This window comes from Populus trichocarpa, chromosome 15 (genome assembly GCF_000002775.5).
Source record: "Populus trichocarpa isolate Nisqually-1 chromosome 15, P.trichocarpa_v4.1, whole genome shotgun sequence".
Taxonomy (NCBI): domain Eukaryota; kingdom Viridiplantae; phylum Streptophyta; class Magnoliopsida; order Malpighiales; family Salicaceae; genus Populus; species Populus trichocarpa.
The window spans coordinates 2,490,535-2,634,713 of record NC_037299.2 but is presented as its reverse complement, the minus strand read 5'-3'; the positions used below and the strand labels follow the sequence as shown (position 1 = coordinate 2,634,713).

General features: G+C 31.6%; 9 protein-coding genes, 1 long non-coding RNA gene and 1 pseudogene across 16 annotated transcripts in view; 9 read left to right on the top strand and 2 right to left on the bottom strand.

Moving 5' to 3' along the window:
* Nucleotides 1-2,154, top strand: part of LOC18105578 (uncharacterized) — a 12,651-nt gene extending 10,497 nt beyond the window's left edge. For 2 of the 4 annotated variants that reach the window (XM_024586348.2, XM_006374158.3), the window contains exons 7-8: nucleotides 961-1,104; nucleotides 1,514-2,154. In XM_024586348.2, coding sequence (XP_024442116.2) covers nucleotides 961-1,104; nucleotides 1,514-1,702 — 333 coding nt within the window. In that variant the 3' untranslated portion in view covers nucleotides 1,703-2,154. Of the gene's footprint in view, nucleotides 1-839; nucleotides 1,105-1,513 lie in introns of those variants that run through there. The other 2 variants (XM_024586349.2, XM_052447504.1) reach the window with 2 other exon arrangements.
* Nucleotides 2,155-6,909: 4,755 nt separating this feature from the next.
* On the top strand, nucleotides 6,910-17,393 carry LOC18105579 (uncharacterized). The gene is made up of 10 exons (XM_052447578.1): nucleotides 6,910-7,526; nucleotides 7,921-8,686; nucleotides 9,126-9,745; nucleotides 9,926-10,093; nucleotides 11,509-11,857; nucleotides 12,410-12,520; nucleotides 13,383-13,734; nucleotides 15,504-15,729; nucleotides 16,428-16,649; nucleotides 17,094-17,393. Exons 1-10 carry the CDS (start codon nucleotides 6,937-6,939, stop codon nucleotides 17,245-17,247), a joined length of 3,558 nt encoding a protein of 1,185 aa, XP_052303538.1. The 5' UTR covers nucleotides 6,910-6,936; the 3' UTR covers nucleotides 17,248-17,393.
* A 1,474-nt stretch (nucleotides 17,394-18,867) lies between these two features.
* LOC18105580 (uncharacterized) lies at nucleotides 18,868-25,042 on the top strand. Of its 2 annotated transcripts, none has more exons than XM_006374160.3 (10): nucleotides 18,868-19,210; nucleotides 19,295-19,447; nucleotides 19,539-19,670; nucleotides 20,741-20,891; nucleotides 21,001-21,039; nucleotides 21,133-21,207; nucleotides 22,323-22,382; nucleotides 22,810-22,874; nucleotides 23,844-23,934; nucleotides 24,726-25,042. In XM_006374160.3, exons 1-10 carry the CDS (start codon nucleotides 18,954-18,956, stop codon nucleotides 24,768-24,770), a joined length of 1,068 nt encoding a protein of 355 aa, XP_006374222.1. In that variant the 5' UTR covers nucleotides 18,868-18,953; the 3' UTR covers nucleotides 24,771-25,042. The 2 variants fall into 2 exon arrangements, with proteins under 2 accessions (XP_006374222.1, XP_052303676.1); XM_052447716.1 differs by having other exon boundaries at nucleotides 18,875-19,210; nucleotides 24,749-25,042.
* Nucleotides 25,043-51,226: 26,184 nt separating this feature from the next.
* Nucleotides 51,227-54,030, top strand: LOC18105581 (protein indeterminate-domain 16). The gene is made up of 3 exons (XM_006374161.3): nucleotides 51,227-51,791; nucleotides 51,889-52,288; nucleotides 52,940-54,030. Exons 1-3 carry the CDS (start codon nucleotides 51,680-51,682, stop codon nucleotides 53,793-53,795), a joined length of 1,368 nt encoding a protein of 455 aa, XP_006374223.1. The 5' UTR covers nucleotides 51,227-51,679; the 3' UTR covers nucleotides 53,796-54,030.
* Nucleotides 54,031-72,772: 18,742 nt separating this feature from the next.
* Nucleotides 72,773-74,746, top strand: LOC18105582 (protein BASIC PENTACYSTEINE2; annotated as a pseudogene). Its single transcript, XR_002978120.2, has 2 exons — nucleotides 72,773-73,216; nucleotides 73,576-74,746. The product of XR_002978120.2 is annotated as a protein BASIC PENTACYSTEINE2 (transcript).
* A 17,729-nt stretch (nucleotides 74,747-92,475) lies between these two features.
* Nucleotides 92,476-93,498, top strand: LOC18105583 (protein BASIC PENTACYSTEINE2). Its single transcript, XM_006374163.3, has one exon. It carries the CDS (start codon nucleotides 92,476-92,478, stop codon nucleotides 93,340-93,342), a length of 867 nt encoding a protein of 288 aa, XP_006374225.1. The 3' UTR covers nucleotides 93,343-93,498.
* A 1,903-nt stretch (nucleotides 93,499-95,401) lies between these two features.
* Nucleotides 95,402-97,053, top strand: LOC18105584 (protein BASIC PENTACYSTEINE2). 2 transcript variants are annotated; one of them, XM_024586081.2, is made up of 2 exons: nucleotides 95,402-95,592; nucleotides 95,878-97,053. In XM_024586081.2, exon 2 carries the CDS (start codon nucleotides 95,949-95,951, stop codon nucleotides 96,801-96,803), a length of 855 nt encoding a protein of 284 aa, XP_024441849.1. In that variant the 5' UTR covers nucleotides 95,402-95,592; nucleotides 95,878-95,948; the 3' UTR covers nucleotides 96,804-97,053. The 2 variants fall into 2 exon arrangements, with proteins under 2 accessions (XP_024441849.1, XP_024441848.1); XM_024586080.2 differs by having other exon boundaries at nucleotides 95,420-95,592; nucleotides 95,868-97,053.
* Nucleotides 97,054-112,268: 15,215 nt separating this feature from the next.
* Nucleotides 112,269-113,077, top strand: LOC18105585 (zinc-finger homeodomain protein 10). The gene has a single exon (XM_006374166.3). It carries the CDS (start codon nucleotides 112,359-112,361, stop codon nucleotides 112,929-112,931), a length of 573 nt encoding a protein of 190 aa, XP_006374228.2. The 5' UTR covers nucleotides 112,269-112,358; the 3' UTR covers nucleotides 112,932-113,077.
* A 4,633-nt stretch (nucleotides 113,078-117,710) lies between these two features.
* Nucleotides 117,711-121,066, bottom strand: LOC18105586 (calmodulin). The gene is made up of 4 exons (XM_006374167.3): nucleotides 120,900-121,066; nucleotides 119,874-120,031; nucleotides 118,263-118,343; nucleotides 117,711-118,093 (listed from the first exon to the last, which is right to left on the bottom strand). Exons 1-4 carry the CDS (start codon nucleotides 120,973-120,975, stop codon nucleotides 117,959-117,961), a joined length of 450 nt encoding a protein of 149 aa, XP_006374229.1. The 5' UTR covers nucleotides 120,976-121,066; the 3' UTR covers nucleotides 117,711-117,958.
* Nucleotides 121,067-123,056: 1,990 nt separating this feature from the next.
* Nucleotides 123,057-131,433, bottom strand: LOC18105587 (putative 3,4-dihydroxy-2-butanone kinase). The gene is made up of 20 exons (XM_006374168.3): nucleotides 131,245-131,433; nucleotides 130,663-130,736; nucleotides 130,492-130,555; nucleotides 129,482-129,594; nucleotides 129,314-129,361; nucleotides 129,004-129,075; nucleotides 128,840-128,929; nucleotides 128,365-128,538; nucleotides 127,996-128,079; nucleotides 127,274-127,329; nucleotides 126,876-127,006; nucleotides 126,680-126,772; nucleotides 126,379-126,443; nucleotides 125,593-125,736; nucleotides 125,472-125,515; nucleotides 125,085-125,168; nucleotides 124,901-124,974; nucleotides 124,717-124,829; nucleotides 124,538-124,633; nucleotides 123,057-123,516 (listed from the first exon to the last, which is right to left on the bottom strand). Exons 1-20 carry the CDS (start codon nucleotides 131,282-131,284, stop codon nucleotides 123,388-123,390), a joined length of 1,788 nt encoding a protein of 595 aa, XP_006374230.1. The 5' UTR covers nucleotides 131,285-131,433; the 3' UTR covers nucleotides 123,057-123,387.
* A 4,533-nt stretch (nucleotides 131,434-135,966) lies between these two features.
* On the top strand, nucleotides 135,967-139,706 carry LOC18105588 (uncharacterized). The gene is made up of 4 exons (XR_002978108.2): nucleotides 135,967-136,130; nucleotides 136,233-136,335; nucleotides 136,804-137,701; nucleotides 137,799-139,706. It is a non-coding gene; the product is annotated as an uncharacterized LOC18105588 (long non-coding RNA).
* Nucleotides 139,707-144,179: the final 4,473 nt, after the last annotated feature.

Below are 144,179 nucleotides of genomic sequence, written 5' to 3'. Positions count from 1 at the left end.
GTTTGAGTAAGAAAGAGATTACTTACTGCATGAACAATGACTTGAACATAAAATTACTGATTTATCATATAAACATGTGGGAAAGTTATCCATGAGGAACTATGCCAAAAGCCACCATACATGGAGAGTTAAGAGTTTTATTTTAGTTTCCCAACTGATATGCATAAATTAAGTCTTGTATGAAAGATAACTTGATGAAGAATGATATCACATGCATTTGTGCATAAATTTACCATGAGTTATCATATAAGATTCAATATAATTATTGAGGGACTTTGCCAAAAAACAGAGGTCATTGTGTTTAATGAGTTGAGAAGGTTTTTTGTGAGGATTATTTGACGAGCTTAGTTTATGAGGTGAGAACCTTGTAGGGATTTTAGGGAGTGGAACATTGTATATGTGACTAAGTTGGAGAAGATGGTGTTTAAACCATTAGTTTTTGGAGATTTTGGAAGCTGGAAAGTATGTTGCCAGGGTAAAAGGTTGGGATATGAGAACATGATTCTGGAATGCAGAAGATAGGAAAGAACAATGGACTTGATGCTGATATGTAGGTGCAGCTGAGGTGCTGTAAATACATAGAGGGGAGAGAGAGCTAAATTTCTTTTTGTTTTTTAGGCTGCACCCATATTTTTTTTATTCTGATCAATTGAAATGCTACCTCTCATATTTATGTTGTGATGCATTTATTTATTTATTTATTTATTCTGTCTCTGGGGAGAACATCTTTATATCTGGGGCTAGGGACCTCTGATCTATTGAAGTTCAAAATATATTTCTTTTGGAGATATATTGGATATTACTTCGAGTAATTTCTGCAAGGGCTAATCAATATGCAGTTCTTTCCCTCTGCTTGAACAATTTCCTCACATCATTTAAAGTATGGATGCATTGGACCTTCCACAGTTTGGTTACCCAACTGTGACCCTGGTACCAATTGGCTAAAATGAAACTTCTCAGGTCCTGTTCCAAAACGATTCACCAGCAACGTTATTGGCACGAGTTATTGGAATTATAGGTCCCATTGATCAAAGCATGCTAGCTAAAGGACGAGATACATACAAGTATTTTTCCAAGAATCACATGCTTTATGAGCGGAATCAGGTAAAACATCCTTTTGTTTTGCTACTGTTCTATTGCTCATATGAAACTAACTAGCCAGCATCTCAAATACTATCATCACTAATTGTGCTTATTTTACCCCTTATGAAAACAGTTTGTAGTTTTTAGAGTACAAAATTAGGATGTCAAAGTCTGATTCAAACTTTGGATCAAAATGGACGGTAATGTATACTGCAAGCTTCAAGTATATGATGGAGAGAGGGTATGCATTTATGCAAGAATGCTTGTGTATACCTGTTGTGGTTCTGATTGTTGAATGAACAGTAATTTCTTGTAGAGGATTCGAACCAATTTTCATTCATGACCTTGGATGTGCTGATGTGAAACTTTAATACTGGATATGATATGTTTGGCTTGTGCAATTATGTTGACTCTTCTCTCTATTCCTCAGGATACTAGCAGACTGGAATACCTGATTCCAAAAAAGACATCCTTGAGGCACCGATTGCCAATGGGGGACCAAGGCTTCATTGACTTTGTTTCTCATTTGCTTGAAGTAAACCCAAAGAAACGCCCTTCTGCATCCGAGGCTCTGAAGCACCCTTGGCTATCATACCCTTATGAACCCATATCAGCTTGAACTGACTGAAGATTTTTCATGGTGGTTGGAGGGAAGGAGCAACTGATATTGGTAATATATTTAAATTGATCTGGAAAGTGGGCATGCCACATCGCATAGCTGTATGCATTGAAAGGTGTGTTTGGTTTCCTTTGGTGATATCTCCCCTTCCCCTTGGCAAGTTGTATTTTAATTTTACCATAATTGTAATTCTTCACGCACTGTGTATTCTTAGGGATTTTCTTTGTCCACTTTGTTTGATCTGGTGGAAGGGGAATCTTAAAAATCTTGCTGTACATGATGGTGGCAATTTTTTTTAGGTTATTAGTAATAGCATGTGAAAAAATAGCTGCTTATCCAATTTTGATTGGCTTGCTCCGGACAAGAACTTCACTGCAGCATCCCATTTGAGTTTGATGGAAGCCCAGTGAGAGCATTTCAGAAATTTTTAGTTTGCTAATGTTTGATGCGTAGATTTTATGGTCTAGTAGTGAGAATGTTTCAGTGGTTTCATTCAAGCTCTGCTGGCTGCTGGCTGCTGGCTGCTGGCATGCATCTCTTTGTTAGGTAGGTCTCTGTACATTTTCGGGTTGGCAGCATCGATGAAAATGTCTTCATAGAAGTTTCTTTGGTTCGGAGGTCAACGATTGACTTAATTATAACCATAATTAATATAATTAATTAATTATTGGAGTTTCCATAATTAATATCCAATCCTTATGTTTTGCAATCTGTTCATAAACTTGATCTCTCTGTCAATTTCATTTTCTTATAGAATAAAGAAAATAGTAGCTAGGAATTCTGGCGGTACACAGACTGATTAATTAGTTTTAATAAATAAACTACAGTTAGAATTAAACGTGTAGAGATCCCTAATCTGTCTCGAATTGAAACTTTAATTCTAATAGTTTTAAATAATTAAATACCGACATGATTTAATCATTTAGGGTCAAAGCCCATATAAATATCTTATCCCTCCTAAAATTAAATTAAATAACTCTGACTTGTGGTTTTTTATCAGATAGTTACTTTACTTGCTATGTAATTGTTGCTATGTTGTATGGATATTGTTAAGATTAATTCAAATCTAATTTAATATATATATATTTCTCCTCTTCATCATTAAATCTAATTTCTGTGAAAACATGATCATTTTTTTTTATTATGAATGTTTTAATTATTATATTAATTTTAAAAAATGATATTTTTTTCTTCTTGTAATGCTAAAAAATTCAATCATTAATTTTATTCAATTCATAAAGAAATTACTTACTCTAATTCATTCATTTTTTCATTGTTACCAATTATTACATTTTATAAAAATAATTTATTGTTTATATTGAGCAATTGATTTTTTCATATTAATTTAATATAATAAAAAAATCAAAATTTTAACACAGTTACATTCTAAAAGTATTTTTAAAAATTAAGATGTTGATATAAATGAGTGTGATAAAATATATTTAAAAAACAGTAAAATAAAAAAAAATGAAATTATGAAATATAGTTTTTTCCCTAATTGGACAGTAAATTGTGCGATAAACATGAGTTATTTTTGATACCTGAATCTGACTTGATCAAGTTTCAGACAATTATTAAGTATTCATAATCCAAACTCAAAACCTGAACTCGAATGTTATAATTCACAACTATTTTGTATATAATTAGTTAGATATAGATGTAATTTTTCAAACTTTAAGTTTATTTATTTATTTTGGATTGGGTTTAGATATACAAACATACATACCCAATCCAAACATGACTTCTTGCCTTTGGGTTTTACTTTAATCCCGATTGGGCCTAAAAATCTCATATCCATTCAAGTCAATGTCCATCAGGTTCAAATAAATTTTCCATTACTAGTTGGGTTAAAGCCTAAATCCTAGCTTTTTTTGGTTGGATTAAAACCCAATAATAGATCAAAACAACAAGTTGTTTGGTCAACATAATTGGGTAGAGGCCTTAAACCATATAACAAGTTGTCCAAACAGTGTAATTGAATTGTCTAGTCACAACCCAAACAAGCAAATAATCTGTCAACTCATCATCCTAAAAAAATCACTAACACACAAAACAATGTTTATATGTGCATTGTTATGACCTCTACTTTTCTAAGAAATCAATATGGTGTCGCCTAATTACTCGTTTTACAAGTAATCAAAGCCTATAAATTTTTCACATGTTATCTTATGTAAAAGTCACCTTATTGGTCATCATCGCGGTTAGAATATTCATCTAGCCAATTGTTATCACCTATGTAATCAATTTATTTTATTGGTTGAGCTCTGTGGTCAACTATTCTTTTTGTTGGCCAGGAAAATAGTCTCCAATAGTAAAACAAATTTTCATTATGATTTCTCATATGGAAAGGCAAGTCTATTACCCTACTCCTCACCAGGTGAACCATATGATCTCGGTGACCAAGGGTATATAAATACTCAAAGACTACAAACACAAGAAACACAACTCGATCAATACATACAAAAACTCATCTCCTACTTGTTACTTCTTTTCAATTTACTATTTTATCTCTCGTTCTTACTAACTTAAATATTTGAGGGTCCTTTTCTATCCATAAAAGCGACTTATTTTGTAAAAGAGTGTAGGATAACCAAGCCTATACACTAAACCTATAATACAGTTGTGAAAAACCCAAATTTATTTGAATTTTAACAACTTTGTTACTTAAGAAAGATTTTTTTTTAATTAGGATATTAATATATGTTATGGACGATTGAAAATGCACAAGTATAGAATTTAGGAATGCAAAAGAACTAGATCAAACAAAGAACAACAAAATTACAAAAAATACATCAAATCTTTGTTGCTTTATTTCAAAGACAAAACATTGTATTTAAATTGTTCATAAAATAAGTTCTTTTGCATAATATCAATATGACTTATACATAACAAAATTGTGAAAAAAATGCTCTCTAGTATGATATAATATTGATGAAGTCATGAAAAATTTCAGACTAGATTGAGCGTTTCATGCCTATGATCTTGGGCTAGAGGATTGACTGAGCTTGAGCATTTCTACAAAACAAGTCACTAATGGGAACAAATGACACCCTGATGCTTAAGTTAGTAAATGGAAGAGGAGAAAATAATGTATAGTAAAGGAAAACATAATGAAATTATAGGGAGTGTATATGTTGTGTCTTATGTTTATAAACTTGTTGTATGGTTGTTTATGGTTCTTAGGATTGTTAGGTGGTTGATAATGGTTCTTGGAATTATTGGATGATTGATAGTCATATATGAAATTGTTTGGCCTGACTTACATAGTGACCAAAGTTTTTGTAGATTTTGATCACATCTGCTTACATTGTGTATAAAATTCAAGTACCTTGGTGTGTGAAGAACAAAGTTCCACCATTAGTGGAGATTGTGATGCTTTTTATGCCTGATGGAGAAGTTGATGATTGCCAATGCTAGAAAACAATAATTAGTGTAGAAATATGGTGTTTGCTCTGTATAGAAAAAGGTGGTGTTTGCACATAAAATTTGTGTGCAAAGTCCTAGGAATTAAAAAAAATACATAGAAGTGTTTGCCGGTTTAGGGATAGCTTGGCTTGGTAAGGGAGAAAAAGGAAAAAAAAGAGTGGAGGGAGAGAGATGAGAGAGAGAAACTCCACCCATTTTGGGTAGGCCCAAATGGATAGAAAAGTTTTTTATATTTTTCTATATCATAATTTACTTTTTAAGTCTTTTAAACAATCATGTTTGGAAGAATTTTACAAGCAAAAAAGGAGTGAAAAAAATACTTATTGTATAAATGTTATATTTTTGTGGCTTTTGTCAACACATTTGTAAAAAAAAAACTAGTGTTTTGCCTACAATAAAGATATGAGTTTGATTAGTTTTACTAGATCCTCTTAAAGTACATAACATTATTAAAAAAATAGAGAATGATCATGCAAAAATAATTAAAGAATTGTGTAAGGAGATGTTGTATAGAGACATGAAGATTTTAATGGAGGTCTTGCGTGAAGATTTTCACTGGAGATAATAAAGATACATCTAGAGACATAGATAATTCATTTGAAAACATGAGGATTTTAATGTAGTTATGGAGGTGTTGTTGTGAAGATTTTTCATTGGAGATATGGAGAATTTAATGGAGATGTGAAGATCTCATCATTGAGATTTTTTGTTAGAGACATTGGAGACATGAGGAAGCATTACTGCTTTTATTCAAAAGTTCAAAATAAAATTTTTGAAAATTATTTGATATTGGATAGTGCATCATATAGATTTTCCATATTTATCCAGGTTGTATCTCATTCTTCACAAATTATTAGAAGTATCTCTAAGAGATCAATCTTTCTATCTTCTGTTTCAAGGCACGGCATTCTTCAGTGTTATGACCGTAGTTATGGTGAAAGTAACATAATTTATTAGGTTACCTTGTATTCATGCTACTCTCATAGAATGTTCGTATCAATACAAAATTCATTTTCTGAACTGTAACTAACACCTGAACATGTGTAGTAATAAGAGATGTGGTCATGAGCTTAATAACAATGAAGAGATTCTGCTATTTGAAAATAAGGTGTCTTTATTTGGTTACATTTATTTCTTCCACTCTAATATAATTCTCAATTGTTCGTCTAATATAATTCTCAATTGTTCGTTTCACATTGAAAAGAGTCATGTTAGGGAGAGTATATGAGCGCTCTCATGAAAAATAGCCCATTACTTCATTGATTAGGCCTTTAATGATAATGAATCCAAGCAGGTTTTTCATATTTAATATTTTTCTTGTTAAATCTCTCCAGTAGTTGGTAGGTCTACCCTGTTTATTTTTGCATTTCAAAAGCGCTTTTGAATTTTTTTTTATTTGTTTTAAATTAATATATTTTTTAATTTTTTCAGATCATTTGAAAACTTGTATCAAGTAGTATGAATGGCGGGATGAAGATAATATTTATTATTGGTTGTTTTTTAAAATATTTTTTATTTAAAAAATATTAAAATAATATTTTTTAAAAATTTATTTTTAATATTAATACATTAATATTAATTAAAAATTCACACGGCATTTACAGGAGGCTTGAAGTAGATGAAGAGATTTAAGTTAATCAATTATAAATTCAAACGAAATGATCCAATGTGATGAAAAATAAAGTATAGAGATTGATTGGATAAAATATTACAAATTGAGGGACCAAATTGATTTTTAATCATTGTTAAAATTTGCTTCAAAATTTCAGTAGGCTAATCTGTAGTAGCAGGAGGCAGCAGTGTGCAAAATGGAAAGAGAAGAAAAGGAAGCAGAAAAAACGTCCTCGTCGCCTTCTTTATTCCCTCTCTTTGCAGCAGCAGTAGCAGCTTCATCATCTATAACTCAACAACAAACTAACACACCTATAAATGATACAGTTCCTCCTCCTCCTCCTCCGGCATGGCTTTACAACACCAGCTTTACTACTGATCTCTCCATCGTAAATGACGCCGTTTCCTCTCTCCACCCATCGCAACACTCAGATTCAGACCTCGAAGAACAAGAAGAAGATAAAGACGACCGCGTTTCCAATCAAGGAAAAGACCGGTCTTACCAGTTATTACAAGAACCAGAAGAAGAAAAGACAAGAGAAGCTAAATATTCTCGTTCTGATTCGGATTATTCGGATTCGGGTAGAGAGAGAAAGAAGACGAAGAAAAGACGACATAGCAAGAAGAAGAAGCGAGATAGATCGAGAGATGAGGAGGACGCTAGGGATTTTGGTTCGAGGAAATCAAATGTTAGGGTTTGGGCGGGTTCTGATACGAAAACTACTAAGGATTATTATTTTGATACTCATGGTGATCGCGATAATTTGGTCTATGGCACTCTTTACAGGTATTTCTCTCTCTACGCTTCCGCAAACGCTAGTATTATTAAGAATATGGACGGAATTAAGTGTTTTTATTCATCAATTGAGCAATTCTTTTATTTGATTCTAGAAATGTTATTGAAACTTGATAGAATTTTGAAGGCATTGAGTTATGATTGATTAGAAGATATAGAGTTATTGGCGCATGATTTTTTTTGTGTGGATAAAATTAATGGAATTAAGTAATTTTATGTTGTAGTTTTGGTTTTGGAAATAGTGAAAGTGAAGTAAATACTTTTTTTTGTCCTTTAATTGTTTATGTTTATCTTTTTTTAAAGAAAAGAAATTATTTGGTGAAGCTTGATTTTATGGTTTTTTGTTCTTTTGGAATTTGTAATGTGGATTCAAATTAATGTGCAGAATGGATGTTCCGAGGTACAAACCTTATAATTCAACAAAACATGATTTTCGAGGGCTTTATCGGCTGAATAAGAGGGGTCCTGGATTTGATAGAGATGGTGATATTGATGCCTTGGATACTCAATTAAAGTCTGGTGGTCGTTATTGGTCTTCCAAGTATGCTGCTGTGGAACGGCATAAGAATTTAAAGCGTCTTCGTGTTCTTGCACGAAAGCAGCCTAGGGTTGTAGTTTCAGATGAATTTATTCCTTTGTCAGATACAGAAATGTCTCATGATGGTGTTGATCATCCTGGTTCTGTTTTGAAGGATTGTTTAGTTGTTGAAGAATCCTGGGAAGATGAGGTGTTGCGCAAGACTCGGGAGTTTAATAAGTTAACAAGGGAGCACCCTCATGATGAGAAAGTATGGTTGGATTTTGCAGAGTTCCAAGACAAGGTTGCAAGTATGCAGCCTCAGAAAGGTGCCCGTTTGCAGACGCTTGAGAAGAAAATTAGTGTACTGGAAAAGGCCACAGAGCTCAACCCTGACAATGAGGAACTGTTGCTCTGTCTAATGAAGGCTTATCAGAGTAGAGACAGTTCGGATATGCTAATTGGTAGATGGGAGAAGGTACTCATGCATCATTCAGGGAATCACAAGTTGTGGAAAGAGTATTTGCGTGTTGTTCAAGGGGAGTTCTCCAGATTCAAGGTTTCAGATATGCGAAAAATGTATGCACATGCAATCCAAGCTGTATCTTCTGCATGCAGCAGGCAGTTTAGGCAGGTTCTTATCCAATTTTATCTTTGCATTGGCCATCGATAGATTCTTGATTTGAATTTAATTGGGTTTCGTTCTCTATCATTATTGTCTTGGGAATTAATGGTACAAGTATATTGAATCTTATATTAGTTCATTGTACAAACGTTGTCAATATGCAAGTGGGTGAACTTTTTTTTTTTTTTTACATCTTTTGTGAGACAACTGAAGTTATCTTTGAGATCCAGTCACCAACTTTCCATGTCAGTTGGTAGTACAAAATCTCAAAAGTATTTAAGCCTTCTCTAGCATCTGGTATTAATGTATTTGACTTTTTTTATAAGTTATTGGGAGTGCTATGGTTGCCTCTTTTCCTTTTTTGAGTTTTGTCCAGACAATCTAATTTCAACTGTCAACCCCCCCCTCTCTTCAAATAAAGTTAAGTCTCCTTATTTGTTTGATGCAGGTTTACCAAAATGAGAAGCCTTCTTCTTTGGACCCTGCCATAGTGCAACAGGAGCTTGGTCTGGTTGATATATTTCTTAGTCTTTGCAGGCTCGAGTGGCAGGCTGGGCATCAGGAGTTGGCCACTGCTTTATTTCAGGCTGAAATTGAATTTACAGTGTTTTGTCCTTCGTTACTTTTAACTGAAAATAGCAAACTCAGGCTGTTTGAGCACTTCTGGAATAGTGATTGTCCAAGAGTTGGAGAAGAAGGGGCTGTCGGGTGGTCCACTTGGCTGGAGAAAGAGGAGGAAAATAGGCAAAGGATTTTGAAAGAGGAGGCTTCACATGATGAAGACAGAGGTGGTTGGACTGGCTGGTCAGAACTGCTATCCAAACATGAGGAAACTGCTAAGAACCAAGAAAATGTAGTCCATAATGATGTGACTGCTGATGAGTTTCTAGAGGAATCTGAGAATGAGGATATCAAGCAGGAAGATGATACTGAAGCATTGCTAAAACAGCTTGGCATTGATGTGGATGCTGAGCCTAGTAGTGAGGTTAAAGACAGCTCAACTTGGGCTAGGTGGTCTAAAGAAGAGTCCTTGAGAGATTGTAATCAATGGATGCCTGTTCATGGCAAGTTTGGTGCTCTCTCCCCCCCCCCCCCTCCCAACCTCCCTACCTCCTCCCTCCTAATTTGTGTTTGTTGATTTGTTCAATTTATGTTCAAGTAGCACAACATCAATTTACTAAGATGTATCTGTTCTTACAAATATATGCTTGGGCACTCACTAAATCATAATTGCTATGATATAGGCAGGATCTCTCCCAGTAGTGGGACCCCTGATGGAGAAGCTGATGAACATTTCCTAAGAGCTGTATTATTTGAAGATGTCATTGAATACCTATTCTCTTTAAACTCTCAAGAGGCCCGCTTATCTCTAGTATCTCAATTTATTGAATTCTTTGGTGGGGACCTGTCGCAATGGTAAGTTTATTTAGTTCTTTTCTATCCAGTTTCATGAGTTTGTGGTTTCATTTTAGTTTAATACATCTCTTTTTGGATTTGATTTGTTATATGTAAGAGAGTAAACTTTTTGGAACAAACTGTCAATTGCAAGCCCTTTTTGTGTTTACAAAAGTTTATTGACGTGGAACATTTTTTATTTTTGTCTACTAAGCTTGATATGCAAATAATGCATGTTTAATTACATTTCTACTGGCCCTTTTAGGTCCTTGGAAACACTTGTACATATGAAGGGCCAGGAAATTAAATTTCAACTTTCAAATTAGCTTCATTTGTTTCTGTTGGAGAAGGCCTTTCTTTGTTTGTTTATAGCCATCTAGTGTTTCTATTAGCGTGTTGTTGATTGATGCTGCTGTTTTTATCGTTTCTTTCATATGATGAAGTTTTTATACCTAGTCAGCGACGGTGGCCTCTTCCTCTTTGTTTGTGCATGCATGTTAAGAGAAAACTGACACCCTGAAACTTTGATAGGAAATTTGATCTGTTTGGATGAAGTCCAATGACACTAAGATCATGATTCGAGGACTTTCAAAGTTTACTTCAAATGAGCAGGAGTTGAACCTTTAAGAAACTAGCTGCAAGTAAATTAGGATTCGAATGCAAAATAAGAAACAAAAGGAGAAGGAAAAATAGATAACCTATCACACCATGGTCCTGGGAACGTTCCTAGAAATTCTATTTAAACCTGATAGGTTCACATCAAAAACAAAAACTTCGTGATTAGTTTCTGCAAAGAGGTTCCCTTGAAGAGATGACTTGAGAAGGGGTGCTTGAGGAAGTGGCTACAAGCTTCTGAGCAATTGCATTACTAGGTCTTCTGCTCACCAAAAGGTTATTTGGTTGAGACCTTGAGTACTTATCTCCTCTTGTCATGAAGGTCTAGTCCCATTTATCAGGGGTCTTATTCTAAGCCTAATCTTCTCGTTTACAGGAGGACATCCATGAACCTTAAATCAAAAGGAACTTCTTTTAAGGGCTGATTAACTTTGTAGCTCTACAGAACCAGACAACTCCTTTCCTGCTTCTAGGTATGGAGATTGAAAGACCTTCCTTGACCGGCTATCTTTTAAAAAGTAGAGTTTATTAAGCCACTATATCAGTTCAACACAAGTTACCAACTGCATATTTTATATTTTCTTAAACTGCTGCACTTTATCCAGAATCGTTTGAGTTTGATTGTTTAGCACTACTACAAGAGTAGCCTATTTGAAATTCAAACTTATACTTAGGAAGTTATTGGTTGTTTCATTACAGATCGATCTGTAATCTAATTATATACCTTTTCTTTTAACAAAGAATGATAAATATGCGTAGTTTTCATTTTACAATGTTATTCATGAAATAAAACAGCTGTGGATTCTTGCTTTTCTTTCTAGGATTTGCACAAACAGTTCAAGTTGGAAGGACAAACTCCTGAGCATTGAGGTGTTGCCAGATCCTATATCAAAGAACTTGAGAAGCCTTCATGATATTTTGGACAGATCAGAAGGCAGTTCAAGCTCTAACAGTTTTGATTTACTATCGGGTATCACCAGTAACAGCTCTAAAAGGACTGATGCAATGAAATTTCTTCGAAATGCTGTATTACTTTGCTTAACAGCTTTTCCACGTAATCACATATTAGAAGAAGCTGCTCTTGTCGCTGAAGATTTTTCTGTTACGAAAATGGATTCTACTACCCCATGTCGTGTGCTGGCAAAGTCCCTGTTAAAGAATGATCGACAGGTATTTCTTGTTCATTATACTGGCAAGGCTGCATGGATCATCTTCATAAGTAATCACATTACATAATTCATTCTTTTCTTTCCATCAAAATGCACGATATGCTTCCACTTTCATGAAAAACTGAAGCCATAGAAGTATCAAAATGTAAATTGTGTTTTCCTTGCTTACATGAATTCTAGACAATAATGTTGCAAAAAAAGAAGGTTCTGGAGTCTTTTGCTTGTTTGAGTATAACAGGAAATCGGAAGAAATGTTTTAAAAGGATGGATGTAAGTTTTTTAAGTTGTTTCACATTAATGCCAAATGTTAGTAAGAGTCCAAATGTTCCTCCAGTCCTTTTAAGGACAAGTTATGTCATTTTCTCTTAAGCCAGTTGATTGTATGTGGTTTATTGTTGTATTACTGTGGAAGATGCATGCTGGGAGCACTGGCAACTTTTTTTAAATAGGCTACTTGATTCCTGCATTTTCCATCTGGAGATTTTTTTGCGGCCTTTTATCTACGAAAAAAGTATCTTCAATTTTAATCTGATATGGTGCATTTTTACTGTAGGATGTTTTGCTATGCGGAGTTTATGCACGGAGAGAAGCTGTTTTTGGTAATATTGGTTATGCAAGAAGAGTCTTTGACTTGGCATTGACATCTGTTGAAGGGCTTCCGCCTGTAATAACTCTTTTCTTTTTGAACCTTTGGTTTCTAGTTGATTAACTTTATAGCTGAACTTTGATAACAATCAAGGATGTCTATTTATGGTTGTATAATTGTTTTGTCATTTGGTTGCTAGTCATGGTTACATACCTACTCGTATATTGAACTGCTGCGTATATCTGGAGAATGTCCTGCTAGTTGCATGCAATTGCTTCTGAGTATGCTTTGTAGCAATGTTATATGAATATTTTTGTACATTATAAGAATATTTTCCAACTTTTATATTGTTATTGTTGTACAAATTTTTTTTCTGAATCAATAGCAGTGGCTTGGGAGGTTACCATTAGAGGTTTAAAGAGTTCGAGCTCTGAATACTGGATTAATCCTAATATTGACTAAACTTTTTTGTTCTGTCTTTGGTTTTTGGGTTGGTAATGTTGGACAAGGTAAGGAATGTCAGTGTCTCATTGTTTGGTTTGTTTCCTGATAATAAGTAAAGCCACAGCCACTATAATCTGGTGTTTTTGAATCCCAAGTTGATTACATGGTGTAAAACATAGAAAGAGTGCTAGTGGTTGAGACACATGCATATTTCAGATTTCCTGTTTTTTCCAAGTTTACATTTCTGTATATCTGCAGTTCTTGTTATGTTGTAACTGCATAGTAATGCTCTCTATGTATCATGCCTTTTTCATCAGCATCATTATCTTTTAATTGTTCTGTTTCTCGTAACAATGGAGAAAGACTGGTACTTGAAGATACTGAATTTTACCTCATACGTTACTGGTTCAAAACACTGTCTTTGAGTCTTATTATCTAAGCATGTGGGTGCTTGTACATTAAAATAGTACTAAGTTTCTTCTGTTTTTGTGTGCAGGATTTACGATCTAATGCTCCGCTTTTATATTTCTGGTATGCCGAGACAGAACTTGCCAATAGTTCTGGAAATAATCAAGAATCACCTTCTCGTGCATTGCATATTTTATCCTGCTTAGGAAATGGTGTAACGTACAAACCATTTGAATCTAAACCATCAAGCCTGCAATTATTGAGAGCACACCAGGGGTTTAAAGAAAGGTTGAAAATAGTACGATCAGCATGGGTGCGCGGTGTTGTAGATGATCAATCTCTTGCTCTAACTTGCTCAGCAGCTTTATTTGAAGAATTGACGACTGGATGGGCTGCAGGTATTGCAGTTTTAGATGAGGCGTTCACAATGGTGCTTCCAGGTTAGTAGACCATCCTTGCTTTCTCTTCATTTCATTATTTTTTGTTATAGTAATTGTAGAACCCGGTATGCCAAATCAAATTAATTAAGGGATGATGATTTCTTGTGTGTGGTTGTTAGAATTTTACAATTAGGATTCAATTCGATTCCCCCAGAAAATGATTTATATCGGGTATGTGAATTGGAAACATACAAGAATCAGATGTGAATTGCACAATTTGATTTGAATAGTCCGAAATCATTTGTTTTGTACAATTCCTTGAGTTGCCACAAAAAAAAAAAAACAGATCTGGAAGAAAGGAATTCCAAGAGGAAAAAATAAAGACATGAAGGAATTGTAGCTTTGATAGAAGATGCTGACTGGTTTGCAGAGAAAGAAGAAGTTTGTGTTAGAAGAGGTGAAGAAGAAGAAGACAGATGGATAAAAGTGAAGACTGTAAAGTTTTTCGAATTAAAATTCATAAGCACGCGTGACTTGGGAAAAATAAATAAAAGGAATTTTAAATATTCAGGGCCCAGCTGGATAATTCTTTTTTTTACAAAACACTGCCCACTAGATATAAGCATGTCTGTGCCACTCTTATCAGACACATGAATAAGTTTATCATTATTATTTTCATATAAAAAAATTATATGCCATTTATTTCAACAGCTTCTCTAGGAAGCTTCTAAGATTTAATTATTTTTAAACATTTAAAACAAGAAAACAAAAGATTCCAAACAAATACTTTATGAATGCTTTATTTTATTATATCATGTTTAGTATATTTATAATTATTCTATCTTTTTTCTTTCGTTGCATTTGAGAAATTTATATTATCTACATATGTTCTGAAAGGTACTTGTATAAGTAATACTGATCTTGCTATTCACAATTTGATTTGATTAACGATTCAGAAATGAGCTTTCCAATTCATGATTCGATTCTTGATTTGACAACCATGTTCTTGTGAATTGGAAAGCAGGATGTTCCTTTTTGTCATGAAATGTTTTTGACTTTAAGTTGAACAAGTATGTCTAGTGTTAACTTAGATCCAAACAGATACTCTAACTTTGAATTCCAAAATTTGAACTCACTATGCTCTCAAATATGTTAACAACCTGAATGACAATGTGGGCATTGTTGTCCTCCATGAAATTTCTTTTGTACCTTCAGTTTCAGAATGATCATCGCTTTCGGTTTCTTCTGAAATGTTTCATGTGATTTCTAGCACATGATTTCTGTTTAAGTATAATGCATTACATGGAATGGACAAGCTGATACAGTCAACAAACTAAGGAGGTCAATAACAAAGACGTGATATGACACCTACTAATTTTAAAATCTAATCTACAGGATTTTTTTTTGCTGCTTCAGACTAAAGAGAATGTTGACATCTTTAAAGAGCATATAAATTGTGCTGTGATAAAGTTATCAGGGAATACAAAGAACATTTGAAAAGAATTGAAAAAGTTAGCATACTTGTTGAATGGTTCTGAAAAGTAAAAGCCTGGTTATAAAGCAGATAAAATGATTGCGAACATTGCCAGTCTCTTTAAATGGAGGCCAAGAAGTGTAGATGTGTAATTAGCTCCACTAACACCCCCCCCCCCCCACCAAATCAAACAAAAACCTCATGGTTTATATTAGTCCACTGATCGTGCAAGCAATGAAGAGAATTGGAGGGTTTGGCTTGGGGGCAGGGGCCACTGGACAATAGATAGGGTTTAATATTTGTCATTGAATTGTCTGTGTTCTTTTCTGGTGACTTAATTTTTTCTGACTTGCAGATAGAAGATGCCACAGTTACCAACTTGAGTTTTTGTTCAACTATCATGTAAGGATGCTTTTAAGATATCATAAGCAATCAAGTTTATCAAAAGTCTGGGACTCCATCTTGAAGGGGCTGCAAATATATCCTTCCAGCCCTGAACTATTTAAGACCTTATTGGAGATCAGCCATCTTTATACAACACCCAATAAAGTGCGCTCGATGCTTGATGACTTCTTCCACAAGTAGGATGATTCCCTCAGCTCTTTGCTTTCTCTCTAGTTTTAATCTCAAATTTTCAATGATACATTATCGGTTTATCTTCCATCATTTGTGTGTGTGCATGAGTTTGTGTGTGTGTGTGTGTGAGAGAGAGAGAGAGAGAGAGAGAGGAGGGAGTTAGTTGGGGGGGGGGGGATTTTGCATGATTTTGTTTTCTCCTTTGTTTGCATGATTTTGTCATCACTTAACGACAACCTAAGGCTGCCATCTATGCTTCTTTGTGTAAAGTTGGCCATGAGTGAATCATTATAATGTGCAAACTATGATGCTTGGCATGGTGGAATGGCACAGCAGAAGGTGCCTGCACTCTAGGCTCTAGGATGGGTGCATGTGGTTTGCATTGCTATGATACCACAGCAAATGACCTGTAGAAACTTCCCCTGCCATGGTTAGAACTCAATGTGAACCTTCAGTGTTTGTAAAAGAAGCAAGGAATTCCAAGCTGCTTGAAGAATGATAGATGGGAAGATAATTAATGAATTGTTGCTTCAGGATGCTCTTACATCTTCAAAATTTATTAATTCTGTTGTGTGTTGGTTCTTCTGCTTTTACCATGGCATGACATACATCCAACTATAATCCGCCTTGCAATATCTTTGTTAATGTTACAATGCCTTTTGTTTTCTTTTTTATCATGGCTCTATTCTCATGATTTTCTCAGGAAACCATCTGTAATTCTTTGGCTTTTCGCGCTATCATTTGAGATGAGTCGGGGAAGCTCCCAGCATAGAATCCATGGGTTATTTGAAAGAGCATTAGAAAATGAGAGATTGAGCAACTCAGTCATACTCTGGCGTTTGTACATTGCTTATGAAATTGACATAGCATGCAATCCTTCAGCAGCCAAGCGTGCTTTCTTCCGAGCTATTCACGCCTGTCCATGGTAAGCGCTTGCTTTCTTGATGAGGTCATTATTATGGATACTTTTATCCATAAAATAGAATTTTTTCCAAATATATGCTCAACAACTTAGGTCACCATTGTGTAAAATATGGACTATATGTCAGTGCATATAATTGACTGCTAGAGAACATATTAACACAAAATTGTTGAAAGCAAAATGGTATGCACACTTCTATAAAAAATGGTGTCTTCCTGAGGATTGCAAGAACTTGACTAATAGCTATCAGAAAATCATAGGATTTGAATGACAGCTGTCCTTTTTCACGAGTCTACACCCTCCTTTTGGCGTTTACTGGATATTGCATAAAATCTGGAAGGGGATAGCTTGCCTGTTAATGAATTCTTCATCTCAATGGCATCCCATATTACCTTTTGAACGCTGGGCTGCTGTCTCAATGCGAGGTTTGTTTTCTTGTTTCCTCAGGTCAAAAAAACTATGGCTTGATGGTTTTCTCAAGTTGAACTCCATCCTAACTGTGAAAGAGTTGTCAGATCTCCAAGACGTAATGCGGGATAAGGAGTTGAATCTTAGAACTGATATTTACGAGATTCTTCTGCAAGATGAGTTTGTATCATGATAACTGCTGTCAAATTTAGCAGAAACCCAAATTCAGCTGTGCTTTTTAGTTGCATTTAATGCACTTGTGTACATGTTTGTGTGGATCATTCAGGAGATTTGCCTACTATATTGATTTTCTTTGTCAACAAGACAACCGGTCATCAATTTTCTTTGTTTGACAGTGTTTCTCTTCTTTTCTTTTTCCTTCAGAAATAGATAGTTAGCGAAGGAAAATGTTAACGGTAAAAAATATGACAGAAGCAAACCTAGTTTTTAAAGCTTTCAAGGTTTCCCCTTTTCTTAAAAAAAATAAACCACACTAGGTTTGGTTAATTACAAACTAGTCCCAAACCTATTCTATATCCCACAAGTCAGTCCCTAACCAGATTCTCTCTTTGCAAGATAGGGCTCAACCTGTCTATAATGGGTTTAACATTTAACGCCTTTCCTGTTATTAATATTACTTTCGAGTTCATTTTTTTTTTCATATATGACTTTCTCTTTTGATCCATTTTTTTTTTTCATATATGACATTCTCTTTTGATCCTATGTCCCTACTATTAAATTCCATGAGAAAACCTATAAAATGATTAAAATATTACAATTACAAAAAAAAAAAAAAAACAGCTCATCAGTAAAGTAAAACACTGATCTTAGACACATTACATTATTGACTGAAATGTTTTAATGATGATTTTTACTTTTAAAAGAAAACTATTAAAATTTTCTATTTGGGTAATATTGTTTTTTTCACAAGACATTGGGGAATTAGTTTATACACATATTTTAACGCAATGAAATGATTTTATTATTTAAAAAAAAAAACAATAAAATATACTTCTATTAGTTTCTATTCGTTTTTTTCTTTCCCTTCATCTTTTCTCTTTCTCCAACTTGAATTTCATGTCAACCCTTCAAAAAATTAAACATGCCTCGAGTTTATATTTGTATTAATTTTGACTTTTATTTTTTTTATTGCTATTTATTTTACTTTTAATGCCTTTTGAAGTTGATTGTTTATACAATTTTATCCTTAAATATTTTATTTTTTTTATTTTTTTTATCTAATTTGGTCCTTATAACCGACCCACGAACTTTACATGCTAACTCCAATTAGGTTTTTTAATTTTTTTTTCAGTTTGTCCTTCAATGTTTGATTTACTAATAATTAAACTTTATATTTTTTTAAACTTTTTTTTATGAAATTATCCAATTCTCATTTAATTTTTTTTTGTTGTTAAATAAAATCGTTGAGATCTTGTTAAAATACTAAGAAAGTAAGCAAATATTTTTTTTATTGGTCATTAACTTTTATTTTTTTTTTATTTTTTTACTGTCATTTACTTTTCTTAATTATATATTAAATTAATTAAGATTATTGTATCTATTCAAATTAATGATTTATATCCTAGATTTTTATTGCTGCTTAAAAAATATTATCATCACTTGAATTATTTTTTTACCGAATAAAAAATTTGACTAAGCTCACAATCGTATTATTATCGCCTATCAAGTAGAAACTCAAATGGAAATATTGACAAAATACAGGCACCAAAATTATAATTATCACAATAATAAAACAACAAACAAACACTCTTTCTCTTTGAAAGCTAAGAAAGACAAGGGGAAGGTGGGGTCCGCCTTCAATAAGTGAGTGTTTGTGTCAACAAGAAAGATAAGTGGCTCACTAGAACTGAGTGACTAATCTGAGATTTTAGCAGAGCCATGGCGACTGCCATTGTTACTCCTTCAGCATTATCTCCTCTTCCTTCCTCAATCTCCAGCGCTCCCCAATACTCTTTCTCTGTTCGCAGCTCAATCTGGCCTAAAAACATTTTATATTCTCCACTCCGCTGTAGCAGCCATGCCTCATTCTCACCAAAAAGCCAAGACGGTCCATTTGACCGTGATCTCCGGTCCGTACTCGAACTCGCTACTGACTCAGAGTTGTATGAACTCGAAAATATCCTCTTCGGTCCCAGGTAATTTCAATTTTTCATTATTTTTCTTCAAGTTAATAAATTGAAAATATTCCTTAATTATTTTTTAACTATCCCTTATTCCAGTCACTTTAGCCCGTTACTAAAATCAATAGCGAGTAAAAGAGCGGAAATTGATTATGCAATGATGGACCAAGACATGGAAGAACGAGAAGATATGATATCATGTCTTGAGTCAAGGTTTTTTTTCCTTGCTGCCGATGCCAGGTCCACTTTGAGGTCGGTTTCCTATTCATATTGCTATTCCATTGTTGTGTATTCATAATTTTTATTTTATTTTGGATATGGTGTGGTGTTATTGTGGGAGCAGGGGTTGGAGGCCTACGTATAGAAACGTGTTGCTTACAGTTAGGAAGAAGTTGAGCATTGGTTGCTCCAGTAAATTGTCGACGGAAGACCTAGAAGCCGAGATTTTCCTTCATCTGCTTGAGGAATACGCGAGGTAAATTTTGTTTATTGGATGTAGTGCTTGATTGTTTCCTTAATTTTGTAAGAAAGTGAAGATGAGGTGAGCTCGAGAAATGTTAGTGAGAGAACGGATTGATTGTTGAAATTTTAAGCAAATTTTGTTGCAGTATAAAATGATTCATGTGGTTGTAAAAATGTTTGAATATTATATTGCAGTGTTAAATTGGAATTGTTTAATGGAAAACAAAAAGCTTTATCTTAACGTGGGACATCTTGTTCTACACGTGATCTACTCCTTTCGATTGTCCTCTGTATGTGCTTGAATTGAGGAGATTTTATAATATATGGATTTCTTTTTCCTTGATTTTTGGCAAATGAATTTTCTGCTAACTATTTTCAAGTTGGTGCTTTTTTTTCTTCTTTTTTTTAGTTCTTTTAAAGCAAGATGGAATGAGGATTTTCATTAAAGAGAAGAGTATGATAAAGAATGCTGGAGTTAAGACTGATTTTGTATGTTTTTAAAACGTATTGAATCTAATGGGAGAGTTCTTTGTGTAGCTTGATATCATGTTGTTAGCTGTCTCTAGTGTCTGTTGGATGATGTTCCAACGTAAATATTCAGAAAATTTTTGATATCTGATTGGTAGCTACCTTTACCTACTTCTATTTTATTTCTAATTCTTCAATGCCAGAATGCTATAGTGATTGCTCACTTCCAAAGTTTTAAACAATCGTATTGGTGCTACCTCTGCTAGAAAAATTCTGTATTATAATTGTAAAGGTGAAAGTTATTTAGTTTGCCTCTTCTATCATTACTTCACTCGTGGATGTATGTATATGAGCTGGTTATAGTTGATGGCCATTTGGTTTGATCTCTTAATATTGAGCATTATATTTATTTGGCAAAAAATTATGTCGGTTTGAAAGTTATTTAGTTTGCCTCTTCTATCATTACTTCACTCGTGGATGTATGTATATGAGCTGGTTATAGTTGATGGCCATTCGGTTTGATCTCTTAATATTGAGCATTATATTTATTTGATCTCTTCTTTCTTTCCGAGTAAGCTGTAAAATGACTTAAAACTTGCTTCCACCATCGTATAGTGAACAATCAGGAACTTTTCCAGGCTTATGGGAATTATCTAAGACCTCAGATGATCAAGGTAGTCTAGGAATCGGACTTAGTCAAGAGAAGGTACAAGCCCTCGCTGCACAGAAACTCGGTGCTGCAGATCTCCAGTCAATCATTCTGAAGGTGGTTACTCACATTCTAACACTAGCATAACTTGAATGTATTTTTTTTATTAAAAAACTGACCTTATTTCCTTTTCTTTGCTTCATTTATTTTAACTTTTCTTTTTAAGGGTGGCGGTGTGTTTACATTGACAAGAATTTATCAATGGGTAAGATCATAAGAATTTTTTGTTTTTTCAGTTAGTGTGTTTCATCTTTGATCATTTCACTGTGTTCCTAAGCTGGTATTCTTTTTGATGTAGTTAGCTAAAAAGTTAACAGGGAAGGTTTTTCTAGAAGCTGCAAACTATCAAATAAAAAAGGAAATCATCAAGAAGGTACATGATTGGCAGTATTATTATGTAGTTGTCGAATACATATGAATGCAGTAACATTTTTCTTTAATAGAATGTGGCAGTCAAACATTTACTTTGCAAAGGTCTTGTAAAACAAATTAACGTCCTGATGTCATCTAAGAATCTTTTGTTTATTTCTGCCTTGTTATTATTTATTTCTCTTTTACTAGCATTAAATGGAAATGACTTATTGTTTTTTGTGTATAGTTGGACAATACATGATTGCTTTGGCTCAGGTATAATGCTTGTAGGATCTTACCAAATTGCACATATCAGAGTACCTAAAAACAAATTATATATTTTATTTTCATTTCTCTGTTGTTAACTCAACTTGTGCTTTATTTGAAGACATCGTATGTGAAAGTTGTAATGCCAAAGTACTAGATGCATCTTCAAAGTCTTGCAAAGGATCTCAATGTAAATTTAAGTTAATATTGTCAGTTTGGAAGAAAAAAAATAATCAACTGTTGGAAGCTTGCTTTTACAATAAAATGGTCAATCAAAGTAGAAAGAAAGTGTTTTAGGGCCAACTTTTGTCATAATTATTGGGTTGATAGATAAAGATTCATGTTGTTGACAGCCTGTAGACAGGATTAAGGATTTCTGGAGCTGAATAGAACAGAGTGTTATTGTTATCTAGGCCTACTGTGCCTAAGTGTATGGCCTGTGATTAAGCAGAGCCAAGTTAAATATCCAACCTTTTAAGTATGCATTGCTAAGAAGTAAAACATCCAAGCTTGGCTTGAGCTCTGATTGAGCCTCTAAATGGGTGCACAAGCTTGGCTTCTCAAGTGCTTGGATAGTCACCAAACTTCTAGTGAAGCCCACGTGGTTTGTAAAGAGGTGATTGTTTCACTTTTATTCTAAATGTGCCCTCTTTATTTGTATAAATATGTAGGGGGTTTTCCATTTTCCATCATGAAGCTAGATGGATTCTTTTTTCTTTTTCTGATATAATTTGGTATCACCTAGTTGGCTGAATTTATGGGCCATCTTGCTACAACTTTATATATCCTCTGCTTTGAATCAGATAATCTATATATTAGATAATATGTAAAAAATAACTAATATGTACACATTTCTTTCTTTGTATAAAGGGTGGACAATTGGCTGCCATTAATTTGGAGTCCAGAGCTGCCTTACTTGTGGCAAAGCAGGTAATTATAGCATTATATTCGACAAGTTTCTTGAATGCTTTTCCATGCTTTGAAGATGCCACTGTAGTTGGTGGTTGTATCATGCAAGTGAAGCATCCCGTCTTATGAACTCCTGTATTGGAAATTAAATAAACATACAATAGGTGTTATTAATTATGAAATGCATGTTATAACATACTCGATACTATTTAAAATTGATGAATTTCAATATTTTCTGATCAATTCAAGTAGGATGTGGATATTAGGTAAACCTATTCATTTAACATAGAAATCTAGACAGTTAATTGTATAAATATGTTTTGCAACTTGATCTGTGCTAACACAATAATCATTATTACATATTTTCTCTATATGTTACTGGTTCAAGACAATGAGTGTTATTGCTCTTCTCTTTGCTAGCATTTCTCATTCTTTTAATTGTGGACAGGGTTTTGTTGGAGCTGCGTCAAGATACCTGGGTTTGAGGAGCATGATGTCATTGCTTGGTCCAATGTAATATCTCATCTTCAATGAAGAACTTATTTATGTTCTAGCTGTGTTTATCTCCGTTCGTTTTTTTTTTTGATTGCCACTAACATTAAGATAAAATGATTGAATTCATGGTTGGATAGAGAGGCTTAACTATGATGTAAACCTATGTGTTCACTGTCCTGAAGGGTGATCAGGGTAACCTATGATTTTAAGGACAGTGATAACGCTGTTGTGAACATCATGTGGTCTGAAACTCCATGGTTTCTATATTATGCTTGAGCGGCACACAAATAATAAATTTCATTCCACCTAGTCGTGTTTAACCTTGTTCAGATAAGAAAATCTTCACATAAATCTAAACTTTCTAATTAGATGTTTCAATGTGTAATAATCATAATTGTGTTTATCTATGAATTCTGTTTGCATGTATACATCTGCATGGCTGATGCTACTTTATCATTTTTATCTCAGCAATTGGAGCAACTTTAGTATTCAAGGATATAATTTTGCATGTGTATCCTAATTCTGAACTTTGAAGATGCAGGATTGACTAATAAAATAATTTTTGGTTTGCCACAATTAATCTTTCTTGTTTATCAAGTGACATCTGAGGTGTTCTGAAATGGATGGACAGGCATCTGAAGTTTTTGAATGAAATCTTGGATGTGCTTAGGAGGGCTATATATTTTGTGTTCTCTGTTGTCTTTCAGTCCTTTTCTTTCTCGTTCTTTGCGTGGTTTTTTACCCTAATTATCAAAAAATCCATCTTAAAAAACCCAGCTGTTCTACCAGTCAACTTTTTGTAAGGCAAGTGCAAAATTTGTTAGTGAACTCTGTCTTTTGGTCTGGTTTGAGTTTACATGTGCTGCATAGATGCAGATGCTCTTAAGACATCAAACTGTTGTGATGCTCGAGTCTACTATCTGGCTCAGTAATTGATTAGAACTTTAGTTTGTATGACTGCTTTGTTTCTGTTGGTTTTTTATACAGGTTGTGGGGCACATTTCTGGCAGATGTAGTCATTCAAATGCTTGGAACTGATTATGCTAGAATCTTGCGAGCAATTTATGCATTTGCTCAGGTAATATATTGTAATGGCTACTTTAGTTTTATGCAATTATCCACATGCCAGATCCTGCTCGGCACAGAGATATATATTGATATTCTAATCACAAATGCATGATTGTGGGCACGCACAAGCTCATGATTGTGGGCATGCACACACTCACAGATAGTTTTGGTTGCCTTATGGTTTTGTTTACAGGTTTTATAAAATTTGTTTTCTGTCATTCTATGATGGTGAATCTGGGACGCCAATTCATTATTTTGAACCCTGGTTTTTATCTATGTACAAACCGTTCTCTAAATCAAGACCAACTTGAACTTATAAATCATTGCATGCTTGTATGATCCCAAAACCAAAACCCAGAACAGCAGTATGGACCTGGCAAGATCCGTGACCTGTGCATAATATATGGGTCTGATCTTAGGTTTTGTCATGTATTGTAAGCCCATTCTATGATTTGGCACTGATGGCAAGATTAATGCCATGGTCACTATATTCAATTTGAACATCAAATTGCTTGATAAGCAAGCACAGTACAAATGTAAAAAAAACAGCTTTCTTTTTTCTTTTTTTGATACACCTTTTGATTTTCAACTACACGATGAATAACTAATACAAAATATCTTCCAAATCCTCATCCCAAGGGGATTTCAATTCGAAGTGGAATTTCAGTATTAAACAAACAACTTTCTGTCGGAATAACATTTAACAGGGTTTCTTTTCTGTTCCTTTTCCTTTTTAATTTTTAATTCTAACAAGCATGTTGATTTCTGTAATGGCCAATGAGTTATCTGTTTTTGCCTCAGATTCGCATCACCCGTACATGTAGGTTGCCCTGTGATAATGATTGAAAGGAGATGATTGTGTTAAACCTTTTTTCAATGCGACAAAGAGCTTGCAAGGGTTCTTGTTCTGGACGACTTGAATGTACATGGTATCCCCTGTCCCCTCTTGCCTACTGTATATATTATTCTGGAATTGAGTTGCGATTTGCTTCTATGCTAATTAAGTTTGAACTATAACTGTTTTGGAAGTTGAAATATTAGACACTTCGGTGCAAAGAATTTTGCTTTCTTGGACGGGGATTATTATTTGCAATGGCATCAAGGATATTGCTAATCAAGTCCTTTGAAGTTGTGCATTGTGCAGGGGAAAAAAAAAAAAACCCTGTTATTACATGGGATCTCTTTTGCACTTTGCCCAAATGCAAAACATCCCAGCTTGCATTTCTGCCTATGCAAAATGGGTGTTCAAGCTCATCAAATTATATGGGCATTGAAGTTTTGCCTCCTGGTTTATATTTCTCAATTAATATTTCGTCTGACATTTTCCAGAACAGTATGTATTGGTTTCCTAGACTTTTTTTTCAATTGACAGGACAACCCTGGTAAATAGAGAACCAATAGATTTATGAGCTCTTGCTACATCGTGGGTTAAGATGTATTTTTATTGGTTTAAAAGAATACTCAGTTTTAAAAAGTCAAAAAAAGGTAACTTGGGGAATAGACCCGATTATAATAATAGAAACGATAACGATAGTTAATGGGCTAATTTAAACAAAAATGAATCATCGGAACTTGAAAAAAAGTCAACGAAACAAAAAAAGATGCAATTAGGATTCTAGCCAGTCATATGAAAAAAAAAAGAATAGAAAGTTAGAAAAGAAGGAAAAAAAACTCAATCCGAGCCAATCTAGATGTCAGGTTGTGAGAAGGGGAAAAATAATAATAAAAAGAATTCAAAGTTCGATTCCAAAGGATGATTAAATTAAAAAAATGAAGTATAATAAAAAGATAAAAAAACTACCAAATCGAGTAGTCAAACCAAAATCTATAACTCAAATTATTTGAATGAGGTAATTCAATAGAAGGTAAACCATAAAAAATTATGAAGCTCAATTCCAAAACAATTCAATAACGAAGGGTGAAGTATAAAAAATATTAAATTAAAAAAATAATTCTAAAAAAATCTGAGTCAACTCAGGTTAACATGTAAAATCTATAGTCTAAGTAATGAGACTAAAATAAACAAATATAAATGAAATTAAAGAAAATCACGATACCCAATATAAAAAAGCTTCAACTTTGAAAGATGAAATTGAAAAAAAATCAATTTAAAAAATTTGCTAAAGTAAATTCAATAAAGAACAATAAATAAAAAGAACCGAGATAACCTGAGTTATTTTTAAAATTTATAAAAAATTATATAGAAAGAAAATAAATAAAAATAACATAGCCCAATATCTAATTGAATAAATACTTAAGGATGAAACTGAAAAAACATGAGCTTAAAAAAAAAAAAAAGCAAGTCCAAGAGAACCTTTAAACTGGTTCTCTAAACCTTGTTTAATTTCTAAAACTTGTAACCCGTGAAATCCTAGACTCAGGTTTAATAAAGAAACTCAATTCCCAACATATTTAATGTTAAAGGATGAAATTGAAAAAAATATTAATTTTAAAAACTATCTCAAATAAAACAAATAGTAATAAAAAAGAATAAATACTAAATTTGAAAGATGAAAAATTGAAGGGGAATGAAATAAAAAAAAAGAACTCAAATTTTATAAATTATTCCAGATAAAAAAATAGTAACAAAAATAATATGAACTAAATTTGAAGAAATAACAAATTAAAGAGCTGTTTTGAATTTTTAAAGGGAGCAGAGATAAAAATCAAGGAGAACAAGAAAAGAAGGAAAAAAGGCTACAAGCGCCAAATTGAAGGGGTGTTGGTCACACACACCGCCTTATCATGGATAAGACTCCGAGATGATCTAAATGCCTCCGCTAGAGGCGATGTTTAGTCACTAGACGACTCGACACTCACTGCCCAAACAAGTTCTTTTTCTAATAATTATTAATATTTGATCAAATACAAAAATGTCCATAAGTTAACTTGATATTAACAAAAAACCATGATCAAAAGACGAAAAAGCTCTTGGAAGATAGTTTAATTGATTTTTCTTTCAAGGGTAATTAAGTAATTTACCATGCTAAAATATTTAAAGTACTAAAAATACCTTGGATTTTAGTTTTAAAATTTTCCTTAGGGGTAGTTAAGTAATTTTAGTATATAAAAAAGCTAAAAAATTATTCTGCCGTATACAATTTGAAATTGATAATTGAATCATAGTGAAAAGGTCATCTTGTCCATAATGCCTAGTTCAAAGGTTTAATGATTGAAGAGAAATTCATCATCATACTATTATAATGAATAATGTTATGTGAGTAGATGCACAATAATTTTTTCTTCTTCTTATGATTAGTAGGGATTTTAGATTGATTATTGTTGTGTTGTGATTTGATTATAGTATTGTGTTGTGTATTGAGTTGTAGCATTAACAAAACAATTTCATAATTGATTATTATGTTTTTAATTTTTTTTCTTTGGTTGAAAGTAGAGGCATCTGATTTTAATTTTTAAAACAAATTAGTTTTCTTTTAAAATATGATGTGTTGACTTTTACCAAATATTTCTTTTAAAGCAAATTGGTAGAGCATAACAAATTAATAAGCCCAAAATCGATACATTAGGAATCCAACTCCATACAAGGAAAGGTTTGATTAAATGCACATTAGGTGTTTGATAACTCGTGTGAAGGGAAGTAGACTTATTAAATGAAAGACTGACAATCTTGTTGATGGTTAACTAAATATCAAAGAAGGATCCATGTACTAGCTACTAAGTCTTCAATGATAAATTGAGAAAAATATGATGTGAAATATCAAATTGTTTATAGCATGATTAATATATAAAAGTATTGGACATTTAATTATATTGAGAAAATGAACGACAGTATAATTGGTCATTGAATGATATTATAAAAAAAGATAATGATATGATTGGGCATTAAATTAAATTATGAAAATGGAGGATGATATAATTTAGTAAAAGTGATAAATAGAACAAATAAAATTGTGTACTAAAATGGGATATTCTTTTGGAATTTAGGAAGGATATCGAAAGTGGAACTGTAATAAGAGGATCAGATTCCACAAGAGCTTTAGGTACACATTCATCACCTGACTTCTTTTTAATTAAAAAAGCATTTTGTATAATTATTTAAGTTTGTGAATGAAGTATGTTATGGGAGTGTATACGTGATGAGAAATAAATGTTTTGTGTAATTTGTTTTTATCACTGTGAATGCAATTCGTTATAAGAATGTATACTTGATGAGAAATATGTGTTTTTTTTTAACTATTTATAATTATAAACTATGCCTTCAATGCAAGAAAATGATATCATATAAATCATGCCTTCAGGGACGAGTAATGATATTAAGTGAAAATATATCTATGGAATTGGAAAATGATATGAAAAGAAATACGTCTTCAAGGCAGGGGTTATTTTGAAAAATTGAGTTAGTTGAATGAGCTAACCGCAATGGTTAGGGCTATGATGTAGGATTAAACTGGCTGCAATGGAGAAGACTATGAAGTGGTATTTGAGCTGAACACAATGATGTGAGCTTAGAAGTAAAGATGAACCGATCAAAATTACAGGAAGCCAAAGAATGTTTTAAAGCTCGAGCTTTGATAATTGAGAATCAAAATTACATGTATTAATTTTAGAAAAAATATTAACATGTATGCACAATATATATCTTTTATCATTAAAAACAAACAAAAGACAACTTACTTTAGGTGAGATAATTTAAATTGATTTTCATCTTTCTTTTAACATAATCAACCTCTTATCTAAAACGTTTGAAAAACTAATTAGGATTTCTAGATACCTAAAACTAAGTGGCAACTTCTTTTTCAAATTTTACCTCTATAAATCAAAATCAACTCACCAAGATTCCCCTTGCGACAATAGACATTAAATTAAAATTTTGAATGGCGATGACCCTTTTTTTTTATTTTTTATATTGCTACATATTTGGGAGGAGCATCATAGAATGACCCTTAAATCAAGAATCTTAACTATAAACACTATAATTTATCCCCTTAATAATTTGTCTAATTATCTCACACATCATTAAGTTTTGTAACGTCACCAACTTTTCAAGTTCTATTATGTAAGATAGATATACTTTTTTCACTCAACCTTGTATACCAACACATTTTGAATACAAGACACATTACCCTAGTCTTGACAAATCCTATACAACCACTATACTTAAGGTGCTATGATCCAAGTATTAAATGCAAATATCATGACAAGATTGTAGGCCATTCAATTAAAATCCACAAGAATTTCAGGTATCAAGTTTAGAAGCTGATGAGCAGGGGTCGTTGTATTTGTGAAGAATAACAACATGTAATATAACATCACTAATCCATTGTCAACATAACAAGTGATTGGCAAGGATGATGGAAGAGACATCTAATGAGTGTTACAAAGCCATAAATATTTGATGAAGAGAGTTGATAAGAAGATATAATGATGAATGTTGTGTTGTCAACCTATTTTTGTTATTGAAATTGGTTAATAAAGTCATTAATCTTAGTATTTTTTTTTTAATTTGTTTTAGAACTACATTGCACCATTTAATGAAATATGATTTTATCTTTGTCTCAGTATTGTTTTGAAATCTAAAAATGTTTATAAAAGTAACATTTAGCATTGTATATTTGTTCAAGATTAGATAAATATAATAGAAAATTAATTTAAAATTTTTAGAAATTAGTCAAATTTCAAAACATATAATGAGAATACTAGGAAGCAATACCTCTTCTTAAAACTCAAAATATCCTTTTCCACCTTCAATAAACCATAAAACAATGAAAAGGGAAAATATAAATAAAAAATAAAAAAACTATTTTATATAACTAAAGAGGCCCTTGGATCCCAGAACCATGCTAGTTGTTATCGGATCCAATGCTCCCTTACAGAAGAAAAGGAAAAATATATAGCCCAGAAACCTGCACGCCCAGCTGGGGCAGCTCTTTGAATATTTTGCGAGCTAGGAGAGCTGGATTGGATAGCCAGCAGGCCAGCTGCTATTTAGAAGTAATAGGCCCATGATTTTGTCGATGGATGATTTCTCCTCTTCTTCAATTACCAATTATTGCCTTCTTTACAAACACCTTAGGACCAATTTGGACAAGTATTTAACTAAAATGGCAGAGAAATTACTTAGACCGAAAACAATTCGATAATATGGTGTTTACAAGGATGATATTTATTATTTTTTAAAAAATATAACAAAATAATATATATATATATATATATATAATTTTGATATCAGTATATTAAAACAATAAAAAAATTAAATTTTAATTATCTTTCGTTTGAACCTCAATCTCAAACGGGTCCAAGTTGAGTATTGTTTATTGTGTTATGTCAAGTTATTAAAGGTGAGAGTCTCCCTACCAGCTAGAAATCAAAGTGAATAACATCTTTATGTCAGTTGTGCCTGTCAAAAAGGATAGAAAATTATACCTTACACTCCTGCTTTCTATAATTTATCATAAGAACTTATAAAAAGACACTATGATATCTTTTATTTTTTAGTGTTTTTTTTATTTCATTTTGGTAAAAAATAATTATTTTATCTAACTACTGTACACTTGATTGAATGTTTAAATTCACTAATTTCTCATTCAACCACAATATTTAATATGAAAATGATTTACAAAAAAATGAAAATGAAAAAAGCTAGATGAGTTGGAATGGTGCTAACTTTATGTTTTCGTAACATGAGAGAAAAGTGGAATAAAACTCTATTATATATATTTTATAACCAATTGAATGGTTACTTGCTAATATATATGAAGCTCATCACCAGCTCAATCATTTGGGCTACTTTAATCTCCTTTTCTTTGTAGGAACTGTATGGCTTCCTCTCGATCTGTTCATTGATGAAAAGTAGTTTTGAAAACCCATGGAAATGATAGGGTAGTTAGAATTTTGAGACATAGTTCTAGTGGATACATACCAACATGAAGATCAGAACAAATGTGGATTTGGTCTGATCGACAGGAGAAAGAGAATATGAACAAGAAGAAAAATCATATATCCTGATATGTGTAAAACTTCAAAATATGTTCATGACATGATCATATTAATCCCAGTGGGAATGTCAAGGAAAGAAGTTCTTGTCTTCCAAGGATTAAAAATAAAAATTATGGCAGACCAGAATTCTTTTATTCTGAGAGCTAGGTCCATGCTAAGTTTCATCTATGTATACATATATATATAATTGCACATTGGTTCTTTTGTAAAGGAAGGGGGGGCTCTTGATCTTTTGGATTTGATGCTTTGACTTTTGGAATTGCACAGGCAAACTTCTCTTTTTGGATTTAAAGATAAGTCTCCCCACTCACATGGTTTGTTTCTTGAGCCATCACTGTTCAACTTTGGGAGAAATTTCTAAGCTGGGCTGTGGATGAAAAGATGCCTAAATTATGGGGGGGCCAACATCTCATTTGATGATTAGGGTTTGCTTGGCTAACTTTTTTTCCCATTAGTTATATGTTTTATGAGTAAAAATGAAAAAAAAATTAATGAAATAACATAACAAATCCCAGCTCTTTAGATCCTTCCTTGCAAAGCATTTGTCAATTCAAAGAGGCCTTTTTTTTTTTGTTGTAAATAGCACCTTTGCTATCTTTATTCTTTCCAGTGTGTGACATCTTACCACTTAATAACTTCTTTTTGGTCACTTTTTGTTTGTTTTACTCTCCAGTAGTGCTTCAGAACAGAAGATATCACTAAAGCTCCATGTTTTTGCAGCCAGATGGTGACACATGCAGGAAAGCCGCACGCTCTGTAGGTGCTTCTCCTTCTTCCTTCACCCCGTTTTTGAGAGAACTCATGCACTCCTAGGTCAGAAGATCACCATACTTTTTAGCTGTTTGTCTTTCATGTGAGACGATCCACTACCTAGGTTGAAGGTGATGAAGGCACATGGATACTAAAAAGGTCGTGTAAAGGAGAACACCCCACGCTCCATGTCTCAGTATCCGTCTGTGTACGTCTATATATATAATTGCAGTGCCTCAATTAACCCTATTTGTTTTTTTTTTTTTCCCCTAGTAAGATAAGATTAAAGGAATCAAGTAGATAGGGAGAGGAATTTGCAAGCACAAACACAAACAGAACCAAACCAACTAGTTTCTGTTTGAGACACCATAAGTGACAAACATTTCCAAGGAATTCACTTAATATATAGATATATAGATATATATTGTCTCTATCTGTTTTGGCTTATCTCAATATCTATGTCATCTCTCCTAAGCTTTTAACTATTCAGATGACTTATCTTTCACTCTTTGTTTTCTTTTGTTCATCGTGGGTGTTTGTATGCTTCCACGTCGTGAGAGTGCGTGCATGAAAATCATGTAACTATCTGTATCTCCGATCCTTTTTTCTTCTGTTTCAAGATCAGTGAAACTGCGTAGAAATTTCTTGATTAATGCATTCCTTTGTGCCTAGTCAATTTAATGAAAAACGTTGTAGATTTAATTTAATTTTATTTTTTTTTATAAAATGCTATTTTGCTTTCTTCTTTTTAGTGAAATACTAAACCTAATTAAGCCCGTAAAGAAAAGAAAAGAAAAAACTTCAAGGGGGTATAAGAAGTGGAAACCTCAGCGACATCCTAATACAGGATCATGAGATTAATTATACAATGGCAAAACGTAGAATTGATGATGATCCTGATAAAAATATTTAACACATCTAGTTAGTACAATTAATTAATCATGAAATAATTGGGCATGTAAAGTCCTGTGCCACATTCTACATTTGTGGAGGCCAAATCCCCACGTCATGGTTTTTCAAAGCTGCCCCTCCTGCTATTTCTGTGGGCGCTTTCAAGATAATTCTTACACGATATTCTTGATCCATTGATGCAAGTGATGCTGAGAGTTCAACTAAGCTAGCCTGTAACTTTCCCTTCTCCATATCCACATGAACTAGTCCCTTTTTTTTCCCCTTTGGGTTCACTAATCTGTTGTGGGTTAGAAAAATTAGTTGAGAGAATTCTCAACTAATCTGCAACTTCCCTTGAGCAGCTCTGTGATTTTTTAACCCTAGAGACTTGTGGAGTTAAGAAATAGAAATTAATTATAAGGGAGGCGATTGAGGTTGCAAACATGGATGGCCATGCCCAACATCCCACGCCTCCCCCTTCACCCTTGTCAAGAGGGGTTTGATGCAATGGTGAACAATATACATTCGTCCTGTCAAAGATATTGACAAGGTCTACATAATTATTTGTCTGGATCAGAGATATCTCTTGTATTTGTCCATCCATTAATGCAACCAAGGAGAGAACAAGAGAAGGAAGACGAGCAGGAAGGAAAAGGATGCTGTCAATAACACGAGAGACATTTGGCTTCAATCAGTACATACTTCCAAGAGAAAAAACAATGATATCATACACAGAGCAGAAATGAATGATGAAAGCTTTGAGGGCCCTTTCGAGACAAGACAATCTGAGAATATTATGTTTCTGAAGATCTCACTTCTACCAAAATTCTATATCCCCAACTCCCTCCCCTTTCACCTTCCCCATCTAATTTCCACTCATTGTCTGCCAGTATTTTTCATGCATTTGATCATGACTAAACAAGATTAAGGAAGTTAATTGATTAATTAAGCAAGAGAAGATATGGGCACTAATTATTAACATTATTGGTCATGTTAGTTTATGGTTCCTTAATAGTATCCATAAATGTCATTAATAACCAAGTCCCATCACAGTAATAACCTTTTTTTCTTCTTGTTATTTCCTTCTCTTTCCAATAATTTGGCTACATAACGGGCTGTTCCGCCCCATCTCTCCTTAATTTCTTCCCTAGCTGTCTAGTAAAAGCAATATCGATTGACTCTACCATCACCATTTCTCAAGTTTTGCTCATATTTCTCTGCCTCATTGCCTTACGGTGCTGCTTTCATGAAACCTAGTTTTATTGTCGAACAGCCAAAAAAAAGAAAAAAAAAAAAGAATTGACTGACTTCCGACCTCTAGCTATATAGCAGTAAGGGCAAAGGAAACAAATTCCTGATTGGATCACTTAGCTATAAAGCCTTGTCCAGTTAACCCCATCATTACAGTTTTTGAAAAGAAGGGTGTCAATATTGTACTCTTGTTTTATGATTTCGAGGGCAAGAACTCTATGATGAGGGTTAAGTGAGTAATATACAATAGATGGGGGATTTAAGTGAAAAACAGCAATCTTGATTAATTATTTGATCTTCTTTATTACACTTTTTTGTTTTTTGTTTTCAAATTATAGGATGTGAGCAAGAACATCCGATCCAATCAAACCATTCAAAACGCCATTAATTTGTGCTAATAACATCCCGAAATGTCCTAGCTAATGTCAATTATGATGGATAATCAGGGATTTGGGATCTGAGCTCAGAATCTCTGCTATACGTATTGAGAGAAGAATCCGCCAACAACAAATTGACATTTCAGGAAATTTGATTAAGACAGCCACAAATCCATTTTATCTTGCTAATTGGTATTCAACTAAAGAGCGGGAGAAAACAAGAAGAAGCAGCTCCCTCTCATATTTTAGCATCTGGTAATCTAGTGTAATCCCATAATATGTGTGTGGAGTACGAAAATGACAAGGGAAACTTCTGAAAATTTAAGAAATGCCAAGGAAGTAAGGTTTCGTATTTGAGAATTTGGTAGGGGTCCATGCAGGCCATTGTATTTGCTCGACAATCACCAGACCAAGAGAAGCATCTCCCTAACTCCAATGTCTCACCCATCATGATGTCGACAGCTGGATATCAAAATTCCCCAAATGGGTCCCAGCATCACAGTGGGAGGTATCTGACGGCTCTTACGTGTAAGGCATTAAGTGGTTTTGTCACTGTATTTGTGAAAAGGTACGTCCCCTGGACGATCATGGTCACTTGGCAGCGAGAACCTAACAAACTGTGGTATAGTGCCTTGTTTGCATGACCCAAATGTTTTTCAAGAACTTAATTAGTTCAATATAGTTAATTTGAAAATAACATGCACTTAAGGGGCAAGAATGCGTTTTGGTGTCTATAATTATATTTGAAAATATAATGATATAGACACCAATCTCAATCAAAAAAATAAAAAAAACCCTAAACTAGTACGTTATAAATCAATATATCTTACATATATAAGTATTTTTTTTTCTTTATCAATAACATGTATGCACTAAAAAATAAGATAAATTAACCATTAATTGTGCTATTATTTGAGCATATGAGTCAAAATAAATGGTTCGATTAAGAAGATCAGTATGGATTACCCTGTTTTTTAGTTAAGAAAAACAAATCCAAGAACATAAATTTGAAGCCATGAGATCAAATGATTGATACTAGTTAGATGACCTGCTCTACACTATAGGCTGGGTTAAATTTTTTTCAACTTAAAAAAATTAAATATTTATGTGATACCAACATTTTAAAAGAAATAAGAAAAATCTAAGAATTTGATAATTGAAAGAGATCACATGTGCTGTCAGAGTAGTGACCCAAAAAGCAAACAAAACAAAAACACCATAAAACAAGCATCTCATATTTACAATCACTTAATTAATTTAAATTAATTAAAAATATAAAATTCCTTCTAAAAAAACTAGATTCAACAAAAGCAAAAAAAAAATCCGAGTTAACCGTAAACAATCCATAGAAAGCGAATAAAAAAATAACAAAATATTGGTGGATGGAATCAGAAGAGAAATATAAACTTAAAAAAAAAGAGAAAAAAACCAAGCAAATTCGGATGAACTTCATAAACCAGGGTTAATCTTTCAAGCTCATAATCCGTTAAATTCTAAACCTTGGGCTAAACTAATAAGCTAAACACCTGATTAATTAAAAGTATAGGTGAATTAAATCAATTAATATAATTTAATAAAAAAATTCCTTGAAAAAATACTAAATTTAACAAAGATAAAAAAAAATTGAGGTATTCCGTGATATTTTCAAAACGACTAAAAAATCTCATAAAATGTGAATAAAAAATAACAAAATGATAGAGGATGAAACCAAAAATAAATAAGCTTAACAAAATGGGGGGGAAAAAGCAATCTCAGGTGAACCTCGTAAACTCGATTTAATCTCACAAATCTACAATCTGTAAAATAGCAATAAAAACAAGGATTAGATTTGATAGGAAGAAAATCAAGAATGATGGAATTGAAAAAAAAATAATCTCAAAAACCATCTCAAATAAAACAAATAAGAATTAAAAGAATGAGAATCAAACCTGACAGAAGAAAAACTTCATGAGAAATGATATTGAAAAAAAGTCTCTAATTTCATAAATTATTCAAAATTAAGAAAACAATCTTAAGAATAATAACCTTTAGAAGTTGATTTGAATTTTTAGAACGCCAACATGAAAATCGAGAAGGGAGAAGGAAAAGGAAAAAAAAAAGGTCACACACACCAACTAAAAATAATTATACCACATGTGCCATCTGTACATGGAGGGGACGTCGAGACGCTTCTGTTGCTGCCCTGAAAGTAGGGTTTTGGCCATTGAATGGCACCACATGCGTCATCTTAACTCCACATGCATTGTTCATTCGCCTCTAGTTTTTTTTTTTTTAAATGTTTTATTTATGTAATTATCCTATTGCACCTATTGACACATGATAACTACAAAATAATCAAATGTAAAGGATAAAAGTACCCCTAAATCAAATGAAAAAGATTTTTAAAATTTATTTTTTAAAAGGGAAATTATGGTAGTGTTTGAAATTATAGTAGCAATTATTTTTTAAAGTGTTTTTTGCTTGAAAATGTATCAAAATAATTTTTTTATTTAAAAATTTATTTTGACATTAGCATATTAAAACGATTCAAAAACACTAAAAAAAATTAATTTGAAGAAAAAAAATTCAAAGTTTTTGAAAAATACGGCATAGCCGCAAAGACAAATAGACTCTCTATAAATCGTTGTTTAAAGCTGCAGTAGTTTTTACTTTTTAAAGTATTTCAAATTGTTTTTTACCTAAAAGAATATTAAATTAATAATTTTTCAGTACTTTTATATAGTTTTAATATAGTAATATTAAAAATAAAAAAAATAATTTTAATATATTTCAATTAAAAAACACTTATAAAAATACTCGTCACCATACTAACAAACACATACCAAGTCCTAAATTAAAAAAAAATAAAATCATCAACAATATACATGGCTACTCTTTTTTTATATGTCTTCAGTTAATGATTCCACATGCCAATTGAAATAATTAAAGAACAACCTTTTCTTTTATTAATTATTATTATTTTTATTATTATTTATCAACTGATTGATATTGTGAATTACATTGGATGTTGGTTGATGAATTTATTTTCAACATGACAAAGATCGCATGTTGTCGGTCATTCAAGTCACAGAGTCACATGTGGTGCTGAATTTCTCATTGTATTTGGATTATTTATATTAAAGCTAAGTCTGTCGATACATAATTTAACATATTATTATTATTATTATTATTATTATACTGAAATCAAACAGAGTATGTCGAACATGCAAAATTATTTAACCAATTCTTGACTTATGCTGAGATCATTAAGTACAGCTCGGTCTCTGTTATTCAACAAATTAATTGATAAATCCTCACAATTTCAAAGATTATGTATTTAATTCTTATATTTTCAATCCAATTTATAAGTACGGAAGAAAATAAATTTTAATTAGGAAATAAGGCTTTTTTAAAATAAAAATGACTAAATTGAGAAAAGTCAATGGTGATCGATGAAGTGATTATTTATTTTATTTAATTACCAATAGGGACTGATTAATTAGTTTCATCAAGCAACATAGACTAAGCTATAATTGACTAGATCTTATGCATTTCGAGGATGAAGGAGATAGATTACACGATGAGTAAAAGAAACCTCGTAATTAAAAAACAAATTCATAATTGCAGAAAAAGAAAACCATCATAACTTTAATTAGCTCTAATTAATTAAACTATATTTTAAAGCCACCAACGTACGGTGCTCATAATTCTCACAACTTTTCACTTTCAACGCCTCATTAAGGCCTCGTAACCACCATTTTAAAAGGAAAAACACCAATATTTTTTAAATTTGTTTTATTTCCAATTGGAAGAAATTAGTTTATAGATTTGACTGTTTAATTAACAGCACATAACTGTTTATTTTTTTTTCTAATAATATTATAATTGCAAAGTCATCATTGTTTTTTTTCTAATAATCATATTGATACAAAATATTGTTTCCACTCTATAAAGAAGACTTGTTGTTATATAAAATATAATAAACATTAATAAGATTTTGTATCTTCTTTTTATTATAAAAGAATTTTTTAGTGTATCGGTGTATTTATGGAAAATTTGTTTCCATGTGTAACAAATAAATATTTTTTAAAAAATGATTCTCACGCCTTTAATCCAAATATTTATACTGAAAATTGATTTAATATGATCATGTTAACTTAGAAAGTTTAAAACAACTCAGACTACTGGTAAAAAAACATAGTTTGATTAAAAAAATAAAAATAATATATTAAAAAAAAACAATTTGAGATAATAACATATTGGATCGATCCAGGTCAACCTAGGTTAAGCTTCTACATTCGCAACTTAGGTCATAAGACCATAATAGCCCTATAGAAAGTAAATAAAAAAAATATCATGAAGCCTAATTTTCAATTAACTCAATGTTGAAGGATGAAATAAAAAAAAAATAAAAAATCACCTAAAAATAACTCGAGTTAACTCAAGTTAATCTACCAAATTCACAACCTAGATCGTGAAATTATGATAACCCCATAAGAAGCAAATAAAAAAAATATAAAAACCAATTCCAATTAACAAAATATTGAAAGATATAATTGAAAAAAAAATCAATAAAAAAAACACAAAAAATAACTTTGGTCATGAGACCAAGATAAACCTCATTAAAAGTAAATAAAAAAAATTATAAAACATAATTCTCATTCAAATTGATTTTAAAGGATGAAATTGAAAAAATCAATTAAAAAAAGACACAAAAATAATTAAATCAACTTAGATTAATCCGTCAACCCTTGACATGGGTTATGAGACAATGATAACCTCAAGGTTCTAAGAGAGTACATGATTACCTTAAAGAGATAGAGGTAGCTATAATTTGAGAAAATATAAAAGATGATAGGGTTGCTATTATGACAAGATTTTTGAATTGTTTGAATCTAGAGATTGCAAATGTTATGAAATTATAGAACAATATAGAATTAGATGATATGATATATATGACTACAAAGGTAAAACAAAACTAAAAAGAAAAGGGCATTCAAAGTTAAGTTAAAATTGTAGTTCGTTTTTTTTTTATGAAGACCAAATTGAAAGCAGAATGACAAGGCTACTCAAAACAGAAATCTGAAACACCTAATAGCAAGAAAGAAGTCTCCATCAATATTAAAGGTAAATTTAAATCTCAACCACCTTACAATTATAATATTAAATATTTTCATTGTTAACACATAACTTTTTAGTATCTAAACAAAAGAGATATGATCTTGCATGATCATGGGGATGTGGAAAACAAAAGTGATGATGATGATGATGAAAAGATGTCACTGCTTAAAGATGTTAGTGATGAAGAAGCAAGGATGAGTCATTTAGAGTTAGTTATGCATTGAGTGTTCAAGTCAAAGAGAATGAGTTAAAGCAGCAAAGGAAAATTATTTTCCATATTAGATGCCATATCAATAATAAGATATATAGTATAATCATTGATGTGGAATTCTCTCGTATATTGTTTTCCAATAACTTTTCTTCTCTCTCAAACTCAAAAACTGAAATGTAAATAAAATGAAGTTTTTGGATTAAAACATTTAATCACCAAACTAAAAGAAGGAAAATTTTAAAATATCTTATTGGGAAATTTACCAAAAAAGCATAAACACCATAATGTCTTTTATATATATATAAAAAAAAGGCTCCCAGTTTTTCTTTGTTTCAATTTTGATCCCCTCAATGTCATGATTGTTTTTCATAAAATCGAGTACTAACCCAATGTAGGATTTTTTTTTCAAGACCATAATAAAAAGTAAATAGGAATAAATTATCAACCTCAAATCCCAAACAACACAATATTGAATGATAAAAAAAATTATGACCTAAAAAAGAGGACATAAATTGACACCATAGGTTTTTTTTTTAAATAAAACGGCTACCATTTTTTCTTTGTTTTAAACTTGGTGCCCTCATTTTCAATCTCTTATGAACAATAACATCAAATTCCTTTTTGTAAAATCGAGCACCAATTCGATGTTAAGATATTTTTTAAGAACATAATAACCATATAGAAGGCAATTTAAAACAAATTATCAACTCCAAACCCCGATCAAAACAATATTGAATGATAAAACTGATTAAAAAAATTGATGACCAAAGAAAGAAAGGACTAAGACTTTGTGAATCCAAAATATCTCACCTCTTACTAAACCTTTTTATTTTTAAATTTTTATTTAATGTAATTATAGTTTTAATAGACTACAAAGGTAAACCCATCATAAGAGTTTACTAAATAGATGGCTTGCGCTACCCTGCAAGCTTGGTCAGATTTTTCCTAACATAAAAAAAGAATGTCAAGGTGATGATAACAATTTTAAAGGAGTAAGAAAAATCTAGGACCAGAATTACTGACTTGAATACGTTCAATAATTTCAGTTAATTTAATAATGTGATTAAATAAAGCGCAAATGACCAATTGAAAAAATAAATGTTTGCCAATATTATAATAAGATTCCTTTAAAATATTCTAAAAGGTCTCAATGATCTTATTTGATAGCAAAAAAAAAAAAAAAAAAACTAAATGAGAATGGTATAACCTTATAAAGAGAAAAAAAATGAAGCTTAATTACAGTAAATCAAACATTGAATGATGAACTGATTTTAAAAGAGGACAAAAAAACATGGCTGGATCAGTCAACATGCCAAATCCTTGGTTTGGTCCTGAAATCGAGATAAATCAATACAAAATAAATAGAATAAAACAATGGAGCTCAACTCTCAATAAAAAAAAATGATGAAAGGAAAAACTAAAAAAATCAAGTAAAAAAAATTGAGTCAACATAGGTTAATTCGACTAATTCGTGATCCAGGATATGAGATCATGATAAGCCTAAAGAAAGGAAATCAAGAAAAATCATGAAGCTCAAGGCCCAATAACCTTATGTCGAATGATGAAATTAAAAAAGAAAATCAATTTAAAAAGAGACCTAAAAAAAGATCAAAGTTAAATCATGCTAACCTAAATGATGAAACTGAGATTATCTCATAGAAGAAAAACAAGAAAAAATCATAATGCAAGATTTCTAATCATAAAAAATTAAAAATAAAATAAATAGAAATTAAAAGAATAATGACAAAGTTGGATAAAAATAAAATAAAATAAAATGTTACGGGAGGAATTGAAAAAAAAAACTAAATCAAGAAAATGATAAAAAAAAAAAGCAATCAAAAGAATGAAGACCAAATTGGATACAAAAATGAAATAAAATATTGAGGGATGAAATTGAAAGAAAACTCAAGAAAATGATAAAAAAAAATAGCAATCAAAAGAATAAGAACCAAATTCGATACAAAAATTAAATGAAATAAAATGTTTAGGGATAAAATTGAAAAAAAAATTAACATAAAAAAGCATTAAAGGCAAAACAAATAACAACAAAAGGAATGAGAATCAAAATTAATACGAATAAAATCTAGAGGACACATTTAATTTTTGAAAGGCTGGCATAAAATTCAAGGTGATGAGATAAAAAGAAAAGAAAAGAAAAAAACTCACATGGAGCCTAATAAACGCTCCTCTATGTTCATGTATGTATATTCAAGGTGAGGAGAGAAAAAAACAACAAGGAAAAGAAAAGAAAAAACTCATTGGAGTCCAATAGTTGCTCCTCTATGTATATGTATTTTCAAAACGAGGAGAGAAAAAACAAGAAGGAAAAGGAAAAAAAAACTCATTGAAGTCCAATAAATGCTCCTTTGTGTACACGAATCTAGCCACTATTAAGAGGATGACATAATACTTATCAATGTTGTTACGGAAGGTGGAGTTACACGTATTGATAACTAAAAAGCTATGATGAAATTACAAAGAAGTTCTTGTACATCAATTTTAATTTCTTACATTTAAAAGTAGTGTAATCAAACTATGCTAACAAAACATAAAAAGACCGAAACACTCATGAATCTCAATTTGAATTTTATTTTTTTTGCTTTAAGGACATTAAAATCATTTTAAGGTGTTAAAAAAATATATACATATTATTTGTTCCTAATAAATTTAGTAATGTATAATGAATCTCTCATAACAAAAATTATATTACCCAATAACAAGTTTTATTAGTTTTTTTAAAAGATTATTTTACTATTGGAAATTTTTGGGTGGTCCACAATGAATCCTTTATGTCTTTTAGCTTTTGTTTTAATTGTAATTTAATTAAATATGTATTAGCTCATAAAACAATCGGGCTTTATCCGTGAATGTACTGGTGAAGCCTTTTAAATACGAACAAAGATGAAATAGACAAAGGAATCGGAGAATAGTGTGAAAGGAGGGAGGGCCCTTACGTTCTGCCTTCCCATCATGAAATTATGAGGTGACAGAGATACCATTATGCACCCAACATTCATACCCTCTCCTTCTCCGTATTTCTGATTTATTTGGAATCATATAGTAAGAGTAGGCAGGCCATATATATGGTAGGAAAGGAGCTAGCCCCATTGTGAGAAAATATAAATAAAATATTTATTATTTATTTATTTATTAATTAGCATTCATGGGTTCTTGGCTTTTTTCTTTCTTCTTTGGCCAGGTTCATGAGCATATAGTGCCATTAAGTGGTAATGAAAACTTTTACAGAGATATTTATACTTGGTCGTAAATTGTTGGGACAAGCTCATTAAATGTTGCTTCTATTAATTCGAATCTTTTCTATTTATTTATTTATTCACAATAAAAGATTGAGAACCATAACATCAATGATTAATGGATTTGAATATTTATTTATTTCTCAAGATCATTTGTAAAAATAATTAACCATTTTTAGAAATTTAGAAAGGTTTAAACCTCTTAATTAGGCACTTAATTGCAACTTGGATATTTCCGGGCTTTTATTAGTTTTTTATATTTTACTTTTTATTGTCTCCCATGTACGCTCGTTCCTCACTTACAATTGACAAATACTTTTTTTTTTATTCGTGTTATGTTTTTCTTTTAATTTTTATCATCATCTATAAAATAATAATAAAAATAATACAAGGAGAGTTGATGTTTCTTACACGCAACTCTAACACAATCATCAACTTAAAATTTATTGATCTTTAAACTTACATAAATTTATATTATTTTATATTTAATTTTTATTAAATAAAATAAAAATAATGAGATTTAAATTGACCGCTTAGCTAATAAAGTTCTAATAACATATTAAAAAACCATCTAAATTCAATAGTTTAAATTTTTAAGTAAAGTTTAAAGAATAATTGATCTTGAACCTTATAAATTTGAGTCAAACTCTCAAACCCGGAATCCATTAAATTCTCGATCCAAATTATATTGAGAAACTCAACAATGAAAAATTAAATGTTAGGAGATGAAATTTATTAATTTAATTTAATTTAAAAATAAAATTTCTTTTAAAAAACTATATTTAACAAAAAAAAAACCGGTGTAATTACTATATAAAAAAAATTCACCAACTTAGTATAAAATTATAAAAAAATTATAAATTTCACCAGCACGCTCAGAGCGAAACGCAGTGTCTGGTATGCCCAGCTTAGTATTTGAGCGCTGATTCTTTCCAAGACTCCTCTGCTAATAGTATATATTGTTCATAACGTGTCTTTCAGGTGCTAATTATTGTCTCTTTTTTTTTTTTTGGTGTTATGTTTTTCTTTTAATTTTCATTATCATCTATAAAATAATAATAAAATGGGTATAATGAGAGTTGATGTTTCTTACATTTAACTATAATATATCTCTTAACTAAAAGTATTTTGGGTTTGAAATTTATATAAAATTACACTGTTTTGTATTTAATTTTTATTAAATAAAATGAAGGTGGTGAAATTCGAATTAAATGTTTAGTCAACAAGCTTCTGATACCATATTAAAAAATTATTTAAATTCAATATTTTAAATTTTTAGATGAGATTCAAATAATAGTTTTATATTACTTTCTAATATATAGGATACTATTTTTTCTAAGTCATATATTATGATAATTTTCAATTAATTATCTTTTTCAATCTTTCTCTTAAAAAGTGATTAAACACCTTCAAATTATATAAAAAAATTGATATCATCATATTATAAAAAAGGAATAATATAAAGAAATAATAGGGTAAGACAGTGAGATAGAAAAAAATATACCTGTTAAAATTGCAGCTAGAATGAGGGTGGAGAGGTTGACAGACTTCTTTTTTTTATTATTTTATTTTTATTTTTGCTATTACCTCTCCTTTAAACAATGCCGGCCGGCCCTCTAGCTTTTAAATTTTTTTTTTTCAACATTATCTTGGAGCAAATCTGATCGTGTTTCTATGATCCTCTTTTGTACTGTCACTTCCTCATATTCATATTAGTCTAGTCTATTTATCCTCTATACAATAATAGTAAAATGGATATGGTGAGATCTGATGCCTTCAACACTTGGCATTGTGATGCTGACTGATTTTTTTTATTTTAATATTTTCTATTATCAAATAGGAAAATTTATAGTATTATTAACTAGTTACATGCCCCGCGTAACTTTCAAATATAATTCTCTTTCGAGGAGTGGAATGGAATTGAGCATTTACTTGTGCATATACCTTGTGAATACACGCTTGGGTATGATTGGTTGTTGCACCAAGAAATACTCTTCTAAGAGATAAGTTTATTCTATTTTTTATTTATTGCATATATATCATAAAAACTTTTATTTTGAATCAAATTCTAAGTAAAATAAGTGGTCTTATTTGAAAAATTGAAAATAACTTTTAAATAATTAAGTTAATAGATTATAGTATTGAAATGGAGGGTACTTGAGTTTGAAAATTCTCGAGTGACCAAATCCTTTAATTAGATTTTGTTTAGTCATAATGTCTGAATTTAACTATGTATCTTTGAATAGTGTTTCAATTATTGTCAACTATGTAAATGCAGCAGCTAGTTTTAAGGAATTTTAGTTAAAAAGAGGTTCTTTAGAGAAGATTAGGGTGCGACTCTCAATTAATACAGACAGTTAAAAACTTTAATTTTTTATTTTAAGCGGTACATTTTTAATATGAATTAGATGCGTCGAGTTTTTATTAATTTTATATTTTCAAATTTGATGAATATTAATGGAGGCTAAATTAAATGTTCATGTGTGAAGCGTAGAAGCAAAATGTTCCTCAAACTAGATATATGTTGTGATGATGCATCTTTTTTTAAAAAATTTGTTAAGAAATACTTGTGTTGATTTGCATATAGAGAACCCTATGTTCTTTACGAGACCATGTTAGAAAGATTTGTTAGCTCAACATCTAGTTCTAACATCAAACAAGAAGTTGTTGATGATAATAGTAATTGTTATAGGAGTATGGTGATGGATGAAATGTGAATAAATCATGGTTATTCATGTAAATATTCACGTGTAGATGAAGAACCAAATATAGATACAACTAGGTTTTTCGATCTTGTAAAAGATTTTGATTAACCATTATGAGATGGGTACACAAATCATAATAAATTATTGGTCATTACATGAGTGTTTACCATAAAGTCATATTATGATATGAGAGAAATTGATTATGATAGCATAATCGAATGAACAAAAAGTGTTTTATCTGAAGGGAATAGGTTAAAAAAGAATTTATATACTGCAAAATCCATGATGAAACTCTTTAGTCAAGGATACTAAAAAATTGATATGTGTCTAAATTTTGCATGTTGTACTATGGTGAAGATGTAAATTTAACCGAGTGCAAAACTTGTTGGCATGCTTGGTATAAACCCAATATAGGTAATGGAAGGACACTTGTGACATACAAAAAAATGAGATACTTTTCATTCACTCCTAGGCTGCAAATATTATTTATGTCTTCAAAGACAGCCAAGCCTCTGATATGACATCATTGTTATTATGTCTTCAAAGAGAATTGAACTCATGACATGACATCATTCTTATTATATGAAGGATGGAGTAATGATACATTCTTATGATGATGAAGCTTGGAAGCAGCTTAATAGGGAACATAATCAGAGTTTAATGGAACCACACAACATGCGTCGTGATTTGTTTATAGATGAGTTTAATCCATTTGGGTTATTTACTGCACCCTATTCTTTTTGGACAATAATACTAAAAGTTCACAACTTGTCCCTGAGAATGTGTATGAGGCTAAAATTCATGTTCTTATCCACAATAATACCTGATTCTTACAGTTCATGTAGGAATATAGATGTTTGTCTTCAATCTTTAATTAATGAGTTGAGACAGTTCATCTAGAGATTTCACATATGATGTCTTAAAGAAATAAAATTTTTAAATAAAAACAACTTTAATGTGAACTATAAATGATTTTCTTGTGTATAAGATGATTTCGGGATGGAGCATATTTGAGAAATTAGCTTGTCCATATTGTATAGAAAACAATAAGGCTTTCATCTTAAATAACAGTGATAAAACTTCTTCTTTTATTTTTAAAATTTCAACTAGAAGTTCTTGCCAAGTCATCATCGATACAAAAAAAACATAAATGACTTCTTGAAAGGTAAAACTGAAAGGGATGTTCCACCATCGGTACTGTTGTGTGAAAAATTGTATGATGTAGTATTGAGGCAAAGTATGAATGCAAAAAAAAAAAAAAAAAAAGCTGGAGGAGCTCATGGCAAAGTATGAAGCATACTTTTCCAATCATAACCTTCCCCCTTGCAGACCTCCATTAGATTTTCCTCGCCCTCCACCCCCACCTACAACTGGAGCTTGCGAATGATTTTTACATTTTATAAAATTTGTTTTTCAATTTAAATTAGTTATTTGATGTTGTTTAATTGAATTGTGAAATTGTTTTATATCATTTTTTTTAAAAAAACATACAATTTGTTTAAATACTGATGAAATTTATGTCGATAAATTTTCAAACTTTTTATTGGAGAATTACAGAGAGTTATTAATTGTTTTGATCCATCCCGATAAAATCACTTACATATATATTTCGGTGTTTTGTTGGAAAACTGTCGGTGACATAAACAGATTCTCTACAAAAGTATCTGCCAAAATTTCTTTGGTAATATTCACCAACAAATTTGATGATAGATATTGGTCGGTCTCTTTTTTAAAGACTGACAACAATAATTTATCGGTATAAAAAGCATTGATGAAATTACCAACAGATATGACATTAATGACAAGATATTTATTGTCTACACGTTTTTATTGGTAAATCCGTCGATGATTTTATATCGACATAATTAGTGTGTTTACACAAACAGAATATTTCATCGGTGTTTTGAGATTTTTTGGTTGTGATTAAGTGAAATCCTTATAATTTTTCAAACATCACATGAATAGTTAGGCTTAAAGGATGTATTGATATCTTTAATTAGTTGTAAGAATATATATTATTCGTATGCATATATTGCATATATAGTGGTACTTCACAATTTTCAAATTTTTTTTATATAATTGGTGAAAGTTTTGCTTGAGAATAAACAAAAAAGAATGGTGTTATAAAGGATGAGGAAACAACTAACAAATGGGTTTGTTTTGATAAATCAAAATTGATTCTTTGAGAGTTTTGCTTATGTAACATTTACATTAAAAAGCAAGAAGACTAGTAGTTTCAGTAAGGATCACATGCAATGGCACATGACAAAAGGCTACTACTTGAACGAGATTTAGGGTTCATGTAGATGCTTATGATCAAGATACATTAACTGAAAAGGGTTTTACTTTTTAAGCTTCCTTAACCCAATTGCATTGCATAAGTTCTCATATACTTTTTATTTAAAGATTACAATGTTTTTAATTAATATATATCCAAATCAAGTACTTATTTTTAATAAAACAATTCAAATCTAGTAATTTAAAATCTTATATTTTTAATCTTCACTTGAGTTTGAGATTTAAATTGAGTTATATAGAAGATGCAAGTACATACCACACAAGCACCAAAATTGCCAACAGATTCAAGTTAATTGCCTGTGGATTGATTTGCACGATAAATTCACTTTTGATTTCTCTTTTCTACTATGAACATGACTTCAGTTTCATTGCGAGAGAGAAAGAAACATTGTTTTTCCCCTCCAGTAGCCTTTTGTTGGTCAAGACCGAAAGTTCCCTCTTCACTCCATCATCTTCACTTTTTTTTTTATTAACCTAATTAATCAATACATATAATTGTTTCTAGGGATCGGGCAGGTCCAAGAAAATAAGGTTAATGACTATACTAGCTTGGCCCCATCTTAACTCTATATATATTTCCTGCGGCTACTTTGTTCACGATGCAAACAGGAAATATAATAATGAGAATGAAAAGCAAAGCTGCTTAGCTTAATTATAGTATAATACATAGTTTATTGTGTTGGAAGGAATGGGGGGATGATGGGAGTAGGATTCTCAAACACATGCAGCATCGCAAGTGAATGTCCTTTGCAATCATCTTCCCCAATTGTGTGTTCTTGATCCCGAATCTTTTATTCATACACTTTGTTTAACACTAATGACTAGATTAATCTACTTTCTTTTGTTTTATAGCAGTCCTTCCCTTCTTTTATAAGCATAATTAATCGACCTACGAGCACTGACCCATCAAGGAAGATCTCTCTCTCTCTCTCTCTCTCTAAAAATATTGACATTATTAAGCTTTGTATATATTCATGGCTTGGTGATTTTTTTAAGTGCATACATATGTGTATTTGTTTAATTTCTAGTTGTATGCTATATAAGGTTCCTTTTATCTTCATTATACTAATCCATATACAGATAAAGTTGATATGCGTGGTGAGGTGGTGAAATTATGGTAGGGCATTGAGGCGGGTCCCAAACTTTCCCCCGGCAGCCACCAAACAGGAGGCCACATCTCTTGTGTTGGAGTTTCCCCTTTACTTAGATTCTTTTGTCACCGAGAGATGCTTCCATGCTCCTTCCATGCATCATGTTACATTGCACAATATCATCCCCACCATTCCTTGAGGTGCTTGAATCTCGTGCCCAGAGTAGCTCCTGCATTCGATGGCTAAGATCAATGGATCATGGTGGTTTGATTTTATGGCAACATGCAAGGGATCATTCCAAATGGGCCAAGATTGGGACTAGAAAAGGCCTAGATCTAGGGGCCCAATGACATGGTATATTCTTGTGTATAGTGGTACGTGTCATGCAATGATGTTATGCACCCTCCATGCCGTTTGTATTAATTCAAAGTACTTTTGCCCTTTTTAGAGCTATTATGCTACGTAGAGTTATAAGCACTTGAATTAATCATGTATTAGGAACGATCAACTTCAATCGTACGTATGTAGTACATGCAAGAGTATGGATTACACATGTATTTGGGTGTTTAAGAGGGGGTGATAGCTGTTTTTTAAAGTGATTTTCACTCAGAAATGTATTAAAATAATTTTTTTTATTTTTAAAAAATTATTTTTGATATCAGTACATCAAAACGATTTAAAAATACAAAAAAATATTAATTTAAAATAAAAATAAATTAAAAAATTTAATATTTTTTAAAATACTTTTAAAATATAAAAACAAAACTAGTTCTAGCCTTCAATTATTCAAATTGGACCATACGTATCACTACTTTGGGACCATACAAAATGTATTTAATTTGTCTAACACCAGCTGAGGCGAGATGGAAACGACAAGTCTCTAATGGGCTAATAAAAAATCATATTAATATTTGAAGGACAGCTTGGTTTTGGAAATTAACTTAATTAGATATGGTTTCTGCTTTCGGAGCTAGTATAATAACTAATCACTAGCTAGTATAAGTAGAGGATTTTAAAATTAGGCGAGCAAGAATCCAAAAGAATACAGAGAAAGTTCTTCTTGCTTGTTCTAATTTGACAAATCTCTAGTTTATATATTCAAGCATGCAATTAAGATCTTCTTTTTTCTTTTTAAATGTATTACTTTCGATTGATAGTGATTAATCTTCCTTTTACTCGAAAACATACCGTTAAAACACTTAGATTTGATCAAAATTAATGATTTTATTTTTACTCCAATTTGGTATAGTAAAATTTCTTTTATCATGGTTTTTTTTCCATTTTAGTTTAGAAATCTCTAGAATAACTCTATAATTATTTATTACTGACTTTTCTTCACTTCAAAATGGATCTAGAACTAGTATAAATCAATCGAGTTGTTTAACTTATATTTTAGTCGATTGCATAAAACAATATATAATATTAAAATTTTTATATGAAAATATTATTGGGAAAAAATTGAAACGAACATGCAATTAAAATTTGAAATACATACATATGAATATCTCAATCCATCATAATTATTCAACAAATTAAAAATAAATGTTCTTAATTCAAGTAACAATTTTATATTAATTAGAATAAAGTTTTGAGTTCTAGTTATATTTTTACCGATCGAACTATACTAATTTTAATGTACAACGATCACAAAATAGTATAAGTTCATTAATTTAACATGAAAATTTTAAAGAAATATTTTATGTTAATTAGTGTTTTTTTTTTATAAACTTTTATATAAAAAAATAATACTTATTTAACAGTATGATCAATCTTATCTATATTTTATTAAAGTATAATATAAATAATAGCTTAAACTTTTAATCAATAACTTCTGATTGTTTAACCAAAGAGCTTACAAGTCTAAATCTTACCCTTCCTCTTCTAATAAAAAGTAATTAATAACACAAGCATATAATAATGAAAGATTTTATATATTAGTATGGATTAATTTCATATTTAAGCTCAAACATAGGCCAATGATCCCAATTAATTAAAGATAACCATCTTGCTTAGAGATACAAGTTTCTATCTGACTAATCTACCCATGAGGGTGACTGATCATCCTCAACTTCACCTTTTTAAAAAAGCTGCTCCAGTTTCAGATCCATAATTAACCAGAGTTACTGAAGGTCTTACGAAAGGGCACTTTGGTCAATGGAGAATCTTCAAGTCCCCTCAAGTTACGAAAGGAAGAGAGAGAATAGTAGGGGTCGCAGTAGAAGAAGATATAAAATGGTGACAAAAATAGGTAGCTTGCGTGTATTTAGAGGGAGATGTCCTCCTCCTAGCCTTTGTATATATGCATGCAAATTTTTTACTGTTTGTGAAGCCAAATAATTACAAGACTTTGGTTGTTTCTTTGTGGGGATGTTTTTTTTTTTTTTTTTTTTCCTTTCTGGCCCATATTTCTGGTTGTGGGATCAAGTTTCGATCAATGTGATTGGCTCTCTGTCTCTGTCTCTCTCTCTCTCCCTTCCCCTCTCTCTCTTTCTCTCCCTTGTTTTCTTTTTAAGAAGAAGACTCTACGAACATACCTGGCGAAGATGAGTGTTGCAGCAAAGGAAAGAAAGGAAAGAAAGAAAGCTGATAGAAAGCTGAGATAATAAAGAAAGCTGATAATAACCGAAAGAAAACCAAAGTAAATATAGCTTTTCTTCTCCTCCTTCCTCCTCCTCTACTACTCCTTCTATAGCTTAGCTTAGCTACCTCTATAGCTCTCTTATTTCTTCTCTCTCTCCCCCACACATCCATAGCACTTGAAAAATACACTCTAGAGAGAGAGAGAGAGAGAGAGAGAGAGAGAGAGAGAGGGGATTGTTTCTCTGCTTCTTTATAATCACACGCAAGATAGAATCAACAAGAATTCATCCATGTTAGCCAATAGCTCTCCCTCTTCACTTCCGTCTAATCCTGAGCCATTTTTTTGCTTGGAAAATGGAAATAGCAATAACAAGAGGAAAAGAAGACCAGCGGGAACACCAGGTAATTTGTTATATGCATATATATATTCTTGAATTCTTGTCCAGTGTTTCTAGGTACATGTATAAACATATTCATCGGTTTGTTTTGGTGTGCATAGATCCAGATGCAGAAGTGGTTTCTTTATCGCCAAAAACACTATTGGAATCCGATCGTTACGTTTGTGAGATCTGCAACCAAGGGTTTCAAAGAGACCAAAACCTTCAGATGCATAGAAGAAGGCATAAGGTCCCATGGAAGTTACTAAAGAGAGAGACCCCAGTTGTAAGGAAACGTGTATTCGTATGTCCAGAGCCTAGTTGCTTGCACCATGACCCTTGTCACGCGCTTGGTGATCTTGTTGGTATAAAGAAACATTTTCGAAGAAAACATAGCAATCACAAACAATGGGTTTGTGAAAAATGCTCTAAGGGTTATGCTGTTCAATCTGATTACAAAGCTCATCTCAAAACCTGTGGCACCCGTGGACATTCTTGTGATTGCGGCCGTGTTTTTTCCAGGTTAATTATTTAATAATATTTATTATAGATCCATCCATGTTAACTTTCTCAGGTTGCTGTTCTTTTTTTCCATCGATATTTTTATTTCTAGATATGTTTTTTCCTTCCTAGAGGATGGTGCTCTTCTTTTTGATTGATGGAACCTTAATTAATCCAAGTTTATAAGTAGTACTGCCATTTATTGACAGTTGTTGAGCACGGTTCCCAAAGATCAGTTGTTGAAGGTGGTTTTCTTCCCTCAAATTCCTTCCATCGACTGCTCAAGACCCAAAAACAGTTTTTATTTATTTATTTATTATTGGTTGTTCAATCTCTTGTAAGTTGTATCTATTCTGGTAAATGATTAGCTTAAAGTTGTGATAAACATGGTTTTATCCAAATATTTAATTAATATTTTCTTCCACTAAGTCAATTGCATTTCAAAAGCATTAGTTAATTATCACTCCTTCAATTCTTTTTACTTTTTGTTTAATGCACTTATTACTTGATCTCTTCCTTTCGTCAACAAGGACCCTTTTTCAGTATCTTCTTACCACAACGTACGAGCATGACATCTGGTCCAATTTCATCAATTGGTATTCAATATAGTTATTATTCTGTATTTCTTTATAGGTGCTAAAAGGGTTTTTTTTTTTTTTTTTTCGTGTTTAGAGTTGAGAGTTTTATTGAACACCAAGATAGCTGCAATATGGGGCGACTCCGATCAGAATCACAGTCGCTACAACCGGCTGCATGCTTGTCTAGAACTGCTTCAAGTCCAAGTCCTTCTAGTGATAACAATTTTAGTACAGCTCCTTGGCCTCCTTTGATTATATCAAGGCCAACAACAACGAGTGATCATGCCATGTTCTTTAGCCCTACTACGGCTACCGATGTTGTGGATAAAACAGATTCTTCAAAAAGTGCTGCACACTACCAGAATTTGGAGCTTCAGCTTTCGACCACATCAAGAAATCCCCCTGAGGTCTCAGTTTCTCCTAAGAGAGATGATAATCATTCCACTCAGTTGCAGCTCTCAATTGGGTCAAGTGATGTTAGTGACAGAAATGAATCAAACATCACTTACACAAACAAAGATCATGCTGGCAAAAGCTTTCCTAGAGAGAGCAATAACAGTCCAAAACCTGAATTGGGTGCTTCAAGGCTTAAAGAACAGGCACGAGAGCAGTTGAGGATGGCCATGGCAGAGAAGATTTATGCTGAAGAAGCAAGACAACAAGCGAAAAGACAGATTGAACTGGCAGAGCAAGAATTCGCCAATGCTAAGAGAATTAGGCAACAAGCTCAAGCTGAACTAGGCAAAGCACAAGCTTTGAGACAGCATGCAATAAAGCAAATCAACTCCACTATTCTACAAATCACTTGTCATGCTTGCAAACAGAAGTTCCATGCAAGAGCAACAACAGATGAAAACTCTTTGGTATTCAGTTACATGTCATCATCTATAACAGAAGGCGAAGTAGAGCACAATAATGGGATTGGTCTCGCAAAAACTTCTAACAGATGAAATACTTAATCCTCCTATCTAGCTATGTATTTGTTTCTTCATTATTAACCCCATCCGCCTCTCTCTCTTTCTTATAATTTTTTTCTTCTATCTATTGATCATTATACCAAGTGAGTGTTGTGATTATAATCTCAAGTGGATTAGTGAAGTGTTGTAATATCAATCAGTATGTGTGAAGTTATTATTTGTTCGTTAATTTTGGTAATTAATGGAAATTATGATAATGGGTTTTCAATTTTCTGATTCAAATTTGTGGACCTGTTCCTCTCTTGCTATATGGAGTTTTTTATATATATATATATAAAGAAATTGCTAAATATGAGTTGTTCATTAGGTTTCCTACTCTGAAACTATTTCATTGAATAAGCTCAGAGACAATCATAACTCCTTTCCTTCAAACTTTTGGTAGTTTTGGATTTTCTATTTGGACTATGTGGATATGTTTGCATGCCTAAGTCAGAAAATGAAGGTGACCCTTCCCACACCATTAATATAGGCTAAAGTACTGCTGACCAATATTTATAGCCCATAAAAATTTCAAAAAAATTATCAACACAAAACAACGAGAGTGAGAGGAATCAGATAGTCCTTTTGATCCTGATCTTCTGGTCTTCTCATATAAATGTAAATGTAAGAACGCCATGTTTTTCAGTGCCACAGTTGTAAGGCTTAATGACAGGCTCACTCGTCCCTCTCAAGGTCTCCAAAGACATAGACACAAACAAACTCCATTCACAAACAATATTTTCTCTCTCTCTCCCTGCATAAGAATCAGAGCCCCATTGGGGGCCAGTGGGGCACAGATTTAAGAAGAGCTAAGCAAAGCATCTTTCCATTTATGCAGAGACATTCAAAGCTTTTTTTTTTTTTTTTTTTGAGCTGAATGTTAAATTTCTTGGTGTTAAGACACTCTTTCTGGTTCATGTTTTCTTTCATAACTTCAGCCAAACAAAAAGGCAAAGGGATGACCTTTAACTGAGCTTTTCAAAAGACATATACTTTTCCCTTTTAAAAGAAATTTATTTTGCTTTTTGCCGTGGGAGCATGTGCTGCATTTTTCTTTCTCTTTCTTTTCTTTTTTTTTTTTTTATAAAAAAACAACCCAATATTATTGCCTTAATTCCATTCTACAACTTCCATCTAAATCAATCTCTTTATTTATTTATTTTCTTTCCCCCTTTTAATTGGCATCAACTTAATAATACCCATAGTTGAGTACTTTAGGGCAAGTTCGAGGTTAATTGCTTTCTGATAAGGTTGGCTTATTTTCGAATATTATTGTCTTATTGTTTTTGCAGAAGTAATTGCAGAATCATATAGTTCAGAACTTTAGTCAAGTTTAATTATTTCATCAGTGAAAAAGGAAGCTCGTGCTTATATATTATTATACCTTACCAGTCAAAGTTCATGAGATAGTGGCTCTGTGACTCAAGATTTTGTTACATTCATTCTCTCTGATATATCACAACTGGCTGGCCAACCACAGAAATCATTTCACGGAGGTTGTAGCTAGTATCTAATGGGTTTTGCAGCTTTGTGTATAATATGCCCTTCAAGTCAAAAGTGAGGTCATGTTGAGGTAAGTATTTGGTGGGCTATTCTCATCTCTTCCTTCCAATAATATAGGGCATAAATGGTGGCGATAATTTTGTGAAGACATTCGAGCCAGTTTCAAAAACAAAACGCTTTTCCCAGATTTGAAATCCAATACTAAATGCACAAGAATATTGATCATGAGAAAGGAGAAAGAGTTGGCTTCAAAAATAATTTAAAGAGTTCCATTTTGTCATTTTCTTTACTATATATTCAAAGAAAAAATGATTATTAATTAAGCATTTAATCTAAAATTTAGAATTATACATTGGTTAAGTTTTATTTTTAAAAAAAGAAAAATGCCTCTTGAAGAACCCAATTTTCAACCCACTTTCTCTAAAGCCTTTTCCCTTGAAACAAAACAAAATGATTATATACCCACCTGATCTTCCTAATAAAAGAGAAAAAAAATGACAAGCTTCGAGCATATGAGATAATTACTCTGCTGAATATCTATAATTCCATAAAGAATTCGTGGCATTCATTGATCACAAAAGATTAATATTTTTAACCTGTTTATGTTATTATATTCTAAATATATAATAAATATAACTACTTAACAAAAACAATAATCTATAGAGTTTCAATCTGCTATCCAATAATAACCATGTGGTTTATGGTATGCTATCCTGGGGACCTCTCTACACTTGGATTTTTTATAAATATGCCAGATGATATTGAAAAAACTGAGAAAAAGAAGAAGCTAAATACAGTAGGTGGTCAGGTTTATGGTATCACAGGTTCATTTTCTTGTGGTGCCAAAACCTGCATGGTATGGATGACTTTTCTCTGCTTCTGTAAAAGCGAAAAGAAAGCGAAAACAATGTGTAGGGTTTATAAAGCGAAATACGAGATAACTTTGCAGGAGCTTACCTTCTTACCTTCATGTCTGTAAGGACCTCATCTTTTCATGGAATCATCAAACCCTAAGCCAACCAACATTTTCATCCTTTGTTATTATTAAAAGGACCCTATATGCTGGTGGGACTTGTCTTTTTTCATATCTTCCGAGCATACTCGTCAGAAGTTCCAGGCTTTAATTTGGAACAGATAGGGACAGTAATTAAAACCCTACAGAAATCTCTAAACATCAAGCTCAATTCATAATGTCAGATTTGAAAATCAATTATTACCCAATTGTCTACAAGAAAAAGAGAATAGTTTTTTTTTATTCGATAATAAAAGATATATATTCTCATAATAGCTTGTGTTAAATTTTAGAATCCACAATTAATAATTGAATACTTATTTAAGAAAGATAAAATTATATTAGAAAATTCTGATCAATGTGATTTATTGAACCAAAAACCGAAGGTATATTGTTAGAACGCCACAAAAATAATATATTTGATTAGTTCTTAAAGTTTAATAAGAAACCTAAAAAAAAAAAAAGCATTTATTCTATTCAATTCTTAATTATGGTTAAAAAAAAACATGCTTTTCAACTATTTATATAATATAGCTTACAAAATAAACCCTAACTATCTAATGATTTTAAATTAAATCCATATAACTAAATGATTCAAGTACAAAACTAAATAAGAATAGAGTACATAAGGTCCAATCCACATGTGTGATACATATTAAACAACCTTATATATATTTTGCTTGGATCATACTGATCAAGGTTTTTTTTTTTTGAACTCAACTTCATGATTGACTCCATCTTGGAAGAAATTCTTAAGTTTGCTCGGCTCAAATATCATGAATCCACTACAAAAAAAATGGCAAATACAAACGGAAAAATTTTCATCGGTAGATTGCGGTAAACTTTATTAAAGAAATAGTTCCTTGTTATGTCCATCGGTATAAACCGATGGAAAATTTATGTTGGTGTATACCAATGTAATTACAGTTATAAAATAATAAATTAAAAAAAAAAACAAAAAGATACAATGACATGTTATTTTTACATATGAAAATACCGACGGAATAAACTCGTCAGAAATATTCATTTGTGAATCCATTGGTAATATTTAAGTTATGACCTAGCGAGCGACCCCCCTCCTCCATTTTTAATTCTTCCTCCATTTCCTCTACAAAAAACAGCAGACTCCCTCCCCTTATTTTATCACAAATCAATGTCCTATCACCACAAATCTTGCCACCCCAACACTCAGTCTGTCTGCATCACTGTTTTCATTCAATGCTTTTAGGATTCTCCACATCAAGTATGCAAAATTATCCATTTTTTGTTTGAACTCAATTTTAAAATATTAATCTTTATTACATATTTTTGTAATATATGTAGTTTCTTTGTGCGTTTACTTGTTTTTTTAGCTTTTTCCCATGGATATTTATTGTATGAATGTATGATTTGTTCATGTTAGGGTCTATTTGAGATTTTGAGAAATTGTATTTGTTTGTAATTTGATGAAATTGATTTTGATTTTTTGACTTAGATGTTTTGTAATGAAATAAATAATGGCTTATTTAATTGGTGTATTTTATATTTTGTCAATTTTATTGTTGAGTTAAAAAATTTAGTAAATGTGTATGAATTTGAATTTATGTAGATAATTGATAATGATTTAAGAGTACTATCAAAATAGATTGAACAAGTTTGAGTTATACTGTTAGCTAATTTATTTAGTTTATATAATTAATTAATACATGTTGTCATCGATATTCTATATAGGTTTGATATAAGAAATGAATGATCATTCAAGGATGTATCAAGATTCACCAAAAAGGTTGCGTATGATGGATTATTGTAATTGGATTGAGGGTTTTATTAATTATGTATTATCTAATCCGAGAAATATTAGTGGAGATGGTATTAGATATCCATATAAAGGGTGTAAAAATAAAAAAAAATCTTGATCCATATATTATAACAATGCATCTTCTACAAAAAAAAGAGGTTCATGGGAAAATACTTGTGTTGGTTTGCATATAGAAAACCATACGTTCCTTACGAGACCATGGTAGAAAGGATGATTGAGTCAACTTCTATTTCTAGCAACGTGCATGAAGTTGTAGATGACAATAATAATCCTTATATAAATATGGTTATGGGTGAGATGAGAATGAATCAAGGTTATGCAGATGAATGTTCAATCGTATATGAAGAACCAAATGCAGATGCGACCAGATTTTTTTATCTTTTAAAAGATTCCGACAAACCATTATGGGATGGGTGCACAAATCATAATAAATTATGGGTTGTTGCACAAGTGTTCACCATCAAGTCAAATCATGAGCAGAGTGAGGCTAGTTATGACAGAAATGTCGAATGGGTGAAAAGCATTTTACTTTAAGGAAATAGACTAAAAGAGAACATCTATGTTGCTAAATCCATAATAAAAGTACCCCTCGGCCTAGGATACCATAAAACTGACATGTGCCTAAACATCTACATGTTGTACTACCTTGAAAATACATATTTGATCGAGTACAAAACATGTGAGCATGCTCATTATAAACCCATAACTGGTAGAGGAAGGACTCTTATCGCATTTAGAAAACTTAGATACTTTTCAATCACTCTTAGATTGCAAATGTTATTCATGTCTTCAAAAACTAATAAGCACATAATATGACATCATTCAAATGATATGGTGGATGAAGTCATGGTGCACTCATCCAATGGTGAAGCCTATAAATATTTTAATAAGGTGTATCCTCAGTTTTTAATTGAATCAATAAACGTACATTGTAGGTATATAGACGAATTTAATCCATTCAGGTCATTTGCTACTCCTTATTCTTGTTGACTGGTGATACTCATGGTTTACAACTTGCCATCTGGGATGTGTATGAGGTCAGAGTTCGTGTTTTTATCTACAATCATACCCAGTCCTAATAGTATGGATCGGAATATATATGTTTATCTTCGACCGTTGATTGATGAGTTGAAGCAGTTGTGGTCATCCAAGACTATGATGTATGATGTCTCGAGAAAACAAAATTTCTAGATAAAGGCATCTTTGATATGAATTATCATTGATTTTCCTGAGTATAGAATCGTTTCTGGTTAGAGTACGCATAAAAAATTAGCATGTTCATATTGTACGGAAAATAATAAGGCCTTCATGTTAATAAATAGTGGTAAAACATCCTCTCTCTCTTTTTATAAATTATGGAAAATAAAAAAGACTTCTTTGTTAGTAAAGTTGAAAGGGATATTAGACCACCAGTACCGTTGAGTGAAGAATTATATAATGTGGTGTCGCAGTAGAATGACATTGTGTTTGGTTTTCAAACCGGTAAACAGAAGTTTCTTGTTTTTTATGTGACCCATAATTGGTTAAAGCGAAGTATTTTTTGGGAGTTTTCTTATTGGAAGACCAATTTCATCAGCCATAATATTGATGTCATTTACATTGAAAAGAACATGTTTGAAAATATTTTTAACACGATTACGAACGTGAAAGGAAAGACAAAGGATAACATAAAAACTATAATATTTATAACTTTGTTTTGTCACCATAAAAATATGGAGTTGGTTTATAATGGGTCACAGGTCGCAAAACCAACTTTACCTTAAACAAGAATGCACAAGTACTTGTCTACTAATGACTTAAGAGTCTGTATTTTCTTAATACACATGCTTCAAACATATCTATATTAATGAATTGAAGGATTGCAGATTGTATGGAATGAAAAGTCATGACTATCACATGTTTGGGCAAACACTCATTTCACTTGTTTACCATGATTTATCGTTTAAGGGCATATAAGATGCTCTCACGAAGATCAGTCATTTCTTTAGAGATATATGTTTTAACAAGTTGCATACCCAACACATGAAGAGGCTTAAAATGAATATAGTTCAGACAATTTACAAACTTGAGATGATATTTTCTTCATCATTCTTTGACTCAATAGAGCATCTACCCATACATTTACCGTTTGAGACAAAAGTTGGAGGCCCTATCCAGTATAGATGGATGTATCCATTCGAGAGGTTAGGATTGCACATGCATCATAATTTAATTTCTATTGTCTTTTTTTTTCTTACTTAAAAACATTCATTTAATTCTATGCAAATATTTGTTCAGTTTTAAAGGAAAAGTAAAAAACAAGGCGCATATTAAGACTTCGATATGTGAGGCTTATATTGTCGAAGAGATTTTAATATTTATCTTGTACTATTTTATGCCTCGGTTGAGAACAAGAATCAACTATTTTTCAAGGCATGATGACGGTGTGGAAGTTCCTTCGAGTGAGAACTTGTCAATATTTTTTCATCCTGGACGACCTGTGTATAAAAAAAATATTATGAGGGGAAGATGATTGATAGAAATGTAATTTAGACATGCACATAATTATGTACTATTTAACTATGATGGACTAAAAACTTTTATTCGGTAAGTATAATAATTAACATGTCATTATTTTTTAACAATTTTTCTCTTATACTATCACAAACTGATAGATTGAATAATTTCTGGTAGGTAACATCATTAATTTTTACTATCCTAAAATTCATAATGGACTGAATCTCAAATATTTCAATTACAAGATGAACAATTTTCCACGTAGCTCATAACACATGTAATTATTCTTATCTCTTAGAGTATTTAAATTCATTACACATTGCTCATTAATTGTTAATAGTTGTAATTCATGTATCAAGGTTATTAATTGGGAGGGATTACTAGTGTTACTTTTAATTTACTATGTCCGAGTCTTGAAAGAAAAACAAAGTGCTATAACGGGTATTTCATCAATATACATGTGTTTCATACTGAAGAGTATAGTCAGGGTAGAAAACATATAACAAAGGGGTTTGTGTTAAGGGATCGACTTCTAATAAGTTCAAACTTAACTATTATGAGAAGCTAGAATAGATCATTGAATTCCAATATCATAGCGAGCATAATAGAGTTTTTTTATTAAAATTATATTAGTATGATACCACCAAAAGAAGAATTATTGTATATCTCCATCATGATTTGGTCAAAATCAATATAAAGGCTAGACATCGCAACGTCGACGATGTCTTTATTTTCACCAAGTAATGCCACAAGTTTATTATACAAACATTTTTTCCTTTAGAAATGATCATTCTAAGATTTATTGGTTGTCCATAATTAAAACCAAACCTAAGGATCATATTCAAATTGTTCAGGATGGTAAAGATTAAGTAACTTTGGGAGATTATGTCTTTCAACTTGATGAGTTAGTTAATCCATATCAAGTTTCTCTATCTACCGACTTAGAAAAAATTCAAATTTTCATGTCACTAAGAATACTTTTATTATTGTTGACGTTGATGAGTTAAATGATGTTTTGAGAATCAGCGGACATACAAAAGTCAATGAAGATGATGATAGCAATGAAATCAATATAAAAGATTGTAATGGAGACGACGATGATGAAATTAAAGAAAAAGAAGACAATTCTGATTAATTTGTAAAAAAATAAATGTGTAATGAAATTAACTTCAATGTGATATTTTTGGATGTTCCTTTATAATGATGGAAATTCATTATTACAAGACAAGGAAACATTTATATTTTATGATTTTATTATTATACACAGAAGTGGTGTTTATTATGCTTTGATTTTAATGTATTTAGCAGAATGGATAGATAAGAAATACATATAATTTTTTGACATAGAAAATGTTTTATACCGATGGAATTACCAACAACATCTAATATACGAACAGATACACTAACGGACTAAGTCTGTCAGAAAATTTCAGAGAGTTGAAAAAAAATTACATGCATTGCCACTAAGATTTATAGAAGGAATCATTGATGGATTAAGTCCATCGGTATATTTTAGAGAATTTAAAAAGAATCACACTTCGATGCCACTGGAACATACAAATGGAATCACTGACAGACTAAGTCTGTCAGTATATTCCAGAGAGGTTTGAAAAAACCACTCTGACATACTATTGTTTATTATAGATGGAATCACCGACTGAAGTGTAAAAGATATTAATATTTATTTGGTCATCGATAATTTCATCGGTAAAAAAGCCCAAAATTAAAAGGTCAGAATCCCTAACTTTAGAACAACATCGTTCTTCTGCTTTTTCTTCTCCTCTCTACAATGTTTCTCGTACTTCTCTCTCTATCACCTTTCTCTTATTATTATTATTCTCTCTCATTCTCTCCCTTCCTCACTCTAACCTCACGCTAAACTTTCTCCACACCAAGTAAATCTCCATCTTCATCTTCTTACTCTTCTTTTTATTTGGCCAAGTTTTGTAAAGTCAATTAATTGCTCTTTTTTTTTCATTCTCAGCCTCTTCCCCTTACACTCCATCAAGGTTCCCCACACCAACAAGGAGAAAAGTTCCAGGTACATCTCCTTCTTCTTCCTTTTTTGTTTTTTTAAAAAATTGTCATTGTGTTTTTGAAGAATTGTGAAAGGAATGATACATTGATGGTTTTGATTATAATGATTTTCTATTTCAAATTTTTTGTTTTAATTAATTAATTATTTATTTTTTGTAGTCTTCAATCCTTTTTCATTAATAGCTTTAAGGGTATAGATTTATTTTCTTGGATAACTATTTGCACAAATGCATATTTGTTTTGAAAATTAAATTTGAGTTATTTAAAATACTTAGTTGAATGATATATTCTGATGTTTATATTATTTATTTATTTATTTATCATTACAATTTGAAATTCTTATTCTAGCATGACATATTTACAAAGAAATGCTTACTATTTTAGTTATGCTTTCAAACAATTAAACTAATTTATCTTGGTATAATTTATTTTTCTATTAAAAATGATCGATTCTTTTTAAAATTATACAATTAAATACTGTTTCATTTGGGGTCATGAATTTCAGGCTGACCTAAGTGTATTAAAACTAGTAAGGTGTGTTGTAGTTCTTATAGTGGATTAGTTACAAATTTATTCTCCCATTTTGTCTGACTTCATGAAGATGAATTGTCATTTAGAAAGGAATGGAAGATGATAAAATCGAAAGGAATAATTAAAGTTGTTGAGTTACATATGATTAAAGTTGCCAAAGTATACAAAAGTCTAATAGAAGTAGTTTATGGGTTTATAAGTCATATCTTTTCAATAGAAGTAACTAATGAATCAAGAGTAACTAAATAAGATACAATAATGAAAGTTTTACTAGAAGAATTTGAGGATATATTTACAGAACCTATAGAGTTACCACCAATCATAATTTCAGACCACATGATTCCATTAATTCTTGGATCTAAACCAATAAATATGAGGTTTTCTAAGAGTTCTGATGTGCGCAAATAAGAGACAGAAAAATTAGCTAAGAAAATGTTACAGAATAGAATCATACAACATAATAGCAGCCCTTTATGCTTCCACAATCCTGTTAGTCAAGAAAAAAGATAACACCTGGAGATTCTGTATTGACTACAGGTAACTCAATAATATGACAGTTAAAAAGAAGTTCCATATTCCATTTATTGATGATCTTTTGGATGAGCTACAAGGTTCATATTTTTTTTATCAAAACTTGACCTCGGATCAAGGTATCACTAAGTAAGCATGAATAAAGATGATAAGATTGCTTTTAAGACACACCATGATCATTATGAATTCAAAGTAATGTCATTTTTCTTAACAAATTCTCCATCTATATCTCACGCATTAATAAATACAATACTAAAACCATTTGTTAGGAGGTTTGTGCTAATGTTCTTTAATGATATATTGGGTTATAATTCGTCATTACAACTACATATACAACACTTAAGGTCAATACTATAGGCCTTGAAGAGAAACCCGCTATGTTCCAAGAAAACAAAGTGTTTACTTTATGAAAAGAAGGTTGAGTATTTTGAACACATTATATCTATAGATGTTGTATCTAAAAACCCTAAAAAGATTGATGCAGTAAAGAATTGACCAACACCAAGTTCAATTAAAGAATTAAGGAGATTCTTCAGATTTGCTGGTTATTACATAAAGTGTAGAAGAAGTTTAGAGTAATTAGCAAGCTATAAATTGAGTTACTAAAAAAGAACAATTTCAGATGGAATAAAGAAGTATATAAGGCTTTCAAAGATTTAAAGACTGCTTTTTATGAGGCTTCAGTTAGTTGTTCTAGATTTCAATGCAATATTTGATTTGGAAACTGATTCTTGTTTTAATGAATTAGGAGTTGTTCTTTGTCAGAAAGGAAGAACTTTAGCTTATTTTAGCAAAGCCCTAAATACAAAGCATCTTAAATTGTCTATTTATGAAGAAAAAAAAGTATATAGTAATTTTGATGGCAATAGAGAGATATAAACACTATAATAGAGCTTGAAATTATTATTAAAGCAAATGATACACACTCCAACTTATAGGAAAGGTTTATGGGTTGAAGAAGAAGTTGGTATTATTAACAAAAGAGCTATGAATGGTTGTTTGGAAGCCATTACTATATTTGATCTAGAACGGTATGATTAAATTAGTAAGACTTATGAATTTGATAATCAATTTAAGAAGATTATTGTTGAAAAGATGATTAACAATGGAAATTGGCATGAGTATTCATTGACAAAAAGAGTTTTAATATATAAGAACAGAATTGTCATTAGCAATAATAAGGAGTTAAGAGAAAAATTAGTCAGCCTTGCACACGATTCTCAGTTGGAAGAGCATGCAGGAGTACAAAATTCTTATAAGAGGTTTAAGATGGTGTTCTATTGACTTTTCATGAAGACTTGGGTAAAAGGGTTTATAGAGAAATACGACATGTGTAAACATACAAAAATGAAAATAGTGCATTATCTTGGATTATTTCAGCCACTACCAATTTAGAAGGTATTTGGACAAATATCATGATGAATTTAATTGAAAGACTACCAAATTCAAGGGGAAAAAATGTTATACCATTTATAGTGAACAAATTCATGAAATATAGGCATTTGTTTTTTATAATTACACATACATATACTTAAGAGATTGCTCATATATTCTTATATCACATTTAAATGTGAAAAGAATATTTTGAGTAGTATAAATAAGTGGTTATACACACCTAAAAGGGAAGGAGAAATTAGTTAGAGCATTAGCCATATATATATATATATATATATATATATATATATATATATATTAAACCATGCCAAAAACTCTCCTCCTCATCCGTTCCCACACACGCCAAGACCCGATACACATTAAAACACTCTCTAAAAAAAGAAGTAAAAGCAAAAAATAAAAATAAAAAACAGTTGTGACCCATCAATCGACCTCTCCTCCTAGTGAAACCCTTTATCTTCCTTAATAGCAAAGGTCCACTCTAGCCTCCACATATTCCATAAAGGCTCAAGCTCTCCACACAATCTAGCTTCTCTCCTCCATTGTCAACTATACCCAAGAACCACTCATTTTCTTCTCCATCTTCAATCACACCCAAAACCACACAAAAAAAATAATCATCTCCGGTGTCAAGATTGAAACCAACATATACCCAAACATTAATCTCATCGTAAACACCACCAATATTAGCCTTTAACTAGCCACCGAGAGCCACCAACAACAATTAACCATTCATTTTCTAAATCACCGCCAACAAGGGCAGCCTTCACATAGTAGTTGTAACACCCATACTTCTAGCCGAAACCTTTCCAACCAAAACCTATTGATTTAAGTTGTCAATAAATATAACAATCATCCATTTCCATTTGTGACCCATAAAATAAACCTCGACCTTTCCTCCAACACCCACTAGTCACAACCTTTTCAACCTATTGATTCCACCAAGAGTTACCTCAACGTTGTTAGACACTCCATACTTCAATACAGACTCTATTGGTATATATATATATATATATATATATATATATATATATATATATATATATATATATATATATAGAGAGAGAGAGAGAGAGAGAGAGAGAGAGAGAGAGAAAAGGGGGAGGAGAAAGAGAGAAAATGAAGTAATTGTGACATTCCCTCACCCATTTATGGTTAATACACTAGTTTCCACCACTACCAGCAACATCAACAGTAACCCTTCTCCTACCTAGGTCGCCCACGGCTACCTCTCAAGCAACTGACTGACAGCTCAACCTCTATACACTTTTGAATACATAAGTCTCTTTCCTCATTGAACCAATCACGATTAGATCATCCAAAGCAACTATAGAGAGAGAGGATCGAGTAAAAGTAGAAAGAGAAGAGTATCTGTGAAAAAAGAAGGAAATAAAGCCAAAAGTTTGTGTATGGGTTTCCTTTTTTACATATAGTGGTGACACTCATCGTCGCATAAGGAGGAAGAAGAGGAGGAACCACTTCAGATCCACCTTTTTTTTTGTTTCATCTATGGCGGCGTGTGTACCCATATGTCATCATTGTTTTTATACCTTCAACAGTTTCTAGGCTTGATTCTAAACACCTCAGAGGTTGATCCATAAACTTAAATAATTTTTTATGAAAAATTGCTAAAATGTTGTGAAATTTGGGACAAAATTCTCATTTTTGTGTATAATTTTTGGACTATTTGGAAATTATTGATTTGGATTGATGTGTGTTTTTTATTTGAGATGATTTGATAATTTGTATTGGATTATGAGTTTATTTTTACGGTTGTGATTGCTAATTAAACATTAAATGTTGGTTCATATATTATGCTTGAGTTTTATATTAATTTGAACATTAAATATTGATTCATAGATTATGCTTGGGTTTGTGTTGAGGGTTAAGATTAAAATTAAAAATAAGTTAAGGGGCAACAAATTTTTTTAATTTGAGAGTTAAATTGAAAAGAACAAAAACATTAACAAAATGAATAAAAATTAAAAGAATGAGGACCAAAATAAAAAAATAAAAAACAACACACTATAAACTTGGATTGTAGGGTGAAATTAAAAACAATAAAACTTTTATAAAAGGGTTAAGGAAAAAAAATAAAAAATCTAAAGAATAAGACTCAAGTTGAAAACATCAATACATGATAAAAAAAAAAATTGGAACATATAGAATTTTTCAACATGCTTTTTAACATAAAAAAATTCTTAAATGTAAATTGCAAAACTTATGCATGCATTTAATTAAATAAATCAAAAACCATTGTTTAAAGAAATTTTAAAAAAGTCATTAACAATAAATAAAATAAAATTGAAAAAACTTAGAGATAATTGAAGAAGATAATAGAATAGAGTTTTATGTAACGTGGGAGGCTTAACATAATGTGGCATACTACACATAATAACTTTATACAAGGTAGTCCATACTATACAAAATAACTCTATATAAAGCAAGTACAATATATCCTATATTATATCACATTCCATAATATACCCCTTCAAGCTGAAGGTAGGGTATCCACTTGAAGCTTAGACCATTAATAAGCAAAGGTAAAATAAAGAAGCGACTAAGTAAGAACATCAACTAATTGATCCTTAGATGATATGAAGCAAATTTGAATTTTCTTATTGGCTACTCTATCACGAACAAAGTGATAATCGACCTCAACATGCTTTGTACGAGCATGAAAAATCAGACTAGCAGACAAATAAGTAGTAACCAGGTTATTGCACCAAATAATAGTGACAAAACTATGAAAGAACCACCTCCCGAAGTGAGCCATTTAGAAATGCAATATGAACATCAAGTTGTTGAATCTGCTAATTTTTAGATATGATAATTGTGAGTATTAACTGAATAATAGTCGGTTTAACCACATGACTGAATGTTTCTAAATAATCAATCTCTTCCTGCTAAGTGAATCCGCACGCAACCAAGTGAGCCTTGTAGCGGTCGACACCACCATCAGCTCAACGCTTGATTTTATACATTCACCGGCATCCAACCACATTCATAGTAGGATCAAAAGGAACTAATGACTAAGTATCATTTTCATGTAAGCATCAAGTTTAGATTTCATAGCATTATGCCAGCACTCAAAACGATTAGCTTCTTTAAAATTAAATGGTTCATAGAGCTTACCTATGGTGTTGAAGACAATACAATGGTATAGACCAAACTCAGATGAGCAGACCTATTTTGGCGTGGACGCATACACATATGATGTTGTCGGGGGGCTGAAGGAACAACAAACTAGAGAGATGAGGACTGTTATGGAATTGAGTAGCTAGATAGATCAAGAACTAATTCCAAACCAGGCATAGACTGAATAAATGTGTTGGAAGGAGAAGACTGAGCAGAGGTGCTGAAAGGAGAACTAGTCGATGGTGAAATTGGAGATGCAACAGTCGAAGGGGAGTTATACAGAAACAAGGATGGCACGACGTAACCTGAACCTAGAGAACGATCAAGAAATAAAGATGCATGTGGTGATAATGGAATTGAAGGGGAGGGAATCGAGGACCATGGTGCTGAGGTGGCTGATATCATAAAGGTAGTAAGGGAAGGAAGGTTTGTAGTATGTATAGGTTGAAACACAGAGGTAAAAGTGTGGGATACCTATTTAGACTCAATGAATGGAAAATGATGTTCATGAAAACAAACATTATAAGAGATGCAAATACGATGAGATGATTAGTCAAGACAGCGATAACACAAGTGAGAAGAACTATAACCTAAAAACACATACGGAGTAGAACAATAATCTAACTTATCAGTATTATAAAACATAAAAGGAAAACAGAAACACCCAAAAGTACGCAAAAAAAGTATAATCAGTGGGATGATTAAACAAACACTCAAATAGTGATTTATTACACAAGATAGGGGATGGCATATGATTAATGAGATACATAGAGGTTTTAAAGGTGTAGCTCTAAAATTTTAGAGGTGTTTTTCATTAACCAAGAAGATTAAGACCAATTTCAACAATATATCGATGACGACACTCGATGGTGCCATTCTGTTTATGGGTATATGAACAAATTAAGTAATGGTGAATATCAATGGTTTTAAAAAAAGGAATTTAATTTGCGATATTCTCCACCCCAATCAATTTGAATAGATTTAATTTTGCAAGAAAATTGTCATTTAACGAGAACTTAAAACTTGTTAAACACATTGAATACACCATATTTGACAACAATAGGATAAAACCAAATAAATTTCTTTTGCGCATCAATAAAAATGATAAAATAGTGAAAACCATCAAAATATAAAATGGAAGCACGTTCCCAAACATCACTAAAAATCAACTCAAAAGGAGTAGAGGTTTTGTTACACGTAGATCCTAACGACAGATACAATGATTTTCCTAATGTACAATCTTAACACTAAAAATATAAACGATAAAAAGTACAAATAACCTTTTTATTTGACGCTAAAAGACTCAAAACATGTGAACTAGGATGACCAAGCCAATAATGTCAGACATCAGCAGAGGTAGACATGCTAGCAGACCAAAAAGCTTGAGGCAGAAACATTACAGAAGACTCAGAGATGACATAAAGACCATATTTACTATGACCAGAAAGATCCTTGGTTATGAGATCCTTGAAATGAAAAACAAATGAGTGAAATCTGAAAAAGACAGTTTTTATGATAAAATTATTGAACAAAAAATAGCATTTCTTTGTTTAATTTGAGGCACATGTAGAATATTAGACAATGTAAATATGTGTTTTGGAGTATGTAATGTAGTATGAGTTATATTAGAGATGATGAGTCTCATACCATCATCAATATGCAATTGATCGTTACCAAGATAAGGTTTTGCACTTGTCATACTTGCAATGTCTAGAGTAACATGTTGATTCGCACCTGTGTCAGAGAACCAAGTGATAGAGTTAGCTGTTAGAGCATCACTGAAGGAGTAATTGGTAGGAGTTTGATTTCTGTAGGTCACTAACTAAGAACACTACTACGCTGAATGAAAAAAAAATATTGCAGAGTGGACACCTAACTTGGTATATATGGGGCCACTAATCTTGTAAAGGATTATGTTTCTTATATTGCTGCCAATTCCCCTATATTGTCCATTATAGCCACGATTTTGTTACCAATAACCACTATTATTACCATGATGATTCTGGCTGCTCGAACTAAAGAATGATTGGCGGTTATTCCACCAACCACCATGATGTCCTCTACTATGAGTATGAGAGGAGGTATTATTATTAAAACCAGAGAAACCACATTGTGTAGGGTTAGGCAACAACGATGCAACAATAGTTGTGGATTGAAGATAGCTTTTGTGTAAAAATTCATGGGTAAGGAGATGACTATGCAGCTCAGACTAGGGAAAAGGCTCAGCCTTAGTGGACATACTGGTTACCAAATCATGAAATTCACCACGAAGACCTTGAAAAACATACAACTTGAAATCTGCAAGGGAGAGTGGCCGGCCTGTTGCAGCTAATTCATCAAATAAACTCTTGGATTTTACAAATAAATAGCAATAATGTCATCACCTTGACAAAGATTATGAAAAGAGCCATATAGTTCCATAATCTGATAATTGGATGGATAAGCAAGAACGTGCTCAAGTGTGTTCCAGACACTAGCAAAACTCAGACAATCAACCACAAGATGGAGGAAATCCATGGAAAAAAAAGGAGAGGAAAGCACTGGGGATGAGCTGCTTTTGTTATTTTCAAGAGAGAAAAGTTGGATTAATAACTTAACTGAAAGTGGAAGAGTCAGCAGAATCAGCAGGGGATATGACATGAGGAGAAAGACATGGAAATGATCCACTAACAAAAAGAAATACACCTTGACCAATTAGATATGGTTTCATCTGCATCCGTCAATAGAGATAGTTGTGTTGGTGAGCTTGGGATTAATTACATGTTGCATGTTAGAAAGAGGAATGATGGCTTCCAATGAATTAAGAACAACATCCGCAGAAAGGAAGGGAATGAGGATAGTGGTCGTAGAAGTAGCAAAGTATAGAGAGAAAGATGGTTGAAATGTGTTGATATACGTGTTGGCAGGCGACAACACCACCAATGGAGAAGGATCAATAGAAGAGGAACCAATAGGTAGGTTGTAAGGCGCAACAATAGTAGAAATTGGCTGACAGATAGGATCTAGTGATCTTGAAAAAAAAATCTATTAGGATAAAGACTCTGATACTAAATTGAAGAAGATAATACAATAAAGTTATATGTAAAGTACAAGGCTTAATATAATATGATAGTCATCCTCTCTATATATATAAATAGGATAACATACAAAGTACAAGGTAGATCATACTACACAGAATAACTTTATACAAGTTAAGTACAACGTATCCTATAATATAACACTTTTTATAATAAAGACAAATATAGATCAAGATATTTAATATCGCAACACAGGTCATTTACCTAGTTGTGTTTAATGAATTTGTTTATTGAAATCAATTTGTAATAGAAATCGACACACACATAAAACTTATTGAACTAAATAAAATGAAAATGATATTATGTAAGGCTACACATATTAAATATATTATAAAAAAATAAACATTTTAATTTTTTTAAAAAAATAATATATATAAAAACTTACACTTGAATTGTACTAATCCCTTAAAAAAATTAAATACATCCAATATAATTAAAAAATAATCCTTATTTAAAAAATATTTAGATCTATTTTTTCAAGCACTTTCAAGGTAAAAAAAAAAAAAAAAACATAATCTGAACCCCTCCCATCACATGGAACGATCTAGTACAAAAATTAATTGTTTTAGTTGGTGTAATGACAACTTTCTCTCTTCCCACCAAAAAAAATTGAAAAATGATGAAAATTAAAATTGATACTAAAATTAATTTTTCTAAAATTAAAAGGATCTGTCATCCAATAGATAAAAAAAAATGGGGGTGGGGGGTTAAAATGTATTTTTCAAATAAATTCTAAAGCACCATCTATATTACCTACATTTTTCTCTTCAATTATCTGTCTTTTAATTCAATCATCCCTCCCAAAAAAACATGTAATTGGATGTTAATTTAAGCTTGAAAAAACTTAATTGTGCCAAAAAAAAAAATTTAAGAACCAAAATAAAAATTAAAAAAAATACATCATTACAATCCAAGTGAATTGCGAGAGGGTCGACAATTAAAAAAAAAACTCCACTGTTGTCTCAACACGCTTTTTATTTTGTTAATTAAGTGGTTTGATTATTGTTTTTCATGTTCTTTTGTGTATACATTTAATTATATAGTTATAGGTTTCATGTTAGAATCTCTTCCTTGAAGGCAGGTGGTATTTATTATAATCTCTACAAAGACATATTTGTTCTCAATTAAGAGGATGCTTGGAAGTATGGTAGCGGTTGCTTTTCAAATAACTTTTTGTACCGAAATGCATGTCAATGATTTTTTTTTATTTTTTAAAAATTATTTTTGACATCAGTACATTAAAACGATCCAAAATATATAAATCATATTAAATTTTAGCAAAAAAAAATTATTTTTTTTAAAAACGCGGTTTGCACTACGTTTCCAAACATGTTCTGATTCCATGGTTTCTTAATTGGAATCAAATTGACAACGAACTTGATTGTCTTCATGAATGTCTTTGTCTATCTTCATCATGTTCTGTATTATATACGAGTTTATGAATTTTTTCTGTTTTTATTGATTGCAGGTTTCTCAGAAACTAACCTCTCTGCTCTAGATGAATTTGGACCCTTCAAAGTCAACATTTATAAACCATACTCATGAACACAGTTAACATGCAAACCTAATTAAGAAATATATATTCTCAGAAAGCCAGGAAAAAAGGAGGTAGCCAATTAACCTGTGCGCGTTTAAAGGCATACAAGGTGCAAGTTCAAAAAGGAGTAAAAAGTGGATGGAGTGCGAATGAGAAATGTAAGAAATTCTTGGGATTTAATTGATAAGATTTATAGATTTGGGATACAATCTAAAATGGTGACATGGTAATTAGCACTTACAAAAATGGCGTGCATAACTTCATTTATGTTTTGTTCAAAAGAAAAAAAAAAACTTCATTTTTGTGCTGTTAAGTGGACGGGAAGAAGAACCCGAAAAAGCTCTCTTCATCTTCTTCCAGGTAAGTCCTTCCTTTAATACTACACTCATGACTGTCTATTCTCCTTAACAAAAATTATCAACAAATCCAAGAATTTAAAGATTTTACTTTCTGACTATGACCCATATTTTTTTTTCTTTATTTTCTGGGCTTATTAATTCTGCTATTTGTGACTTCTATTAGTTTCAAGATACAAACTTTACTATGATTTGACAATCTAAGCATTATTTTTTTTATTTCTCTGATATGGGTTTGATTTAATTTGCATGACTTAATTTTTTTGGAAGATTTTTAGGTTAACACAATGCTGACAACTTTAATTTTGTTTTATTTCTCTGATTTGGGTTTGAATTAATTTGTTTGTCGTAATTTTTTGTTAGGTGAACACAATGCTGACAACAAATTGTGTTAAGGTTAAATAAGTTATCTTGAATTGTCCAAGTTTGAAATAATGGATGAAGATAACAGTTTGAATATTCGTAATTGGGGCTACTATGAACCAACATCTGTTAAAGGAAATCTGGGCCTTCAGCTCATGTTCCCACCTGAGAACCCTTTTTGGGTGACGCAGTGCTGCGATCATGGCAAGTGTCAATGGAGGTTTTCACCATAGGGATACTGGGGTTTGGCAGCCCATGTTCCATATAGAGTACATGAGGGATGCTTGGACTGGCCAGAGAGAGACGTTTCTCAATGCGTTGCCTGGAAACCATAGTTATGCAGCAGTTTTGCCTGGAACATCTTCAGCTCATCATATGCATATGTTTCAACCACCTGATTTGGTAAATCATGAAACAATGGACCAAGTCAAAGAGGCTGGTGTTGTTGAAAAGGAAAATGTTCCTAATAAGAAGAGGCAGCGTCCTAAAGCCCTGAAATCCCCTAAAGTAAAGAAGGATATGAGAGGCCCTCGAGCACCCAAGCCTGAGGGTAGTCCTTCTGTTCAACTAGTAAGGTCTGCCAAGAAAACTGCCGAAATTATGATAAATGGGATCAATATAGACATTTCAGTCATTCCTATACCGGTTTCTTTGTGTATGGGACCCCAACAATGTTATCATTGGGTTTGTGGTGGGTGGCTATCGGTATGTTGTATGACTTGCATATCTATGTATCCCTTGCCTATGAGTACAAAAAGGCATGGTTCGAGGATAGCAGGGAGAAAAAAATGAGTTTAGGAGCTTTTAAGGTGGTCTTAGAGAAACTCGCTGGTGAAGGCTATGACTTTCTAATCCATAGATTTGAGAACTCACTGGGCTAAACATGGTACGAACAAGTTTATCACTATCAGGTAGATGTACCATTTGGATCTTTATATTGCCCAAGTATTGCAACTCAGCAAGTTTCTGTATATTTTTTAATGCATCTGGTCTTGGCAGAGGCTTCTAATGTAGTTTGTTGTTGATGGGTTTCTGTCACATACGGTGATTTTGAAATTGTGCCTTTTTGGCACTACAACTGTTGTTTTATCCTCTTTCTGCTGGTAGTCTTAGCTGTTTCGAACTTATTGAGGCCAGGGAAAATGATATAGTAAACGATATTTTCTTAACATATTCAGGCATCATAGTTTCTTTTTCTCCTGACCTTTTGAATTACTTGAGATTGAGTTTTTATTTCTCTCACTGCTACTGTTAATTCTTAAGAGATTTCCTTGGTTCTTATATGTATGCGTATTTGATGCTGGAGCTAAAATTGTTGTAGCCTTTATATAATTAGGTTTTTTATTTTAATAGTTTATTTATGTACTATTTATTCTGATAGTTTAGATGGCTAAGATTTATTTATTTTCAAGGGCTAGGATTTCTGTTACTAGTATTTGAGGGCTGCTACTACTATAACAAGAAACAACTTTGATTTTTTGATAATTTTATAAGAGGTTTGTTCTCTTTTCTGGCTGTTCATCCTAGATAACCAGCCTTTGAATGTGTTAACTATCTTTGGCTATGCTTTGCCTCTTTTTTTTCCCTATATCAATATTCAATTTCATCCATTTACCATATATTTGAAATAAAAATCTAGTTTTAGATGGTGATTCCGGTTCCCTCTTTCTCTATGCAGTTATTGCAGCTTGTGTAAATGAATGAATGTTCATGGCTTACCTATGACCTAGTCTGTTGATTTCGTTAGGTAGTTGCTTGAGGCTTGCCACATTGTTAGTTAGAAATCTGTTATTTCGGAAGGATAGTAAGGTTTCATCAAACAATCTGTTGGTATTCTTGCTGGGTTTTGAAAAGTAATTAATGATTTCTCATGTCTTCGTTTAACTTGGAATATATGGGCATCGTTTAGGTCCCTTTCATGAATTCATATCACCTGCCATTCATGGTCTTGTTGAGCATCTTGCTGCAGTTGTGGGGTTGATTTATGCATGCGTGTGAGGTTGTTTAGGGATGAATGATGTGTTTTTAAGGCTTAAATTGATTGGGTCTGTATGCTCACAATAGTAAGCTTTTCAGGAGTCAAGCCTAGAGTATAGAAAAGCCTAATTTCACACTAGGGTTTTTAAGAGTCGCATCGAAGGGAAGATTTGAGTCACATAATCAAAATCAAAGTTACTGGAAATTGTTTGATATTATTGTAATCCAAATATTGGAAGACTACTTGCTTATTTAGAGTTTTAGTTTCCAAATCCAATAAGGACTTGCATTCCTAAACATAATTGTTTCTGTTAGAATAGAAAATCCAATAACATTTAAGACTAATAAAATAAAATACTAGCATCCTGATGACATTGCTGTCTCTTCCTTAGGTGGCTTCTCAAACCAGCCTGTGTTCTATCACCTGCAATGCTAGTTCAAACACTCCTGTGAGCATCCTGATGTGTCTCAAATAGCCCTAGGAGATTGCTTTGCTTTCATGGGTAGAGTAACCAAATGAGGTGGTTCGCTTGAATCATGCATGTCACCCCTGGTTCGGTGCTTGTTTCCTGAAATTCATTGCAGAAATAGAGCTCCACTCATTTTAAACTTCAAGACTTGGTATCTAAAAGAAATCTAGTTGAATTTAGAATATAATTCTAGGCTTCTCTGGCATTTAAACTTACTCTTTTATGATCCTACTGTGCTCTGCATCACCTCTTTTGTTGCTATCAAGTATACCCTTTGGATTGTAGTTATGTTAAGCATGTCTGTGAGGAGACACTTGAGAAATCCCTTTCTGATCAACTGTACTTAATAGTGAAGGGACATACACAACCTCCTAGTTTGAGTTTATGGGTCACCAGTTGCGTGGTCTAAAATTTTCACCTGAGCAATTGGAAGCATTGAAATTTTAGAATTAGATGATGTTTACATGAAAAACTGAACATGAAATCTGTTCTCTGAGAAAGGAAGGATGCTCTTTTAAATCCCGCGGCTTGACTCTTGGTACAATGTTGTGTCAGAATTGATTCACATAGGCTGTATGGTGTGTTGTGTAAGTTAAGGTTATGCCATGTGGTGAAAATGATTGGTACAGTAATCTGCTCCTGCAGGAGTGATAGGTTTTGACGTCGGAGTACCAGGAGGAGAAGTGGGTTATGAAGTGGCTCAATGCCTTGGCTGTTGGCAGTAAATATCATTTGATATTAGGTTTCCTCTGTTTGAGATTCAAGCTTTGAGTTTGTGTAAGTTTCCAGATTTGGAGCTGTTGGACTCAAGGTATCTTGAATGTTCTGAATTTTGTAGTCTCCTCTTATGAGTTTGAATGTCAATAGGTAGAGTTTGGCTGGGATTTGGTTGAAAGTTGTAGAATCAAAGTTTATATATATATATATATAAAATCAAAGTTTGGCTGGGATTTGGAGCTGTTGGACCACTGAACAATGATGTTTAATTTATCATAATTAAGCTTCTTATATATAAAAAAAGTTTTCAAGAAAAACTTTAGAATTTATACTAGATTAAATTTATAAGCATGTAAAAAATAATTCATAGTAAATATATTTTCAACACAAATATAATAATAGAATAGTAGTATGCATATTAAGCATATATCCAAATTAATAATTGATATTAATTCAAAGTCCTCCGTGTATACTAATAATAAAAATATATATTCTTAAATTAAAACAAGAAGGGTACTTAATTGTTTAAGCACTTAAAAATAATAATTTTTTTTTTGTCAATGATGATTTTTTTATCCTTAAAACTTTATTGCTCCTCACTTATATAACTAGAATGACTGCAATATGCTTCTTAATATTCCAATAACACTATATTGGTTTAGATGTGTCAAAAAATCATCTCAACCCAATAGCCACATTACCTTGTGCTTAATTTTTATCAAATAAATGGGGATGGTGATATTCGAACTCGTGACCGCTTGGTCATCAAGACTCTGATACCATGTCAAAGAACCATCTCAACCCAATAGCTTAAGTTGTTAGGTGAGGTCCCAATATATGATTTATATTATTCTCTAACAAGATGCATTTCTAAACAAGGTTTTTGAATCAAAGATTTTGTAACTCAAATATCTCTCAATAAAATGAACTTAAACTCTAGATTTAGAAGAAAAATCAAAGCATAAAAAGAAGAAGAAGAATATTAAAAATGAAATGAGGAAGAGTGTTTAAAAATCTAAAAAAATCAAGCTAAAAACTTTTTCTTTAGAAACTAATAAGAATTAATCTCTACCATTACCAACTTTTAATTAGCCACTATAAATCAAGAATTAAATCTATAAAAATTAAGTGTTCTTTTAGTAGAAAAACTAAGAGTGCTTTAAATTAATGTTTTATTTACATATAATCTTTTTAGTTAAAATAAATTTTCAACAATAGCAATGTTAATTAGGCATAAAAAAAGGTATTATATTTTTATAAAGGTGATGCTAGTGGTAGCGTATAAAAAAGGTATTATAATGTGGTGGTGATGATAATGGTAGCGTATAAAAAAATATTATATTTTCATAAATATTAGGACGGAGACTGCAGCGGTGGTATTAACAAAGATGTCTTGCATTGGTAATTTCATGATGGAGATGATGAAAATGATATAATAGAGCAATATGATCATATTAAGTGGGAGTTAGATATGGTTGTGTTCAACAAAATGAACTGAAGTTGCTGGTGGCGGTGATGGGAGGGTGGTACGGTGGTACGGTGGCAGCCATTTTCCTCTATGCCAGGGCAGTGTGTTTGCATCAGTGCAAATGAATTTCGGTCCTGTGAAACTGAAAATAAAAGGACAGTAAGACGCAGTTCCAACGAGACCGTTTGTCTACATGTTTGTATTTGTGTTTTTAAAAAAATACAATAATTAGCTGTTTGGTTATGAATTGTTAACGGTTAAAAAACATGGTCCCATCATTTATTTGCAGCTATAACTTGATATTTAGGAACCAGAGAATTCATGTTTTTTTACTGTTCATACTAATTGCACTATTTACTAAACAGTGCAATTAGCATGAATAGTATATATTGATACACTGTACACTATAATTACACTGTTTAGTGAACAGTGCAATTACATGAATAATTTCTTTTTTAGTATGTTATTTTTTTTAACAGTTTTTCTTTTATAAAAAAAACTAGTTACACTCATACTGTGATGTGAACAATATCTTTTTTCCCGAAAAACTAGTATAGAGTGAATTAAATTCACTCGCACTGTAATATCAATTTTATACCTGATAATATTGATAGGTTTTGACGTCGGAGTACCAGGAGGAGAAGTGGGTTATGAAGTGGCTCAATGCCTTGGCTGTTGGCAGTAAATATCATTTGATATTAGGTTTCCTCTGTTTGAGATTCAAGCTTTGAGTTTGTTGAGTTTCCAGATTTGGAGCTGTTGGACTCAAGGTATCTTGAATGTTCTGAATTTTGTAGTCTCCTCTTATGAGTTTGAATGTCAATAGGTAGAGTTTGGCTGGGATTTGGGTGAAAGTTGTAGAATCAAAGTTTATATATATATATATATATATATATATATATATATATATATATATATATATTTGGCTGGGATTTTGAGCTGTTGGACCACTGAATAATGATGTTTAATTTATCATAATAAAGCTTCTTATACATAAAAAAGTTTTCAAGAAAAACTTTAGAATTTATACTAGATTAAATTTATAAGCATGTAAAAAATAATTCATAGTAAATATATTTTCAACACAAATATAATATTAGAATAGTAGTATGCATATTAAGCATATATCTAAACTAATACTTAATATTAATTCAAAGTCCTTCGTGTATACTAATAATAAAAATATATATTCTTAAATTAAAATAAGAAGGGTACTTAATTGTTTAAGCACTTAAAAATAATGATTTTTTTTTTGTCAATGATGATTTTTTTGTCCTTAAAACTTTATTGCTCCTCACTTATATAACTAGAATGACTGCAATATACTTCTTAATATTCCAATAACACTATATTGGTTTAGATGTGTCAAAAAATCATCTCAACCCAATAGCCACATTACCTTGTGCTTAATTTTTATCAAATAAATGGGGATGGTGATATTCGAACTCGTGACCGCTTGGTCATCAAGACTCTGATACCATGTCAAAGAACCATCTCAACCCAATAGCTTAAGTTGTTAGGTGAGGTCCCAATATATGATTTATATTATTCTCTAACAAGATGCATTTCTAAACAAGGTTTTTGAATCAAAGATTTTGTAACTCAAATATCTCTCAATAAAATGAACTTAAACTCTAGATTTAGAAGAAAAATCAAAGCATAAAAAGAAGAAGAAGAATATTAAAAATGAAATGAGAAAGAGTGTTTAAAAATCTAAAAAAATCAAGCTAAAAACTTTTTCTTTAGAAACTAATAAGAATTAATCTCTACCATTACCAACTTTTAATTAGCCACCATAAATCAAGAATTAAATCTATAAAAATTAAGTGTTCTTTTAGTAGAAAAACTAAGAGTCCTTTAAATTAATGTTTTATTTACATATAATCTTTTTAGTTAAAATAAATTTTCAACAATAGCAATGTTAATTAGGCATAAAAAAAGGTATTATATTTTTATAAAGGTGATGCTAGTGGTAGCGTATAAAAAAGGTATTATAATGTGGTGGTGATGATAATGGTAACGCATAAAAAAATATTATATTTTCATAAATATTAGGACGGAGACTGCAGCGGTGGTATTAACAAAGATGTCTTGCATTGGTAATTTCATGATGGAGATGATGAAAATGATATAATAGAGCAATATGATCATATTAAGTGGGAGTTAGATATGGTTGTGTTCAACAAAATGAACTGAAGTTGCTGGTGGCGGTGATGGGAGGGTGGTACGGTGGTACGGTGGCAGCCATTTTCCTCTATGCCAGGGCAGTGTGTTTGCATCAGTGCAAATGAATTTCGGTCATGTGAAACTGAAAATAAAAGGACAGTAAGACGCAGTTCCAATGATTTAGAGAACGTTTGTCTACGTGTTTGTGCTTGTGTTTTTTAAAAAATACAATAATTAGCTGTTTGGTTATGAATTGTTAACGGTTAAAAAACATGGTCCCACCATTTTTTTGCGGCTATAACTTGATATTTAGGAACCAGAGAATTCATGCTTTTTTTACTGTTCATGCTAATTGCACTGTTCACTGAACAGTGCAATTAGCATGAACAGTATACATTGATACACTGTACACTATAATTGCACTGAGTGAACAGTGCAATTATATGAATATTTTTTTTTTAGTGTGTTATTTTTTTAACAGTTTTTCTTTTATAAAAAAAACTAGTTACACTCGTGCTGTGATGTGAACATATCTTTTTTCCCGAAAAACTAGTATAGAGTGAATTAAATTCACTCGCACTGTAATATCAATTTTATACCTGATAATATTTTATCTAATTTTATTACACGCTCAAATAATTATGAAAACTGTATTTTTTATCGGATGAATTTTGTAAGTAATGGAATTATAAATAGTTTAATGGAATAATAAAAAATATTTTATATAAAATATTATTTATTTCATGATGTAATAGGAGTAATTAATTTTACAATATTTAAATTTAAAATCATCAATATTAATATATATTTTTTAAAATTATTTTATAATCTCAATTTCAAAAGCATTTTTAACCAAATACATTAAACTATTTTTTCTTCAACCTCAATTTCAACCACAGTTTTAATCAAACACCTATTTTTTCAAACCAACCTCAACTAAAAATATTTTTTATAAAATAACTTTTTTCAAATTATAATTATAACAGCTACTACCGCAATATCAAACACACTTTTAAAAGACATAGCTTTCACTATTTTCAAAGAGACATACATTCATCGATCCCTGCACTGATAATTTGCAAATATGACATCTTAGAGCTGGTTATTTTAAAAGTAATTTTTACTTTAAAAATATATTAAAATATTTTTTTATTTTTATATTAATACATCAAAACCATAAAAAAAAATATATATATAAATTTAATATTTTTTTCAAATAAGATTCACTCACACAATTTCAAATACAAAAACAAAAACAATGGATATCCAAGTCCAGCTGAAATCAACTGCATGCAGGTGCCTCTTGCTGTATTGGTTTAACCACAGTTGAACTTGAAATAACTTTGCAGTCAAGGCTATTTTTGTTTTTTAAAAAGTAGTTTTTAAAAAATTATTTTTAAAAATTTTTTTATTTATTTGCTATTAGAAAAGTTGATCAACGAAAAACACTTTCCAGTTATAGAAAAATTTAGCTTGGTTTCCAGGAAAGTATTTTCCTAGAAAATTTAGACGGAAAACACTTTCTGCAAATTGTGAAAAATTTAAAAATATCATATTATTTGCTGATATATCAAATTTGGTCCTAAAACTTTTGATTGCTATATATATTTTGTTTTGAATATTTATTTTTTAATTTCATCTCTTAAAATTTAATTTTTATATTAATTTTGGTCCTTATTTTTATAATTGTTATTTGTTTTTTCCTTATCATTTTTTTATTGAAAATTTTTATTTATCAAATTTGATCCTCGTTATTTTGATTGTTATTTATTTTATTTGAAATAATTTATGAAATGTTAATTATTATTATTTTAATTTCTTCATCTTTTATTTTTTTTATTTTTTAGATTTGATCTCTATTATTTTGATTATTATTTATTTTATTTGAGATAATTTATGAAATTATATTTTTTTTTAATTTCATTCTCATTCAACTTTTTAATTTGTAAGATTTGTTCCTCATTATTTTAATAAATTTGAGAAAAATAAAACATTAATAAGTTATTTTGCAGCTTATTTTTCATGACATAACCAAACACTGGAAAGTGTTTTCCAACTTATTTTTCATTACACTACCAAACATCAGAAAATAATTCACTTTTCCGGAATTCACTTTCCCAGAAAAAAAACTAATTTCCAGTAAATAAATGGAGCACAAATGAAATTTCAAACTTGAGTTTAAGAAAAGAGTGAGAGAGTCACAATCTTGCCACCTAAATAGATATTTTTTATATCAAGGAGTTCTATTTAACGAGAAAAATTTTATTACAGTGTTTTTAATCCTTTATTTTGACAAAAAAAATATAGATAGAGGCACCAGAATTTTTTTTTTTTAATCAGGTTGGTTTTATTCAAATGTAATTATTTGATAAGAGAATGTTTCCGAGAAAATTGAAGGCTGAGTTTAGATTATTAACAAGTTTATTGATATCTTTATAGTCTTTTCAAGTGTTTTCAAATAAAAAAAAGATTGAATTTTTTTTTTTGGGTTAAATGGTTTAAAACCCGACTTTTCAACCACCATAGATACTGATGATCATACCAGAAGGTGGTGCATCGTCTACCACTTCATACTCCATGTCATCTCTTTTGTTTTTTCTTTCAAAAATAAAAAAAGAGATGATGCATCGTGCGACGTGGAAGACAACACAAAAAAATAATTGCACACATCATGTTTGTAGACCCACGTGCTTGACACCCTTTTTTTTTTTTAATTTTTTTCTACAATTTTGATGTAATATCTTAAAAAATAAATAATTTAAAATATATTAGCTATACTTTTTTTTATAGTTAGATTAATTAAAAGTACTTTTTAAATATTTTTTTTATGAAATCCCATTTAATTTATATTTTGTTATTGATTAATATTATAGAAATCTTTTCAGAATATTAACAAGTAAATTTTATCTTTACAAATCATTATGATCAAATTTTTATTTAATTCGGTTGATTTACTATCATTGTCTATTATTATTTTTATCGTATAATTAAATAAAAAAAACTTATTAAACTAAGTCCGGTACAACATTGATTCCTCTTATTTTCTTCATTTTCACTCAAATTAGATATATCTCAAATATTTTTTCGTAAGCTAACATTTAATTATATATACAAAGTAATAATTTCAAATAAAAACAAAAACTAAGGTTAATTAAAGTAAACTCATCACCATTTGTTTTTCTTTTTTCCCATATAAGGATTCCAACGGACACTTGCAAAATCATTAACAATTAACTAACAAATTAAAAAACAAATCCGATTGATATATTACTGAAATTTAAAATTGAGCCCTTAAATTTAAAAAATTAAAATATACACTGAAATAAAAATATAAAAAATCAAATATTTAATTATAGGGTTGACCTAATTATTAAAAGCTTGCTTAAATTGTGTGAATAAGATGTTTCTCATATAGTTGAATGTTTGTGTTCAAGTAGTCTTCAAGGCATTTAGCTAGTAGAGCTGAATTTAGATTAGATTAGATTAGATATACACTTGTAGAGTTGCTCCTTCTTGGTTGGACCCATAAAATATACATCTCATTTTCTATAAAAGAAGAACACGGATATGGTGTTCTTCTTTTTGCCCTACTCTTCTAGTGTTTGTATCTCCATGAGATATGATCATAAATGAATATAGAATTGTTTGGTTGTGATTCCGTGGAAGAAGAAATTAAGTTGATTTATGATTTTAGATGGGTTGGGTTGTGTTTATTTGTTTGAAAAATATTACAAGTGCATGAAGGGTTTCTGAGTTATTGTCAATATTTTTTTTTAATTTTAATTTTCAGATTTTATCAATTGTTTTTTCTTTATTTGTCTATAAGTAATTAATGATCATATTAGGAACCTTTTTTTTATTTCTTCCTTGTGTTCTTTGCTAATTAAATTAACCTTTAGCATGCCATATATTAAATGTCACTTAATTCTTACATTTTACTAGAGATTTTATTACTTTATTTTATTTTATATCAGTTTAGGCGAAATTTTATGATATTTAGAGAATAATTAGTGACATTACTCCTCATATCGATTTTAAATAAATAAACAAACACAAAGAGAAGAGAATATAAAATCCATGATCCATAAAATATAATAAAAATATATTCACATGTGATTTCTCCCTTTTAATTGTATCTTTCTATTTTTTTAAAGTAAATCATAAGAAGTAACTAATAAAATGTTACTAATTACTTCATAAATACTATAAAATTACACTCGATTTGATTACTTTTATTTTTCTTCACTCTTTTTTGTTATGAATTTCAGTGTGAGCATTTCTAATTAGTAGTTTGATGGTGATTTTAACTTTTATCTTGAACTCATTAAAAACAAAATCATTATTTCCATTCATATACAACTATAGTTCTTTTATAAAAGATTAATTTTTTTTTCAACATCAATCCATTAAAAAACTCACAAATTTTTTTATGTAACAAAAAAACAAAATCTTTCCATCTCTAGCTTTGTTCTTTTCTAAAACAGATATCACATAATTAAAAACAAAATCTTTCTCTTTCTAACACTTTGTTTCTCTCTCTTAGTAGACATTTTCTTTCCATCTCTAGCTTGGTTCTTTTCTCTCCACCTTTCATTGTTTCAACAAACTCTCTTTTGTTAATGTAGAAATGATATGGGTGTTTTGATTTGATATACAAAACATAGAAAGAAAGAATAACCATTAATTAATTAGAATTAGGTACAAAACTTTGACTAACAAAAATGGTTTTTTATTAATTTAGTATTTTTATTTTTTATTTTTGGTATAAAAAATGAAAAACCAAGAAATTAAACCAAAGTTTTAAACTTTGGATATGAGATTTCTTGTTGATTAATAAAAATAGCTAATTATAAGTAGGATATGCAAAGGTAGATGGAAAATTATTTTTTTATTTAGGTTTTTGAATATTTTAATTAAACACAATCTAATAAGCTGATAATTTATATTAGTGAGATTTAAAGTTCAATGGACATAAAAAAAAGAGTTAATGTTAATTTTGTGAGATTGAGAAAAAAATATATATGTTAAGAGGGAGAGAGAGTAATTTTTTTAATGATGTAATATTGTTTTTAATTATTTAACAATGCAGCATATATTTTTGTGAAATCTACTACTGGTTACTTCTTTCTTGATAGGATCCATGCATAGAGATGAGTTTGTAATGAGACATCAAAATTATATTAATTAAGTATAAATCTAAAACACGTGGGGTTTTTATTTTTATTTTCATTCTACACTCTTTCATAAATTATTGTGGATTGAAATAGTCAATTTTTATAAAAATTTCAATTTAGTTCTCGAACTTTTCTTTTAAACAATTAAATCTTTATGAGCCCGGATTTGCATCAAATTGCATTTTGGGGGGGGGGGTGGATTGAAAGTCAGAGGAACAAAATGAAAATGGTAAGTAATATAAGTGGTAGCTTTGAATCTAATACAAAAAAATTACTTTAGTCCCCCATCTTTTTTGGTTTATAGGTGATTGATCTCTTTAGTTTTTAGAAATTCAATTTTGATATCAAAGTTTATTTCTTTTATTTTTCAATTCATTTTTGTCAGAGAAGAGAAAGAATCTCGCTGAATTCCAACTTAGAGAGAGAAAATCGTTGTTTATACATATTCCGACCACCAAAATCATTGAAATTGGTATCAATGAGTTATATTTGATATGGGGAGTCTTATAATGGTTGTTTAAGGCCTCGATTTTTCCTCAAAAGGCAAATCTAAGTCGAGAAAAAGAATTTATTTGGTTTAATTTTGTTATTTTTATTTGGTTGCTAAATTGGTTTCTACATGTTCTATGATTGCTTTTTGAGTTTCAATGGATTGAAAAACAGGTTCGGTGGGTTAAACACTCATAGCTCTAATTTTCCAACCACTACCGTGATGTCTGGAATCTGGCTGGGATACGACTCGTTGTCTACCTTGGTGGGCAACGCATCATCTGTATATTTTGAAAGAAATAAATAAAAAGGAGTAGATGACAGATAGTCTTCCCTTTTAAATAAGAGAAAAAAAAAGGCAGATCCAAGCACACATGCCTAGGCTTAAATGCCCACGTATCTAGGTTGTTCCTTTTAAGTTTTTTTTTTTTTTTGTCTCTTGTTTTTAGATACAAAAAAATAACTGGGTTAGTTTCATGACCCGGATCGCAAGTTTAACAAGTAAAGCCATAACATCTAATCTATTGTTTTTTTTTTTGTTTAATAAACTTTTAGCATCTCAATTTTTTTTAAAAAAAAATACAATTTCATCATTTATTATTGATGATCTATTTTTGTAATTAACTTAAAAAAATATTGTTTCACCATTTGTTATCAACGATTTACTTTTGTTGTCTTAGTCCCATATATATATGAATATGATGCCCAAGCCCACGGCTAGGCTCTCTTTTTTTTTCTATTTTATTTTTGGTTTAAAAAATTCATAAAACAAATCATTAAATCCAATTGAGTCCATTATTCATGTAGCAGTTTAATAGGTTAATCTGTGACATCCAGGGTATTATTTATTTTTATTTTGTTTTTATTTAATGCTTTCTCTGATCCTCAATTAAAAAAAATATAATTTCACCCTTTTTGATCGATGATTTACTTTTTATTTAACTCAAACCTAAAAGAATGCAATTTTATATTTTGTTATCAATGATCTACCTTTATTATCTCAGTCCTACGTGTATGTTATGGTTCTTTTACTTTTAAAAATATATTGTTTCACACACACAAAAAATCATGTGTTTTATTGCCGTGTAATTAAATAAAAAATAATTTCTGGAATAAAAAATTTATTAAATCCGATGACATGCATAACTTTCATCATGAGTTTGCTTGATTGACTCAAGTTCACATGTTTTTTAATCAAATATTATTTTTCACTGATTTCATCCTTCAAAATTGAGTTAAATCATAATTAAATTTTTTCAATTTGTTTTTAAGATTATCTCTATGAATTTCAGAGTCACTTCAAGTTAAGTATCAAATGTTTTTCATCTTAGAATTAGTTAAAAATAAAGACGTTATCAATACTTTTGACATTTTTTCTTGCTCAAAAGAAATTTTACTTTGCTGCTTAACATGGAACAATGAGCTAGTTTAAATATTACTAGTTACATGCCCCGCGCGATACCGCGGGTCAATTATTTTTTGCATTTTAAAAATAGCCAAGATCTAAAAGTGTTAGGTTTTTTTTGCAAACTTATACCCAAGAGTCTCAGGTTTGGTTGCAACGCCTGACCCAAGAGTAATGTTTATAACATTAAACTTGGGTTAACCCTTAGCATAAAAGTGTCTGGACTGCAATACCAGACCTAATAGCATTGGACGTGGGTCTGACTGCAAGGTCGTGTCATAAAAGTATGATAATTAAATAGATTAGTTAAAAAGAAAAAAAACTAACAGGAAGAAAAAAACTAATGAAAAAAAGAAAAAAAATGAATTAATTGGGCTAACCCTTCAAACCAGGTTAACCCGTCATACCTTGAATTCGCATCGTGAAAGTTTGATAATTAAAAAGAAAAAAACAAATTAATGGGTTAACCCAGAATTAACTGGACTAACTCGTCAAACCAGGTTAACCTGTCAAACCCGGAATCCGTGTAATGAAAGTTTGATAACTAAATAGAAAAAAAATTTAACATTAACAATTTAAATTAAACGAAAAAAATTAATTAAAAAGAAAAAAAAACAAAAGGCATTAGCCTTTTCACTGTGGACTGCACTGTGCAGTCCACAGTCAAAGGCATAAAAAAAAAACTAAAGGCATCAGCCGAGAACTACTTAGAAAAAAATTTAATATTAATAAACTAAATTAATTAAATAAAATTAATTAAAAAGAAAAAATAAAAGAAAAAAAACCTCTAAGAAGAAAAAAAACTAAATAGAAAGAAATTTAACATTAACAAACTAAACTAAACGTAAAAAATAATTAAAAAGAAAAAAAAGGCAAAAAATAAAATAAAATTCAGGTTAACTCGTCAAACCAAGTTAACCCGTTAAACTTGGGATCCGTGTCATGGATGTCTGGTAACTAAATAAAAAAAAAGTGAACATTAACAAACTAAACTAAACAAAAAAAATTAATTAAAAAGAAAAAAAATCCAGGTTAACTCGTCAAACCATATTAACCTGTTAAACCTAGTATTTGTGTCATGAAAGTCTGATAACTAAATAAAAAAAAATTTAACATTAACAAACTAAATTAAACAAAAATATTTATGAAAACAATAATAATAAAAAATTGACGGGTCAACCCGGAATTAACTGGGTTCACCAGTGAAACCAGGTTAACCCGTGAAACTCGGGATATGTGTCATGAAAGTCTAATAACTAAATAAAAAGAAATTTAACATTAACAAACTAAACTAAACGAAAAAAATTAATTAAAAAAACAAAGAAAGAAGCAAAAAAAATCCCAAAAAGCATAAAAAAAAACAGCTAAAAAAACTTAGACAACTTAAAAAAAAAAAAACAAAACAAAAACGCCTAAGGAATCAGTGTTTTACTGTGGACTGCACTGTGCAATCCACAATCAAAGGCATAAAAAAAAAACTAAAGGCATCAGCCGAGAACTACTTAGAAAAAAATTTAATATTAATAAACTAAATTAATTAAAAAAATAAAATAAAATAAAACCTCTAAGAAGAAAAAAAACTAAATAAAAAGAAATTTAACATTATCAAACTAAACTAAACGAAAAAAATAATTAAAAAGAAAAAACAAATTCAGGTTAACTCGTCAAACCAAGTTAACCCGTTAAACCCGGGATCCGTATCATGAATGTCTGGTAACTAAATAAAAAAAAAGTGAACATTAACAAACTGAACTAAACAAAAAAAATTAATTAAAAAAAAAATCCGGGTTAACTCGTCAAACCATGTTAACTTGTTAAACCCAGTATTTGTGTCATGAAAGTCTGATAACTAAATAAAAAAAAAATTTAACATTAACAAACTAAATTAAACAAAAATATTTATGAAAACAATAATAATAAAAAAATTGAAGGGTCAACCCGGAATTAACTGGGTTCACCCGTGAAACCAGGTTAACCCGTGAAACTCGGGATATGTGTCATGAAAGTCTAATAACTAAATAGAAAAAAATTTAACATTAACAAACTAAACTAAATGAAAAAAATTAATTAAAAAAAAACAAAGAAAGAAGAAAAAAAATCCAAAAAAACATAAAAAAAAACAGCTAAAAAAACTTAGACAACTTAAAAAAAAAAAAAAACGCCTAAGGAATCAGTGTTTTACTGTGGACTGCATTGTGCAGTCCACAGTAAAACACTGATTCCTTTTAGCTATATACTAGTTAGATGACCCGCGCGATGCCGCGGGTCTATTTTTTTTTGCATAAAAAATATCAAAAAAAGCTAAAATCTAAAAGTTTTAGGTTTTTCTGCAAAGTTATACCCAAGAGTCTTGGGTTTGGCTGCAACGCCTGACTCAAGAGTAATATTTATAATATAATAATAACATTAAACTTGGATGACCAAAGTTTAAGTGAGTCTGACTGAAATATCAGACCTAATAGCCTGACTCAAAAGTATTAGGTTTTGTTTTACAAAGTTATACCCAAGAGTCTTAGGTTTAGTTGCAACGACTAATCCAAGAGTAATATTTATAATATTAATAATAACATTAAACTTGCATGATCTAAATTTAAGTGGGTTTAAGTGCAATACCAGACCCAATAGCATTGGACGTGGGTCTAGCTGCAAGGTTGTGTCATAAATGTGTGATAATTAAATAGATTAGTTAAAAAGAAAAAAATAAAGAAAAAAAAACCAACAGGAAAATAAAAACTAATGAAGAAAAAGAAAAAAAATATGAATTAACTGGGTTAACCCTTCAAACCAGGTTAACCCGTCATATCTTGAATTCGCATCGTGAAAGTTTGATAATTAAAAAGGAAAAAAAATAAACTAATGGGTTAACCCAGAATTAACTGGGCTAACTCGTCAAACCAGGTTAACCTGTCAAACCCGGAATCCATGTCATGAAAGTTTGATAACTAAATAGAAAAAAAATTTAACATTAACAATTTAAATTAAACGAAAAAAATTAATTAAAAAGAAAAAAAAACAAAAGGATGAGCCTTTTCACTGTGGACTGCACTGTGCAGTCCACTGTCAAATGTATAAAAACAACAAAAAAACAAAAAGAAAAACTAAAGGCATCAGCCGAGAACTACTTAGAAAAAAATTTAATATTAATAAACTAAATTAATTAAATAAAATTAATTAAAAAGAAAAAATAAAAGAAAAAAAACTAAATAGAAAGAAATTTAACATTAACAAACTAAACTAAACGAAAAAATAATAATTAAAAAGCAAAAAAAAAAAATTCCAGGTTAACTCGTCAAATCAGGTTAACCCGTTAAACCCGGGATCCGTGTCATGAATGTCTGGTAACTAAATAAAAAAAAGTGAACATTAACAAACTAAACTAAACGAAAAAAATTAATAAAAAAAAAAAAAAAAAATCAGGGTTAACTCGTCAAACCATATTAACCCGTTAAACCTAGGATCTGTGTCATGAAAGTTTGATAACTAAATAAAAAAAATTTAACATTAACAATCTAAATTAATCAAAAAAAAATTATGAAAATAAAAAACAAAAAAAATTGACGGGTCAACTCAGAATTAACCAGGTTCACCCGTGAAACTCGAGATATGTGTCATGAAAGTCTGATAACTAAATAGAAAGAAATTTAACATTAACAAACTAAACTAAATGAAAAAAATTAATTAAAAAGAAAAAAAGCAAAAAATATATATTTTTGGGTTAACTTGTCAAATCAGGTTAACCCGTTAAATCCGGAAAACGTGTCATGAAAGTCTGATAACTAAATAAAAAAAATTAACATTAATAAACCAAATTAAACAAAAAACTTTTGTTAGAAGAAAAAAAATAAAGAAAGAAGCAAAAAAAATCCCGAAAGGCATAAAAAACAGCTAAAAAAATAAGACAACTTAAAAAAAAAAACCAAAAACGGATCAGTGTTTTACTGTGGATTGCACTGTGCAGTCTACAGTAAAACACTGATCCGTTTTAGTATATGTTACAATTAATTAAAAAGAAAAGAAAAAAAAATTCGGGTTAACTCGTCAAATCAGGTTAACCCGTCAAACCCGGGATCTGTGTTATGAAAATTTGATAACTAAATAAAAAAATTAACATTAACAAACTAAATTAAACAAAAAAAATTCATTAAAAGAAAAATACACAAAGAAAAAAGCAAAAAAAAAAAACCTATAAAGGCAATAGAAAACCAAAAAAAATAAAAAAATAAAAAAATAAAAAATAAAAACAGAAAAAATGGGAAAACAATAAAAAGAAAAAAGAAAAAAAAGAAAAAGAAGAAGACAAAAAAAATAGGAAAATATAATATAAAAAAAATAAAAAAAAAGGACTACTCAGCGTTTCACTGTGGACTTGCACAGTGAAACACTGAGCAATTTTAGTTTTTTTGTTAATATAATAATATCTAAATATAAAAAATATAAAAAATGCAATAAATTCAAATAGTTAATCGACACCAATATTTTACACAGATAACGGCATTTGACAAAAAGAAAATGTTCCAATTGACCCACAAGACAAGACTAGCAAGTGCACCTTACAAAATGAGTAAAAAGTAATTGCATACAAAAAATGGCGTGAATTAATTAATTTTTGTGCTTCTTTAGCGGTGGAGAAGAAACCCTAAAAAGCTCTCTCCGTCTTCTTCAAAGTAAGTCCCTTTATCTTTGCTTAAATACTACACCAGCAACTGTCTATTCAGTTTTTTTTTATAAAAAAATCTCAGACAAATCCAAGGATGCGAAGATCTTTGTTTCTGACCATGACCCATATGCTTCTTTCCTTCTTCTTTTTTTATCTTGATTTTTCGGCTTGCTAGTTCTGTTAATATTGAATTTTTTAGTTTCAAGACATAAACTTTACTATGGCTTAACAATATGATTGTTAGTTTTTTTTTTTTATCTGTGATTTGGGTTTTAATTCATTTTTGTGTGTCTGTAATCTTGTTGGAGATTTTTTTAGGTGAACACAATGTTAACAACGAATTGTGTTAAGGTTAAATAAGTTATCTTGAATTGTCCATGTTTGAAATAATGGATGAAGATAACAGTTTGAATATTCGTAATTGGGGTTACTATGAGCCAACACCTGTTAAAGGAAATCTGGGTCTTCAGCTTATGTCCCCAACAATGCCTGAGAAACCAATTCTGGGTTCGCGAAGTCCTGCGATCATGACAAGTATGAATGCGGGCTTTTACCATAGGGATATTGGGATTTCCCAGCCCTTGATGCCGATGGAGTACGTGAAGGACGCTTGGATTGGCCAGAGAGAAAAGCTTCTCAATGTGTTGCCTGGAAACCATGATTATGCAGCTGTTTGGCCTGAAACATCTTCATCTCATCATATGGAAATGTTTCAACCACCTTATTCAACAAAGGATGAACCGCTGGAGCTAGTTGAAGAGGCTGGTGTTGTTGAAAAGGTAAATGTTCCTAATAAAAAGAGGCAGCGTCATAAAGGCCCGAAATCCCCAAGAGCAAAGAAGGGTATGGGAGGCGCTCAAGTACCCAAGCCTGAGGGTAGTCCTCCTACTCAACGAGCACGGGCTGCCAAGAAAACCGCAGAAATTATGATAAATGGGATCAATATGGACATTTCAGTCATTCCCATACCTGTTTGCTCGTGTACTGGAAACCCCCAACAATGCTATCGTTGGGGTTGTGGTGGATGGCAATCAGCATGCTGTACGACATGCATATCTGTGTATCCCTTGCCTATGAGTACGAAACGGCGTGGTGCAAGGATAGCAGGGAGAAAAATGAGTCTAGGAGCTTTTAAGAAAGTCTTAGAGAAACTTGCTGGTGAAGGCTATGACTTCTCTAATCCGATTGATCTGAGAACTCACTGGGCTAAACACGGTACGAACAAGTTTGTCACTATTAGGTAGATGCACCATATGGATCCTTGTTCTGCTTGTACTCTAAGCTGTTTTAAACTTATTGATGCCAGGGAAACTGATGTAATAGATGAGATTTATCAATAGATTCTTGCCTCATTTGTGACTGATTTTTCTACTGTTAATTGTTAAGTGATTCCTTGATTCTTTCTTACCTTTTTTACTTGTGCGTATTCTATTTCATCTGATTTAGAATAAATTTGGAATAAAAATCTAATTTTAGTATATGTGGCAGCCTCATTCTTTCTGAAGTTATTGCAGCATGTGTAAATGAATGAGTGGTTCATGGACCTATGACCTGGTTTCTGATTTTGTGAGGTAGTTGCTTTAGGCTTGCCCCATTGTTGGTGAGAAACTTGTTATTGATAACCCAATTTAGAGGATGTTTTGCTTCTTTTTCCCTTAAGAGGTTGTAATAACATGATAGTTCCAAGTCCTTTCATGGCTACTGTGGGGTGTTGATTGTGACTGATTTATTTTGTTTGATTAATGCATTTTACTCTTGTGGTAATGTTCTATCATGTATAGGTCTCTCCTCGTTTTTGTTCGAGTTCTTATGTGGATGATGGTCTAACAAGATAGCAAGTTTTTTGTTCCTGCCGTGGTTGTCCTGCCTGCCATTTGCTGGCAGGATTGGAGCTTGTAAGGAGGTTGAATTTGGAGTGAAATAGAACTAGAAAATTAAGGACCTGTTTTTGGTACCATTTATTTAACAACGCCCCGCGCTGCAGGATTTAACTTTTATTTTTATAACCAAAAGAAAATTAATAGTTTATACTTGTAAAATAAATTGAGAATTATTTATGTTAATAAATGATAACTGAGTTATAGATTCCAACAAAAGATTATGTCTGAAAATTGAGATAAAAAAATTTAAAAAAAACAAAAAAGTTGAATATTTGTTTTTGAAATTGGTTTGTAAAGTTTTAAAAAACAGAAAGTTGAATATTTGTTAATTTTTTTTTAATTTTTCCATTCAATTTCAAATTCTAGGTTGTCATCTTATTTATTTATTTATTTTAAATATGATTTTCATTCTCTTAATTGTTATTTTTTGTTTTGAATCATTTTGTATAATTAATTTTTTTTTTCAATTTCATCGTCCAACATTTTATTTGTTGGGAATTGGATTTTGTGGTTTTTCAGATGGGATGATTTTGGTTTAATGACTTAGATCACAAGTTTGAGAAGTTAACACAGGTTGATATTGTTTTTTTTTTTTTCATTTAGTTTTTTTTTTTTTACAATTTCATTATTTGACGTTACTTATAATGGGCTTATGATTTTCTTCGGTTTCCCAATCAGGTTATCTCAATCTTATGATCGAGATAACAATTATGACTGATTAACTCGAGTATATTTTTTAGACCCTTTTTTTCTATATATTTTTTTTGGTTTTCTCCTTTAAAATTGGATCTTTTTAAAATTAAGCTTCGTTATTTTCCTCGTTTTGTTTTCTATTAGGTACCTTGTTTGCATGATCCAGCTTGCGAGATTTTACAGCTTTACCAGGGTTCGTACGTGTTCTATTTTTTTAGGCATTATTTTTTTTCAATTTGCTTTTTATAAGGTTAATCTAACTTCATGATCCAAGTTGTGAGTTTGTCATGTTAATTATGGTTGATTTAAGCATTTTAATTTTGTTATTTTTTAAATTTCATTTCTTAATATTAAATTATTTTAAAATTCAGATTTTTTTATCTACTTAATAAGCCTTATTTTCTTCTTGTCATTGTTATCATTTATTTTAAAAAAAAATTCCACTCATTTATTGTTTTTTTTTAAATTATTTTACTATACCTAGTAGCTCCTATAACTTATATCATAATTTTTTTTTATTTAAAACACACTAACAATGTCTAAATAATTATCTTGAGATGTTTGAGAATGTAGTAAAAATTATCTTTCAAAGTATTTTTTATTTGAAAGTATATTAAAATAATATTTTAATTTTTAATTTTTTTTTGACATAATATATCAAAACATCTAAAATATTAACAAATTAATTTAAAAAAATTAAATTTTAATAAAAAATAAATTCAAGCTCAGAACGAAACAGAGACGAAAAGATCTCAAATCACTAGCAAGTGCGCACCAACATTCTCAAATTCCTAGATAAGGAGCACTTTAAAAAATGAGTAAAAAGTAATTACATAAAAAAATTGGCGTGCATCACTTCTTTTTTCGTGCTTCTTCAGTAGAGAACAAGAACCCTAAAAAGCTCTCAACGTCTTCTTTCAAGTAAGTTGCTTTATATTTCCTAAAATACTACGCCAATGGCTGTCTATTTTCTTTAAAAGAAATTTTATCAGACAAATCCAAAAATTCGAAGATCTTACTTTCTGGCTATGACCCATATGTTTTTATTATTTATTTTGCCTTACTAGTTCTGCTAATTGAGACTTCTGCTAGTTTCAAGGCACAAACTTTACTGTGATTTGACTATCTGCTTATTAATTTTTTGGTTTCTGTGATTTGGGTTTGAATTAATTTTTGCGTCTGTAATCTTTTTGGAGATTTTCTTAGGTGCACACAATGCTGACAACAAATTGTGTTAAGGTTAAATAAGTTCTCTTGAATTGTCGAAGTTTGAAATAATGGATGAAGATAACAGTTTGAATATTCGTAATTGGGGTTACTATGAACCAACACCTGTTAAAGGAAATCTGGGTCTTCAGCTCATGTCCCCAACAATGCCTGAGAAACCCTTTTTGGGTTCGCGCAGTGCCGCAATCATGACAAGTATGAATGGAGGTTTTAACCACAAAGATGTTGGTGTTTCGCAGCCCATGCACCCTATGGAGTATATGAGGGGAGCTTGGATTGGCCAGAGAGAAAAGTTTATCAATGTGTTGCCTGGAAACCATAATTATGCGGCTGTTTTTCCTGAAACATCTTCAGCTCATCATATGCAAGTGTTTCAACCACCTTATTCAACAAAGGATGAACCGCTGGAGCTAGTTGAAGAGGCTGGTGTTGTTGAAAAGGTAAATGGTCCTAATAAAAAGAGGCAGCGTCAGAAAGCCCCAAAATCCCCGAAAGCAAAGAAGGGTAAGAGAGGCCCTCAAGTACCCAAGCCTGAGGATACTCTTTCTGTTCAACGAGTAAGGTCTGCCAAGAAAACTGCTGAAATTATGATAAATGGGATCAATATGGACATTTCAGTGATTCCTATACCAGTTTGCTCGTGTACTGGCAACCCTCAACAATGCTATCGTTGGGGTTGTGGTGGGTGGCAATCAGCATGTTGTACGACATGCATATCTGTGTATCCCTTGCCTATGAGTATGAAAAGACGTGGTGCAAGGATAGCAGGGAGAAAAATGAGTTTAGGAGCTTTTAAGAAAGTCTTAGAGAAACTTGCTGGTGAAGGCTATGACTTCTCTAATCCCATTGATCTGAGAACTCACTGGGCTAAACACGGTACAAACAAGTTTGTCACTATCAGGTAGATGTACCATGTGGATCTTTGTCTTGCATACATTGCAACCCAGCATGTTTGTATTTGTGTATATTTATGCATCTTGTCTTGGCAGAGGCTTGCAATGTAGTTTGTAGTTGATGAGTTTCCGTCGCATTCGATTATTTTGAAATTGTGCCTTTTTGGCGCTGACTGTTGTTTTATGGTCTTTCTGCATGTAGTCTTAGCTGTTTCAAACTTATTCCAGGGAAAATGATGCAGTAGATGAGATTTATTTGATAGATTCATGCCTTGTAGTTTCTTTTTCTTGATCTTTTAAATCTTATGTCATTGAATTCTTCTTCCTTCACTACTATTGTTAATTGTTAAGAAATTTCCTCTATTCTTGTATTATTTATGTATGTGCTTATTCAATTTCATCTGATTCAGCATGCGTTTGAAATAAAAACCCATTTTTAGTGAATCTGGCTGCCTCATTCTTTATGGACACTTGTGAAAATGATTGATTGTTCATGGCTTACCTATGACCTGGTCGCAGATTTTGTGAGGTAGTTTCTTGAGGATTGCCACATTGTTAGTGAGAAATTTGTTATTTACTAGTAAGTCTAAGTTTTGAAGGATAGTAAGGTTTCGTCAAACAATCAGTTGGCATTCTTGCTACTGTTTTGAAATATAAATTAGTATATGTGGATGGGTTTTGCTAGTTAGATGGTGGATTAAGAGGCAATTAATGATTCCTGGTGTCTCATCATTTAACTTAGAATAAACAGGAAATCTTTCAGCTCTCTTACACGAATTCATATCACCTGCCAATCCTGCTCCTGTGCATTTTCTCTGCCGTCGTTGAACTTGTTGTTTAATCATCATAGTTGGTGTAGAATCCAACTGTGTCTGTTCATTCTAGGATAACCAACTTAGAGGATATTTTTCTTCTTACCCCTTTAAGAGGTTCTAATAACATGATAATTTAGGTCATCTCATGATTTATGTGGGGTGTTGCATGTGACAGTAATTTATTGTCTGGTGAATGCATATTAGTCATGTGTCAATGGTCTTCTATCATTCATAGGTCTCTCCTGGTAGTTTTTGTTTTTAGGTTGGATAGTAAATAGCAATTTTTTTTCTTTTTTGCCATTTTTGTCCTGCCCATCATTGTGCTACTTGCTAGGCCAGTTTATGCTACGTCCCTTGCTCCATTTAAAGATGGAGGACAGCTAAGAGCTTTCCTTATAGTCCTGAAACTGATAAAAGACATTTTTAATTTAATTTCAGTTGCTGAAAGATAGCTATAGAATAGATGGCAGGGTTGGAGTTTGCAAGGGGGTTGAAGTTAGAGTGAAATAAATCTAGAAAATTAAGTTTTTGGAATCTGTTTTAAAATCTATCTGCTCTCTAATAAAGGAAGGATACCCTTTTAAATCCCGCAGGTTGACAATTGATAGTATGTCGTGCCAGAATTGATTCACACAGGCTGCACGGTGTGCTGTGTAAGTTAAGGCTATGCCTTTTGGTGAAAATGATTGGTGTAGTTATCTGCTCTTGTCAAGAGAGATAGATTCGGATGTCAGAGCAACTTAGTACATAATACCAAGGTAGTATTCACCCAGGGAATCTACCAGAGGAGCAGTAGGTTATTCACTTGCACTAAGAGTTGCGTGAAGTTAAAATGTGAAGGTTGAGGTGCTTTACCAACACAATCAGAACGTTTCCCACTTTCCCTTGCCCCATTATATTGACAAGTAAATTATGTAGTGGCGCAATGCCTTGGCATTCAACAGTAAATATCGTATCATATTAGGTTTCCTCTGTATGAAAGTTCAAGCTTTGAGTTTGTGAAAGTTTCAATACTCTGAGCTTTTGGACTTTTGATATCTTGAAGGTTCACAGTTTTGTATTTTCCTATTATGATTTTGAATGTCAAAAGGTAGAGTTTGGCCGGATTTTGGTGAAATGGTAAAAGCAGGGGTTGGGAAACAGCTGTGGTGGTGTTATTGTTTGAATGCTTGAAATGCCACTTAATCCTATGCTTAGCTGTTATAGATTAGAAAGGTGCTGACACTAAAGGGAACGATAACACTAGGCATAAAAATGGCATTGCATTTCCACGAATTTGGTGGTGGTGATGATAATGTTACCAAAGATGTCTTGATTTGGTAGTGACATGGTGGTGATGACGGTAGAACAAGATGATCACATAAGTGGAGTTAGACATGGCTGTGTTCAACAAGATGAGCTAAAGTTGCTGATGGTTGTGATGGGATGGTGAAAGCAGCAGCAGTGCTAGTAGTTTGGTGGCAGCCCTTATGCTGCCAGCATGCAGGGGCGATGTGTTTGCATCAGTACAAGCAAATTCTGCTTGATGAATGGAGATGGCAGTAGTATAGTACTTATGAGGTTGCAGTGGAGGTTGGAATCTCAGTTGTATCAGACTACCCGAGCGAAACTGAAAATCAAATTTTCAAAGCTTAAGTTGCAGTCCCAACGATTTTGAGGCACAGGTCTCTCTATTTCCAAGCAGAGGAGTCTAAAATTCTAGCACTGATTTGTTATTTTTAGGATTGTGGTCTAAATGTATTTAAAAAAAAATTAATTTTTTTTAAATTTTAAATTATTATTTTTAAATTTTTTTAGATTGTTTTGATTTTATGATATCAAAAATAAATTTTAAAAAATAAAAAAATTATTTTAATATATTTTTATAAAAAATACTTTAAAAATTAATTTTTACTACATTTTAAAACAACTAAAAAAGCTCGTAGTCGGCGGCAATTCTGCTGCCCATGGAGTTGTTGGAGTACAGCTTGAATTAGTGGTGTGCCGGGGGCCTCTTGTTGGATTGGTTTAGCCATAATTGAACTTGAAATACTTCTGCGTGATATGCATTAAAAATTTCAAACTCAACTTTCATGTGTTGCCCTACGAATTTTGAATTTCTAGGCAGCAGGTACAAATGCTGGTGATGGTAATGAATGTGTAATGTAATCAATTCGTCATATAAAATATATTTATTATTAATAAAAATTTAATAAATTTACAGTAAAGATAAAATTTATAAAATAAATGCTTTGCAAAAAAAATAAAAATTATAAAGTTATAGTTATAAGATTCTTGTTATATAAAAATATTATTCATAAATATTTCTAGTTAATGTTATATTAAAAATGAATATTAATTAAAGTTGTTGAGATCGATACATGTTATGTTTATATTTTTTTATAAAAATAAGCAATTGTTCTTATAAAATGAGGTATAACAGATACTTAAAACTAATATATAGGTGCTTGTTAGATGACATATACACTAAATTGACATGTAAGAGAATTTTATATGGAGAGATCATTTATGTCTATGGAAAGACTCCTATGATAGTTGTTTAAATTATTCTTAGACTTGAGATTACTATGTTATCTTATATAGGGAGTGTTATGCTTTGATTCTTACCACATGTTTTAATCAAGGGTAACAAACGAACAAATATTGATATAAAATAAACTATATGAAGATATTTAAGTACAAAAGAGTATTTATCATCCTATGTGAATAAAAAAAAATATTTAATCTATTCTCAAATAGTATTTGATTGTGAAATCCTTGGTCAAGGTAAAATGAGTTTTGAAAAGAGTTTCAAAATCTTATTAAAAAAATCAATGACTATAATGTTGAGAAATAATATAATTTGACAAAGTAGATATATTTCATACTATAATGTCTAAATCAGAATATTCTTGATGAAGAGATAATAATTACACTGAAAAAATAGTCACTGAAAGGTTAACTCAAATCATTTATGATTTTCCTAATATTTGGGAGATTATGACAGGTTGTTAGACATTGTATTTGATCTTCAAATATATGTCAATCAATTGTTGAATTGATAATAAATTAAACTGTTTAATTTATTTAATCTTATTTTATTTAAGATTATAATATATATTTGGGCCAACTTATTAGGGAACATAATAGGCCACACACATAAAAACCATTGATTATAAATTAAAATGGAATGATTAATCAAGTGTGACTTGATTGTAAATAAATTTTAGAAATTGAGAACTAAAATGGTATTAATACAGGGGATTATAATTTTAGACCTAGAAACAATCAAGTAAAGACTCGAATTGAATAAATTTCTAAAATTAGCCTAAAATAATATATGTGATACTATTTAAGGGGCAAAATTATATTTTATCATTTATAGGGTTTTTAGAGTTTTCTATAAATAGAATGTTATGTCTTTTATTTACTAAGAGAAGGTGAGTAGAATAGAGTACAGAAACACCTAAATTACAAAAAGAAAAGAGTTAGCACTCTAAAATATAGCAATCCCTCTCTCCTAAAAGGGTTTAGAAGATTTTTCACTAGTGGTTTGTGTGGATTATTGTTAGAGGCCGAATACTTGAACGACTTGTAGTATGTAATAATACAATCTTGAAGTAAAGTCGAAAAAAACATTTGATTATCAGATAATCTTCGTATAAAACCTAAAAAAGTGTAGATTTGTCTAGCTAAATTCTTGAAAATCTTAAAAACAAATTAAATTTATTATTTTTATTGATTGTAAGAGGTGAAGCAATAGCCTGTTATAAATGCAAGTGTTTGCTTTTGCTTGCTTGTTTAGGTGGTAAAGCAATTTTTGTGTCATTCGTTATTGTAAAGCTCATTTCCTGACCGTCCTCGTAAAAAAATAATAATCCAAAACAGAAGAATGGCACAAAAAGCCAGAAGTCCCAAAACCCAATTGATTTTGAGCTGAGTATCCGAGTTCAGTCATCTTTTCACTGCAGCTCCTCTTTCATAAGATAGTTTTCTCCGACCTTTCTCCGATACATGTCCTTTGCAAATTCTGAAGTCTAAACTAGACTGATAGAGGCACTCAGACAGATCAAATGAATTTTCCATCCAAGCTCTGCCTGCCAGATAGTAGGAGATCAACATTGTCCAGCCAAGTCATCAATATGCCAAAATCAAAGCTCGCCTCATGGTTCCCTAGTCAACAGCAGCATTTTTCATAATTTAGCAATCAGTTATTGTCCTATTTAATTAACTCTCAAGTGGGTTTTGAATTTAATCTCCAAGTAATCTTTTCCTTGACAAAAAATCTTACAAGGCAGAGAAGCAAATCTTAAAGTTCCAAATTATTTTGGTTAAGGTTAGATACATGTTCAAATTCTGTACTTGATGCGTATGTGCACATGATCAGATATAAATATTTTACTAACAAATGTTCAGGATCTAAATGAGAGTCGAAGGAGAGTTGGTCTTCTGCAATCTGGATCCATGTCTCGAGATTGAAGAGCCAATTGTTCTCCCCAAATCTCATCTTGGGAGAGCCTAGTTAGGCAAAATCAAAAGCCTCTTTCATCGTCTAGCTAGGTTGTAGCTACTGATCTCAAACTCAGAATCTTTCCTTTGCCTTCAACTAATCTCCATTCCAAGACTAAAGTTCTCTTAAGTGGTGCCAGCATGGTGTCTGATTCTGTAACCAGGTTCATTGACTGCAATGGAATTTCCAGCCAATCTATGTCTGGACATGTAACCAAGTCATTTATGGGAACATTAGATAAAAATCCAAGCTGTCTCATGGTTTCCTGGCGAAGAACAGCGTATATGTCCTCACCCATATTTTAAAGGATGATGCTCACCATTGTCAAGATTCATCATGCTAAGAGTACTGCAACTAAACTATTAAGTGATCCGTGAGGTTTCATCTCCAAATCATCCATTTTGGTCTAAGATGCATGAAAGGAGTTCTGTACTTGAGGAACATGTGCACATGCAATATACTCCTATTAGCTTGAGTGCTTGTTTGTATTCTAAGCATTTTGATATCAAATCCAGCTCATAATAATAATAAAAATGATAATAATAATAATAATAATAACAATGATGATAGAATTTTCATTTATTGTTATTTCTAGACTTGCCAGCATTTTAAATATCACAAATAAAATAATTAAAAAAAAAACAAATTACTGTTGTTTAGATTGTTTTTAAGATACTTTAAGAATACTTAGCAATACTTAATCCAAACCTAATTAACTTGAAGAGAGAAAACAAAAAGAATATTGAGAGAAATGGTGGGTGTTTGGTTTCTATTTTCTCAACAATTTTTGGCTAGAAAAGGAAATCCTTGCAATTGCTAGCTAGACTACTCATGGTTCACACAATTATATATGCATTGAAAATGGCACGTCTTGATTGTTCCACACACACACACACAAAAAAAATTGCTTAATTAACTTGAAACCACAAATATATAATATATAATACCAACATTGTCACATGTTTTAGCAAAAATGTCATACTTCACTATAAAATCATAAATAAAAAACATTATTAAGGTTGGAGATGGATAGGTTCATGAACTGAAAGTTGGGAAATTCTAGTTGACCACAATATTATGAATGAGTGGGGACCCATGAAATTGTTAAAAGGGATACATAAACTAATGTTTTAGACCTAATTCTGTCTTCCATGGAACTTACAATCCAAGCTTCCCTTAACAGACAGAAATGTGTGAGTTCATGTTGACAATTATTTTTTAATTAACACCATTTTCTCTTGTTCTAATTCTAATTCTAACACCCCCAGTATTGCAAATTGTGGCCTCACCTCACGAGTTTTCATCGCTGTCATACTGTGATTAATCCCTACAAATTTTGATTCCAAATTCATAATGATTTTGTAGTCTATATAACACATTTCTCACATGATATACTTGTTCAATGGTGTATTTAGAAATTAAGGGATGGGTTTAGGGACTAATTAAATTAAAAATTCTCATTTTGTTGCCCTAGATTTTGTATCATGGCCAGCAGGTGATATCACTATATATTTTTCTATCAACCAAAAGATTCAACGAGCTTCGAGCAGCTTATATGCCCTTAAATCGCCATCAATGGAACAAAAAACTATATTCATGACGTTCAAATGTTCCTACCACTGATAATTTTAGATAGAACATCAATGTCGTTATTGATATGATTTGGAATAGCTATTCTCATCACTTCTTCTCACAGCAGCTCAATATTATATATGATGTAGTCGATCGGGAATAAGTATAAAAGAAATTTAAAAAAAAAAAAAAAAAAAACTAGCTTTCCCTCCAAACCTTGAAGCCCTAACATGGCAACAAGCTACCAAGATGTCTATATTCACTTCTTCTTCTTCTTTTTCTATTTTGAAAATTGATTTTGTTTAAAATTATATTTTATTATTTTTATACGTTAATATCAAAAATAAATTTAAAAAAATAAAAATAAAAATTTAATATATTTATATAAACAAATATTTTTAAAAAACAACGCGGAAACAATAAGATCTCCTAAATCAAGACAGGAGTTTTTTTTATTAAAGGAAAACAGAAGTCAACAAAGTAATAAATCCTTGGCAGTGTTTTGTTGAAACCTAAAAAAATTGAAGGGAAAAAAAAAATGTTTGCCGACTGACTTGGCCTCGAGCACAGGTAGCAACAGAATCAATATGCGGTAACAAGATTGTGACAGTGATTTAACACTTGTGATATAAGGTTTTTTCAACTTTTCTCAGAGTGGTCCATACACATACACAGTAAATTGACAGATTTAAACCACAAATCATGCGCACACGAAGCCATCTTTTTTGTTTTTCATCTTTACCTCACCTTTTGTTTAATCTTTTTCTTGCTCTGTATTGTCTCTTCTGCTTGTTAGCAGCAATCAAGGCCATCAACACATAAGTACATTATGCACATCATCATCACTCACTGGCAGGACCCGTTTTGAGCTAAGAAGATGGGTTTCTTTTTCTTTTTCTTTCACAAGGCAGCACTACAAATTATTGGGGAGGGAGCAGTAAAGCTAAACCTTGTGATGTTTATGCATTACCTCTCTATTGATTAAACAGGGATTATGTAAGCTCAACTCATCAAAATTATCTATTAATAGTGAGAGATTTAATCTTAATATATGGAAACCGATCCGAGAATATATTAGTTTTTTTAAAAAATATAAAATAATGAAGCTGATGGGTAATAAAATCACAAGAATTATCATTCAATTTGTTTACTTTGGTGAAAAATGGAAATAAAAATAACGAATAAGATTGAAAGCCAACCCAGCTAACCTTTTTTTTTATTTTTTTTTTTACATTTTTCCAATTTGTTTAATTTTTTTTTATGATTCTCGTGCGTCTTATTAAAAGTTATTTATTAAGAGGAGATGGCCCCCTTCTCTTTCTCTCACTTTCATGTCCCTTTATTATCTCTTCTTGTCTCGGGGCCCGATAAATGTACTGCTACAGCCTGTAGGGTTGCACTGTACATGTGAGCCCTTCAACAATGACAGGACACTGGGTGCAGAAATGGAAACAAAGCAGCACTATAAGCCTAAAGGACAAGATTCCGACACGTCGAGTGAACCACAGAAGCAGCAGCAGCAGAAACCAATTCCTATGAGTTTTGGCCCTCACCAGCTTCTCTATCGTGCTAACATCACACCATAGTCATGCTCACCACACCATTCTTTCCACCCTTCACCCTCCTCTATCACAGTCTGTCTAGACCTTCAAAGTTTAGCCCATCTGCTATCATGCACCATAAAAGAAATGAAAACAACTCACCAGTACAGCAGTTTGCTTTCATGTGTTTGAGCAATGGTTGTAAGGTCAATATATATTTGATCTTAAGTAGGACTCGCTTCACTGTCCTTCCTTTTCATCAAGTGAACTTGTCCTCTTATCCTCTCTCTGTCTCTCTGTCTCTTCTTTTCATGAGCTTCGACCTTTGCTATACAAAGTGAATATTGCCCTAAGTTGTAATTTTCATTAAAACTCCAAGCTTATCAGGATAATACTTCGTGATGAATGAACAGTAACTCAACTAGTATTATTATCTTTCTTTTCTCCTTAAAAAACCTTGAAATTCAACTTTTTTATTTTTTAATAAAAAGACCTTATAAAACATTGTCTTAGCAAGTAGCATACTTAAAAGAACATGGGACCGGCTAACTCAAATCCAATTCCGGTTGGGTTTTATTCTTAATCAATCTTTTTTCATCAAAACAAGGTTATTTTAGATTTCTTAAAACATAGTTATTTTTAAATCATAATCTTAGTTAATTCGCTAACTTGCAAGCCAATCTTAGGAGGCATAACCTTTAGTTAGTCAATCCTTATCTATTTATATATGTAGGGCAATATACAATAGTTAAGGTAGAGATTATAATACTAGAGTAATGCTTATAATATTTTCTATATAGACATTCTATAATATGCCCCCTCAAGCCGAGGATGGAGGATCGATTCAAAATTTGAAAAGAAAAGCAGTAAAAGAAGCAGTAGGAAGTGGTTTAGTGAAGACATCTGCAAGTTGATCTTGGGAGGAAATAAAATGAATCTGAATCTCCTTCTTCACAACCCTATCTCGTACAAAATGATAATCAAGCTCAACATGTTTTGTGCGAGCATGAAAAACAGAATTTACAGATAAGTAAGTGGCCCCAAGATTATCACACCAAATGGTAGGAGCATAAACAAAAGGAATCTGGAGATTTGACAATAAATACTGAAGCCAAATAACCTCAGCAGTGCCATCTGTTAAGGCTTTATACTCAGCTTCAGAAGAGGAGCGAGCAATTGTATATTGCTTACCTGATTTCCTCGCAATCAGTTTCTGACAAAAAAAACAAGATAACCACCTGTAGATTTTCGATCATCAATATTACCTGTTCAATCTGCATCCGTAAAACCATGTAACACAAAAGAAAAACTACGAGTAATATGTAGGTCATATATTATTGTACCCTGAAGGTAACACAAAATGCATTTAACGGCAGCTCAATGAGAATCTGTAGGAGCATACATAAATTAACAGACTATGTTAATAACAAAGCAAATGTCTGGTCTCGTAAAGGTGAGTTATTGAAGAGCACCCATAATTTGACAAAAACATGTAGGATCAGAAAACAAAGTATTTGGCAGTATGATAACTTTGGAAGTAGAGATAGGAGTATCAACAGGTTTGCAAGATATCATACCAGCCCGAGTGAGGATGTCAGATGTATATTTATGATGTCATAGCATCAGACCCATACCGGTGGATTGAACATCAATGCCCAAAAAATAATGAATAGTACCTAAGTCGTGAAGCTTAAACTCTGAGCTCAACAACTATATTAAGCGTTTAAGCATAGTAAAGTTGCTACCTGTAAGCAGAATATCATCAATATAAATCAAGAGATAACATATATCAGTACCAACATAGAAGATAAATAAGGAGGTGCCAACCTTAGAAGCGCAAAAACCAATAGAATGCAAAAAATCATTCGGAAGAGTGTACCATGCCTGCGAAGCCTATTTTAAACCATATATAGATTTATTCAATCTACACATGAAAGGGAAGGGCAGAGTTAACAAAATCTGGAGGTTGTTTCATATAGCCTCTTCGTCAAGAACTCCATTGAGAAAGGCATTATTGTGGATATCAAACTGATGAATCTTTCAATCATGCGAAACCGCAATGGAGAAGATTAGTCTGACGGTTGCTTACTTGATAAGAGGACTGAAAGTTTCAGAGTAATCAATACCTTCTTGCTGAGTAAAACCTCTAGTAACTAGGTGCGTTTTATACCTCTCAATAATGCCATCAACCTGGAATTTTATCTTGTACACCAATAGACTACCAACAACATTCATCAAAGGATGAAAGGGAACCAAGGTTCCAGTTTTGTTAGCACGCAAGGTCTGAATTTCCTCGCGCATAGTACTATGCCAAACCTCATACCTGTTAGCATCAGTAAAAGCAATGAGTTCATAGGTAGGAGGAGACGCTACCCGACATATTGAAGCAGCAGTGACAGTGGCATGCATTGTTAACAGTGTTATTTTCAGTTGTCGAGGACGGAGGACCTTGTGATGCTGACAAGCAGCAGGTCGAGAGAGAGAATAACTAGCTTGTACCTATAAGTTGTTGGAGAGGATACGAATAAAGATCAACATAAAGTTGTAGATTAACTAGTGAACTTATCGAGGGGCCAGATTACACAGCAGACAATAGAGAACCTGTTGCAAAACTGGTCTGTTCTACAGTAGTAGACTTGGAAGTATGAACTTCTGTAGAGGGAGATCTTATTCCTACATAATGATCATTAGAAAAATAAGCAAATGGTGATAGTATGGCAGGGCTGGGTGGCGATGAAATGGTTGCAAACCTGGTGGGCAAGTGGTGGGTTTAAAGGGGTGCGACAGATGACAAGTCAGAGTGCTGGTTTGATGAGTTTTTAAGGTATTAGGTTGGAATTTTTGTGGAGGATTCAAGGTTAGGAGGTATGTAGGATATGTATAGGTAACCAATTATTGTGCTATCTATTCAGAATTCATAAAAGGAAACACATCTTCATGAAAATAAACATGATAGGAGACATAAATAAGTTTGATATTAAGTCAAGACAACAATAACCAAGATGAGAAGAATTATATCCTAAGAACACATGTGGAGAGGAATGAAAATCCAACTTATGAGCATGATATGGATGTAAAAATGGAAAACAAAGACACCCAAAGGTATGCAAGAAGTTATAATTATAAGTACGATGAAACAGACACTAAAACAAAAATTTATTTTCGAGAACAAGAGTAAGCATGCGATTAATAAGATATACTAATGATTCAAAAGCATAGTTTCAAAATCATAACAGAGCACTACATTGTCCTAGAAAGGTAAGGCCAATTTCGATAATGTGTTAATGACGACGTTCAAAGGTGTCATTTTGTTCATGAGTATGAGGACAGATTAGCCTGTGATGAATTCCAATAATCTGAAAGAACTGATGTAAATTATGATATTCACCACCCCAATCAATTTAAATAGATTTAATTTTACATGAAAATTGATGCTCAACAAGTGTTTGAAAACGATGAAAAATAGAAAACACATCAGATTTTGCAACAAGAGAGTAATACCATATATGTTTGGTATGCGCATCAATAAAGATAACAAAGTAACAAAAACCATTAGAAAAAACATAAGAGCAAGGCCCCAAACAACACTAAATATTAAATCAAGTGGGCAGTAGTATTGTGACCTGTAGGTCGCAATGACAAACGCGACGACTTACCTAATGAACAAGTTTGACATTGAGTAAGAGAGCGTCTAAACGTACAAACTATTTTATTTTTGGAAACTAACAAATTTAAAATGTGGGAAGTTGGATGACTCAAACGACGATGTCACAGATCAACAATCGCGGAGATGCAAGGAGACCAATACACTTGAGGGATTGATGTGGCAGAAGACTTATATAGGACATAGAGACCATCATTACTCTGACCAGAAATGAGCACTTTTTTGGTGATGAGATCCTTGACATAAAACACAGAAGCGTGAAACTCAAAATAAACATGATTATCACGATAAAAGTTTTGAACAGAAAGCAGCGGTTTGGTATTACGAGGCACATGAAAAACATTAGATAATTTAAAAATACATTTTGAGGAATGTAACATGGTATGTCTAATATGTGATATAGCAAGGCTCTTACCATCACCAACATGCAAATGATCCTTACTAAGATAGGATGCAGAATTGGTCAAAGTTGCAAGGTCAGGTGTAATGTGTTGGTTTGTACCGGTGCTCGGGAACCAAGTAGTGACAGAAACGTTCCCAACAGCAAGATGAGGAGAGGGTTATTGAGTACTGTCATGAAACTAGACACAATGTGGACCTGTGTGGCTGAAGGTTGAGCATAATCGACACTTGACATTCTATTATCCAAACCCTGTATTGCATTTGTTTTGCTGCCAGTTGTTCTGCCTCTAGTCTACAACAGCTAAGGACCTGTTCTAATAATTGTAACGGTTATTGTTGGGATGCTAGTTGCACGAGAACGAACCCTGTTACGGCTGAAATTAGGATTGTGATAAAATGTAGCAAGATAAGTAGAGGGTGTTGGTAGCAGTTGTGGCTGCGACGACAGAGGTGATGACAACAAAGATGAGTTTACATCCATGAAATTAAGGGAGTTCTTGTGCAGAAATTCATGGGTAAAGAGGTGGTTGTGAAGGTCGGCATATGACAACAGTTCTGTCATGGTTACAAGACTAGTTATCAAGTCTTTGAACTCACTACGAAGGCCATGAAACACATATAGATTAAAATATTCAAGAGATATAGGCCGACCAGCAGCATCAAATTTGTCAAATAACGGTTTTGCTTGCTGCATGTATATAGTAACCGATGCATCACCTTGCCAAGGATCTTGAAAGGAACCGTAAAGTTGTATAATGGGAGAGTTAGACGGGGATGCGAGAGCTTTTTTAAGAGTGCGCCAAACACAATATGAGGTATGACAATCTACCACGAGGTGCAACACATCCATGGAAAGAAAAGAGAGTAATACGCTCAAAATAAGTTGATATTGTTGCTTCCAACGAATAAAAAAAGAGTTGATTGTCAAAAAGGAACCAACAAAACTGTCAGAAACATGAGATGGAGGACATGACATTGAGCCATCAACAAAGTGAAAAACACCTTGACCAAGGAGATATGGCTTCATCTGCATTCGACAATAGAGATAATTTATATTCACAAGTTTCAACGAACTTGTTAGGTGTTAGACAAAGCTATTATAGCTGGAGTTGGTATTCTCATAATATTAAGAGGAGCGACAGAAACATGAGAAGAAGAGTCATTGATGTGTTCTGCAAGCAAAGAAGGTTGTTGTTGTGGAAGAACACCACCATCAGCAGCTTGTAGCCGGTTGGTCTGCAATGCCAGTATGGAGGGAGAAGTCAGCAGTAGCAGCAATAGAATCCATTTGGGAGAGGGAGAGAAGAGTTCTAATGACAGAAGGCTCTGATACCAAGTTGAGAAGAAGTAAGAGGCATAATCTTTAGTTAGCCAATTCTTTTCTATTTATATGTGTAGAGCAATATACAATAGTTAAGGAAGAGATTATAATACTAGAGTAGTGCCTATAATATTTTTTATATATACATTCTATAATAACCGAGAACTTAAATCTTGGACTAGTTTGATCTTGTATCTTGGATCAAGTAATTAGGCTAGACTACCACTGAAGCTAATTGTCTGATAAATATGATGTTACGTATTAACAAGTGTGTTTGCATGGATGACGTGGTTACTGGAGTTGATGACTTGAGGGGCAGCATATGGATTCGTCGGCTGGAGTGGCCCTGGCAAGTGGCAGACGCAAATATATGGAATATGAAATTCCCGACGACTTTTGCCTCTCCATTCCCGACGTCAATTATTGGACATGCCCATACCATTCACGGGGCCTCCTTTTCTCCTTAGCTTGTTCTATATTATATTATATTATATTTTATTCTATTCTATTTTATTGGGACAATGAAGCCCATCGTTTTGGTTGAATATTACAACAAGAGGAGGAGGAGGAGACGGATTCCAACTCATTCTTCACCTAGAACGATCTTACTAGGACAGAGAGACAGTGAGAAAGAGAGATGTTCCTTTGAATTTATTCTTATTGATGAGTGTTTCTGCTTGCATTCATGAACCAACACTATATATATATATATATATATATATATATATATATATATATATATATATATATATATATATATAATCTCAAGTATCTCCCCCTTTGTACCCTTTGCTTTCCAAGATTTACAACCGTGCCATTCAAGATTTTGACCTACAAGGAAAATGATTTACAACCGTGCGTCGAGGAATTTATTTATTTTTTCTCTATGATTTCATTCCAAAATCTTATGACCTAAATACAAGACAAGACTTCATATTGTAAGTTTCGTAGTAATAGGTAATTATTATTATTTTTTTTAAATTAGAAACTTTATTAATCATGTCACGTGTTTTTATATAAAAAATTAAATTCATATATGATTTCAATTGTGTTAAAACTATTTTTCACATATAATTGAATGATCTAGATATAAAACTTTCATGATAGAAGTTTCTAACTAATTATAACAAATTAAATTTATTTACTTCAAAAAAATCCCTAATATTTTGTAGCAATATTAAACAACTTCCTTGATCCATGGTTTCTAATAAACCAATTAAAGCATATTATATATTTTTATTAAGATTTAGTGTTAAATAGAGCTAGTTTTGTTTTTTATTTAACAATTAGGGATATGATTCTCAATGTAACAAAACTACTTTTTTTCAAAAATCGAGTTTGAAGCATGCCCTTCAAACTAAATATTATTTCAAATTAATTAATTATTAGTTGCTTTTTTGACAACAACTTAAAAAATATTTCCACGTAAGAAAAAAAAAGAAAAGAGAAATGAGTGCCATATGTAAATTAATTAAAGAGTTGAGAAATTAAATTATTTAAACTTTGATAGGATTATAAAAGCTATTTAAACATTATTTTCACATCGAATTAGATGGAGGAGGAGGAAGGGGCATATATATATATATATATATATATGGAACGTTAATGTAAATAAAATAACAATGTAGGACCATTATAGTAATTCAAACCCTCTTATCTTCCATTAAATACAAACTATTGTGGTACATCAAAACAGTACATCTACACCCTCCAAATTAACAGAGACATAGAAAGAAGGAAGAAAAGAGAGAGACAGAAGCACAATGGAAAGTGATAACACAAACGATCTGTACAAAGAATGCCTAAGAAACCATGCAGCCAGTCTTGGTAGCTATGCCACAGATGGGTGTGGTGAGTTCACCCTAGATGATACCTCATCACCATACTCCCTCCAATGTGCAGCCTGTGGTTGCCACCGCAACTTCCACCGCAAAGTAACATACAGCAACAGCAGCAACAGAAGGGATCACATAATGCACCCACCATCATCAGAGACAGTGGTGATGGAAATGATAGACTACGCAGAAGGGAATAACGAGAGGGATTTCAGGCCACCAGTGATGGTGGTGGAGTCAGGTGAAAGGAGTGGAAAAAAGAGGTATAGGACTAAGTTTACACCTGAACAGAAGGAGAAAATGTTGGGATTTGCAGAGAAGTTGGGGTGGAAGTTGCAAAGGAAAGATGAAGAAGATGAAGTTGAGAGCTTCTGTAGAGGAATTGGGATAAGTAGACAGGTTTTTAAAGTTTGGATGCATAATCATAAGAATTCTTCTTCTTCTACTTCTGCTTCTACTGGCAATGCATCTTCTCTTACTACTCAAGAAGAAGGAGGGTGAGAGGAGAGGAATATTTTTTTCCATGTATATTTTTTCCACTTTATCTTTGGTTAATTTTATTTTATTTTATTTTCTTATCTTTTATTCATGCTTGGTTGTCATTTATCCTTGCTTTTCCTTTAGATGACAGGCTTTCTTTATTATTATTTTTTTTTGTTTCATTTTAATCCCATGATTATCTGATAAAAAGGAGAAAATTTCATGCAATTTCAGAAAAAAAAAGTGCTATATTATATTGACCGATTAGATTGTGGGATCTTGAAAAAGAACTTGAAAGCAACTAATTGTAATTTTATTTTCTTAATATAACAAATTCTTTTGTTAATTAATAATGCATGGATGTATGGTACAATCAAGATGAGGTAATGGTTCTTGTATTGCTTGTATAATTAATTGTCTAGAATTTATGGCAATTTAATTTGTGATCTTAATTATTATTTGAAGTAGTTCTCTCTTGTAGAAAATTGCGTGGGAATTTTGGGGGAAAATTGATAATTATGCTTAATAGCTTGATTTTGTTCTCCAAACCCCTATTTACTGATGAGATTCAAGTGATTATTTTGATATTATATTAAAAAGTTAACTAAATATAAAAAATTTAAATTGTTGAATACTATTAAATAATTTTAAAAATAATTTTATATTACTTTAAATACTGTGCAATAGTTGGCTTGCAAATTGCAACTTTTCCCTTCAAAGAATTTGAGATCTTTCGTCCATGTATTGGACACTTGATTAATGCCAACGGCTATAGGGAAGACAAATGTATGTTATGATTGGTTGTCAGATTCGGAGTATTTTGCTTTGGACAATATGTGTGGACTTACTATTCCCATAGCATGCCTTCTTTACTTTGAATTATTTTTTTTTTGAAAAATTACAAAGTTACAAAAAAAAAAGGTTTTAGGGGAATAATACAGTTTAAAAAAGTTTTAGGGGAAAAAGCATAGTTTGAAAAAGACCTGTTATGGAATCATGCTTTTAATATAAATCGTGATCCAGATTCACGAGTTTAATATATCTTCGATTCTGAATAGCAATTATAATAAATATATAATCTCTTTTCTTTTTTTTATGGTCACTGCTTTTGCAGAGTAGAAAACCTTAAAAATAAAAAACCTCAGAACAAAACCAACCTCCAATCGCTCATGAAAACAACCTTCAATCCTCTATCAAAACACCATAATCATCTTCCCAATGTCTCCACGAGTCTTTCTACTATTTTTTTTGTTGCAAATTGCAAATCCAAGCTTCTGTTGACAGCCTCCCCGCTACCACCACTGGTTGAACCGCCACCTAGACATCAAAAAATAAAGGTTAAATAGCTGCATTGTCTTTTAATTTTATGAGTTTTATTATTGAATTGATAAATTTTGAGTTTTGATTTATAACTATTTGTGTTGTGTTAGTTGATTAGATATTTTGTTGATGTTGAGATAATTTTGGGTTTTAAATGTTGCAATTACATGTTTTTAATATAATTAATGTTATTTATAAAATCAATTAGGTTTGAATTTGAGAAATTAGGGTTTAAATTGATTATTGGGTAACTTGCTATATTTAATAATATTGTTTGAATTGAGATAAATTTTATTTTAATTGATATAGTTATATAGACTTTTAATCAATTGATGTTATTAATAAAGTTACAAGAAAAATTACTATAATTGGGGACTTTGTTCAATTGAGATCATTTAGTTTTTTATTATTATTATTGATGCAATTAGATATGTTTTCATTTATATTATTAGGGTCAAAGTAATAACAATTAGGGTTTGCGTTGAATTGTGAGATAATTTGTTTTTTATGAAATATGTTTATTTTACAAAATATGTATTTAAACTTCTTTATTTTGTGTTATTATAGTGGTACTATGTTCCTGATACGAATAATAATATCACTTATATTGACGGAAGTGTTGTGTTCTTGAATGCTACTAAAGACATGTCATTTAAAGATATCAAAAAACGTTATATATGGAATACTTGTGTTGGATTATAATGATGTTGAAATAGATATCACTTGAAGATGTCTTGTTGGGGAACATCAATATTTTCCGACACCAATTATATGTGATGTGGATTTTAGAAATATAATGGAATTGTTCATCCAAAGTGAAACGAACATAACGGAGTTATATGTAAGTAGTCGACGTAAATTTAGTAGCTCATATAATGGGAGCATAGAGATACTAATATATCTATACCCCTGTCTGCTCAGTCATTTAAGCAATTATCACATTTAGCTGGTGCTGGTATGTCCAGGACATTGAAAGATAGAATTATAGGAATTTATGATGAAAATATGATTAAAATTGCACATTATGATTAGCATAGGTATGACTCCTCAAAACCTAGTGATAACAAAGATGAGTGTCATGGGTTTAGTTGAAACATCAGATGGCGGTGGTGGTAAGATAATAAGGCCTCATGTTCTAGAATTTGGTCATGATATTGGAGTTGATGACGTGGTTTGTAATTATTAGTTTTTTTATAGTAGAAAATCAGCTGGTAGTAGTGATTTGATAGTTGGACAAACTTTCAAAAATAAGATGATTTGGTGAATATTTTTAAGTAATGGCACATTGCACATTGCACATTTACTTGAATATTGAGTTCAACATTCAAACCAAATATTTGTTCAATCACAATGTGTTCATACACCTGAATGTCAACGGTACTTGCACGGGAATATCATAAAAAGATTAAATTTCTTTAAGATAGTAAAGTTGAAAAGAAAACACGCATGTACCAACAAAACATACATAAAAAAAATATCACCATCAGCGTGATACAAAATTGCTTAGACCGTGTAATATGGCGATTTAGCTTTAAGCAACACATCCTGTCTAATATAGATATAAGCGATCAATTGCAATCTATTAGTCGTTCGGGTAGGCACGCTGATTATAATTGAATAATCCATCATCTCTAATATTTATCAATATGAGATACATGAAGATATTTTATTTTTAGAAAGATGCATCCTATAATTTCCAAGGAGAAATACATGGGTCGGTACTTGAGTATAGCACCCCGAATCATTACACCAAACCTCATGCGGGTTCCTTTATGCGAGGAGATAGAGTTTGAGTCACTTGCACGTCAGATTCAAAATGTTGTAAGTATTTGTTACTTTTTATATATTTGGACAAAACTGTTGCATTTTATTTATGGATTAATAATTTTTATTTGCTTCATATTAGGTTGGAAAGTTGTTACATGGACTTGCTCATTATTATACATCTTTTGGTTCGAGACATGTCATACTACAATTGATCTTTAGGAGAAACATTAAGCTTAGATGATGTTGTCTCAGAGGATGAGACCACACAAACATGTAGAAGTCGTGCTTTTGATGAAATTAACTCATCCACTCGTTGTCATAGAGGACATAAAGAGACTCAAAGGTATTATTATGTTGTGTTATTTTTTTAGTTAAGAGTTATTTTTATTATTATTACTTTTGTAATATTGTTTTAGCTTATTATCATGTTGATTTTAATGTTGTCTTATATATTATGTATTTTCATACTTATTTTAAATAAACATAATTTAAAATTGTTAAGTAATAGGTGAACATGTAAACATAGTGAATAAGTTGTTTAAAATTCCAAATCATCCATTTACAAGTTAAAAAAATACACATTGTCATGTTTTATTATTATCATTATCAATTATTTTTATAATTAATAAATAAAAACAATATTTAAAAATAACACGTATTAATTTGAGATTATAATTAACAAATAAAATTGATATTAAAATATCACACTTTCCATTATAGATTTGAAGTTTTGTAATTTATGGTTTTGTTTAGGCTTTAGTTATGATGATTTAAACTTTATTTTATGTAAAATTTAAGGTTAGTTTTATATAAAATTTATATTGTGATAACACAACTATTATTCGCATTAACATTTATATATCTAAGAACCGCTATTATTATTATTATTAGTGGTTGTTAGCCCGAAGGCAGAGTAGATGATGGTAACTTGCTAGAATCAGGCGGAGCCGACTAAGGATAACAGTAAAAGCAAATCTCCAATGCTAAGGAACCTGCACGACACTGAGAAACAAAGCTGAAAACTAAGCTAACCAGCTCAAATGCATGCTAACATTTTGCACCGAAGACGAGGGTAATTACTTGAGTAGGAAATAAACAACTAGGCAATGCTATTTTGCAGATTGACAAGTTCGAAAACGAACATGGTGAGGACCTTCTTTCTTTAGTTTTCCAATGGAAGGATTCCAATAGTGTAATCTAGAGTCCCAGTGCGAGGAGAGGAGCAATAACTTCAGCAGTTAAATCCCAGTGAAAATCAATGCCCACGGACGACTAGTGCCCCAAAGCAAACACAAAGCAACAGATGACAAAATGGCATGGCGAATTATCTTAATGAAACCAATTGTTGGGGATCGATCTCATGAAACAATGGGAACAAAACCAAGGAAAGAACCCTATTGGACGTGCCAAGCTATGACAATTTGGTGCAGATTTTAAACAAGGAAAAGAAATCATTTTCCAAGAGATAATTGAATACTTTTAGAGTTATAACAGCTATTTATAACGCAAGATTTCTTCCCACGAGGAAAGAAATGCAGAGCAAGGAACAGATGATCCACTTTCACTGCTCAATCGAGGCCCTGCCTAGAAAAGGAACAGATATTATTTTATATTCTTAACATCTGGGAGAGTACCTCAAAAAGAGAAGTCATTGGAGCACAAGTGAATATGAATTATGATATGAATCTACATTATGATATAAACCAACATTCATTAACACAGAAGAAAGATGAACTTCATAAGAACAGCATACTAGTATGAAACTAGCTGAGCATAAGGTTAAAGACTGGAAGAGAAACTGAAAGCATGTATCATCCCATTCAAACACAAGACTATCTGAGCATAAGAGGTTAAAGACTGGAAGAGAAACTGAAAGTACGTATTATCCCATTCAAACACAAGAAGCTACCACAAAGCCTAATAAACTATATGCTTCAAGGTCAACAAACAAAGGTCTCCCATCACTTGGCCAGCATCATCCTCACAAACTCCTCGTAATTCACCTGGCCATCACCATCCACATCAGCTTCTCTGATCATCTCTTCCACTTCTTCATCAGTCAGCTTCTCCCCAAGATTTGTCATCACATGTCGAAGCTGCACATGTCAGGTAAACATCAACACAGAGTAGAAACTAAATCACCTGAGCAGCAGATGTCAATAGCAGATGGGCAATATATCATCCAGTTTACAACAGGCTTAGTGACTATATGAAGTTACAAATCAAGGAAGAGGATAGCATTAAAGATACTGATATGTTGTTTACCTCTGCAGCAGAGATAAAGCCATTCTGATCCTTGTCAAATACCTTGAAAGCTTCTTTGAGTTCCTCCTCTGAGTCAGTATCCTTCACCCAGAAAGTTAAAATTCAATAAAAAAGTACAGCAGAATATACACGTCAACAGGAAATTGAAATCTTTTAACCAAGGAAAAGTCAGTTTCCACGAAATAAACACAGGAGGTGATAGTTGCACTCTTCAATTGGTTAACCAAGCTCTGATCATTCCATTTATTTTGCAAGCTGACCAATATGCCATCAAGATGTCTCAAACAAAAGCTATGGTGCCTTGGGGACCTTGACACATTACAAAATGCTTCATTATTTATTTATTTTATGCAGAGATAAAATGTTTCAAAATAAAAACAAGCTAAGGTAGACTAAAATTAAACATTACTCTTTGGTTTCAAAACAAATCTTAAATTTGAAACTAACATGAACTAAACTTGTCAAAAAACCTAAACATAATTTATTTCACTAATGTGAAATTAACATGAACCAAAACCTGTGAATATCAAACAAAAAGAAACCCACAAACTAAAAATCCCAAATTAGAAACTGCAACTCGCTCTCCAACTCTTTACCCCAGATCACCACCTTAACCCCAACTCAAACCGAACCACAAATACCAAGAGAATTGCGGCTCAAAAACCCCAACTCGCTCTTTGACCCAGCCCCGCAAACCATCACATTAACCCCAGCTCAAGCCAAAAAAAATACCAAAATATTGCTGCCTCCATTCCACAAACCCAGCTCTCAAAAATGGCATCGATTCTAACCAGGGACCCAAATAAACAGTAAACTCAAAACACCAGTCATTCACTGATTTCTTTTCTTTTTAATACAAACGTAAAGAAACACCAAAATAAAATAAAAGTTTTTTTTTATTTGGAGAAGAGTAGTGGGGTGTTTGGGCATGGAATTGAATGTAGAAGAATACAGAGTTTATGGACATAAGGAAGTGAAGGGTGTGTAATGAGAAAGGACAAGCCATCACAAGATATGAGTTTATTTTGGTAGCAAATTCAAGTTCAGCATTTCAGTTATGCGTGACGATCAGAGGATGGTGGAGACTAGAGAGTCTTTGTTTGAGAAACCCCAAAGGCATTTTTGCCAGTTCATGTAAGAGAGCGAATGACTGAAGTGTGGTTAAACCCTTGAGGAGTGTAAAACACCCTTCAAATGAAAACTTCAAAGGTAAAGAATCATGCTAGTTGGATTATTAAGAATGGAAGATAGGCAAAATAGAGAAAAGTTTGCTAGCATGACAAAACAATAATAACCAGACAAAATAGTAGTAGCAGCACCAGAAATTGCTGAATCAATTACTTGTGAATCAACAGGATACACAATACAAATAAAGAACATACTGTAATATCTAGAATTTCACGACAATCCAGTGCTTCTGAACTAGACTTCTGCACGAAATCACGACTCACAGCCATCCAAATTTAGAACAAAAAATTCTAATATGATACTGGAACATTTTAAACTTTTAAAAGATAACCATTCACAAAAAAAAATAAACTTACTAGTGGTGCCCCAAGCCCAACAGAGTAAACAACTGCAATAATACTAATAAAAGTTTACAAAGCTCACCTTCATTTTCCTTGCCATCAGATTCAAAAACTCAGGGAAATCAATAGTTCCATTTTGATCAGCATCAACTTCATTGATCATGTCCTGCAATTCAGCTTCAGTGGGGTTTTGTCCCAGAGATCTCATCACTGTCCCCAACTCTTTGGTAGTGATGCAACCTGTTGAACAATAATAGTATATTATAGAAGCTTTTTACAATTTTAAAAGGCTGTAATGTTAATTTCACAATTGTACTGCGAAGGAGCAGATGAACTGCAAGACATCACACACAGATTAAAAGAATTCCCAATCTGACACGAAATAAATACTTCTCGATCATCAAAATTCCACAGCACAGTGCCATCTATTTATAAATCAGATAGTTTTAAATCACAGCATACAAGATAGCTGATTAACTTGGACGTGTTTACCCCACAAAAATCATCCTCTTATTGCATCCAAGTGATTTCGTCCACTATCGTTTGATAAGTTCCACACACACAGGCCAGAGCAAAGCACAATAATTGACGCAACGCTTTATTTGATGGAAGTTCAACTTAAGACAATTAATTAAGAATTTAAAAGTGAGAATCTCACACAATCCATTTCTTTAAAATTTCCCATCTCAGAGAAAACAGGACTCAGTCAGTCCTGCACAACTACCTAATCCAAATGGCGTCCTATGCATAAACCCATCACAAGAGCGCAAACAACTAATCACAGAAGATCCTAAATGGACCATCAAGATGACAATATTGAGAACAATAACAATTGATTTGATTCCACGGAAAAAGCTTCGGCCTTCAACAAATCATTTGTAAGAACAAAACCCACAGCAACTTTCCATGAAGAAGAACATGCCAGTAACAAACAACAAAGAAATAAAAAAAAGAAACAAAAACCAGATTACAATTGTCCTCCTCCTACTACTACATCACACACATCATTTACTAATCAGTAGCAAGAGAAGAGCAAACAAATCCACAGTAGATCTTCTCTTGACTGAAAAAAAAAAACAACCAATTAGTGTAGAGATAATAACAATACCATCGCCATCTTTGTCAAATAGACTAAAAGCCTCCTTGAACTCCGCGATCTGTTCCTCTGTTAGCTGCTCCGTCATGTTATTACTACAAACAGATACTCCGGGGTTTGTTTTAGCTTAAGGCTGCTTGTGTCTGTTTATATATGGAATAAATTATTTTTTTTATGGTTAATAAATAATATTTCAAATTTAATAAATAAAATATAAAATACTAATTATATTCTTGATTACTGATCGTATCATGGTAGTTTTTGTTTTTGACCGATCCAATAAAAAACATTATTTGTTTAGGTAAATAGGTTTTATTTTTTATACTGGCTTCCCTTATAATTGTAATTTAAATTCATATTATATCATTTTAAATAAATATACATTTCTTTAAAAACTATAATTTAAAAAGATTAAAAAGATTTTTTTAACCGCAAGCAAATGAGCTACTAAGAAAGTAAATTCTAACCATTCTGGCTTTTCGTAGAGCCTGACCCACATGATACGGGTTGCTAAGTTCTGGGCTAAGAATTTGAATTGATTTGATCCAACGGTGGAAGACTGTTGACTTAAATTTGTTGGTATTATAATTATTTGCTTCCCTTTTTTTTTCCCTCTATTTATTAATTATTTTACACCCTCCCGGGAGGTCTTCTGCTGCGTTTCCAGGCATCGTCAAGGAAATGTCCTGACTCCTGACTGGCCAGACCTTCCCCGAAAATCACTCATCAACAATATGCTTGAGACCTATCGATTAAATGGGGGGTAGTTTCTAGGAAACCCAAGTTAGAATAGAACCCAACTTTGAACCTCATAATTTATTCTCTAATGATCGAGAGAGAGACAGGTGTATTTATTTTTTTTTATTAAAGTTGAACTTTATGTATGAAACCATAAAAAAACAAGAAAAATTAATTTTTATAATTGAGTTTTATGTATAATTAAATTGTACCTAATCTCAACTTCAACCACAATTATTAAAAACATTAAAAGATACAATTATACTTATAGATTTAATGTGTCAGAATTATGATTTTGTTTTATTGTGTATATATATTTTTTAGTTAAAAAATGTTGAGATATTGTTTATGTTTAATTTAATTTAATAATTTAGAAAAATATATAAATGGATAGATTAAAAAAGAGGTTTAAATACTAATTATATGTTCAAATGAGAAATTAATATTTTTGTGGAAAAGCTTTTTTACAAATAAGTGTGTTTGTTTAACCTTGAATTTTCTTTCTAATTTATTCTTTTTATCTTGGAAATTATTCTTTTTACTGAGAATGAATAGTTTTGTTTTTATTTTTTTAAATACATCATGTAAATACATTTTATTTATATCAAATATAAAAAAAAATAAAGATAAATTATTTTAAAATATTATCAGAATATAAAATAATTAAAAAATAACTATTATTTTAAAAAATTGAGCTAAAAAATTTAAAAAATGAAAGAGAGGGGCCATTGATTTAAGTTTAGATAAAAACAATGAAAAGTAAAAAGTGCATTAATTAATTAAAATTAAAGAATAATAAAACAAAATAAAAGAGACCTTGCATTGCTGGTATGGGAAGCAAAGTCACTATCCAAGAGCCCAGGCATGCCTCGGCTAGGAAACTAGGCCCACATTCCTAGGCTGATTTTATTGTTTTGATGGATAGATGACATGCTCCAATTTGTTTTGTACTTGGAATCCTAAAAGCACACCCTAAAACCCTTTAAAAACTCATATAAAACTGCAAAAACATCTAATCTATTTAAAAAACAAAAATTAATCAAACAAAATAAATTATTTTAATTTTATAGCTATAATATCAACAACCAACAACTTTCTCTCCTCATTTTTTAGGTAGCTTTCTCGGTCCTTTCTCAACTTCCTGAACATAAAACTATAATCATAAAACTTTGAAAGACAGAATTATAATTGAAAAAGTTCAGTGGCCCCAAAAGATTTTGAAAAACAACTCTACCGTGACAACACCTCCTTCTTTTAGTATACTAGTTAATTTAAATTTTCTTTTCTTTTCTTTTTTATTTGTGCGTCGAGATCATAGGCTTCCTGTCTTTTGATGCTGTATTAACCTGCATGCAGTTGAACAAATAACTGGGTTTTGTGCAGAAGGCATGACAGCAACAATGCTTTAGTGTGTCCTAAAATTTACACGAATTATGTGCAAAATATCAGAAAATAAGCACATAGAATGTTATTTTTACATGCATAATCCAACAAGAAATCCAAACGTCTATATTCTAGTGACCGGTCATACAAACATATTCAAAACATATTATGGTCAACTCTAACATGATTTGATCAAATCTTTCTGGAGATTTTACAACGTGAATGCATAAAACTCACTCTCTCAGCTTTGCGAGCAAAATTTGCAAAAGCGGAAAGCCTAATTAGTTGGACTGTAGTATACAATCATGATGAAAAAAAAGCTTTTTAGTTAAATCAGTAGCCAAAAAGAAGCTCGAATTGAAGGGAAAGGCAGATGCATCTACTCATGGACCTGGTATTTGTTCTTGATGGCTAAGGCTGCTGCTCTATACCATGAAGCTGCAGCCATAGCCCCAGGGTCTGGCACTGTAGCAAGGATGTCCGGGGAGATATATGCTGAGCGACCGGCCTGCATAAGCTATATGGTAAGATCTCCAACACCCATACAATGCAATGCATGAACATATGGAAGTGCTTTTATTGCTATACCAGGTAAGGTAACGAACTAGCACATGACATTTATCATTTGTTCTTACTCGAGTGAATTATTTTTTACTTTTATGAACCACCCCACAATGATCTTTCAAGGTTGTCAGAGTGACCTGTATCTATATTATGGAAACTCTTCCAGCTTCACTCATGCTGGCTAGTTTTTACAGGCTTAAAAGGACTCAAAAAAATTCCACTTGGATTTAGATAGGACGGTATGAAATAAGAAATACCACCATATATATATATATATATATATATAGTAAAACCAATGAATATGCGATTGGTAGTCAACATGGACAAAAATATTAGAAAGGAAACATGAATAAGGATAAACATCCGTTATAATTATTCCAGTGAAGAACAGAAGAAAATTTTCAACTGTCAGCCACCAGCATTAAAATAATTTCTAGTCTTGATAAATGCCTACATTGCACTCCCACAATAATTGGAAGTAGAAACCTTTTTACCTTGACAACTTTTGTGCGTTCTTTATATTTAAAGTTCACTCTACCTGATTTTTGTTTCTCTAGGAACAGGGTTTGACTTGAAGCTAATGCCTCTGAATATAAAAATTACACATTGAATGATAGTTCAACCTGTAAACACCCCCCCAATCCTTCCGTTGCTGTGAGTTATATGCTTGTATTTTGTTTCTAATATAATTTTAAGAGATGAGAATTGGAAAGGGTGTAAAATTGGTTGCAAATTCACAGTCCATCATTTACTTCATGTAAACATTCATTCACTTGTTTTCCGTATGGGCTTGAAAAATTGGTGGAAATCATTACCAACCTCTCTTTTACCATGAAAAGCATTGTGCTTTATCAGAGCCATTTTCGGTCAGAGTCAAATTGCATAATGTCCTTTGAATCAAACAGGTGATTGGGAAAGATACACGCAATAGGATCTAGAGAAAAGACGAGGAACAAAAATGTCACCTGTGCCTGCATGTGTCTGGTTGATTCAGCTCCAGCCACTGCTGCTTCAGATGAGAGGAGAAAAGCAATGCAAGGATCATCTCCAGCATTTAACCTCTGCTCATGAAAGTAACTAGATTAGTATCAAAAGATAATGCCACATGAACAGAGAAAGTAGAAAAAAAGTAATTATTGTTGACCTCCTGAAGAACAGCTGAAGCTGGAATAAGGGCATCTAGCAATGTGCGGAATCCAGCACTAGCCCCGCTATATTTACTGACAGCAGCTATGGAAGCTTCAAGTGCTTCAGCCCCTGATTCAAGAGAGTAGTTAGAATCAAGATTTTCCTGTTCGACGGCAATCACATTAGGAGTATCATCTCACATTGTTTAGATGTGACAACTGACTGGGTGTTTGCTTTCAACTTTGCACAAGCTGCCTTGCAGAATATTGTGTATCTGTTTTAAAAAGTAGAAATGAATAAGAGTAGATGTGCACGAATGATTATAAGAATCAAAAGAAACGAATGTGAATCTTAATCAAGTTTTGAGTCAATGCAAGTAAATACATAATCCCACTGGTTCCTCCCATAACTCTTCTGATAGAGGATCCAATTTCACCAACTGTTTCTGCAGCATCATTCAAGGGATAACTGGAAATAGAAGAATGTGATTCAGGCAAGTCATGGGAAAAGTAACTTTATTCAAGAAATAAAAAGTTTCTTACAATTTACAAAGAGACTAAAACACATATTAGCCATTCATCATAGAGCAATAGTTTATTTCTTTCTGGTAGATGCAATCAATTCATGAGAACAAATGATAGCATATGAAAATCATATGAAGTTGCCCCCCGAATCATATGAAAATTCAATTATATGTTAAAAACATCCCTAAAACTGAAAAAATATACAACATCCTACAAAAACTTCTGAGCAGTAGGGAAGAAAACTTACTGTTTCTTCATGTCCTCCAGGATTGCTGTTGCACCCCTATACATCTGCAAAAGCAGACAAATCAACCCTACACAAAGTTATAATTGCAAGATGGTGAGAACATAATTTGAGATAGACTCACTGTTGATCCACAGTCACCATCACCGACTCTGCCATCCCATTCATTTAAATTGTCTCTAAGATCTATGATTGCATTCACCGCTGCTTCGATAGCCACCTCAAGAAGATGTCCTTGTTCACTGAGCTGTTGTGGCCGACTCAATGACTAGTCAAAACCATACAAGGGAGGTCAGGTTTGACAAAGTAATCATTATTCAATATAATACCATAAATAGCACAATTTTTATGGAAATTTGGCGTAAGGGTGACCATCCAGTATAATGTTTTTGCCAGCAGAAATACGTGCAGAGTCTACTGGCATCTGCCTGAATGGAAAACTTTTTTACCTAAACAACTGTTTTTATTTGACTCAGTGCCAGAAGGGGCTTTTAATGTTTTTAGCATGTGTAACTATTCTACATGACCCTTCTTGGTTCCTATAAGTAGCATCAGCAATTTTGAAACATGAGCTCAGCTTTTCATCTCAATAAACGCAAGGCAAGTAAACCCCAGCTTCTCTGGATCGGGGGAGAAGGAAGTGGATGGAAGGGAAAGATTTTAAAATTAAAGAAATAGTTGGGGACAACTTACCAATAACACATATACATACACAGTAAGAGAGAGATATGAAGTGTATGACATAGACAATTATAGATGATAGCATGTTGAATCTTCAAATTGTTTTCTATAGAATTAACGGTAGAAAAATCAAGGAATCCAAGCTGTTAGGGAACTTTAATCAGAGAAGAGAGTTGTCTTTTCCTAAGATCACATATGGAAGTAGAGAAATATATCAATATGAAAATACCTCATCACTCTTTCCTGAATGAGACAGTGGCAGGGGAACAGGGATCTTGGCTGGTGGGCGATTACCTGCAAAGAAAACTCGTGAGACCAATCAACATGAAATCAGTAGTAGAACTTCTAACTGACTTTGTAGTTCAAATTATATAGGTTTTTAACAAAAGTTACTAAAGGAACATAGATCACCAGTTATTGATGCTACCTAATTGTAATGAAGAATTATCTTATAAATCAATCTTATAGACCAGAAGCCATGCAATTAACCACAAAGAATAAAAGCAATATCCTGGCATGTCACCACAGACCATCTACACCAACAGGCCAGTGTGGAGCCTTCGTAGAAGCATCCAAACGTTGCAGAATTGCTTCATCTGCCTTCATTATGGAGATTGAAAATCCTGAAAGAAACAAAAGCTGAGATAAGCTTCATTAACAGAATGCTCTTTCAAAAATCCTGAAAGAAACCTAACATTGAGATGAAGAATTATATCAGTTCCAAACCTGCCATATCAAGGGAAGTCATGAAAGATCCAGTATACACTCTATCAACAGCCAATCCATGTTCCAGCTGCAACTGAGGAACTGCTTTTCCTGCTACAATCATTAGCTCCATTGCAGGGGTGGCACCTAGTCTGCAATTTTGAAAACAATAGAAGAAATAAGAGGGGAAACAAATTCCTCAAAAACAGGGGTGCAGCCCTCTAACTTAAATGTAGGAACTTGCAAAAAGACGAGGAAATATATGTAAATGGGGTGAACACAAACAGAGGTTTCATATGTTCAGAACAGCCAACAACCTGATCAAAATAGAATGCTTGATTTTGAACATCATTGCTATGATAGTGCTAATCTAATTTAATATGATAGTACTAATGTAAAGCACAAAAAGGAAGACCTACCCATTGACCAATAGTACCACTCTATTACCCGGAGTGATTGGAACATAGTTCCTATCCTGCAACATTCAATGATACAAACAACTAAGCATCAATTATGTTGTCAGTGAAATATATGCAATATCAATATCTGAAGTTTCCTATTACAAATGGGGTAAGGACATTAAGGACATTAGAAGCTGAGTAAGGGATCCTTTTTTTCACATAAGATTGCATAATCTTAAAGCTAACAATTTAAGACCTCCTTGAAAGCAGAGATAGATCGAGTGTATTTACATACAAATAAAAAAAACAGTTTCAAAATTGAGATGCATTGAAAAGATATTTAAAAAGTTTGGGGCCTATCAAGAAATCACAATGAGATGATAGAAATAAAATCAAGTACCGGAATGAAAATAAATGGAGACAAGGTCACAGATACACTTGGATTACAAAACTGGGAATAAGAATAAAGTTATACAATAAAAAATTACCCTATTCACATTGACTATATTGGGGCTCAAAACCTACATCACCTGTTTTTCTTTTTCGAAGTATGATTGCTTTATGTTGTCATAATCTCATGCATCTCCCTTGCAGATCAAAAACTTATAACTGGCCCTAATTCTTACTAAAAGGGGAGCATAGATAAGGCCCCAACTACCTGGGACCAAAGCATGATTAAGTTGAATTTAACATAAAACAAAATGAGTACCTTAGGGCTAGTCCTAAGATTTTCAACATACCGGTGATAAAATTTGCTGAAGAACATGAGAAACCACTACTTCCACAGGCTGAAGGTCTGCTACAGCAGCACCAGGTTCCCCATGCTGGAAAGAAATGATGTTATTTGGAATTGATTTGTGAATGTGCAACCAAAAATCAATGTCAAGTAAAACAGACAGCACCACAGATTTGGTAAAATGCTACAGAAAAAATGGACAGCTACCCCCCCCCCCCCCTCCTTCTCTATCTCTCTCATGAATGGTAAACATGATTGCATTATGATAAATGTGCACATACAGAAGTAGATGGACTCAAGTATTATCAAATCAAAAGGATGTCCAGTGCACTTTTGACATTAAGAAAGCAATCACTCCATGGAAATGACTCACAATTCCAAGACCTAGTTCCATCTTTCCTGGGCCCAAACGATCTGATGTAACCTGACCAGGTAATGTACAAACTGACAAAGCAACGCCCATTGTTCCAACCATTTCAGATGCACGTTTTGCTTCTGCAGCAACTTCATCGAGAGAAAGGCCAGTAGCAGCTGCGGCTCCAGCAATCTGTGTTTCACATAGGGAGAAGAAGTTATAAGAAGAAAGCCTGTAAGTGAAACAAATAGTGATTAAACTTCATATGAAATTAGTAGCCAGAAACCCCAATACAACTACGAAAATTGGTGGATAAAAATTATGATCAAATTAATCCTTTATAAAGAAAATGGCAAGAGAAAACCTAATCTAAGTCCTACATTTATAGAAAGAAACAAAAGAAAGAGGAAAAGGTCAAAAGAAACAAAATCAAAGTGTGCAAGATGAATGCACATGCTATCAGCCTTAGGTTGTGTGTGTATAAAGAGAGAACCTTATTAACAAGAATAGTCCCTGCCAACCCTCTTCGTCCAACTATGCCTCGCAGTGGAGGTAATGCACAATCATCTCCAACAATTACAGTCTGCAAAAGCAATATTATTAAATAGGATATTCTATCTAGCTATACAGTAGAAACATGGAGTTCAGTTAAGATACCTCGACTTTATAACCTTCAGATTTTGCTTGCTCAGCAGCCAAACCAAAATTTAGACGATCACCAGTATAATTCTGTCAACATCCCAACTACAAACTATGAATCCAGAATAAATTTGACAGCCAAATATTGTTCAGATAGCTAAGAACTTAAGAGAGTGTTGCAAAGTTCATTGTCCCTCTTTTCCAAGTCTCATTTTTTCCATTTTCTCTTCTCCCTTTCTTTCTTTGTTTTTTTTAAGAGCCCGAATGAGACTTTGCCACACCCAAATAAGATGAAACTATTAACCAACTAGTTCTGAAATTGCAATACCGTGACAATCAAAAGACATCCCATCGGACCAGTAACAGCTCGGATGCCCTGAAGTTGAATCACATTAGAGCAAAGCCATCTATGAGGAGGATGGGGTACATAATTTATAAGGTGAAATAAATTGTTTGCAAAAAGAAATTAATAGAAAGAAACCATACAGAAACCTACAGATAGAATTGCATCAACTTGAGGAGAAGTAAAAACTTCTCCACAAATAGCAGCACTTAGCATCCCTTCTCCGACAAATCCAGCATGGGCAGGTTCATGCCCACTCCCTCCTCCTGTATCATATGAAAGCATAGCATTCACATCTTACTCACAGTCTTTAAGTTCTATGATTTAGGATCATGTAATGCAATATCAAAACATTTCTAAGTGTTTTCTTTTTCCTTTTGTCATGCATCTCACATCTCATTCAGCTTTCTTTAGAATTGGACTTTTTTATGCTCACTCCTGTTTGCTTATTAAACTTTCAAATAGGAAATTTTAAAAGAAAATGCCTCACTCCAAGAATCATTTGAAAGGAACCGACGATATCTTAACACAACAGTATGACCAGATATTAAGTAGGTTGGGCTTCAAGGTGTTGACTGTGTCTATGATGCAGGCCACAAGAACACAAATAAACACAATATATACGTGTCTGACAATATTATAGGAAATTGGGAAAAATAGGACCGAGAATCATTTGCTCTGTGTGTGTGTGTGTGTAGAAGAGCTGCTATACAAAATCTTATGGAAAAATAGAACAAAAGTTCCATGGGGTAACAGCTCACTCCAGCCAAATAATTCAAATTGCAAACCATCCAGTCACAACTCTTCCAGGAACATGTAAAACCACCATTACATATGTACATCAACACATAAAAGATGGCAAAAACATATATAAGCATATTATCCAGCCTGGAAAAGAACAATAAAGATGATAACCATTATTTTCTTTTCGAATTACATAGCAACATTTAGTACCACTACCAACCCATTACCAAAACTTGTTTGTCATTCCAAAAGCACATAGATTTACAGTTCACCACTTCTCTTCCTATACCATAACAACATCAGAGAACCAAATGACACACCCGTATCAAGAGTTTTGAAGGTGCACAGTATATATTTCAAGCTTCAACACTAAAAGTACTAAAAATTGTCATATTCAAATCCTTTCAAGCACCAAGAACCTGATATAACGGCAACTTTGTCAAGCATAGCGCTTGCATAATCAGCACGTAACACAACCTTGACCTGCGTCCCCACAATAATGAAAACATCACAATTAAACTCCAATTCTAATTTATCTAAGGCCACTTCCAAATTCTTAAATAAACATATTATTTTAAAAAATAAATCACCTCTGGAAAGCCATCCAGGTATTGTAATCCAGGGTAGGTTTCCACAAGACCCTCGATGAACTCAGTTACTACAGCTGCAATAAAAAATTACTTCAATTAATCTTCCAATGGAAAAAATTCACTGATTAATAAACACAGTTTTTTAAAAAAATATTAGTTGAGTCAAACGAAACATGTAACCAACCTAAAAGTCCACCACACCTAATTTCAGAAATTTATTTCACATTTATGTCATTAAATTGAAAAACAAATACACCAAAAAAATTAAAATAATACTCAAAATTCTATCGTCTTTATTTCTTTTCTTTTCCTCGGATTTTCTCGGCAATCAAACAAAGTATTTATTCAAGAACTCAAAAATAACACCAATATTACAATCAACATAGAAATGTAAAGGAAAATCAATAAATTCCAATATCAATAAAGGATTCTTTTATAAGCAACACAAATAACAGTTACATTTCAAATAAATAAATAAAAACGGTTCATCGGCAACCAAGCACAAAATAATGATCGCAAAGAAGCAATTTTACTAACAAGAATTAAATTAATAAAAAAAAAATGAGAGGAAAAAGAGCGAACCGTTGGGGTCGTTAATGAGTTTCTTTCCTTGAGAAGCCATGGCACAGCGTTGTCGTTTTGATATCAAAATGAGGATTTTTAGTGCAGCAAGCAGTACTGAAAATACTTATATAGATAGCCAGAGAGAGAGGGAGGGAAGGAGGAATTTGTGTTTTTATTTTTTTTTAACAATGGGATTTTTTTTATCTATTTGTCTAATGAATTATGGGTGGGGTCGACGTGTTGTTTTAAAGACGAGTAATGTTTTTTTCTGGATGACCAATGTATCCTTATCTTGACTGAATATTTCCACCCTTTGTCGCTTTATTATGGGTCTGGGTCTCTTTTAAATTGAGGCCATAAAAGGAAAATGAAATTTGGTCGAGAAAACCAGGTGGAAATTTTCGGATTTAGATTTTCTAGCATTTTGATTTAAAAAAAAAACAAATATGATATAATTTTATCGGTTCTTTCACGTATCAAAATTAAATTTATCTTTTCAATCTAATTAAAGATAAATATTTCATGTTATTGGAATAAATTTTTTTTAATGATCTTTAAAAACTGTATACACTCTTAACTATGCAATTTCCACGTATTATTTTGGATTAAAATCACTTGAAGTAGCAATTTACTCTTATTTATTCGGAAAATTGATATGTTTATGTCTAATTAACAATTTTTATGAAGTTATATTAAAGTTTTATGATGTATTTGTTTTGGTATTTTAAACGTTGTTTTCAAAAAAAATAAGTTTTTTATTTAAATTATTTTTTTATATTTTTAAATCGTTTTGATATATTAATATTAAAATTAAATTTTAAAAATTAAAAAGTATTATTTTAATAAATCTCTAAATAAAAAATATTTTAAAAAATTTATTATTATTACAATTCAATAGCAATTTTTGCATATATATGATAAAATTATCATTTAAAAAGAATGTTTAAAAGTTTAGCCGAAGTTGTTTTTTTTAAAAAAAATTATATAAATACTTTCAAATGAATTTGTTTATATTTTTTAAATTTTATTTTTAATATAGTCCATCAAAATAATTAAAAATTATTAAAAATTTTAATTTAAAATAAAATAAAATAATCAGATTTTAATAAAAAAATAAAAACAAATTCAACCCTCTAACCAGGCATATGTTTCTTATTTTCTAGCATTTTCCACCATTTTATGTAAAAGACAAATACAGACTACCCCAGGTAGCTAGGTGGTTAGGTATTGGGCTCTTCATTCTATTCTATCTGACATGTTTTTCCCCTGAATGGCTATAGCCACGTTTATTTACATGTCTTGCCATTGATCAACAACCGAAAACAAAATCACTGGCGATTCCCAGCTACTCGTCGTATTGTCAAACCCAACATTACCACAGAATAATAATATTATATATATATATATATATATATATATATATAAAAAAAAAACTAAGAGGAATGAATGTCTCATTGTATACACGGACTCCGAAAACTGTGAATTATTATAATATAATTATGATTTTTCTCTTCCAGACCGAGGCAATGGACTGGTCATTGGAAGTAAAAACTTCTTTTTACTTGGATTTTATTGAAAATAAATTAGTCTTTGCTTTTCTTTTTTTTCGATAAAATTATTTAATTGTCCTTGGAAGTAAAAATAACTAAACTTGAATTCAAAGGCTTTACAAGTTTTTTATTTTTTTAAAATACAATAAAATAACTAAATTATTCTTTAAAAAAAAATTATTTAACCGGTGATCAATGACTTTTTTATATTTTTATTATGATTTTTTTGTTATAAATAAGTTGACTTAGGGGTAATTAAACAAATAAAAAATTATTTAAAAAAATAGTTCACTGCATGTGCTAGCAAGTGGATCATTTATGTGCCAATCAGGTGATGTGTGTAGCATCTCCTGGCGGCATTCAAATTATCTCGGCTACAACGCCATTTTTGGGCGGCAGGTGTAACCAACAAACATCCGGTTTAGCGTCAACGATCTTTATTTCCATCTTCCTTGATTTCCTTGCTTAACTCTCCAAGATATCAAAGTAGCCTTTCAATTTGTTTTTATTACAATTTATTTTATTTGGAATATTTTATAAAATTAAAAATTTCTTTCAATATCATCCTCTTTTTTAGTTTTTTATTTCCTATTAAATTTAATCATTGTTTTTTTATTGTTATTTTTTTACTTTGACAAGCTTTTACAATTGATATATTTTTTTAATTTCATCATTTAACATTAAATTGGTTAAAAAATAAGTATCTTGATTGAGCTCGGATCAAGAATTTCACATATTATACATTTAAAATATTAACTCATATTTAGTCGGATCTATAACCCGAGTCATAAATTATATTTTTTAAAAAGAATATGCTTGCAACATCAGAGTATATTTTTTATGAAAAAATATGATCCAGCCCAGCGATATATCATGTAATAGTTATCATACCTTCATCTTTTTTACAGTATTTATTTTATTTTTATCTACTTTTAAATTTTAAGGAATCCAACTCATTAAAATGATACTCTCATTATATAATAAAATACAAGATAAAAAAAATATAAATGCATAAAGTAATATAACGTTATATCATATACATTTTATATTATAAGAATCTATTTTACGTTTCAAAATAGATCCTAAAAAAAGATATGATTTCAAATATCAAAATAAGACTTTTTCCCCTTTTGTTATTTTACAAATAATAACACCTTCCATGAAAAATTTTAACCAATTTTTTTATATGACTCTTCACTCAATCATAAATACAATTAAAACTTTATAAATTAATATCTTGGATCATGAAAATTTATTAATTAATTGAGATATTATTTAATCAATAAATTAATACACTATACATTAATTAATAAATTAATTTATCAAGGTATTCTTTTTTATTTTATATGACTACCACCTAATTATTGAATTATGAATTATTATTATTCTATGAATTTCTTTAGCCAAAACAAATTCATGAATGTAATTAGTCTTATTATATAGAAGAATCCATTCATTACAACAAACTAAAATTACATTCAATGATTACTTAATTAATATACTTAACGAACATTAAGTCAAGTAAAAACATATATAAAAAGAATATACAATATCACAAATGGTAAAACTAAATACAATGAATAATGATAGATGAAATGCATAAAGTATTTTATGAGTACAAAATAGAAAATTTAACTTTCACCTAAAAAAATTGTAAAAGTGGGTGTTATAAAGTTTAACTTGCAAGTGAGCCAAGCAACAATATCAAATATAATCATCAGACCATTAAAGTATCTATAAATTAATATTAAAAAAAAAACAATGCCAAATAACATAAAATCTCAAAATTCCATAAGTTAGAGAAGATTCTTTATAAATGATTTGTTTAATATCAATAACATGTGAACACAACCTGAGAATTAATTACTAAGAAGGCAAATAATTTTTTTTAAAATATTTATTTTGTAAATATGCTAGAATTCCATTTTTATCAACTTCTAATCAAGACATGACATTCAAATATATCATTATTTTGGAGAAGGTAAATAAGTTGACATGGAGCTAATGAAAAGTCATTTTCAATCTTAAAAAAAAAAAACAAAATCAATTTTTCACAAAAGATGTTTTCAATACGAATGAAACATGATTGTTTTATAAGCTACAACCAGATTATTTTCTTGCAACAAAGCAACTTAAAGGTAAGAAATAAGACAAGAAAAAAACAAACAATTATTATTTACTATAATAAAGATAGTTATGAGAAAATTCCTTTATGATTTATTGTCAGGTATGCTGAACCACAATATTTTCAAGAATGTGAACCGAGTAACTATCTTTTTGTTTATTGATAATTGTCTTCTTCATCCAAGATTTGAAAAATATTGAATTGTTTTTCTTGCCACCCAACACAACATCAAAGATTCAATCTTATGATGCAATGATCATACAAGCTTTTAAAATATATTATTGTCATCGATTTTATTAAAATCTTTTAGAGAATTATGAAATTGGAATTCAAATCTAGAAAAGATAAATGTTTAGATGCAATAAATCTTGCAAAATCATCTTGATAAAAAAAATAAATGGTAGAACTTGTTAATAATTGTTTTGTTCATCCAAGATTTAAAAAATATTGATTTTTTTTTCTTGTCACCCGACATAACATTAAAGATTCAACTTTATAATGCGATGATCATACAAGCTTTCAAAATACACTGTGGTAATCGATTTTATCAAAATCTCTTGGAGAATTATGAAATTGAAATCCAAATTTAGAGAAGATAAATGTTTTAGATACAATGAATCCTACAATCTCATCTTAGACAATAAATATTTATGTAAGTTTAATTATAAATTATTTTTGACATTGTAAAATTACGTTTATAAATAACATAGCTTGAGAGAATTTAAATCAACACTTAAATAATAGAGTCGTTGAACATATGCATGTTCTAACCAAATAGTTTGATAATAATATAATTTGAGAGTATAATAATTTATTTTATATTTTATTCTATCATATCTATCATCAACTAAATAAAATAAAAATATAATAATTATTATTTTTATATTATAACAAAACATAATATTATCTTATTTTCTTGTTCTATCTTGTCTACTGTATCTCAACTATCTCAATCTTTTATGTTGGTTAGGTGAACATTGTAACGTTTTTTTTGGAACCTATAAGGATGGCGTTAGAAAATTGTAAAACTATAGTGGTAAAAGTATTATGAATCTACAAGGAATAAAATAAAATAAAATATACCGAAAAGATTGTAATTAAATGGTGGGGTGTGACTGTGTGAGCTTTGAGTAGAGCAATAGAAAAATAATGGGGTCGAGAGGGCTGGCGACTGGCGAGCAACATCAACATTGTCAGCAGCGGAGAAAAACAAGGCTAAACGCAGAGAGGTATCACGTAAAAACAACACAAAAGAAAAAGAAGCTTTCTTTCTTTTCATTTAAGTTATATTGAGATATAAAGTTTATATTTTTTTTTTCTCCTTCAATTAGATACTGGAAAAGAAGAAGGCAATTGATGAATTGATAAAAGAAGCTTCTTCTTAGAAGGACCATCTTGTTTCTTTCGAGCCCTTTTGTCATTACAATAGAAATGGTATAATCCTTGATTCCTTACTTGGTTTCTTGCTCAAAATTGGCTTTTATGGTTAATTTAAAGCTTTTTATATTTCTTTACTTGGTTTTATGAGTACATTTTTCTTGGATGATTCAATTGGCTGAGTTACTGTAGTTACTTAATTTCAGCTTTAAGCTAGTTGGTTCCTTTTGTTTTATGGGTGTGCTATTTTGTGTACACATTCTATGTTCTTAAAATCTGAATCCCTGTCATGATCTGATTACTAGATCTGTCAGTGTTTTTGGAATCTGAAAGTGGGGACAAACTCTCCTCTTCTGTAAAACAGCACATTCAAGACCTTCTCCAAATAAACATGAGTTAAGAATCTTATTGTTTCTGTTAATCTGGGTTTCTGCGACCTCAACATTTACAGATGGTCTATAAATATGTCAGTTGGAGATTCTGTGTTGGTACCATTGTGGCATTTAACTTTTTTAAAATTTACAGGTCAATATGGAGGGGCTGTTTGGCCCCAAGTGGTCTACAGAAGAACAGATGAAGCGTAGGGACATGATGGCTTCAGAAGCATGTTATAGTTTTTTTTCACGAGGCTCCAAATTCCAGTGTTGATAAGATGTCAATAAAGTTAGATAAGAGCCCCTTGGTTGGATTTGTAAACTATCGCTTTACTCTTGAGGAAGAGATACCTGTTCTTTATGTGTATGAAATACAGCTCGAGTCTCGTGTCCAAGGGAAGGGACTGGGGAAATTATTTATGCAATAAATTGAGCTTGTTGCTCGCAAGGTGCTGATGCTCTTTCTTGTCAGCCCTTTAATGGTTGTGAATAACTAATTAGATATACAAATACACACATGTTTCTACGTTTTCTTATTAAACAGCATACAATTATATAACCCATCTTTCTCTTCCTCTCTGTAAATCTCAACTCTCTTCACTTTGTACTTCAGAATTAACTATTCTAGGTTCATGTTGTGCTTCATCATAATTGATATTTAATTTAGTCATTTCATCTTCTCTAGAATCACATGAGTGCTGTAGTCCTAACAGTTAAAAAAGCTAATGCAGTAGCTATGAATTTCTACAAAAGTTAGCCGAGGTATGTCTTTTACTCGACAATACTGCTATCCTAGTGATCTCTTAAATTTGTGACATTTAGCTCTGAGATTCTTGGTTGAGTGGCACTCATTTACTAGATAAAATGCAATAGTAATGAGTATTATTAGATGCTGATGGCAATTCGCAACCAGAAGAAACCTCTTTCCTTCCCAGGCTGCTAACTATTTTCCCACCAATTCATAATATTTCTTTACCATTTTTGCCTGAATTGTTTTTTTAATCCATCAGTCACTTTCAAGCATTTCACCACTGAGAGTTGATCCCTTGGTATGTTATTATTGACTGTATTATGTACAGTATGTACAATTTACATCCAACCCTCTCCCCTCCCTCTTCTGTTTTAAGAAGCTTTATCCCTTCACAGATGGGACTTGAGAAAAGTTACGTGATTCTCTGCAAAGCGTTTGACCATGAAGCCAAAGCTATTTTGGAGGTACGAACTATCACATTCTTTTCTGTGAATAATAATGTTGTAACCCTAAACTCTGTGCCATTGTGCTTGTGTGAGAATTCAGGATAGAAAAGGAAGCTTTCTTCCAGGTATTGTTATGGATACTTCTTGCAAGTTGCATATTTTGATATGCTTATGTTTTTACATGACAACCCTTTGTAAATAAACATACAGGTGATTGAAAATTTCAGTAATATATTCCTAGTATTGTGCAGTTAAATGTTAGTGTTAAAGAGTAAAAAACTGCATTGCAATTAAGGTATTGTTTCTGGAATCCAGTCTTCAACAAATCAACCAATGCATTTTCATAGGTTAAGAGGTTTCATTGCTGCCAACAGTGTTTCTCTGTTCATTCTGGAAATATTTTTCTGTTGACTTGTACTTGTGGATTGCAAATCTTTTAATTTCTTCTTGGTATTGCTTTTCCATCTACTAAATACCGTGTCTGGAAAGCTTCTTGCATTACCTTCTAATGAGAAGACTTACGTAAATAAATATTCCAAAGATGAGGATGAGCACATGAATTCTGTCATAGGGTAGAAGCTTTTTTGCTTCCTGTGGGCTTCTTGCTTATTTTCTTAGGTGACTCTAAGAGCAGCATAGTATGGCACGTGCTATGTATTTTAGTTCCATCATATTCGTTTTCTGAAAATTGTGTTCATAAATATTTTGAAATTTGTTGCTATTTGGTGGTGTTTACAGCTTCCCTTTGATTTTTTGTGTAAAAGAGCATGTAATGACCAAGAGTTATACTAGCAAGCTAGTTCATTGAGCTTATGAAGTCCTGGTATGGAATTTTTATTAAGTTTATGTGCTTGTCATTTTGATTTCCTCAAGATGGACATGAACATTTGATTAAGGAAACATTACATCTACTTTTTTCAGTAGTGGAACTTTCATCAGTAAATATGATGGAATATATTGTTGATTGGATGCAAAAGTCTCCATCATTTCGTATTTTTTTGGTGTAGTTTAACAGGGGGGGAATTTAAGCTTTTGAGGTCACTCACACAAATTCTTTCAACATATATTGTAATTGAATAATCTTTTCACTCCATTATAAAGAAAATTTATTTTGATTTTCCTATGCAGGGAAGTGGATGAGTAGGATAGAGATGACTATTGAACATATTTTTTATGTATTTTTCTGAATCAAACCTTTTTTTTCTGCATGTACTTTCTCTTTTCCTATTCTTAAATACAAAATAGAATAAACTAATGATATAGAATCATTATAATTGATTCTATGCATGAACCATCTGATTAGTGATGCTCTTCACCATCGTTCACAATTGAACTTTTTTTCTTTTGCTTTTTCTCAAAGATGAGGGCTTAGTACTATGGTAGTTGATACTTTGCGAAACTGCATCGTGTTTTAATGTTTCACTAAATTCCATTAAAAACTATCTGCGTGATGCAATGTGGTGTTTGTACGATTGAAATTAAATCTAGGATTGGAATTTGAGTATTGACAGATACTGTTGGCTTCTAAATGAAGTACAGTGTAGGGTCTTAGTTATAAAGAGTGCTGGGGTAATAAGTGGAATGTGGATAATTGTGTGAAAAGCGGTCACTAATAAGTCATTGAGCTTTTCTCTATCTGTTGTTGTTTCTTGGTAGTATTTTTTTTCTTGGGGAGGGGGATCTTGCGCTGATTCATGGAGAAGACTAGGTTATCTTACATTTCTTTAATTCAGCAAGAACTTGCTTGAATGAGAGAAATTCATGCTCAAAGAAAACTTTGTTTTTCTAGGAACTACACACTTGCCAATTTTAACAAATAGTTCACTAAATACAAAAAAGAAAAAAAAGAAAAGAAAATTAGTGAATGTTATGTGAAATCTGTTAATGTTACAAAATCATTTCCTTTGCAGGATTTTTCTTGAATAAATTTCACATGAACAAAAATTTTTTTAGTGTAGGTTGTCTGGTAGTGCCTTTCTGGCTCTATTTAGGAAATGACAGAAGTGAACTTCTAGGATTGCATTTGACATTTAGCATGACTTTGTATAGTTGTTAATTGTGTCAATAAAATCTTCTGAAGGCACAGGGAGATAGATGGGTATGAACAGAGAAAACAAAGCTCCTGGATAATATTATTGATCAGAAATTGTCACAACTATTGTAACTGTGATTTTATTTTTGAGTCCTCTAACCTGGTAACCAACTTAAATTGAAACCCATATGATGAAGTAAAATTTGATCAGAATTTATAGCCACTATGCTTCATTGTTGGAAAATTTTCTTCATCAGCATGCCAACAACTTACAATTGTGAAATATCTAATTAGTTTGATCTATTTCTTATCTTTTTCCATAACTCCCCTTTTTTTCCGGTCTTCTTTTTGTTTCCAGCCATTATTTATAAAACCTCTCATATGTTTCGTTACTGGAATAGCCTCTTCTCTTGCTTTTTTCTAATGCTCATGCTCCGATTTAATACAACAAAATATTGGTAGATCATTGGCATTTCCAAGAAGTATAGCACACGGGCAATCCAGGAGCTTGTAGCGTGTATGATCTTAATTTAAAAGGCATTTTTAAAAGGTTTGTAGGCTTAATTTTTTTTTTACTAAATTTTCTTTAAAGTCTCCAAATATATAGATAACTGCTTTGAAATAGTTAATCACTGGAATTTACAATGTGCTGAATTCTTATGAAAGATTCAGTATATTCTTTTTCTTCTAATTCATGTGAGCGTTTGAAAGTATATGAAAATTTGCATGCTGGGATGTTGCCTAATTTCACTGTGTTCATGCAGCTTCAAGAACCTTTTGTTTTACTGACATTTCCTCATTACTTTGGCCTTAGGTTATAAACTTGTTAGTGTCATGCTTTACATGCTAGTGCTAATGTACAGGAAAGATATTTCCTTTTCCTTTACTGTTTCTTCATTTGTTTAATGTGGATAGACTCTGTTTGGTAATGCTGAAAGCGATTAAAAGTGCTTTTCAAAGTGCATTTATGCTGAAAAGCATCATTTTGATGTCTTTTCAGCACAATTTTACAAAAATACCTGCACCGCATTACCATACACACACTAAATCATGTTCTAGGTTTGGTCTACATGGTGAAAGAGAGCCCTTTGTTTTGAATGGAAAAAAAAAACATTTCAAAACTGTACTGTTCAAATTTTGGGCATCATTTTAAAGATGTTTGCATGTCATTTTGGAGACTATAAAACGAAGGAGCCTAGGACCTTCATATGCAAACTAGATGGAAGCAAAGGTTTTTTATATAGGAATTTGGGATCCAAGCGGGTGTCAAAATTTCACTCTGAAGAAAAGTTTCTTTGATTTAGATCCAGAACAATGAAAGGCTATAAATCAACTTGAGCCGGTCTAGGAACGATAGATTCTTATAGAAGTTTGGTAGGAAAGGCTTGTGCAGTGTTAAATCATTCTATGAAACTTTAGAGGAAATTGATAGGTTGTTCATGCTATTGTAAAGATGTTATGTGGAGAAGATTAATTCTGGCAATATTTGAAGGGAAATTATGATAGAGGAAGTATTGTCCAGATAGGTTGCTCAGAAAATGCTATCTTATTTGTTAAAAAAAAGGCTAATAATCTTGTAGCATATGTCAGAGAGGGATTGTTTTGTTTGTATTTGGACTGAGTGTACAAGTTGATGGGACCTATAACAGGGTATACCTTGATTGTTGGGACTTTACTTGAATTGAGTTTTTGCTGGCATTTTGAGCTTTCACCCGTTGGTGTCATTTGAATTGTAAGCAGTGCTCTGAAAACTAATTATGTATGTATGAAGGTAGAAAGTTATTCGTTGCTTAATTGCTGTTTTGGGTGCTAATTTTCTAAAGGTTATTGTGATAGGATTTCTCTTACAAAAGCTGCTATGCTAGCTGTTTTTTATTTTTATTTTTATTTTTACGGTTATTATAGTTATTAAACCCGGCTTGACGGGTAGATGTTACAAGCCTAGGTCTTGAGAAGAGGGAATCACACGTGGCAAGGAGTTAATTGGCAAGTTAGCTAGGAAGTTAGTTAGTTGGAATTAGCAAGGATCATATAGTTGGTAGTTTGTTTCAAGTTAGTTTGGAGTTCAATCCTTGCACAAAAGAAAATTGTACAAAGCTCGATGGAGGAGCATAAGAAATAATACAATAATACAAGAACAATTGCAGAAATTGCATCTCTCTCTCTTCTCTCTAATTTCTTATGCTTCTCCCTCAAATTTCTTCAAAACATTTTGCTTGTCAAGGAAGATCTTTAATAATTGGTATCAAAGTCACTTTCCAAAGTAAGGTAGCTTGGGTCCAAGAAACAATTAAAAATGGTGGAAAATAGCATGATGAAGGCTTTGGAAGAACACAATAAGAGATTTGAAGAATGAATAAGAAATACTCATGAACAATTTTAAGAAATCAATGTTGTGATTTTGAAAGGAGGCTCAAAACAATCATTTCCGGTGATTCTTTCACCCATAAAAGTAGTCCAAGCATAAGCCAATCATTAGCTAATAGTTACTTAGGTCCATTTAGTTAGTAGTTTGTTGCAAGTTAGTTAGGAGTTCAATCCTTGTATTAAAGAAAAGTGTACAAAGCTCGAGGGGTCATAAGAAATAATACAAAAACAATTACAAAATTGCATATCTCTCTCTTTTCTCTAATTTCTTCTGCTTTTCCCTCAAATCTCTTCTAAACATTTTGCTTGTCAAGGGAGATCTTTAACTGTTACCTCGGTATTTCATCAAACCCCATACTTGATCTAAATAAGGTTTTTATTATAATTATTTTAGATATTAATCTAATTAAATTGACCTGATTTAACTCTGATGAGACTTGATTGATTTTTTTTATTAACGTGGATGTCTGGGTCAGTTTGTGTGCACCTCAACTAATCCCACGAGCTCTAAAGTTAATGACCATATAAACCTTTAATGATTCTGAGATTTATAAAACTTGAATTAATGATTTTTAAAAAATAAATTTAAAATTTAATCAGTGAGGCAATAAGTGGTTGAATTTAAATCTGTATCTCTCCCTATTATATTATTATATTTTTACTTGGTTTACCTCTCAGACACGTTATGCCCTAGAGAGCCCTAGATACAGCAATTCACTATTAATATCAACAGGCGTTTTCGTCGTCTTCTTCCCTTTTCTTTGCTGAAGCATATTTATATTTTTCTGCTTGTTTATTTAACGGCATGCTGTATTCCAAAAGCATTTCGGACAAATATCATATGCTTGCCTGTGGAAAAGTATTGGGCATCTCCCTTTTCGAAAGCTCCCTGCGTAGTGGGGTTGGAATACTTTGGCCATATGCTAAATTGTTTTCGATTATTTGTGAGATATTGACTTTATTAAAGTTGCTTTTATTGCTGATGACGCAAATAACTCCCTTATTTGTGCTAATAATATAATGTACTTTTTTTTTATATATAAAAAAAACAATTTAATGTACTTAGGTAGTTCAATGGCTGGAGTTGGTGGGTACTTCTTAAATGTGTTGCTGCATTTCTTAATTTATGCATTTTATTTTCTTTAGTGACAATATTATTGCACTTCTTTATCACATTTTTGTTTTCCAACCACGTAGTAGATATTTATATAGAGGTTAATGTATACATTGCTCTCATAAAAGATGCAAAGAAAACGTTAAGTGGAATTCATGTTTAGTCTGTATTGTTTTGGCAAGTTAACCTCAAGGTAGGAGGATTCATTGAAAACATTATCAGAGAATTATCAAATATAAATAGAAATCCTGATAGAAATCATAATATTGATAAATTACAATGATATTTACCGATGAAATATTACATCGTTACTTCTTTTGGTATTCATTAATGAAAATTTTTATGTCAGTTACTACCGAGAGAATTATAGTTAGAAATGAAGGAATAAAAAAATAATAATAATGTGTTATTATTAGAAACATAATTACCGATGAAATATACCAATCATTAATATTATTGGTGAATTTATCGGTAATATTTAAGTTATAACCTAACAGATAATCCTCCTCTCCCCTTCCTCTATTTCTTCTTATTCTGCAGAAAATAGCATACAAAACCTCCTCATTTTGTTACAAATCAAGCCCCTATTATCATAAATTCAGCCACCCCAACACTTAGTCTGTCAATATCCATGTTCTGATTCATTTTTTGTCTTTTTTAAGATTCACCATATTAAGTAAGAAAAATTACCTACCTTTTTTTGTAGCCTGTTTTTTTTAAATTATTTTTTGGCATTTTGGTGTAGTATATGTAGTTTGTTTATGTGTTGTTTTATATGTAGAATTTGTTGTATAAATGTATGATTTGTACATGTTAG

Coding starts and splice junctions, on each gene's coding strand:
- LOC18105579 (XM_052447578.1), top strand. CDS start 6,937: ATGGAAAGAGAAGAAAAGGAAGCAGAAAAAACGTCCTCGTCGCCTTCT. Junction 11,858..12,409: donor TGTTAAAGAATGATCGACAG/GTATTTCTTGTT, acceptor TTTTTACTGTAG/GATGTTTTGCTATGCGGAGT. Junction 15,730..16,427: donor CTTGATGACTTCTTCCACAA/GTAGGATGATTC, acceptor TGATTTTCTCAG/GAAACCATCTGTAATTCTTT.
- LOC18105580 (XM_006374160.3), top strand. CDS start 18,954: ATGGCGACTGCCATTGTTACTCCTTCAGCATTATCTCCTCTTCCTTCC. Junction 21,208..22,322: donor AAAAGGAAATCATCAAGAAG/GTACATGATTGG, acceptor CTTTGTATAAAG/GGTGGACAATTGGCTGCCAT. Junction 22,383..22,809: donor CCTTACTTGTGGCAAAGCAG/GTAATTATAGCA, acceptor AATTGTGGACAG/GGTTTTGTTGGAGCTGCGTC.
- LOC18105581 (XM_006374161.3), top strand. CDS start 51,680: ATGTTAGCCAATAGCTCTCCCTCTTCACTTCCGTCTAATCCTGAGCCA. Junction 51,792..51,888: donor AAGACCAGCGGGAACACCAG/GTAATTTGTTAT, acceptor TGGTGTGCATAG/ATCCAGATGCAGAAGTGGTT. Junction 52,289..52,939: donor TGCGGCCGTGTTTTTTCCAG/GTTAATTATTTA, acceptor TTTCGTGTTTAG/AGTTGAGAGTTTTATTGAAC.
- LOC18105583 (XM_006374163.3), top strand. CDS start 92,476: ATGTTTGAAATAATGGATGAAGATAACAGTTTGAATATTCGTAATTGG.
- LOC18105584 (XM_024586081.2), top strand. CDS start 95,949: ATGGATGAAGATAACAGTTTGAATATTCGTAATTGGGGTTACTATGAA.
- LOC18105585 (XM_006374166.3), top strand. CDS start 112,359: ATGGAAAGTGATAACACAAACGATCTGTACAAAGAATGCCTAAGAAAC.
- LOC18105586 (XM_006374167.3), bottom strand. CDS start 120,975: ATGACGGAGCAGCTAACAGAGGAACAGATCGCGGAGTTCAAGGAGGCT. Junction 120,032..120,899: donor ATTTGACAAAGATGGCGATG/GTATTGTTATTA, acceptor ATTGTTCAACAG/GTTGCATCACTACCAAAGAG. Junction 118,094..118,262: donor GCTTTATCTCTGCTGCAGAG/GTAAACAACATA, acceptor TGACATGTGCAG/CTTCGACATGTGATGACAAA.
- LOC18105587 (XM_006374168.3), bottom strand. CDS start 131,284: ATGGCTTCTCAAGGAAAGAAACTCATTAACGACCCCAACG. Junction 125,169..125,471: donor CTGGAGGACATGAAGAAACA/GTAAGTTTTCTT, acceptor TTCTATTTCCAG/TTATCCCTTGAATGATGCTG. Junction 124,634..124,716: donor CTTCAGCTGTTCTTCAGGAG/GTCAACAATAAT, acceptor TTTCATGAGCAG/AGGTTAAATGCTGGAGATGA.